The sequence below is a fragment of the Cryptomeria japonica genome, chromosome 4 (genome assembly GCF_030272615.1).
Source record: "Cryptomeria japonica chromosome 4, Sugi_1.0, whole genome shotgun sequence".
Classification (NCBI taxonomy): Eukaryota; Viridiplantae; Streptophyta; class Pinopsida; order Cupressales; family Cupressaceae; genus Cryptomeria; species Cryptomeria japonica.
The window spans coordinates 358,714,464-358,858,642 of record NC_081408.1 but is presented as its reverse complement, the minus strand read 5'-3'; the positions used below and the strand labels follow the sequence as shown (position 1 = coordinate 358,858,642).

At 35.4% G+C, this 144,179-nt stretch overlaps 1 protein-coding gene across 1 annotated transcript; it reads right to left on the bottom strand.

Annotated features, from left to right (window-relative positions):
* Positions 1-58,779: 58,779 nt before the first annotated feature.
* Positions 58,780-133,724, bottom strand: LOC131040971 (4-hydroxybenzoate polyprenyltransferase, mitochondrial-like). Its single transcript, XM_057973941.2, has 8 exons — positions 133,285-133,724; positions 131,307-131,442; positions 122,764-122,885; positions 66,231-66,300; positions 65,767-65,916; positions 65,504-65,639; positions 65,327-65,423; positions 58,780-58,849 (listed from the first exon to the last, which is right to left on the bottom strand). The coding sequence occupies exons 1-8, from the start codon at positions 133,722-133,724 to the stop codon at positions 58,780-58,782; spliced, it is 1,221 nt and encodes a 406-aa protein (XP_057829924.2).
* Positions 133,725-144,179: the final 10,455 nt, after the last annotated feature.

The following is a 144,179-nucleotide window of genomic DNA, read 5'->3' as shown; positions in this document are numbered from 1 at the left end:
TGTTGACGTGTTGTGTCAACCAATAGGTAAGGCAATTGGTAAGCCAACAAAGAGACATAGTGAAGGACTCTCATCAGATGGAGATGTGCATAGTGAAGTGCATGGCACAAAGGTTAATCGGTTATTATATAATCGGTAGGGCAAGAAGACTGATAGTATAAGGTAAATACCGATATAGTGAGTTTGGTCAGTGTCTGAGCCTGAACCGATACAGTGAATTGAGGTGGTTGCCGAAGAAGTTGACATGTGGTCTCTAGCTGGAAACCATGCAGTGGCAGATGAATAGTGCATCGGTGAGGTAGTTGTCAACTAAGTCTATTTTTAATGTAGGCTGTGAAAATCGCAGATGAGTTGCAGTGGATTGCAGCTCAAATCTGATCAAAGGACAAAGATATGATTCTTTGACTTCATGTTCAAAGAAGGATAGTTGATCGACTAGTTGATTTGGAGAAAGGAACTACTAGATAATTTAATGTGATTGCCATAAAGTAGGGCCAGTGAATAGTTGGTAGGTTGCTAAGTTTAGTAAATGGGTATAGAATGAAAGAGATTTGGTGGTGTCATCTGATTTGTTGTAGGTTGTGCATCTCGAAGATGAGATCCGATTTGATCTTCTATGGATATGTGTTGGTGGAGAAAACCCTAGGTGCATGAAGTTGAATCCCCATTTTTGGTGGGAAAGCATAAATATAAATATGCAGACTAAAGATCTTTGTTTGTGATGAAGGAGGTTGGATGCTAGATGTCAGATGCAAGTGAAGAGTACAGACTAAATAGTTTGAGTTTTTAAGTGTTGAACCTTGAAGTGATTTAGGGTGTTGAAGAAGGAACCGGTAAGAGGGGTTTGACTGGTAAGTGTGATGAGAAAGTATTGATCCATATGTTAGAGGGTAGACTATTGAAGTGAAGGTAGATAGAGAAGTGAGAGGAAGAGGAAGAAGAAGATCTGGTAGATAAGGTTCAACTGGCAAGGTTCAGGGTTTACTGGAAAAGCAGATACAAAGCATAACTATCAATTATACTGGTAGAGAATGTACCCGTAAGGGACATGGAGTGAAAGGAGATCCGGTAAGGTGGAAATAGGGTGCAAAGGAAAATCAAGATAGAGAGAAAAAGGTCCTGGTAGAGTAGAGGTAGAGTGAGAGAAAGAGGTTCAACCGATAAAGCAGAAATAGTGATTTAGACTGTGGAGGATCTAACTGGTAAGGTGGAGGGAGAGTGATGAGAGAACCGACAGTAAAGAAAATCAAAGAAGTAGAGAACAGTTGAGTCGACAGGGTGAAGTGTATATAGAGGTTACAAAACTCATTTGTAACAAGGTGCTTACTTTGTACTGGTCTATAATTCATTGTATTTCATTGAGTTGGTGCTTGGTGAAAAGGTTGGTGCCCATAAATCATTAGGGGTTAGTGCTCCTTTAGGCTGGTGCCCATAAATAATTAAGTGTTGGTTCTCCCTGGGTTGGTGCTCTAAACATTGTAAAATTGTTGTTTCATTGTGAAGATAGATTGGAGCAGTAGACTCCAGTAGCATTTCTCACCGAGGTTTTCCCACTTTGGGTTTTCCTCGTATATCCTGTGTTGTGTGATGTATCTGTGTGTGTGCTTGTTTTATGATCATTTCCTTTATCTCACTGGTATACTTCCTTAGTCTTGAAAGTGCTAACTGATACACATAGTCAAGTTTAAAAGGCTTAAGGTTGTTGATAACCATTGATTCACCTCCCTCTCAGTGGTATCTTGTGTTCTAGAATTGGTATCAGATCCAATTTCCCTATTGGTTAAAGCTTTCTCCAGCTTGGGTAGATTCTGGTGTGTGAACATAATGGTTAAATTTGAGTCAATCCCTACTTTAGTGTTTGATGATTTAAACTATTATGTTTGGATTTGTAGAATGAAAGTCTACCTGTCCTCTTTAGGCTATGATGTTCGGATGTCTCTCAAGAATGGATACTCTATCCCTACATGTCCTCCAACTGATTCAAATGAAATGATAATGTTTGAATGCAATACTGAAGCAATGAAGGCTATCCTTAGTGGATTATCTAATACAATATCTTTAGAAGTCAAGAGATGTGAATCTGCAAAAAGCATATGGGATAGATTGAAGAATCTCTATGGAAATGGACCTAGCACTGCAGAATCGGATTGTGAGTAAGAAGAGAAATGGAACACATGAATATACAGATAATAAATATAGAGTAGTCAGTTGTTGCAGCAATGATGAAGAGGAAACTCATCTCCTCATGGATCAAGAGACACAAAGTGAGATGCACACATCAACGAATGATAACAAAGATCAATCCTACTTGCAAGATGTGTTTGGGATTGATGAAGAAGATAAAAGTGAAGTTGAAGTTGTTGTTGATCTTGAAGGTGAAATTGTAGGTGCACTTGAGGAACTTAGTAGATTAAGAAAAGAATACAAAAGATGTGAAAAGGGTGCTACTAAACAAGACTGCTTGAACAAATGTCTTGAAGAATTTGAGGAATGTATTTCAGAACTAAAAACTCAACTAGAATATGCCAAGAAGATCAATGAAAAAACAAAATTAGAGCTAGAGGCCAAGGATAAAGAATGTCAAAAGATAAAAGAATAAATGAAGAATATTAGGAAAGACTTTGAGAAGTATCAGGATGAGCTCAAGGTGAGGATCCGGTATGATGGTAGCACTGAAGCCTTGGATAAAATTGTGAATAAACAAAAACACTCCAAGGATACTAGAGGATTGGGATTTGATATCGGCAAGTGCTCCACAAGTAGGGCATTCTCCAATAAAGAGATTCAGTTTGTCTCCTCGAGTGGAAATAACAAAGGGCAAAACTTCACTGCTAGAAATACTCCAAGAAGGAAGATAGACCTAACTACAACTAGTGAAAATATGAAGATGAAGACTGCTGCTGAAAAAGGAATAATGCTTATCCAAAAGGGAAAGGAAAACAAATAGAAGATGGATTCATTGGAACAAGGACATAAGAAAACAACCTAGTAGACCTCCTACTAGTAGAAGACAAAGAAATGATGATGCCCACAAGACAAGACAAGTGTGGAAAACAAAGGGATCAGATGAAAGGATTGTGGAAACTAGACAACTCAAGAACAATCCCTAGAGAAGTAGAAATGGAGAAGCCAAATCAGCAATATCACCTCATGTACAAATTTATAAGTTATAAGCCCTCTTTCTTTGGTTACTATTTTTCATGCAAATATTATGGTCATAGGGCAAATGAATGTGGGAGAGGGTCTTAAACTGGTCGAGCTACATTCTCTAGAAATAGGAATGTAGTTTGTCATAGATGTCATATACATGGACATGAAAGTTCATGTTGCTGACTCATCCATAGACCCGCTTCTGTCTATAATAGGAAGAGTCCATTTCATACTTATAGAAATGTAAATGATGTATGTTATCAGTGTAATGGACTTGACCATAGAGGTCATCAATGTAGAAAAAAGAAGTCTCAGACATATGGCAGCCCTTCCACTTTCTCTTCCAATGAAATTGCAAGATATAGAAACTATGGTTAGCATGGAAGAGATGAAAGAATGTATAGGAGACAAAGACCTACATGAAACAAAAGGAGAAATACTCCTGCAAGATCAAGAAGTTTATTGAAACTGGTAATTAGCTAAAATAGCATGACCAGGAGAAGAGGAGTAAATTAGGTTAATGGAAGACCCCATGATTATCCAGTTGGCATGAACACAGTATGCTAATACAACAATGTGCTTGGTCATACTGCAAAATCTTTTAGAGAAAGGGCCAATCAATAGAAGAAAATAAACACTTCTCTAAAGACTCCAATTGAGAAAAGGAGTGAGAACAAGCAAGTATGGAGAAAGAAGAAAGAGAGCACAATCATGGGCAGGTACTGTGCATTCAATGCATAGGCGATATCTCGTAAGGCTTAAAGGAGATGCAAGAATTTAGGGGGAGCTACATATTGATCATATCATTCACACCCATTTTTCAAAAGGACAATAGTAAGGATAGGTTGCTACTGATATAAGGGAGAAGATGATATGGCAGTGTGTGTAGTTAATGCATTGGCTACACATATACATATGTGAGATGAATTACTATTGCAAATATTAATGGATGGTTTAAACTGTAAATTGGCATCAGAGACATTTGATTCAAGAAGATGGAGGTTTGTGGATAAAGTGTCCCGGTGGAGATATGGGTCTAGTATAGGGTTAGCCGGAATTGCAGATTATGTGAGTCAATGTATTCTAGAATTATTGCAGTGACTCTTGTGTCTTAGACAGAGTAAATTATGTCCTAGGTGATATTGGAGAAGTATTGTGTGAAAATGTGTTGGTCCGGTAGTCAACCTTATGTGCATATATCATTATGATTTAACTAGTTTGGTGGCTGACATTAAAGACTATGGCATTGTGGTCATGAAAAACTATGTCACAAGGTTGTGATGGATATCATGGAAGTGGAAGCTTAGCTCTATTGGGGCAAGGTGTAGATTGGAGCTTCGATTTAGGATATGATAGGCAAAGAAGATCTGAGATCTATGGTTCAAGGGGAGTTCACAACCATACATTTTTTATGCTTGGACCATATGTTGAACACAGGGGGAGATCAAGCGTTTGTATTGCAGTACCAATAGGTTTGAGATTTGAAGAAGTTGTCTATTAAATTTGTAGTTTGGTAGAATTTTTGGGTAATCAAAAGAAGGAAAGAATTTGGTGCTTGCACCCTTTGTCATTGGTTATAAAGTAGGAGAATAAGCAGTCTGGCCGGTAGTGAAACTCACTGGCACCCTCATTCACAAAAGGGGAGAGTTACCTACAAAGGTGGAGAATAAACAGTCTGACCAGTAGTGAAATTCATTGGCACCCTCATTCACAAAAGGGGAGAGTTACCTGCAAAGGGGGAGAACTCAGAAAACTATCTTGAGCCCTTTGTCATTGTTCTCAAAGGGGGAGAGAAGCTTTAGTTGTGAATAAAATGTGGGTGTTGACATCAATACCAAAGGGGGAGATTGTTGCCATTATGTTGTCATTGATGTCAACTGGTATAGCATATCATCGGTAAGTATGGAATGTTGATTGGTGAGTAAGTATTAGAGACAGGTATGAAATGTTGACCGGTGAGTAAGTATTGGAGATCGGTATGGAATGTCAATCGGTAAGTAATGTGTTGGCATTGTGTTGTTGTCAATAGTGTTCAACCCAACAATAAGAATAATAACTCTAGTTGAAGTCTCAACCTAAAGTTTGGACATTCATTTGGTAAATTCACTATTTCCATAGCTAGTGTCCATTTGATTGTCAACCTAGGGATGTAATACTTGAAATGGGTCTACACTATATATGCACTAAGTTCTCATGACAGCTATTCTGCATTACTGCAGCAACTAACATTATGCGGAAAAGATAAGCAAGAATTGAAACTATAGAAAGGCTACAAGAAAACTTCTGCATAAATTCATATAGGAAATACTGGATAAATTCAATGCTGATAAACAAAAATTACTTTGTTGGTTTGGCTACAGGAACAGTCAGTGGATCTGTTTCCAGTGGCTGCAGGAATAGTCAATGCAAGAACGTCTACTATAGCTAAGGAAAGAAAACTAATCTTAACAAATGCATAGGAACACTCACCAAGTGCCCCCCCTTGGATGAGTGATACCAGGCTTCCCAAAAATAACTCTAAAAGCTCAGAATAACAAATTTTTATTCATCGTTCTTTGGAAGTCATTACATGATGCAATATGAAAAGAAACTCAAAAATACTTATGAAAAATACTCTGCTCTATTTTCTCTTCTCTTTCTATCTAACCTCTAAGAAGATAAAGAGCTTATTATTAAAAATAAATCATCTACAACAGACAACACAAATCACGCCCAAAAGAAGAGGCAGATAATTGACCGAGAAAGGAGATAGTTGGAGTTATGCTGCAGGAAATGTGGATCTAAACCGAACCATAGTCATAACATATTGTGGTGGTATTTACAAATTCAATTTCCATCTAAGTTAGACATTGGTAGTATCACTTGATTTCTCCTCTTATGCCATTCCTTACGCTTCTCAGCTTTTCTGTTGTTCGATCTTTAGTCATCTTCATGAGTATCCTTTCCTTCAACTGGCGTAATAGGCGAACATCCACTGTAGCATCATTTATTCCTTGCACTACAAAACAAATAACATACAAGAACATGCATACACATTTTATTTAATCAGGACATCTATTAATTTCATATATGATATTGCCATAAATAATCTGTATGGCAATAGGAATAAATGACATGGCTGCAGGAATAAATTGGCAAAGATAAAATATGATTTAATAGGTTCAGGATAACATATGGAACTCATATAGTAAACTTCCAACACGTCACTACTACCATGTAAATCAAAAGATGACAAAAACTCAAGAGTCTTGAGGATAGAAATATGACAATGTCTCAACTCATCAAATAGGTAAGCATGTAATTAGTAAACCAGCAAGGTTGAACTAATGAAGAAAGTGCAGGCAACCGGTATGCAAGGTTGATGTCAACCAGTAGGACTCCTACTAGATGTAGATGTTGTCACCAAATGAAGAGAAGATTGACAGAAATTGTGCTACCTCAAGATAGCGAGGAAGACAAATGGGAAGTCTACCGGGTCATATGTCTGGTTGAAGATGTATCTGCTCAACTTCAAGAAAGTCATATTAGTGCAATATCGAAAGTAGAGAGAGAAATGTAATGTCAACCAGTTCACACCAGTTGTTGTCCAAAAGGTGACAAAGATCCATTCCCATCTGTTGTAGGCAGGTTGAGTGTAATCGTTTTATTATTTCACAACATGCATGGAAAACATCATAACCCTCTGGGATAAGACAATCAAAGAATTTAAAGGTAGGTGATTGAAAGCTTATAGCGGGTGTCCAAAGTGGAACATGAGGAAGCCTCTTGTATATAAAATCAAAGATATGCACTAGATCAATAAGAGAAGGCATGATGAGATACCAGGACAGAAGAGGAAGAGTAAGTTGTGATGAGTTTGTCACTTTGACAAACTAGTTGAGATGAGGTCCGAGCTAATGAAGAAGAAAGGAAAGGCTTAGCATTTGCAGACATGGTTTTATTCTAGGATGTTGATGTCAACTGGGATGCTGATGGAGATTGGTATTGCCATAGATGGAGATGGTTGAATATTGTTGGCATGTTGTTCTTATGGGTGTTACCAGTATGCATGCAGGAGTATTGTCAATCAGTAAACATATATATCGGTATGCTAGAAGGTCTGCATTAGAGATTGTTGGTGTGTTGCGTCAACCAATAGGTACGACAACTAGTAAGCGAACAAAGAGACATAGTGAAGGACTCTCATCAGATGGAGATGTACATAGTGAAGTGCATGTCATGAAGGTTAACCGGTTAGTGTATAACCGATAGGGCAAGAAGAGTGATAGTATAAGATAGATACTGGTAGTGTGTGTTTGGTTGGTGCCTGAGTCTGAACCGACACAGTGAACTAAGGTGGATGCCAAATAAGTTGACACATGGTCTCCAGGTAGAAAACATGCAGTGGTAGATGAATGGTGCATTAGTGAGTTAGTTTCTGACTAAGTCCATGTTTAATACAAACTATGAAAATCACAGATGAGCTGCAGTGGATTATGGCTCAAAGCTGATCAAAGAACATAGATCTGATTCTTTGACATCATGTTCAAAGCAGGATATTTGATCGACTAGTCGATATGGAGAAATGAACCGCTAGCTCATTTAATGTGATTGACATAAAGTAGGGTCGGTGATCAGTTTGTAGGTTACTAAGTTTAGTAAATGAGTACAAAAAGGGAGAGATTTGGCAGTGTCATCTGATTTGTTGCGGCTTGTCCATCTTGAAGATGAGATCCGATTTGATCTACTACAAATTTGGGTTGGTGGAGAAAACCCTAGGTGCGTGAAGTTGAATCCCCATTTTTGGTGGGAAATCATGAATATAAATATGCAAACTAAATATATAGGTTTGTGATGAAGGAGGTCGGATGCTAGATGCTAGATGCAAGTGAAGAGTGCAAACTAAACAATCTGAGTGTTTAAGTGTTGAACCTTGAAGTGACTGATGGTTTTGGAGAAGGAACTGGTAAGTATGATGATCAAGTATCGATCCATCTGTTGGAGGGTAGACTATTGAAGTGAAGGTAGATCGAGAAGTGAGAGGAAGAAAAAGAAGAAGATATAGAAGATAAGGTTCAACTGGCAAGGTTCAAGGTTTACCAGTAAAGTAGCTATAGAGAATAACCGTCTATTATATTGGTAGAGACTGTACTGGTAAGGGACAAGTAGTGAAAGGAGATCTGGTAAGGTGGAAATAGAGTGCAAAGGAAAATCAAGATAGAGAGAAAAAGATCCCAATAGAGTAGAGGCAGAGTGAGAGAAAGAGGTTCAACCAATAAAGTAGAAACAGTGAATCAAACTCTGGAGGATCTAACTAGTAAGGCAAAGGGAGAGTGATGAGAGAACTGGTAGTGATGAAAATCAAAGAAACAAAAAAGAGTTGAACTGGTAGGGTGAAGTATATACAGAGGTTACAAAATTCATTTGTAACAAGGTGCTTACTTTTTACTGAATCTATAATTCATTGTATTTCACTAAGTTGGTGCTTGGTGCAAGGGTTGGTTCTCCTTTGGGTTGGTTCCCATAAATAATTAGGGGTTGGTGCTCCTTTGGGCTGGTTCCCATAAACCATTAGGGGTTGGTGCTCATTGGATTCGTTCCCTAAACATTGTAAAACTCTTGTTTCATTGTGAGGTTGGATTAGAGCAGTAGACTCCAACAACATTTCTCATCGACATTTTTCCCACTTTGTTTTTTCCTCATATAACCAGTGTTGTGTGGTGTATCTTTCTTTGTGCTTGTTTTATGATCATTTCCTTTATCTAACCAATATACTTCCTTAGTCTTGAAATTGCTAACAGGTACATGGAGTTAGGTTTAAAAGCCTTAAGGTTGTTGATAACCATTGATTCACCCCCCTCTCAGTGGTATCTTGTGTTCTAGACTTGGTATCAGAGCCAGGTTCCCTATTGGTTAAAGCTTTCTCCATCTTGGGTAGATTCTGGTGTGTGAACGCCAAGGTGAGGGCCCAAGTAAGGACAAAATTGTAAGAGAGTGCAATTTAGGATGCTATAATTTCTTTGGAGGATTGTTGTGGGTAGTGGCTTAAAAGATTCATGATGATGAATTCTTAAGGTTGTCCAATAATTTCATCCTCTTTCAAAGTGTGCTAACTACATTTTAAGAGTGAATATTTGAGTCAATTTGAGGTAGGAACTCAATTCTTTTCTTATGTTTTTAATTCGGTCAATTCTATTTTATTGAAAATAATTTATTGAGTGGTTTAGAACACTCTTTCAATTCATACCTTTCATTTAAGTGTTTGTATGATTATTAAAAATATGGGAAAATATGGGTTTATATGGGGATATGCTACCCATTTTTTATTGGATTGTTGAAATAGAAATTTGAAGGCATTCTTGTGATGTTGGGTGTGTTGGTGTTGGGAATTAGCTACACCTAGACCAACGATGGACTAGTCCAAGAGGGGCCAGTAGCTCTGTGATAGAGCACTCTAGCAGCATATGGAAGGTCCTAGTTTCAATTCCTAGCTGGTCCATGTCTCAACATGGTATCAGAGCCAGGTTCAGGCTAGGAGCCCCAAGCACACGAGAGGTGTGGCTTAAGGGGGGTTGTTGGTGTTGGAAATAAGCCACACCCGAACTGATGATGGACTGGTCCAAGAGGGGCCAGTAGCTCAGTGGTAGAGCACTCCAGTAGCATATGGAAGGTCCTAGGTTCGAGTACTAGTTGGTCCATGTCTCAATAGGGTGGATAAGAACCAATGGGTTTCTCACATTTTTTATTTATGCATTTTGAAATTTTGAGCTTTTTAGAGGTTCATCAATGGCGGGTGGCCTCTTAAACTAGTTTTTGGTGAAAAAAAGGAATTAGATGAAAAGTGAAATTTGTTGTTTTTGTGATGATAATCTAAAGTGGAATGATGGCCAATTTCCAATTCTGATTTTGCTCAATCGAATTCAGTTCTTGTTCCATTGATTGTACCCAACCTTCATCTTGGCATCATTAATATTTCTTGGTTCAATCTTTGACAGTAAGCAAAAGTTAACCTATTCATTTGTCTTTGCAATTCTTCTTCTAGTGTGCACTCCTTCATTTTTATCTCCAATTATTTGGTCTTTTGAATGATTCCTGTAAATATATTTGGTAGGAGTTTTAGGGTTCTTCTCAGGTGTTTCTTCCTTTTCTTTAGTTGCTTAATTTTATTTTGTGCATGGACGTTCATTTGATCTATATCCTTTTGATTTGAATGTTTTCTGATGTAATTCTTCCTCCACTTTGACATTTGCACTTTTGACTATTTTTCTCAATCTTTTATTGTGGCATGTGTATGCCTTGCTTTTGGTTGAGTATCCAAGAAAGATTCCTTCATTAGATCTAGAACCAAACTTTCCTAAATCTTCTTCATCTCTTTTGATGTAACATTTACTCACAAATACTCTAAAGTACTTGACAATTGCATTGGTCTTTTATTATGTGATTCATAAGGAGTCTTGTCACTATTCACTCTTAGTTGCCCTCTATTAAGAATGTAGATTATAGTATGGAGTCCTCCTTTCCAATAAAAATTAGGTATATTTGATTCATTTAATATTTTTCTTGTCATCTCTTGAATAATCCTATTCTTTATTTCTATCGCTTCATTTTGTTGAGGAGTTCTAGGAGCAAATAGATTCCTTTTATGCCATGTTCTTCATGAAAAAATTAAAATTTATTTGATGTGAATTACCTCCTTTATTAGATCTTAGACATGTGATTCTACTATTCATTTTGTTTTCAACTATTGACTTAAAAATGTTAAACATACTAAGAGCCTCTAATTTTTCTTTCAAGAATGTAACCCAAGTCATCTCAGAAAAATCAAGAATGAGTAACATGAAGTACCTTTCACCTTGAAGTCTCTCTATTTTGGTTGATTTGCATAAGTTGGTATGAATCCACTCCAATGGTCTTTTAGAATAAAATTACTTGATCTTGAATCTTGTCCTTGTTTTTTTCCCAATCTAACATTATTTGCATAAGGTGTTTGCAGGCTTAACAATCTTTGGCATGTCTCTAACTACATGAGTAGTGTTGATCTTCACAAGATTATAAAAAATAATGTGTCCCATTCTTTTGTTCCATAGACAACATTCACCTTTTTGTTCTAGAAGATAGTTTCTTTCATTAGCATACTTTAGGTTGTATACATTTCCTTTAGTATTGGTTGCTTGTGCCACCATTCTTTCAAACCTTGCCTTCTTGATTCAGACCCTTTATTATGAAATGTGAGATTGTAACCTTTTTTACACATTTGTCTTGCACTGAGAAGATTGTGCTTGATAACCTTAACATAGAGAACATATTCTATCGTGTTCTTTCCATCAATACTTACTATGACCTTTTTACATATCAATGTGGAGGTGTCATCCCCAAATATGACATATCCTCCATTCAACTTTACAAGACTAATGAACTTACTTCTATCACCTATCATGTGGTTGTAACAACCACTTTCAATTACCCAAGAGTTTGTCTCTTGTTTTGCATGAAAGGCAATCCACAAGTCATAGACCTTTAAGTGTCATAAATTTTTTAGAGTGGGAGACATCTTAGTAGGATTAGTGTCTGTAAGAACAATCTTCTTCACATATTTTTTAGGATTAGCAAAATTATTTTCAACATTCAGGCTCATGAAAATATTCTCTTCTCTATCATCCAGGAGCACCAACTTCTTCATCATCTGAAGTATAATAATTATCTTTGGAATAGAGATTCCTTTAGAAACTATTTTTTTTGGAATTCTTGTTGCTATTCTCTGATTATTTAAAAGGGAACTTGGAAGCATAATAACCAATTTTTCCATAATTAAATCATTTGAAAGGTAACTTACTTTTGTATTTACTATTACCCTTCTTCACCTTTCTTACCAAATTGTTTCTTTTTCATCAGAACCATTTCTATGATCATACACTTCATTCTTTTCCTTCCTACTAGCTTTGAAAGTTGCTTTCTACTTTGGAGCTTCCTTATCGAATTATCTCAATTAAAAACAAGTAAGTGCACCAAAATTTTGATTCATTGAAAATTTATTTAGATCTCTAACTTCCTCAATAGAAGACACTTTACGACTATAAGATTTGGGAAGAGACTTTAGTAACTTTTGCACCACAATTAGTTCTTTCAGTTCCTCACCAAGACCTCTGATTGCATTGATAGCTTTATCTACCCAGAGTAGATGGTTAGCAATATTATCATCTTCTAAAATTCTTAGGTTATCAAACTTTCCTCTATAGATATGAAGGTTTTCCTACTTGACTTTAGTATCCCCTTCACAAATACCACTAAGCTTCTCCTAGATATCCTTAAAAATGCAATAGTACATCACCTTTATAATCTCAGCATAAGTTAATCCACTCAAAATAGATTTCTTTAATTTGGCATTAATTTTATATGATTTGATCTCAGTTGGATCAGTTGTAGGATCAAAAGGAGGAGTATAATAATTCTCAACATATTGCCAAGCACCAAAACTTAATGAGGTTAGATAGGTATGAATGGGATCCTTCTTGTGTCATCCAAGATCTTCCTCAATCGGTTAAGATTCTTCCAAGGAACTTGGCTCTAATACCAATTGTTAGATACACCAAAATACTGAGAGGAGGGTGAATTAGTATTGATTAAAACTTAAACCCTTCAACACCACCAAAAAAATCAAACTTTTCTTACAGTAGTTAAGCTTTAACAAAAACAAAAAGAACAAAGCATGCAACATATTTGTAGATGAAGACGCTAATTTTACGTGCAAAACCCAACACGGGGAAAGTCATGATGAGAAAGATGGTTGGAGCTACTACTCCAATCTAGACTCATAAATAAAAAACACATTTACATTAGGATTTAAGGGCTACAACCCAAAGGAAGTTGCAACTCCTTGAAATCTAATTTTATGGATACAACTAAAGGAAGTTCAATACTCCCTAAAAATCACTATAGTCACAAAAACAAGCTACAACCTCTAAGTAATGGTCCAATAAAATTATAAGCTTATCTGAATGAGATTAACTTTGGCTCACTACCTTAGGTATACATTAAGGTCTTCTTTGTACACTCCAGGTCATGACACACTTACAACTGATTTGATCTTACATTTATATCTCTGCAAGTACCAACAACCTTCTCCAATTTGACCACAATAAAGTGTGAAGACATGAAATGTGCAACATCCAAGAGGTCAGCCCAATAACTTATGTGTTGGAGGGGAAGCAACTGGAGACAAAACTAAGAGATAAATAGAACTCAAATATCCATACATTACTAAAATTTCACATTACAAAGATCAATTGAGCTAATGGAAGGAAACAAATACCAAACGTAATAGCTCAATCAAATCAGAAAACATAGTCTTGAGGTAGATCATATAAATCTATGCGTGTGGAATACTTCAACACCAAAAACTAACTATTTAAAGCAATGTATAGAAAATATGATCCAACTCCTCAAACCTTAAGGATAAAACATCATGTATGGAGAAATACAGAGCATCTCCCAGAGTTGTCATGACAATAAAAAAATTCTTTCCTTGGTATGCCTTGGAAATAATTGTATTGTCTTTTGAGACAAGAAATGAGAAGCATACAAACCACACATATTCCTTTATCTTTCCAGTGAATCAAAGAGCCATATCTTCAAAATTAGAGAAATGTGATACAATCTCTAGAGCTAGAGACACTAAAATTGGCACTACATACTTGAGCTATATTATTGCAACAATATATGAATCAAATCACATTGCACACCCAACCATGAACTTCAAATCAACACATTTGATCAACATATTTTGACATCCAGACATGAGCATTCAAACATACAAACATAGGCTGAACACATTGTCATCACAACTGCAACAATCTCCCTTATTTCTTCAAGTCAACTCTTTATTAGGAAATGAACAACACATTGTCAATACACATGCAACAATATCCCCCTTAGTCATATCATAGGTTATTTGAATCAAAATCTCTCTTAGGTATACAAGTGTATTAAATTTATCATGGGTTGACATAAATGACAAAACATTGCACCATATCTACAACAAGACACTCTTAACTTTATCTAGTATTCTCCCTATGCTAGATGAAATAAATATGCTAGTGAAAAAAGAACAACAAAGAACTATGTATGTCATATAGTAAACTATGTAAAATGACATACCCATTCCTTGATACTATATATCTATCAGAAAAGTCATTTATAAGTCCAATATTTTGTGGCTAGCAACTAATTTTAAATGTGGACAATCTTACTAATTTTGTATATTCTAATGTGAGTGGGGAGTTATGTGTTTTTATACATTGTTTTGAGATACCAATGCATCATTTTACCATGGTTGAGTGCTCTAATAGAGAAAGAGAACTAACTATTATACGGGAATATTTTAATCGAATTATTTTTGAAGAGGGGAAAATAGGTTTTGAAGGGCCTTTGAAACCATTTACAACATTAGATCAAAAGATAGACATTAGAGAACACCAGAAAAATAAAAGACAAAAAACATAGAAAAGATAGCTGGCCGAAAAACAAAAATCCAAAAGCAGAAAGACACAACACAAAGAAACAAAACACCAAAAAACAAAAAAAATAAGAGAAGAAAAGCCAAGCCTAGGTGAAGTTCTTTAGCAACTTGGTAGCTTCCAGCTCTAGTTGCTCCATGGTCTTAACAATCCACTTGATATCATCGATGTCCCTTCTTTGGTTTTGCTTCTTTTTGGTACTTGCATGTTTTCTTTTTCTAGGACCCACCTCCTTATCTTCAAGGGTACCATCCTTCTCCTCAGTAGTGTCCCCAAGGGTCTTTTCCCCTTGGACAAGTTTGAGCTTGTTGATAAGGACCTTGATACTATTAGAGGCGGCCTTTAAAATCTTGTAACTCTGCTCCCCAATCTTCTTGAGAGTCTTCTCAATCCCTTCCACCCTCTTTTCAATTGCCCCAGCTCTATCTTCCAAGGTTTGAAATATATTGCATTGGACATTTATGATTTCCTCTGCATTGCTGATAGCTTTAGTAAACTCACCTAAGCAGTCATGAAGAGAGATGAATTTACTAGTGCCAATAGCTTCCAAAGCTTCAAGTTTGCTAGCCTCCTGGACCTATTTGGCTTTTATGCTTTTAAATTCCTTGTGAACCCAAAGGAAGACCTTATTGAAGTAGTCCATGCCATTTTTGATATAGAGATCAATGTCCAAAGGGGATCCATCTTGGGCCTTGTCTCCCTCTGGATCCAAGTTCACCTCCAGACTCACCTCCTTCCACTTTGTTGTCTTAATTTCCTTCATGGAGGTTTTCTCCTCAACCATGCCCTTACTATGATCCTTGTAGCCGATAGGAAGGGGCGAATGGTTCTTAGCTCCCAAATTCTCACCTCTTAGCATCTTCCCCTTTCTCTTTTAGGTTGAGATAATTTGAACCTCCTCACTATCTGTCTCCATATCATCTTCAGTCTCCTCTTCTTCTTCTTCATACCAACTGTCATCGTCTTCCCCCTTCTGGTTCTGACTAATCGACCCTTGAACCTGATCCCCTTGCCTAGTTTTCCTTTTGTGCTTGCTCGACCCAGTGATATGGGGGTCCACCTCAACATCCACCTTTATGTCGTATCCCTCAACATCATCATCATCCAAGTCACCCAGATCCTCTTCCAACTCAGAAACCTCAACAATAACCAATTGAATGATATGGTTGGAAAGGACCACCATAAGACCCTCATGGAGAGCTAGATTGGTCTTGGGATTAGATATAGCATCCATAATCCTGACATTTAGGGCACAAAACTAGTAGGGGAGGGAAATTTTCTCCTTATATCAGAAATGATTAAGAATAACAAAGTGGCAGTTATAAACTCTGGTATATCTACCATCTAAAGTTATTAATTCCATGAAAGAAAACAAAATCCATCGCCAAATCAACTTGATTACCTTAGGGGAGTAGTAAGTGTGGCTTCCCTTCACCAGTTTTGCCTTCTCGACCTCATCCTTGGGGAATTTCTTCACAGCAACATCTGATAGCTTCTAGTCCTTGTAGAATTTGATTTCATCCATCGATAGACCTGTAGCCTCAACGATCATTGTTTCATTAACCTTAACCTTCCTATTGCCAATGATCAGGATGCCCTTATTCCACCCCTTTTTGAAAATCTTAGTGATTTCCGGCCTTCTTTCTTGCATTCTTTCCATGTAATCCATCATTTTTGTTGCTTGCAGCATAGACCAAAACTGGGGACTGTCCCACCATTTATCAATTTTTTTAGCTTCTGTACGCTTGTGATTTCCCCCCATCTTTTATCAATATAAGCTGAATGTAAATTCCAGCAAATATTGTTCTTCTCTGCAGACTTTCTTTTTAGCAAGGAAGAAGCCTCTAGAAGCAAATAGATATTTCTTAAGCTTCTTCTCCAAATGGAAAGAAGCACCCACAAAGCATGTGAGATGTTATGGCAATTAATAATGTACCTCCCTCTCGGTTGCTTATGATACTGTTTCATGATGCCATGACCACCCCTACCATTTCGAGAAATGATATCAAACCATGCCTTTTTTTCCATGATATCTTTCAAAATTTAAAATGTCACATGCCACTTGAGGGAGCTCCCCCTCTCCATACCAAATCTTGATTTGCCCGCTCCATACTGCCTCATTGGCTACCCAATCAACACTCTTGTTGGATTCTCTATAATCATGAGAAATGTGATACCGGTTCAATCCCTCAAGCAACTCCCTGACAATGTCAATGATATTTTTAATCATCCACGAAGGTTGTTGGTTACCAAGGAGGCAATTGATAATATTTTTAGAATCCCCCTCTAGCCATAAATATTTGGCTTCCAGTTGATGTGCTAATTTAATAGCTTGAAGGGCTCCCATAGCTTCAACCAAGTGATTTGTTTGGTTCCCCAAGGGGAAGGCCACCACCGCCATGCAAAAGCTAGCACTATTCCAGATAACTCCAGCACAACTAGTTGGCCCTGGGTTCCCTTTAGCAGCCCCATCGAAGTTATCCTTAATCCAATCATTGGAATGAAAAGACCAACCACACATCCTTATTTTGAGTTGATTGGTGTTATTGTCCATGTGAGCTTGGATGTTCCATCTCTTTAAAACATCATACTCTTCCTTACTTTTACAATAATGAGATCCAATAGCCATCACATTCTCAACAAAATTGTGTTTTATCTTACCCACACCACTTCGGAGGAGTTGATGGCATTTCTAAAAATTCTTTTATTCCTTTCTTTCCACCCATAGGATATGTGGAAAGGAAAAATCCCACAAATTTCTTATGGTTGGATTTTTTGTTCTGCAAGACTAGCTCCTAAAAAAATCTTGAATCTTCTCAAGGAACACCCAATTTAAACCCCAAAGATGGAAAAACATCGACCAGATAGGTTGGTACAAAAGGACAATGAATAAAAATATGGTTCACGGATTCCTCATCATTGAGGCATGAATAAAATATGTTGGGGATGCAGAATCCCCTCTTTCTCAGGTTATCTGTGGTTAGAATTTTATTTTGCAAAAGAATCCATTAAAAAATATTAATTTTAGGAGTCAAACTTGAACACCGAGTTTTCTCCCAGCAAGGGATAGAGTCTTGAGACTGATCCAACATAAGGACAACAGACGCCATAGAATAAATCTCTAAAGTGGTACCTCCCCACACCAGGTGGTCCTCCCTTCTTGGATTAATGACAACCTAGTTGAGAATTATGTTAACATGCTTTAACTTAGGATCAATAGAGCTGAGGTCCATTCACTTACGATCTCTCATGTAGTCAGCAACTTTGACACCAAACTTATCCTTGCAGGCTTGGATGATCAACAAGGAAACACAATGATCACTGAGAGAAGCTCCTCCAATCCAGACATCATCCCAAAAATCCACCTTTCTACCATTACCAATAGACCATACTTTTCTTAGACTCACAATACCTTTTACATGAGTAACATTGTTCCATATAGTAGAGCCACTCAGGATCTGATCAGAGGCAAGGAAATCTTCCATGGTAGGGTTCACACATAAGTATTTAGCCTTCCAAATTTCATCCCATTCACCAGTTCCCTAATAGATTCTCCAAATTTGTTTGGCCATGAGGGTTTTGTTCAAGGTTCTAATATTTCGTAGGTCAAGCCCCCCCACCTTTTTAGTTTGCAAACTTTATCCCAGGAAATGAGGGCAACTCTCTTCTTCTCCTCAACCCCAGACCAAAGGAAAGCTTTCTAAAATTTCTCAATTCAATCTGCAAATTTACCAAGTATTTTGAAGAGACTTAAGGCATAAACCGAAAGACTTTGAAGAGAAGATTTTAAAAGCTGGATTTTACCTGCTTGGTGAAGAAGGGTCCCTTTCCACCTAGCCAGCTTCTTGTTGAATCTATCAACAAGACTATTCCAAAAAAGATATGTAGGTTTCGTACCCAAAGGAAGACCCAAGTAAATAGAAGGGGGCTAGCCAATTTGACATCCAAGGATTTGGGCCATCTTGTTTTATCTGTCCTCTCGGGTGTTGAAGAAGAATAAAGAGCTTTTCTCCCAGTTAATTGCTTGACCCGAAGTAGAACTATAAGTATTGAGAAGGTTCTTCATAATAGATGCTTCTTCGATTGATGAAGTACTCATTAAAATGGTATCATCAATATATTGTTGGTGGAAATAGGCCCTGAATACAGAAGAGGGAGAGACTCCCAACAAAAGATCCTGAGAGACAAATTTTCTTATATATCTACCAAGACATTCAGCTAAAATAATGAAGAGAATAGGGGAGATGGGATCCCCTTGCTTGATGCCCCTATAAGTTTTAAAGAAAGGGGATGACACACCATTCACAATGACAAAGAATGAAGGGGCCGAAATAAGTTGACCAACTAGTTGAATAAACTTTTCGCAAAAACTAAAATCTCTAAGCATCTTGCCCAAAAAACCCCAGTCCACTTGATCATAGGCTTTAGACAAATCCAATTTCATCAAGAAGCCCTTGTTTCTTCAATTCCACCAGCGAGTGAATATTTTCATTAATAGTGATGGTAGAGTCAAGGATTTGTCTGCCAGATATGAAACCACTCTGTTAGGGCGAGATGCTAGAAGGGAGAACCTTGAACAATCTGCTAGTAACCACCTTCGAGATAATCTTATAGAAGGAATTGCACAAACTTATCAGTTGGAATTGATCCATCGCATCAGCCCATGGACATTTGGGAATCAAAACAAGAAAAGTGGCATTGAGTTCCTTTAAGATAAACCTAGCACTAGAAAATTCTTGCATTCCCTTAACTAGATCCATTTTGAGAATGTTCCAGAAGGTTTGAAAGAAGAACAATGAGAACCCATCAGGTCCTGGGGCTTTATTTCCATCAAAGGAGAACACCTCTTTCTTAACTTCCTCTTCAGAGGGAATGGCAACTAGGACCTTGTTCTAAATATTATTAATGATGGAAGGAATGGTCTCCAAGAGGTCCCTCTAAGAATGATCATCCAACTTGCTATCTACAGAGAGAAGAGATTTGAAAAAAAATCCTAGCTTCATTTCTAATCTCATCATCTTCCTAGTTTCAACTCCACCAATTCTCAATTTAGAGATCCTGTTAGAAGCCTTATGTTTCATAGCAGTCATATGGAAGAACCTGGTATTTTTGTCCCCAAATTTAAGCCAAAGAGATCTAGACCGTTGTTTCCAAAATTCTTCTTCCCTTTTGATGACCTCACGATACTTTACAAGCACTGCATTTTTCTCTCTAATAGAAACCTTATTACATCCATTGGTTTTGATTTTATTGTGGATTTCCTTTATCTCAAGCTGGGTTTTAAACTTCGCAACAAAAAGATCCCCAAAAACTTCCTTGTTCCATTTCTTAATATTATCTTTCACATGCCTTAATTTTTTCGCCATTCTATACATTGCAGTACCCTTGACATCAATCGACCACCACTCCTCAATGGCCTTCTCAAGGTTAGGATGGTCTATCAACATCCTTTCAAATCTAAATGGGAAATTTATTTTTCCTCTTATATTCTCAGCTACAAAAACCACAGGAAAGTGGTCTGAACCAATCCGTGAGATAGCTGACAGGGAGCTTAGATAATGGCTAAACCAATCATTTGAGATAAGGGCCCTATCTAATCTGACTTGAATGAGATCATCCCCTCACCCGCCCTTTGGTTGGTCCAGGTAAAATTAACACCTTGAAGATCAATATCATGCAGACCCTAGTTATTAATAAAATTCGGCAGGTCCATTCTACTTTCTAATTGAGACGGGATGCCCCCAAACTTTTCATTGTCACAAAGGGGGGTATTGAAGTCTCCCATTACCAACCACCATTCATGCTTAAGAGGAGACCTTATAGCCTCTAGCTTCTTCCAAAATTTGTATCGACCTAGTCTATTATTAGGAGCATAAATGTTAGTCAAGAGCCATGAGGTACCATCCCCTAAATGATGAAACTTGACAAAAGCCACATTACTATCCTGCTTAATAGGCACCCCAGTAACACACTTAAAATTCCATAAAATGGCAATGCCCCCAGAAGCACCATCAGAGCTACCTCCTAAAACTCCACCATCCTTAAAAAGCTTAACTTCTCAACTTTCTCTTTAGTCATTTTGGTTTCTTGGATAAGAATAATATCTGGTTTATGCTCTCTAATGAAATTTCTTAGAACATCCTGTTTATGTGGACTATTTAATCCATGAATATTCCATGAAACAATTTTCACTTTCTTTTTAGGGAACATACCTCAAGGATGGTCATCTGAGTTCCATCCGCTATATTCTTGCTTGCCTCTTGATCTCTAATTTGGCTTGTTGATCTTCTTCCAGGGGGATAGGAGATAAATCCTATATCCGCCTTAGTCCTATTTCTTGTCTTGACAGGGGTAGCCATGGGGGTTGACTTCAGCCCCTTTTTTCCAACTTTCTTTCGTTCCACAGCTTCATTATTCTGGATATCATCCTCTTGGTTGTTCTGGGTGGATGCCTTCTACTTGAAAGCATCATCCTCAACCCACTTAGCACTTATGTTAAGAAATGAAGTTGTGGGGGATAGTTGGAAGGTATATTTCACCATATCCATCGACTGTTGTGATTCTGATGACGAGATCCCTCCAAGAATCAAACACCTCTAGGTGTCCTCATAGTCAGATCTAGGGCACTCTCTATTAGTGTTTTCCATAGTATAGTTCGAAGCTGCCTCCTCCTTGTTCTGCAAAATCACCTGTATTTCTCCATCTTCCAAGTTATCACTTTGTTGTTCATCCTGAATGGTATTTTTTTTGTTCTCTCTCCTCTATGCCTATTTGATCCTCTTTTTCATCTTCAGACACATGGTTTTCTCGGTTTTCCAGATTGATGTTCCCCTATTTCTCAAAAGTGTTAGGGATGATAACACTTTGGGCTTCTTCTACCATTTTATTTTCTTCTAATCACTAGTTTCTTAATAGGATTTTTGGCTCTCCATTGCATTGTCTTGTCTTTCTTCTCTTTCTCTTTGACAACCTATAGGGGGCATTTTTTAGCAGTATGCCCCAATGTTTTGCAGTGAAAACATGCAAAAGGGACACTTTCATATTCCAAAGGTTGGACCCACTTCCCCAGTCTGGAGTTAATCTCAATAGATAAAGGCATATCTACTCCTTGCATGACTCCCACACAAATCCTTGCAAAGGTGAGTCTTCTTTTAGCTACTGTGATAGGGTCCATAGATAAGAGTTCCCCAAAGGAACTAGCGATTCCTTTGAAAACATCTTCAACCCAAAACTCCAATGGGAGATCTGGGAGTCTGACCCAAACTGGAGCTTGTAAAAAAAAAGATTCATTTAGGTCCATCTTAGGCAACCATTTTTGCATAGCCAGTGCATATTTTCCAATCAACCAAGGGCCATCACAAAGCACCCTTGACATATCTTCCTCACACGAAAAGGACATAGACAGCGCACCTTTGGATATGGTCATGATCTCCACCTGACCTTTGAGAGCCCATTTACATTTAGCAAACACCCTGAAAACATCAATATTGGGTCTAGGGCCCAAAAATTTTCCAACCAGAGTCAGAGCCATAAGGTTGATGTTGTGCTCAATCACTAGATCTGGAACTTCAATAACAAATCTACCCTTTTCCGATTCTAATAGATTACCCATTGTAGGGAGAGAATACTTTCCACTCAGTTTGACACCAAACAGAGAAGTCCACAACCGACCGATGTCCCTATGAACGGGTCCCTGCCTTGGGTTGCCTCCAGCACGTGATTCTCCCCTCCCCCCACCAAGATTGAGAGGCTTGTCGCCACCTTGTGGGTCCCCATCCACCAGATCCTTTCTATTTGGCTCAGAGGAGTCAGGGAAGTCCTAAGATTCATCCTTTCCACCCGCTCCCTGGTTAGATTGTCCATTATAAGGTTTCCCACCTTGTCCTGAGTTCAAATTCAAATTTTCTCCCTTCTCCCACTTCTGCATTGCCGCTTTTGTATTACCCTGTACTACTTAAATAGTACTACACTATTTTTTCTGTTAGAGATTATGGATTGATTCCCTCAAGAAGAAATACTATAAGTCATTTCTATTATGTATCCTAATTATTGGGCCAACAATACAGTATCTAATTATCATAATAGGCTGGGGACCTTGATGAACCATTTAAATTCCATAAGTTCGCAATTCAATGGATAGGAAATCGAAGAAATTGTAAATATATCTATGTTTGTAGATAAATAAACCCATTTTGCAACAACAATGAAGGAACAATATAACCTCTTCCAATCAGGTTCTATAACAAAGCTTTGGGAAACATTATTTTGAAAAAACAATTACATGATTCAATATCAAAATTCTTCAAACTTTTTTTATTTATGTCAAATCATAATATTGGGATCAATGGAGGATGAGAGAGTTTTTAGTGTATTGGGGTTCTTGAAATCAAAGATAAGAAATGAACTAGACAAAAGTTTAGAAAATTTCTTGAGAATGTATACAACAAGGCATGGTATCTAAAGTTTTCCTTATGAAAGAGCACTTGTAAAATGGAGGTCCACACGTGATAGAAGAAGGTTGTGTAACACTTCAAATAGTGGGTGTAGTGGCACAAATGATAGTAATACAATGATAACACATGTAGTGGTAGTGTTGAGATACATTTACCAAACCTATGCAAACTCAAAATAAAGAAAATTATTAAAAAAATGAATAGTGATCTCATTCTCATGATCAAAGTGAGGAGGTGAAATGATGAATGAAATTGGAAGATAATTAGCAATTACTAGGTATTTACACTTAATAATATATTTCAAAAATCATATTCTAAAATATGTTTTTTTTTTTTTTTTAAGCAAGTTCTGCCTAGGGGGCAATACCCATTGTATTTCCAAGTAAAAAACTTACATAGGGTGATGGAGATGTCACTCCTTCTACAATAACCAAAAGGGATCAATTATACAGATACTTGATCCCATTTCTTATGACCACTAGCCTATCACCTACTACTTCTAGAAAGAGATCTCCATTATCCTAAAGGAAGGCTTCAAACCTATCCATATTGTTTTCCTTCACAATGCCTGGTTTGAAGATGGACCAAGCCTTCTGCATCTTTGTCTTAATCCCTACTGATTGTAGATAGAAATAACCCAACATGCACCCATCTTCAGGATTGGAGAGAATCCCATCCAAAGCTCGCATAACCTCTAAGTAAATCTCCTCCTCCACCATCCTTTGTAGGATGCCATTCGTCGACAATGGATGGCCCAGGACCTGAATGATTAGATGGAACAAGTCTTCCACCAATCTACCGTCATGCACATGTCCCCCGAACCAATAGTCCGGACCCAGAATATCTACCACAGTTGTTTTCTCCTGATCATTTACCTTCTTGAAGAGGTGCTCAATCTGTTCCTCTGGCTTTTCCTCCAAAGCAGACACTCTATTGCACTTGCAGACGATTCCTAAATGCTCTACCATTCTCCGTTATATTGCGAATGAAGCCAAGCTTCGGTTTATAAATGGTATTCCCTACTATTCTATCAGCATCGACACCCAAAACTAGAAAGCTTGGGACAATCTAACTGTCACACAGCATGTGCCCAAGCAACTTTCCTTGATACGGAAGCAAAACCACACAGACCTCATGTCCTCCTCACAGTCGATTAGTCTCCAATCTCGGATCCCATCACCCTCTGCCTATGCCGTCAAAATCTGCTAAACTATCCAATACCAATCTTTGGGATTAAGGCCTTATCAAGAGATACGATTTCCTTTAGTCCAATCGACATCATGTCTTCCCTACCAACTTCTCTGGCTGAATCCACCTCAATCCCCATATTCACCAAATAGTCTGATGCTTTGTTTCCTTCCCGGTACATATGCTTAATGTGATAGTCACCTAGACTGGTTAAAAGCTTATTAATCCTCAGAATCCAGCCTTCCAACTGCCAATTCTGGAATGCGGATTTGGTTACACCATTGAGGATGACCTGAGAATCTCCTTCAACAATAAGATTGACCACCTCATTGTTGACACCACTGAAGTCCTGCCTCTAACGTGGAAATTTCTGCCACATTGTTGGTTACTACTCCAATTGGACCTGATAAGGCTCGTACCACCTCACCAGCATCATTTCTGTTGATAGCTCCCAGCTCACTCTGACCTGGATTTCCTCTACTTGCACCCTCAAAATTTAATTTCATCCACCTTGACGGTGGAGCCTGCCACATAACATTCTTTATTTTTGTTTTCTTGTCATTTAATTTGTGATTGCACTTCTTCTTTAAATCCCAAGATTTTTCCATATCAAATTCCCACTTCGATAGGAATTTGTAATTAACCCCTTGCATTCTGCTGTTAACAACTTCCTCAATCACACATTTTATCTTGGCCTTAAGAAAACGAGTCTCCATAGCTTCTTCTTTGAAAATCCTTCTGTTACGTTCCTTCCAAACATGCCAAATTAACATAGAGACACAAATAATCCAAAGTAATCCCCATTTAGAATGTCTACCTTTAATCGGCCAGGATAAGAGAAAATCCTTTAGAGTTTGGTTTTTAGCAGTGAAACATGGCAGCATATCTAACAACCAATCCCAACAGTTACTTGCATAAGGGCACCAATAGAGAAGATGATCGGTTAATTCCTCCTCCTGCTTACACATGATACACCAATTTGGCCCTGAGATCCTGATGGTTTTCATTCTGCTTCTGGTCAGAATCTTGCCATGAATAGCAATCCAAAGGAAAGCCCCTGCTTTCGAAAGAATCCACTTGCCCCAACACAAGATCGAAGGCCAATTACAATTTCTCTCTCTATTCCTTTGGAGCTCATTTCCAAGATTGACTCTGTATTCTCCCAATTTGGAAGCACTCCATATCAAGTTGTCTTCCTCATCTATGGGCAAAACCTTTTTGCTCAGGAGAACCTCTAAGAGCCAACTATGATTTACCTGATGCCATTCACCCACAATCTTCCAAGACAAAGATGCCGACGGATTAGGAATTGTTTGAAAGTAGTCTGCCACCCATTGACCAACAAATGCTTCAATCTGATTGACCCAATCTTTGTCTTCAAACAAGTCTGCTATTGGCTCATCCCCATTCCACGAATCGTGCCAAAACCACTCTCTTTTACCATTGTCAATCTTGCAGGTTAGGTGCTCTATGAGAATCTTGCGAATTTTCCAAATGAATCTCCAAATCGGTGAACCTCGAACCGAATTGGCCACCATCAAGATTCTGTCAAGGGAATTAGAATCTGAATATTTTGCCACCAAAATTCTACACCAAAGCTTCATGGGGAATTTGTACATCTTCCACACCAGCTTAGCACCTAGTGCCAAATTTTGCAAGTTCATCTTTCTTAGACCTGCCCCACCTTCTTCCTTGATCAAACAAGCAGTATCCCATTTAATCAAGGGAATCCTTCTTTCCTCCTTCGATCCTTCCCACAATAATTTCTTAAGCAACTCATCAATCGCCATGGACGCCCTACCAGATAGCCTATAGCACAACATGTAATATGTGGGAATGGCCAATAGCACTGCCTTAATCATTTGAATTCTTCCTGCCTGAGAAAGCCATCTGTATTTGTAGGAAGCCACCTTGTGATTACATTTATTGATTACCTCTTCCCACAGTTTATTGTCGACTCTTCTGGCAAAAAGTGAGACACCAAGATAAGTTATAGGGAACTCACCTGACTCGAACTCCAGGATTTTTAAAATTCTAGAATGAAACCTACTGCTAGTGTTTAAGAAAAACACCATTGACTTGTTTTTGTTCATGCATTGACTAGAGTTTGTCTCATAACAATCTAGCACCTGCCTGATAATTTTTGCCTCCCTGACTGAAGCCTCCCCAAAGAGGATGGTGTCATCTGCAAATTGAGAATGCAAGATAGGCTCCAAATTCTCAGTAATAGAGATCCCTCTCCAAAAGCCCAAACTAACCTTCTTTTTGATATTCCTCCCCAATACTTCTACCATTAAAACAAACAAAAAGGGAGATAGGGAGTCACCTTGTCTTAACCCATTAGTATCTTGGAAAAAACCGCACACCGAACCATTTACAAGAATAGAGAAATTGACTGAAGACACACAATGCTCAATGCATTTCACCCAACCTTTATCAAATCCGAACTGATAGAGAAGATCGAGAAAAAAGGACCACCAAACTCTGTCATATGCTTTGCTAACATCTAATTTAACAATCATACCTTGTTTCTTCTCAGAATGCATAGAACGGATGGTCTCCCCCACCAGATGATGCTATCCACAATTTCTCTCTCTGGGGACAAAGTCATGTTGTTCATTGGAGATGATCTTTTTGAGAAACGGTTTCAATTTGTTAACCATAGCCTTAGACACTATTTTGTATAAGGAATTGCACAAAAAGATCAAGCGGAAGTCCATCATGGTTGAGCATTCTTGTTTCTTAGGGATCAAGACAATGACTGTATTATTCATTTCTTTGACAAATTTCTCTTTCCTTCTGAAATCTTCTACCACCTTGAAGATATCTTCACCCATGAAGGCCCAACATTTTTGGATAAATTCCATGGTGACACCATCGGGACCGGGCGCTTCGAAGGGGGGATTGTCAAATGTGGCATTTTTAATCTCCTGCAGTGAAAAGGGACGCATCAACTATTCATTGTCTTCCATTGATACCACTCTGTTGATGACATCCAAGAAGGAGGAGGAAAACTAAGGGGTATTGTCATGTCCTTGCCCCAACAGAGCTTTGAAGTTATTCACTGCTATGTATTCAATTGTCTCTGCCTCCTCCTTCCACACCCCAAACCTATCCTGAATGCGGCTAATATGACTATTAGCTCTTTTGGTCTTGACAGAGGCATGGAAAATTTTTGTGTTCAAATCCCCTTCTTTGATCCAGCACTCTCTCGATTTGTCCCTCCAATAGATTTCTTCTTTGAGCAAAAGTTCTGATAATTCTCTTTTTAGTTGTTTCTCTCTAACAAATTCCTCATTGGACATCCCTGTTGAAAAAACAAATCTATTCACATCATCTAGCTCTGCTTCCACTCTATTCTTTTCTATGAAAATATTCTTGAATGAGTCCTTATTCCATTCTTTGATTTTGTTATTAACCATCTTCAATCTCTTAACAAAGAAAAAACTTGGGGTGCCATAGAAAATACTTCTCTCTTTCCACCAAGTTTCCACGCTTGGAAAAAAATCCTTATGTCTCCACCACATACCCTGAAACCTAAAACTCCCTCTGGAAATCTTGTTGGCTTCCTTAAAACTTAATTGACCTGGGAAGTGATCTAACAATGAAAATGGGAGGATACAATAATCTAGGTGGAAGGCCAAATCCAGCCAAAAGGGACCTACCAGAAATCTATCCAATCTCTTTGATATATTCACAAAGTTCACTCTCCTGTTGGTCCAAGTATAGCTTCCATTCTTTGGGATGACATCAAACAAATGATTCAACATCACAAAATCCCTGAAATCCTCCATGACTTTGTTAGACATTTTCAGACCACCTCTCTCCTCCTCCAGATCAAGCAGAGCATTAAAATCCCTTGCTACAATGACTTTGTCATTGTTGAGGGAACCAATTTTTTGAGTAATGTCCTTCCATACCTTTGCTTTCTCCTTAGTCTTAATTGGGCCATATACATTGATTAGTGGAAAAGTCACATTTTCTCTCAAACTATGAACCACTCCAAATAACCAATATTCTAAGCTTTCCAATTCTGTCATCTTAATATTGTGCGGGTTCCACATAACTCCCAACCCCTCGGTGGTGCCTCTAGCTTCATGAAAAAAGCCTTCCCGATTATTGTAGGAGTGGAGAAAGCTGAGAGCTTTGTCCAAGCATAATTTAGTTTCTTGAAGTAAGACAATATCGCTATCTACTCTACATAACGCTTGTTTTATCAAGTGTTTCTTATCAGGGGCCGAAAGACCCCTGACATTCCAAGTGATGATCTTCATCTCTCCCCAAAGGAGGTCCCTACTCCTTTGGCTTTTTTCATAAACTCAATGACATTAACGATGCCTTTCTCGTTTGCTCTATCTTCTCTTTTTTGTTGGTTTGATCTTCTCCCCTGAATCCCCTTGGCCTTACCTAACAGTGTATTTGCAGATTGGCTAATACATCTTTGGTCAAGATTGTCCAACACATCAGCCTGCAAAAAGTCATCATCTGAATCCCTCGCATATTCAATTTTTGTGTCTGAACAACCTTTCAAATGAGGGATGGGCACCATCAACTGAATAGTATTCTTTTCACCCTTCTCCTCGCATCTACCTACTACATAGCATTCACCCTGAATCCCAAAGCTCTTTGTTGGCCTTGGTGAGTCAGGCTTCTGAAGGTTCTCTACTCTAGAGAAACGGTTTTCCTAACCGAATTACGAACACCAACTTTTTGAATCCACTTTCTGCCCGGATTAACGAGACCATTGGAGGCCTTTACATCATGATCCTTAAAACCACCATGCTCACCGCCTGTAGAAGGATTTTCAACTTCTACCTGTTGTCTCCATTGGCTCCCCCCAGTCTTGAGGTATAAGGTGGAGGGAACGTTTTTGACCGCTACAATCTTGATCCTAGCGAACAAGTAAGAATCATTTTCAATGATTTCTTCATCCACTTCCAACAACATACCCAACGATTTGCCAATACTTTCCAAACAAGAATCACCCCAATACTCCATCTGTAAATTGTACAACCGAATCCATATAGGGTCTTTGTATACTACTAATGGAACCAGATCAAATTAGGTTGCCATGGTTGAAGATAGAGATGGGTTGAATCATAGACCCAATTCTGTTGATTCAAAATCTTATTTCTAACTATTTCATCTCTGAAAGCCACGATGAATAAGCCTTTCAGTATGAACTTCAATACAACTTCCTGACTTCAATTATCTTTAACCCAGGCAATAGTCTGTGACCTAGTGATCCTGGCACCAATGAACCTCCTGATAATTGCCTTCTCCTTCCACAAGGCGATATCCTCTTCGATATTGTCAGGAAGATCAATTTCCATGACTGAATCATTACAATTGTCTTCAGCCCAAATGGGAGTTGATTCCTTTACGCCCCTAAATCTTCCTCCATATCCTCCCTTGGATCTGTTAAAGGCTCGCTGAAACCCCTAGTTATTGAATCTACCGCCATAGCCATACTGATGAATGTATCTCGCCTCGCCAATTTGTCTTATTATTCTAAAATATGTATTATCATTGACAAGGTTTTATATTTCTACCATTGAATATTGATATGCAATTGTATTTGTATTTTTCAATTTATAATTTAATAAATTAAAAATTAAAATTTACTATTTTCCAGTATTTCATTGTACAATTTAAATTTTAAACATAATTTTCAAATTTGATTTACTAAACACATTTTTTAATTTTCATGTATTAATATTAATTAACATATTATTAATAATTTAAAATTATTTTAATACAAGATCAATTTATAAAATTTACCCCATAAATAATTTCTCAACAATTTTGACCTAATACATAGTGCATTCATATCCCCTTTAATATTCTCCCCAGTCTAAACCCTTTACTTATTATTACTTAATATATGTTCTCAAAGCCAACAATAGATAAACCAAAGGACTTTAGCCAATTCTTAATGTATTCGTAGCATCCTTGCAAAATTTAGGGTTTTATTTCATGCATTAGTCTCTAAAAATTCTAAAAATATCATGCTCTATATTGTCTATTCTATTTTTAGGTTTTGCTTTTCCTCTATCCCAATACCATGTAACTCCATGTAGCACTTCCTGATTAGTATCGTGCACCTTTCTTTTATCATGGACTATTGATGACTGGACCTTCCGTGGACTGTGATGGTGCACAAATTAGACACGTGTCTTGAGACCACTAAGAAGCAAAAGGCTAGGCATAGCTTAAAGCTCAATACTACGATAATGTGACACGTGGTCATATAGTTGCCTTATATGTGGCTCCATTGTTTGACCTATAAAGTGACTTCTCACATGGCAAGTTCTAGTTGGTCAAGAATTCATGAGGCATAGGAAAGGATTTTCAAATCTTGTTAAGAGATGCTCATGCCAAACCAAACCAAATCGATGGGCACAATTCAAACTTCCAATAGTTAGTTCTTGATACTCAATTCAATCAAAGTATTAATAATGGATTTTACTACACATTCAATGCAATTTATTGGCAATTTGATTAAGTATCTAGTGAATTATGCTTTTCATGATTTGGGTGAAATTTGATGTGTTCTCAAGAAGGTTAGGGTTTTTATCTAATAAACAAGTAAGTTAAAATTTTGAGCTCTATTCATCATTTTTATTTTACTTTTTTGCTTCTTTTTATTTTAAGATTTTTTTCTAGTCACTTTGAGTCAAGAAAGGAAAACAATGTTTAGAATTATTAAACTTTAGTTCATAGCTAAGACCCTAGTTTTTGAATGCTTGGTGAAATGAGTCAAATAGTATCTCAATCTACCTCTTCAAGAAGACCCCTAGATTAAGATTCCTAGTATAGAAAATTATTGTCCCACAACCCATTGCCTAGGTTTTTGACCTAGCAAAGATCACCGTATCAAATGTCTTTGTGAATGTAGAACTCATAAAATTTACTGTACAATATTATGAAACAAAGAAAAAAATGGTGATAGCAATGAATGGTGGTGAATTGACTAATGTTAATAAGGATTTCATATCTAGAGTATTTAGACTAAACCTGACCACAAACAAAAAAAATGATCTTTAATATTTCAAGGAGAAGTGTGATAAGATTAGAAATAAAAACTCTCAACAAATCTACTCCCAAAAAGTAGTTTTAAAGGGTCAAACAAGAAATGTCTTACAATTCATGCCAATGAACTTGAGCCCTTAAGCATTGAACCATTTGAGGATTATTTTGTCAAGACCTATTATATAATATATCAAGTTTTATGATTTTATTCAAAGATAAAAGTGTAGATTCCTATCATGTATATGGCTATCGATAATTAACATCCCATGTAGAACACAAAATTTGATTAGGCAACATTCATCATAGGAAATATTCATAATCAATTAATGGCTATAAAAAAGGCACTAGGGTCAATTTCAAATTGTATTTTGTATTGTGTCACATGTTTCTAAATGAAGAAATAAATATTTGGCACCAAGCCTTACAAGTAAAATCATTTGAAATATAGGGTTCTCTATAGTACCCCTCCCTTGATCAGACTTTTGTGATACTCTTTTTGACCATGGATGACTTTTCAGTGGTTTTGTGGATACACGATGTGGTGATGCTTTTATTCAGATATTAGGCTATTATGGACTATGCTTTGATGTGTGATTCAGTGAATGTTGATTATGCATTAGTTCCTTATGGATGATTAGATGTTAACTTTATTTATGTCTTGCTGACCATGGACTAACACGTTTATCTTATGTATGAGTTGCATTATGTATCCGTCTTCATGTATGTGAGGAGTCTGTATGGGGTGCGAGGAGATGATTTTCTGTCACTCACTTCGGTGAGACAAAACGTTATGATTCTCCTTCACTGGTGTGTTTATCGTGTTTGAATGTGTGTGTGTGTGTGTGTGTGTGTGTGTGTGTGTGTGTGGTTCAGTGATGCGGGAATTGCAGATACAAGGTACTAACTCCATCCGGCTCCATAGGTATGAGCGTACCTAATTTACCCAATGGAAGTAAAGGAGATAGTCTTAAGGCCCTAAATATCATCCCTAGCCTTTCTCGATAGTGAGAATTGCCAGTCTTCTGTCAACCTTTCCTATGTTGGTATGTGAGTCAAGTCTTTATTTTGTAAGATCAGTTTGTGTTATGCATTTTGTGACTTTATTAAATTTCTTCTAGTGTTATTTTATGTGAAATTAATTATCAATACCTTATGGTTATTAATAATTAATGTGTATTGTCTTGTATAAATTAAATTAAAGATAAATTAATATGGGCACCTTATATGTTAAAATAAATAAATAAATCATACTAGGTTGATTAATTGCAATACGTTCCCTTAGCAAAGAGAGGGTGAGCGTCGAGCTATGTAAATCCGGTAGATGAAATTTGTTAAGGCCAGCAATTTGGGCATCCCAAGCCTCCATATTTCTCTTGAGATGATTGACATCATCCATGATAGCCTATAATTCAAGCACAAGGCCCAGGTTCTCAATCCTCTGCATGATGTCCAACACGTTCATGCGCAACTTTTCCATTTGCTCCAGAGTAGGGGCACCCTGGGGGTTCACATTAGCCATGTCATCCATAGTCTTATCCATCACCTTGGCCATATATTCAACAAGGGAACGGTCAATATCATTGCCTAGGCCCATCAGAGGAAGAGAGTTCATCAACTGTTCTGCCATCTTTAAATCCGAGTCCAAGTTAGCAGAGTCTAGGGCTTTGTTATCATAATTTTCCTCACCCATGACACCCTCAGTGCCCATGTTCATAGGGGCCCTATCCTTAACATCAACAGAGTCTTGGGTTTGCATCTCAAAATTGCCCATGCCAGCGGCACCAATAGTGGTTAGAACCATGGGGTCCCTAGTCATATCCACATCCACAACATCCCCATCAGGGCCCCCAATAGTGGTATTAGGATCCTCTCCCTCCTTGTTGTCAATGGGGTCCTCCTCTGAGTCAATATTTTCGATCATAGGGGTCTTCTTTTTGCGCAAGCTTTTGGAAGACAATCTGGAGGATCTCCTTTTAACCTCAGAATTAGGGGAAGGATTTTCATTCTCAGCATCCTCAGAGGATGAATTGTCATCAAAGACAATACGTTTGTGTTTAACAAGGGTTTTGCCTTTTCCCTTGGACAGGGAGCGGGAAGCACTAGGAGAGGTGGACAGAGTCAAACTGGGGGAGATCGCAGATAAAGAAACAATAAGGGCATAAGCAAGCAGAGACATGGAGAAGTTGGTCATAGCAAAGCCTTCATGAGGATACTAAAAAAATCTAGGGAAGGCCATAGACAGGGCGGCAAGCTACTGAGAGAGCAAGAGGTTCCAGGGGGCCAAAGGGCCTCATGAAATTTGTAGAGCCTTTAAATGAGGCCCTAGTGAAGGAGGTAGGGCAGCTTATCCCCATGCTTGGGATCCATGGTGTCTTTAATAGATCTCTGAATGGAATGCAGTTAATAAAAGGACATATAGAGAAGATCATTATTGTGGAAGTGATTCAGAAGGGGCAAATGATAGTAGTAAAATACCTTGTGCCCACCCTCGAGAGTGAAGTACTTCATGATCATAAGGCAAATCATGTTCCATGGGTGTTTAAGCTCCTCCTGAGAAACCCCACCCTAGAGTTTGACAGGTTCCTCGTGGTTGCGAAAGAAGTGTTTCAAACCTTCGTTGTTGGCAACATGGTTGGTGCGCTTCCAGCGTCGACTGTCGAGGGCCAACTTCGTAGCCTGGGAAATAGTCTCCTCAAATAAATCAAAAGAAACGTTGTCCACTAAGACACACCTCCCAGACCAAGAGGAGGCAAAATCAGTTGAGAGTTGCTCATCGTGGCCCTGCAGACATCAAAAAAAATTGGCAAGCCCTCCTTCAACGCAAAAATTCCAAACTAGAGGGTCATTTTTGAAATCATCCAGATTGTTCGGTTTGTATCTAACTCTATCACCCCCCATATCCTCTGCCAACATAGATTCTTTAGCTATAAAATTCTTTTCATAGAGGAAGTTGTAGAGACCCTTCGAGAAGAAAGCTGAGAAAAGACAATGGGAAGTGTGCGAGCCCGACGTCATTAAATGAGACATGAGGTTGGGCGCATGGGAAAATTGAAATCACTTTTAGCAATGATTTCCTAGTTACAAGGCATGAAGAGCCACCAAATACTAACGACAACCAACACATTACCAATCTAATCGTACCTCAGCATGACGCTACAAGCCCAAAGGACTTGCCAACAAAGCAACACGTCCATCACCGCTAGCCTGGTCGAACGAGTCACCAACACATCCTCATAGAACAAAAGGATATTCTCATGGTTTGAATTATGAAATCAACACCTCCAGACAACCCCAAGGGAAGATAGGAGAGTAAGGAAAACACTTGGCAACAACTCAACTATTGGTAGGAATTTTAGATTTCTCTTCTTGAAGAAGGAAGTTAACATGGTCTAAGAGGGAATTATGGCTCCTCCAACATGTCAAACTTGAAAGATTTAGGCCAATGGCCGCTAGGGCATCCGCCACTCTGTTGCCTTCCCTGTAGACATGCATGATTTTAAACAAATCAAGTCGGAAGAAGAGCCTCATGGTGTCCCTCAATTGTCCAATTAATCCTATTTCGCCCTTTGACAACATCAATGATGAGCTTGGAGTCACCCTCAATGTCCATAATCTCGATTCCCATGATGAGGGGGAGACAAATTCCCTAGGCTAAGGCCATACCTTCACCTTGATTAGAGGAATGCCCATTCAGGTTACCCGCATAAGAAGCAACAAGCCCCCCCAAATGGGTTTTGATAACCCCTCCACCAACAGCCAAACCCCCCTCGCAGCCCCATCAAAATTGAGTTTGAAATGTGTAGTTGGAGGGGACCAGATCGTGTTTTTCCTTAGGAGTCTCTTAGAGCAGTCAACAAGAGAGAACAAGGGGGGATGTTCCAACATCTAGCAATTTCCCAGTCCCAAGTAGAGGGGGGCTTAGAGGCCAGTCAGGTTTTTAGAAACAGAGATATTCTCAAGAATCAACTTAAGGAATCAAGAAAACACAGTTTCCATAGAGGCCTCCTTGTCTCTAAATATCCTGTCATTCCTTTCCTTCTAGATACTCTAGCTCACATGAGGGTGGATCTGCTTCCACAGTTGCTAGATAAGGGGGCTAGAAGAGGGGCCTTGAAACTCTTGGGACTAGATTAATGAATTGTCATTCATAATCCAACAAATATTACGCTTGTTGTAGACCATCCCCTAGAGCTCACGAGTAAAGGAACAGTGGAGGAAGAGATGAGAAGGACTTTCCTCATCATTTTTGTAGAGGATGCATCTATTAGGAAATTGGAATCCCCACTTGATCAAATTGTCTTGGGTCAAAATTTTGTCGAGGAGAGTAGTTCACCAAAAGAAATTAACCTTGGGAATGAGTTGGGGATTCCAAACCTCTTTCCAGATAGAGGTGTAATCAGGTTCTCTTAGTAAGCTATTGTAGGCAATTCTGACAGAGAAGTCCCCAGAAGGGTCCCACTTCCAAATGAATCTATCTTCCCTTGGAAAAAGGGGGAGGAATATGGCAGCCAAAAGATCACGGAACTCTCTAGCAGCAAGGAGGAGGAAGGGATGATCAATGTAGTAGTCTTCCAAATCCCTCCAAGTGTTGTTGTTTAAATAATCACTTACCCTTTCCACAAAGAAGCTTTTGGCAGCATCCTTCTCTCCCAACCAACAATCCTCCCAGAAGAGAACATTCCTTCCATTTCCAATAAGCCACCTCATACCATGGGATAAAGGGTCCCTGTAGTTCAAGATGTTGATCCAAATATTGGAACCCCTAGGGAGGCCCTCCTCTTTCAAAATAGAGGAAAAGTCCCCACTACCCAGGTATTCAGCCCTAATGATCCTGCTCCAATCCGCATCCTTATTCAAAAGCTTCTCGGCAATTTTGGTCATAAGGGCCTTATTGAACTTGGAGATCTTACGGGTTCCCAACCCACCCATGGCCTTTAGAAGACAAATATTGTCCTGGCCCACCAAGGTGAGCCTCTTCTTTTCTTCCATTCTCATCCAAAGGAAAGTCTTTTGGATATTCTCCAGCTTAGCAGCCATAGCCACAAGAATATTAAAAAGGGAGAGGAAATACAGAGGGATCCCCTCGAGGGAGGAGGAGAGAAACTGCAATTTCCCAGCACTACTGACGAATCTGCCTTTCTAACTAGCCAACTTCTTCTACATTATTTCAAGGATAGAGATCTAGAAGGAATTAGAGACATCTTTGACAATCAAAGGGATACCAAGGTAGGTGCTAGGGAGGGAGGTCCTTTGACAACCAAGGATTCTACAGACTTTATCTTGGAGTTGGACATGAGTGTGAAAGAAGTAAATGTTGCTCTTCTCATAGTTAATGTGTTGGCCAAAGGCCATAGCATAAGAGTTGAGAAAGGATTTCCAAGCCTTAGCTTCCCACACAAAGGAGATACCAAAGAGAATAGTGTCGTCGACAAATTGTTGTAGAACATTAGGTGTCGTAGAGGCAGGTTTGATGCCCAGGAGAGATCCCCTACAAACCATGGAGTTCAAATTAGAAGCCAACACTTCAGAAAGGATGATGAAAAAGTAAGGGGAGAGAGGATCCCCTTGTCACAAACCTCTTGAAGCCCTGAACTTCTCCAAGGGGCTCTTGTTGAGAAGCACATAGTAGGTGATCATAGATATGTATTCCCTAATAAGTTTGATGAGTTTATCCTCAAAACCCATTGTCTTGAGAACTTTTAAATGGAAGTTATAGTTGACTCTATCATAAGCCTTGGAGATGTCAAGCTTGAGCACAATCCTCGACTGATGACACTTGTAAAAAATCTTGGAAAAAAGTCGGGGGGGAACCATTAGGACCTGGGGTTTTGAAGGAACCCATAGCAAAAATAGTAGACTTGACTTCCTCCTCAGAAATAGGGGCCAAAATGAGGTTGTTATCTTCCACCGAGAGGGGTGGCAAGAGGCAGCTGAGAAGATCCTCCCCAGTAGGGGCCCCAATGTCACCATCTTCCCTAAACAAAGTGGCAAAATAATTAGTAGTCAATCTCCTCAAACTATCCTCATCATTGACCTCTTGATTGTTATCATCCAAGAGGGAGGAGATGTGGTTTCTACGCCTGTGGATAATAGAATATTTTTGAAAGATAGTTGTATTCCTATCACCCTCTTTGAGTCATTGAACCCGAGATTTCTGTTTCTAGTAGAGTTCTTATTTGTGGGAGTTTTCCTTTCATTTTCTATGGAGAGCAGCCTCCTCCATATGGGTAGCTTCAAGGGAGTCACCTTGATCAATGCACTCTTGGATACCAGTCATTTTACTATTGCGATCCTTTTTTTGCCTGAAGATGTCCCCGAAGGTATATTTATTCCAACCCTAGACATTCCTTTTGACCAAATTAAGATTCTGGGCAATCCAGAACATAGGTGTGTCAGGGATGTAGGTGCTCCACCATCTTTTAATGCATTCCTTGAACTCCGGATGTTAGTTCCACAAAATTTAATACCTAAAAGGATGATTTTTCCTTATAGCATTTGTGGTATTCCAAAGGAGCAGGGGGTTGTGATCAGAGACCGTTCTAGGGAGGGCAGTGAGCTTCAAGGAGGGACCGATTCCCCAATTTCTTGAGATGAGAAATATGTCAAGTCTGACCTGAATAAGATCCTTTCCCTTCCTAAGATTGGACCAAGTTAATTTTTGCTCTATTAGTTCCACATTCATTAACCCATTCCTTCCAATGAAATCGGCAAAATCAGTCATACTATCAGAGTACTTTGGGAGGCCCCCAAACTTCTTAGAGGGGATCGGAGGGGAGTTGAAATCACCCACGATCAACCAGTGGGCATTGGAATTATTTTGTATTAGAGTAGTTATGTCGTTCTAGAGATTCAGTCTACCCGATCTGACATTGGGGGCATTTACATTAATGTGAAGGTAGGAGTCCATCAGGGAAGAGAGTTCAAAGACCAAAAGGTTGGTCGAGGAGGAGAGAAGATTGCCAAAGAAATGGGAAGGATCCCACATGGTTACCAAGCCACCGAAGGCTCTAGTAGCATCACTGATAACAAACTTAGCACTAGGCCAATTTTTTCCAGCAACAAGGGAAAAGGAAGACATAGACATCTTAACTTCTTGGAGGAGAAGGACCATAATTTTATTTTCAAAAATACAATTCTTAAGAGCATATTGTTTTTGGGGGTTGTTGAGGCCCCTCACATTTCATGAGAGTACCTTCATTTCTTACCTTTTATGGATGTCTCCAAGGTCAGTTGCCTGCCATTGGCAATATCCCTTCCTGCTTCCTTTTGTCTCGATAGTCTCTACAATGGTTGGCTTACTTTAAGGTTCATCCCCACATTAGGCTTTGCATTCCTGGTTTTGCGTCTTTGAGTAATCCAGCCCTCATCAACAAGAGTTATGCAACCGCTGGATGACGCACCAGGAGAACCAGGGGAGGGGATACCCTGGTGCGGAGTGGGATGAGATAAAACCATCAGGGAGTGAGCCATCTCCGGGGTGAGAATGGGGTCCCTCACAATCTCGCCATCTTCTAGTTGATCAACTGATGAAACCGAGCTGACCATCGGGGAGATGCTCTGTTCCTTCAGGGCTGATTTAGAGGCCTCATCCACATACTTTGCAGGAGATTGGATAAGGTTGATAATACTCTCGGTAAAGGGGTATTCTTCCATAATCGGGTCCTCAACTGCAGGGGGAGGCAGGTCCAGGCTAGAAGTAGGAGCCACAAAATGCCCCACAATCAGGCCTTAATGAATGTGAGGAAAATTTGGCACAAGGCTTCCATCTAGGGTTGGGCCCTTGAGCTTAAGAGGCAAGGGAGCTAGAGCTTTGCATTAAGAAATAATATGCCCAGTTTTGCCTATTTTTGGTAGAAAAGGGTGGCATTTTCATAAACAAGGGCTTGAGTCCAGCTACCAAGCCTGGATTTGAGGGTTATAAAGTTGGGGAGATTCATGCTCACAGTAGCTTGAATGCAGAAATGAGCATAAACCAGACATGATTTGGTTTTGTTAATTTCATCAACACTAACAAAATGACCAAAGGAATTCCCAATCCATTTAAAGATGGACTCATCCCAATATTCAAGGGGGGGCCCTAAGAGCCGAACCCAAACTGGAGCACTTTTCTGCAAATCATCCACTAGGTCAAAACTAGCCTTCCATCGACAAAGGGAAAGATTGTTTCGACCATAGGACCTGCAACCAGAAAGGACAAGAGCAACATCCTCCTTAGCAGTTAATTTGAAGAGGAAGAGGGCTCCAGGCATGTCGCTAATAGAAACACTCCCTTTCAGTTTCCATTTGTCCTTGACCCATTTTCTAACCATCTCCACCATGGGGCACAGGGAGAAGAATTTTCCCACGAGAGTATTGGCCAGGTTTTGCAAAATGTGGTCAAGAACAACGTCAGGGAGCTCTAAAGACATTCCCTCCTTAGTTTGCAAGTAGACATGGATGATGTTGGGGTCCATAGTCTCAGTGTTTATGACCAACACATTTTTCCAGCCTTTGAGATTTTTGTTATCAGTTGGAGGTTCAGTGATATTTTGCTTATCATGAACAACCAACACGTCACATATAGGATCAGAAACCACAGGCATGATCAGAGAGCTCTTCAAAGTAGAACCGTCAAGCTGAATCATAGCCAAACCAGAAGGAGAATCCACTGTGGGACCAGGAGAGGATGTGACAGACAGTGTCAGCATCACAGAGTCCAAAGCAGGGTCCGTAGCCGGTGGGGGAAGATCCCCACCAGTAGAGTCTACCATGAATGACAGGGGTTTGAAATTTGAAACTTGCAGAGCGGGAATGACCAAAGCATTAGCTTTTATCATCAAAGATAAAATAAATATATTGTTTAATATATATCATCTAGTGGATTTAATATTGTGTCTTGTGTATTTGTAGAAAGTCATTTTTACTTTTAAAAAAATCAAAAAAATCTAGATGGCTTGTTTGTGTGAGAGGAAATTTAATTTTTAAATTAAAAATACAAGTGTTATTAAATTGGAGGAAATAAATTCAATTTTAATTTTTAGGAAAATATTTTTGCCCTAAAAATATATTTAGGTAAAAGAACTCCTTTATATTGAGGAATTTTTCCAGAATATGGAGTTCTGGCATTTTGGAAAATTTCCACTCTGCTGTGGATTGGAGGTTTTTGCCTGGAGGTGTTGCTGGAGTTTTGAAGGGGTTTATTTAAGGTTGGATTTTAAAACTCTTGTTTTATTTATTTTTTATCTTTTGTGAACGTATGACTGTGAAAACATCTCTTATTGATTTCTTCTTTCACTTTCCTTGTCTGGTTGAAAGAAATGGTTGTTTTGAGAAATTCCTTTTGTTAGCTAGGTATTCACGGATATCAAATTAATTTAATGAACATATGATTAGTTTATTCTTTTCCTTTTTGTGGAATTGGGATAGGAGTTTCTAGATTCTCCAATTTTGGGAGTTAAGAAATTGTTTTGTTTGTTGTTCATATATAGTTGTGTTGTTTTGTTGTCTGATTCAATTTAATTTTTTGTTTTAGTAATGGAGAAGAAAATTAATTTTCTTTTATCTATTAAATTTGTGGGGTGGTGTTGTTATTTTTTTTATGTTTCTCTATTTTTTTGTTTGGGCATTACATTCTCCCACCCCCATCTAATGTTGGACATACATTTGGATATGCATTGTGAAAATTACACCTATGTAGTTTTCAAGGAGTGGTTTATCAAAAGAATCTTAAATTTTCTAGGTGAAGAGAAAGTGGGAATTCATAAGGAAATATTGTATTTCCTAAGGCAAAAATATAGGACTCCTACTAAAGGCATCAAACATAATTGGGGATATTGGTATCTCCATGAAAATACTACAGCCATTAAAGTACATGAATGTAAGATCAGTCCACATAAACTATGAAAGCATGTTCTTGAGAGGTTAGCATCTTTAGAGATCATCTAGAAAAATGAGTCAACTAAATTTCATTTGAGGAACTAGAAGAAGGGTTAATTATTTCCCTCTTCCTAAAAGTTTTTAATATTTCACTACCACTGGCAATGAAAGATAAGAACAAATTTACCCTAGGTTGCAAATTAATATAATGGGGTTAGAGGTTTCTACGATTTTTTATGGTAAGGTTTCATAAATCATATAATATTGAGCAACAAGAGATCAAAATGAAGATGTCATAAGAAATTGCTTCATAGAAGAGGAAGTATCTCTTAGAAGGTCAATGTGGTCAATAATCTTGTAGCACGGGGGGGGAAGGAGAAGCCAAATTACCTAGAAGCATTTAGGGAGATTATTGATCCAATTGCTAGAATAAAAAAGATGATATAAAATTTTAACATCATAGGGTATAGGTCCAAATTAAAAGGACCACTTGTTATTTATGAAGTAAAGGAAGAGAAAATACTTGTAGAGAAAGATCCTCAAGAGATGGAATGAATATATAGCCACCAATCAAAGAGAAAAACAATCCAAATTGGTGAGTTGATACAAGATCAACCTACACATACTTTTATGATTCCTACAAAACATTCTCAAAAGAAGAGAAAAGTAGATCAGTGAGGTTTGATTGAGTGCTCAATTAGTGATTTAGAATCTATGAAGATAGAATATGTTGCAATGAATATTCTTAAAGATGAAGAATTCAATTAACCAATGACCTCTCCTCATACAGTAGTGATTTCTATGATTCCCCCCTAAAAAAAAATTAAATTAAGATCTAGTAGTGATGATGGCAATGATATCAAAACTTTAGCTTGAGTGTATTTTATGTCCATTAATGATTTTTTTAAGACCCAATATTTTAGAGACTTTGTTCCTAGATTGAAAAAAATATGAGTTTCAAGAGAAGCTAAGCAAGAACAAAATGTAAGATAATCCCTCTTAGTATGAAGAGATTTTTCAGAAGGTATTGAAGAAAGTCAATTTCAACATTTCTCATATCACTCTTGAGAAGGGAGAAAATTAGTACCAATTAGTATATTATTGCTACTCTTAGACTGGGCTATTCATCATTCATTTTCCTTGATACCATTATAAGGTAGGATGATGAAGTTTTCACTACTCTATAACAAGTAGAGCAAGGTTTCTCTTGATCAAGTTTAAGCATAAAATTTAAAAATCTTACTATTTGGGAAATGGAACCGAGTACCAATAAGCCTCAGGTAAAGAGTGACATTCAAGATTTGAAAGGAAATATTATTATAAATATATTTAATCTGATGTCATTTCTTTTCAAATTGCATATCTTGTAATAAACATAACACTATTTAGTTAAGTAACCGCCAAAAAGTTGCAATAAAAGAGATGAGTTGTAAGAGAAATATATTAAAGTTGTAGTTGAACTGAATCATGCGAAGTTATTGTTACCTTCATCTTTAAGTGTTATAATACCTAGATTGTATCTACTCCTTTTTCAAAAATCCATCATCTTAGGAGAAGGAGGCTATGGTAGCAAAGATTAAGGAAATGGAAGAAAAATTGTAAAAATTTGAAGAGAAAGTAGGAAAAAGAATCAATAACATGGTTGACTATTTGATTAGTTACAAGTGTTAGGATTGAGGTTCCATATACCTTGTAAATCCTATGGGATGGTTTCAACATCCTTGGAAAGTTTCCTAAGGCACTTAGGATGTATTGGAAAAATAAATTATAATATTTAATTCTCACCATTATGTAATACATTCATAAGGGATTATGTGTTCCATTAACATCGGTAAAAGTGGGTTGTGAACATAATTATTTAATATTTTTTCCTTCTTAAGGACATCTAGAATAAGATATTTATTGACTTAGTAAATTGAAAAAGAGTGACCTTTGGTCTTCTCCAAGTGGAATAATGGAAGAAACAACAAGTTTCTCTAGGTATCTCATCATTTATTGCATTTAATGTAATGTTTATCATGCAAGAATAGGTGCCTAAGTTGGAGAAAAAGTGTTGGAAGACAAATCAGCACCTTTTTGAGTTAGCTAAAGTCATTCCAAGGGTTTTGGTCATGAAGAATGAAGAAGCTTCTTTTATCTATATCGATGGTTCTAGAGCTCTTTCCATTCTATAAATTTGGCCTTTTGGGTATAGAATTAGTTAGTAATGGTTGAATGTAGTTTTCTTTATAGGAACAAAAAGCAAGTGTGAGGCATAAGGAGGTTTTTCATATGTGCATAGTGTTTCTATGATGGATAAAAAGGGTAGACTGAAAGTGATTGTATTGTAATAACATTTATTATTGATAGTGCAAGCTTGGTCTCTCTTCTTGGTGGAGTTTTTTTCTCACAAGGGTTTCTCCACATAGATCCTATATTATGTGTTGATCTTATGTTTCTAATTTATGACTTATTGCTACTATTTTATAATGATGTTAATCATTATTTATTGATTGTATAAGTTCACATAAGATAGGTTGATTAAGCATGATGAATCAATTGTTTTTGGCATCATTAAGAAGAAGGACCTAATCTTGGTTTTCCAAATTAAGGCAACTTAATTTTCAGATTTGCATATGAGTTTTAGATTTTTATGTTGCAGATATCAAAGCCTTGTATCTCATTTTTTGATTATTTTATTGGATAGATATTGATCTTCATAATCTTTAGTATTAAAACTATTTATTTCACAACATTTGGTATCAAAGCTGAAGGTTACTAGTTTTGGGCAATCCTCTAATTTTTATTTCTTAGCATGGAAAGATTGTGTGAATCCATTAGAAATAATTAAAGGTTCTTAGAAGGATTTTGGGGATGAATGAATGTTCTATGATTTAACTTTATTTTGTTGATTTGTTAGATTGGAAACCATGGATATTATCAATGTGATCTATGTTGGGAATTTGAAGCTCATGTTTATGGATCTTCATGGAGTTGGTTATGGTTTGGTAACCTAGAGGTCTTATTTAATAATATGTGTATATCCTATTATTTGGTGGTTTTGTTCCTTTAACTTGTGGTCATGTGCACTGAGAAGGTGTTCATGTTGGATGTATTATCCTTTTCACATAGATATACACTAGCAATTTGGACTACGAAATGTAGTGCTTATGTTGGGTTCATAGTTTTAGCCCATGATTACATACAAATACTAGAAGATAAGCTAGTTATATCTTTGTGAGTTATGGATCTCATATGTTTCATATGTTTTAATCTCTTGCACAACCTTCATTTCTTGTTGGGTTATAGTGATCTCTTGTTTTCAGCTATTGGGTTTTATAGATCTTTGATATTTCCATTGTTCAAATGAAATTTATAATGTGATATTTGAATGTTTAAACAAATTTCGAATTTACAAAGATCATTTTGTAACTAAAATCTATGGTATGTAATCTCCCGTGAGACTAGATTCAAGGTGTTGTGGATGAAGACGATTACAGATTTGCACAGGCTGCTTCGAAGTTCTTATTGATGTATAGTCTCTCCTTTGTGAGTTTGTTTGGAAAATCAAATTAAGCATTAATTATGTTGTTTGAGTCTTGGAAGTCCACATGTTATGCTTGATTATCTCTATTATCCATGATACTGATGTGGGGTTGAATCTTTCAGTTATTTGAGATTAGAGAAATGATTATGTATTTCTTATTTGAGATGTTGCATATCTGTTGATCTTGTAAATTGTTTGATGAGGATTCAATTAGGTAGGCCTTGTTTTTTGTCATCATTATAATATTACTATTTTGATTGTAGTGATAAAATGATATTTTGGGAGTACCTATTATAGTTGTTCATTTGAATATTAGTAGTAGATTATGGTGCATGCTTGAAGCTCTATTCACTTTTAGAAGAGTTTTGATAATGACATTTTCATGATGCCATGTATAACTCCATATCACTTTTACTGGGAACTTTATGCAATTACATAATGTGTTCTATATTTTGTTTCAAGATTTTGGTTTTAATATATTGTGGTTGCAATATATTGTGATCCATGGACAATCTCTGATTAGAAGATGGATGATATTTTACTATGGGTGATGGTGTCATGTGGAGCTCTTTGATTCTACCTTCAAATTGCAGTGAGAGTTTGATATTTTGGTTCTATTGAAAAACTATATGAAATTCTATCTTATTGGTTTGGAGGTCATGGTTTGACTCTTCCTTTTGGGGGCTCTTGTTTGAGTTCATTGATCATGTTGGGGTCATGGAAGATCTTCTATTAGGAGATGGTTGTCATGATGCTTGGAGAGCTTGGTTACATGATTTAGTGAGAGCTTTTGTACTGACATGGATTCATCATTTGATGATGGATGATTATATTGATGTGATTTGGAGATGGTGACATCTTGGTGCCATGGAGGACTCTTGAGTATTTGGTGAGGTGTTGTTGGTTCTCTTTGGTTTTGTGTATTGATCATTTTATTGAAGCTTCATGATTTTGTAGGATTGTATTTAAGTTAGCATGGATTGATTGGTGGATGTTCATGGAGACTAGAGGTAATTGGGTGATACTATGAGGTCTCATATTATCTGGCATCGTGTGTTGAGATGGTTACTCTTCAATGAGGATTTTAGTAGAAATACTGAGGATCCTACACCTAATTATGGATGTGAATACATTATAACCCTGAAGAGAAGATTAACATTTATTGTAAGATTTTATTTCTTGATGTTATGAGAAAATGAAAATCTTATTTCCATTCTTGGTCTACTTGGTAGGTGAATGATATGAGAGGTATTTCCCACTTGGTTATCAAATGTATTCTTTATTGTGTATCTTATTTTCTCATTTGAGCTAGTCTTGAATATAACAATTCTAAGGACTTGTTGAGAACAAGGTGCATGATTTTATGGATTTTTGTTGTTCCCCTTGTGGTTGGTCTTAAGCTATGAATATATTTTTAAGGGCTTATTTAGAGAGGTATATGAAATGATTTGTGGCTTTGGGCATATTCTATATAAATATTTTTTGTATTATACAAGCATTGATTCACCAACATTTTTTTCAATACAAGACCAAATTTAATATAAAATTAATATTCTTTCGGATTAAATAGAATTATAATTCGCCAATAATTTCTACATTTTTCTAATAACTCAAAAAAATGCCAATAATCTTTTTTTAATTGAAAAATAAAAAATATTTTGCAAATAGATTAATAGTTTTCTCTAGAATAAAGATTCATTAGGCTTTAATAATTTCTATATTTTTGGGGGTTGGGGGGTGTTTCTTAAATTTATCCCTACTTGGTAGATTCCACCCCTACTAGTACCTTGATCTTTGGAAAAATATTGTTTTTCTTGAGTGTAAAGATGCTAGTCCATCCCATAATTTTAAGGCTAAGAGTGAGTATATAGATGCTTGCCTATCTCTAATATTGGAAACTAGAGGTGTGGTTGATATTTGGAAATGAGGAAACAAAGCTAAAAACAAACAAACTATGAAAATAAAAAGTGATAGTGAGGAGGGTAAGTCTAAAATGATAAGACCTTGCTAGGAGAGTAATAGTGGGAATTTATAGGATTTTCGTTAATTTGTGGGTAAGGCCTTTGTTTAATCCCTTCATTAGAACTAGATTTAAGAGTGCTAGTTATCTTAATGATTTAAAGAATTATTTGCTCAAGGTTAATCATGAGAGAAAAATAATTGTGATCATAGAACTACTAGGCTATTCAAGGCTCACTTTGGTGATTTAAAAGATATTTTTATCTCCAATGATACATTGGAAGCCCCTCCCTAACTCGTCTTTCAATTTTTGCATCGATAGACTTTAGGGACTTAGTTTAGACTCTTTTATGGTACTTATGATGGATGCTTATGGATTTATTTATATTTCAAATACTTATAACTTTGATGCCAAACATTTCATATTGACAGTGACATATTATGGTTTTATGTGGATGATGATATATTTAGGATTATTATAATGATTGGACATATGCTTGGTTATTTATGAGCACTCATTATATGCAAGTCGAATTTTATATTTGTCATGGGGGCTTCACTTAGTGAACCTAGGTTATAGCATGTGCATTCATAGCATACTAAAGAATCCCCCTATTTCCAAAAAATAATACCCTAAACTCCTTTTTTGTCAACCCCTCCCAATACACAGTTTGAATTAAAAGCCCCCCTATTTTCACCAAATGTTGTATTTTTTCATAGGCGGAATTAAAACCCCCTATTTTCATTGATAGGCAATATATTGCACCCTCATTTTTGGGATATTAAACCCCCCAATATGAATGCATGTGATATAATATTGCCTAGCTAGTGAAGCCCTCATGATATTTGTTTATGATGGGATGGTGTTATGTGCTAACCTTATTTCATACTTAAATTGGATGTGATGATGATATTGATGGTGTTATGGATGCCATGATTATCTTAATATTGTGGATGTGAAAGGACGATGGAATACTACTCATTTACGAGCATGATATGATTTCATGACTCTCTTTCACTTTTTTGATTACTTCATATTATATGCAATGCATATGGTGTTGTATAGACTTTGGTGTTGTCCAGGTAATGCAAAAGTTGAACATCGACTCCACCTGGTTTCATAGGTTTGAGCATGTTTCCAATCCCAATCACAAGTTGATCGAAGGTGACATGAGGTCTTATCACACTCTAGGCTTAGTTGGTACCTTGTTAGTCCAATATCGTGGTTAGAGTTGTTTTATTTAGGAGTCTTGTGGTATTTTATGTAATCCTATGTTGGGATGCCTTGTGGAGTTGACGTTATTGATTAATTAATTAATCAATTGATTGGTTGATTGATTTATATAGTTTATTGGTGTTAAATTAAATTAATGGCTGGCTTTGGATATTTAATATTGTTGGCATTGCACGCTCTAATGGTAGTTGAAGGTGATTGAAGGTGTTGTCATTGATGGCAACTTTGCAATCTTATGGCACTGGCACCGACAGACCCTACACCGGTAGACACTTCACCGACAACAACAACAATGTTCATCGACATCCCAGCTGACAAGAACAAGTTTTGTATTTTGTATTTAATTGTAATATCTTTTATAAAGCTGACATGACATATTGTAATAGACTCATATATAAGTATGAGATCTTGTAAATCATTTTCATATATGATAAAGGATATATAGGATGGACATAATGAGTGAATATTAAGGCAGATTTTGTATAAGGGTTTATGGTTATTGTATGAGCTTAAACCGGTACTGAATTTGGCATAGCAGATGTTGTTTTGTAGAAATACATTATATTGGATTCTTATAATCCATTTTGTAAGTCAGTGAGACTTCCTTTTGTATCTGAGTAGTGAGCTCTAGGAAGTTGGCCTTCTTGCATGTGCAGGCACCTCATTGTAAGTAATATCCATTCATTGGCCAATGAGTGAATATTGTGGGTCACAAATCCCACCAAGGTTTTTCCCACACCAGGTTTCCTCGCTTAAAATCTTGTGTTATGGTGTGATTTCTATGTTGTCTTTATTGTTCATATTTATTACATTAATACTTGTTTACCAATACATTGTTTTGGAATGCAAAATACTTAATAAGGTAAAAATTATGTTAACTGGTTAGATACTGATTCACCCCCCCCTCTCAGTATCTTTGGGACTATCATCAATCATAACAATTGGTATCAGATCTTGGTCCTCTATTTTCAAAAGCCTAACAGCTTGAAGAAGATTCTGATACTAGTGCAGATGGAAAACTTGAGAAAGCAATTAGAAACAACTCTTGCAGACTTTGATGCAAAAAAGTTGAAGAATATCAAACTTGAATATGATCTGAGGATTGCACAGGAATTCATTCAAGGACTTCAGAAAAATCTCACTATTGCTAGAAACAAAAGAAAAGAACTTCATGAGAAGATGCAGAGTGATGACGATGAAAAGGAAACTCTTAATGATCTTGTGAACAAATTGAGGCAAGAAAATAGTGCTATGAGGAATGAAATGCAAGATATGACTATGAAGTTTTGTAAAGACATTGAAGACAGGAAAAAGAATGAAGATGACTTGACTAGGAGACTCAATGATGCTGGAAATGAAAATTTAAGACTCAGTCATGAAAATGATATGTTGAAGATAGATCTGATTCACATGGAACATGATAAGACTGAACTTATGAGGCAAAAGGGAATTTTGGAAAATGAGTTGGCTACTACAAATCAACATAAAGAGAAATTCAAGAAAAGTTTAGAAGAACTTAATGATATGCTGAAAAGTCAGTTTCCTAATGGAGATACTAATGGACTTGGATTTGAAGTTGGTGAAAGCTCTAGTACTACAAATAATCATGATCACAGTAAACCGGTAAGACAACCTAATGCTTACAAATTTAATGGGAAATGCTTTAACTGTAACAAGTATGGTCATAGAGAAAACTAATGTAGATCTAGAAACAATCAGAACATTAATGCACCCACCGGTCAATGCTCCAAATGCAACAAAATTGGTCATAATTTAGAAAAATGCAGAATGAATGTAAGATGTTATGTTTGTGGAAGATTTAGGTACTTGTCTAATCAATGCAGAACACAAACCAACATAGGATATGGAAAGGCTATTCAGAAGAACAATGTGACTTGTTATGCTTGTAACAAGATTGGACATATTGCAAAATTTTGTAGAAGTAAGGCATCACTGGCAAATAATAAAGGACCTAGTTTGAAAGGAAAAGAGAAGGTAGATGAGGTAAAGCAATAATTTTCAAAATAGTGGATTAGAAATCGAGATCAAAATGTTGATGAGACTATTCCTTCACCGATAGAATAGAGTATTACTCCATCGGCAGGGGATTCTTCATCCAACTAAAAAGAAACCTTTTGGGGTATGGAAACAAGTTGAAAATCATGCAAGTTTACCCTTGGTTGATGGTAAGAAGATGAATTTATTCTTTACCGGCAAGAATTTATTGTGGTTGTTGGAAGAAAAGACATTATAAAACAATGTTTTTACCTCTTTTTCATTCACTGAGCATTCAAACTTTCAGATTGCGCGAAAAATCCGAGCGCCGTAGATTAAGGTATTTATCAATGGCTTCCTCCTCTGCTCCAGAATTTATTGCAAACCCTACTGTTATAGAAGTGATTAAATGCCCTAGGCCCATTTTCAAGATTATCCCCGAGGTAGCGAAACAAGATGATACCCTAGGTGCTTTTTCAAAAATCCCTAAAGGAGTTGCATACACAGAAGACCCTAGAATCTATATTCATTGCCACATTGAGGAATTAGGTTCAGAGGAAATTATAAAAATGTATAAAAATGTTATATGTGATGAAAGTGGAATTATGAAACCCGAACATAAGGTTATTGAAAATTTAGGTTTTGTGGAAATCGTTGACATCCCAGAATTTCCTAAGGAAGTATTAGGGATTGTGCTTAGAAGAGTTCACGGTGAATTCTTTTGGCTAGACTCCATTCGCAAAATCACTAAGGAAGCAGTTAGGGTAGTGACTGGCTTACCCTCCACTAGTAGCAGGCCAGATAAAACTAAGAAGGTTCCCAATAACATAGTGATGACTTTGACAAGTGCAACCTATGACAGTAGATCCCTAAGAGTGAATGATGTAAAAGATGTAAATGTTAGATTCATAAGCATGATCTTAGGATATAAGGCCACACATACTAACCAACTCAACTCTGTTTCAAGTCTATATATTAAAAGTGCATATGATATGGTTAACAGTGATGCAAAGATAGATATATGTGAATGGTTAAAAGATGAGTTGATTGATAATCTGAAGAAGATAAAAGGAGACAAGAAAGGTACTTTCCGTTTTGGCAATCTTCTTGTATGTGTAATGCTATATCTTACAAAAGAGGTTCCCGGTATTGGCAAGAAAGACTTTGGTTATGATATACCGGTAGGCAAAAAACTGTTAGATATCTTCACCGGCATGGGGACAGATAAGGACAACAATATCACTGAGTATTTCCAAGCCTTTAAAGCAAAAAAGAAAAGAAGAGAAAGACTACCACAAAGCATTGTAGATAAATATGAGAAGGAAATTTGTTTTGTAAATAAGAAGGATGAGATATGGATGGAGGCAGTTCTTCCTAGAACTATATGGGTGACAAAAATGGGATATGAGGCTGATGTTAACATAATTGAAACTTATGCTAAAGCCCTACTTAAAGCCCCTAGAGAACCGGAAGAAAATGTTTTTGGTAATGCTGAGACAATAGAGAGTGGTGTACAAACACTAAAATGGAGGAAGAAAAGGGGAAAATATATAAGGAGTGCAACAAAGTAGGTCAAAGAAATAAAAGAAAACATAATGAATATCACTGGTATCAAGGAGAGTGACTTAGAAGGGTTACAACCAGAGGCTCATCTCTCACTGGTTGGTACTTCATTAGATAGTGAAATTCCTATTGAGTTCAAGAGAGTAGATAGGAAGAGAAAACCCTCACCGGTACCCTCTCCTACACCAAAGAAGGAAAGGAAGAAACAACAGGTAGTGAGGCCATCGGCTAAGAAGTTGACACCTAAAAAGAAAAAGGAAAACTAGGTTATACCACCACTGGACAACTTACTGAATGAGATAACAGATGATGGTAATTTATCCAATGTGAGCAAATTGTATGATACATTCACAAATGAGGAAAAATAAAGTGTAGAGAATAGCATCATCTTACATCTTGACATATATAAGAAAGTATTAATAGAAGTTGTAGATGATTTGCCTAGTGATTTATATAGGCGGTTAGATGCTAAGAGGCTAGCAATTATGGAACTTGACAAGAAAATTAAAATTGAGAAACTGCTAGCTATACATCCGGTAAAATCTGTTGAAGAAATTGATGAACTAATCAGTGAAGAAAACAAAACAGTCTTTGCAAGTGGACACTGACATGTAAGCCTAATGGCCGGCAAAGTTAATGAAATAGCAAAAGAAATAGCTGATAAATGGGACATTTTCTTTGTTGAGAAAGAAAAACAAGAAGAACTGAAAAGACCTAAAACCTTCAAGGTATATCAAAAGGACCGAGACAAGGGGAAAGGAAAGATAGGTGGATTACCCAATATAAAAGTGACTGATAACCTACCACCACCTTTAGTTACTCCACCGGTATAGACTGATAGTACATTGACTACTGAGAATGTGGAAACACCAAATGAGGACACAAACCCTGAGTCTAAAATTTTGTATACTATGAATGTTGACACTCAAGAGGTTAATATAGTAGTTGATAAGGAGAACATAGAGGAAAAGAAAAATGATGTTGCTACTAAGCAACCGGCTGAAAACATTGAGATTGGGGTTGAGACTCAAACAGAGAGAGCAGAGAAAACTGAACATTCAGTTGATCCCTTGGCCAGTGGCATGGTTACTGATGCTATTGATGCAAGCATTGAGAAACCAACAGAGATAGTAACTAAGATACCGACAACAGAGAATAAAGAAAAACCAATTGAGATACCAGTAGTGGAAAATGCAGAGAAACAGACAGAGAAACTGGTCGTGGATAACACTGAAAACCCATCAGAAATACTAGTAGATAACACTATGAAACAAGCAAAGACACAAGCAGAGAAACAAGTTGATTCATAGGTACACACTGAGACAGTGCCACCAACAACCACTAAAAAGCCAAAAACTTTTCTAGTGGAAATGCAAACACAAACTGACCCACCAAAGGCCGAGACAAGCAAAGTGGTTACTCCCACTCGAAGCACTGAGATTGTGAAGGTAGTTGGGCAGTCATCTGGTACTTCATTAACTGAATTTAGACCAACCAATGTGACTGAAGTACTTTTGGATTCAATAAAGAAAATTATAGATTGTAATGCATTGGCCTATAAGGCAATAGATGATATAATTCCTATTCTTAAGTTAATTGCACTTAAATGCAATGTAGATAATAAGGATTCTTTGGGTCAGTTAGACACATTGTCTAAATATATTACTGACAATATACTGACTTTAGATCAAATAAATGAAGAAACGTTCAAGGAGAAAATGGACAGGGAAAAAGAGAAATTCTTTGAAGAAACAATAAAGAAGTGCATGGAACATATTGATACTCTTTTACTGGCACTAAGCACAACAATTATGGAGTTCAAGGAACTGTACAGAGATACCTGCAAGACAAATCTTTTGACAGTGGATATTGATATAGAAATCAGCAAAGTTCAAAAGGAAATTGATGACATAGCTGATAATATCATTGGTTCATCTGAACCAATATTAGTTATTGAGCAATAAATTGCTGGATTTGAGGAAAAACTGGAGAAGTTAGAGAAAGAGAAGGAAAGAATAAAGAGAAAAGCCAAAGAGCTAAAATGTAGACTCAGTCCAAAGTTAGATAACCTCATCTCTCTAAGGAAAGAGATCTCTGAGGCACTAATTCAAGGGCAGAAGACACCGGAAGAGAAAATGCATCATCTCACCAGTACTATTCAGAGAATAAAGGCAGCTTTGAAGGACACTAACAGGTTTACTTAGAGCTTGAATTTGGTTTTTGCAGACTTATTCCAGATTGTAACCAACCAATTACAAGGTTCAAGCTGACAACTGCACTCATTTGACATTTTTGACAACCTTTGTCATTGATGTCAAAGGGTGAGTAGTAGGACAGAGAAAAATGACTTTCAGAAGAGATCATCTGCTCAAAGGGAGCACACATTTTTGGTAAATTTTTGGACTTCATTTTTGGGTACAGATTTTTGGATTTTTCTCATGAGAGTTGCCATCAATGCCAAAGGGGGAGATTGTTGGCATTGCACACTCTAATGGTAGTTGAAGGTGATTGAAGGTGTTGTCATTGATGGTAACCTTGCAATTTTATGGCACTGGCAGACTCTACACTGACAGACACTTCACTGACAATGACAACAATGTTCACCGACATCCCAGCCGACAAGAACAAGTTTTGTATTTTGTATTTAATTGTAATATCTTTTATAAAGCCGACATGGCCTATTGTAATAGACTCATATATAAGTATGAGATCTTGTAAATCATTTTCATATATGATAGAGGATATATAGGATGGACATAATGAGCAAATATTAAGGCAGATTTTGTATAAGGGTTTATGGTTATTGTATGAGCTTAAACCGGTATTGAATTTGGCATAGCGGATGTTGTTTTGTAGCAGTACATTATATTGGATTCTTATAATCCATTTTGTAAGTCAGTGAGACTTCCTTTTGTATCTGAGCAGTGAGCTCTAGGCAGTTGGCCTTCCTACATGTGCGGGGACCTCATTGTAAGTAATATCCATTCATTGGCTAGTGAGTGAATATTGTGGATCACAAATCCCACCGAGGTTTTTCCCACACCGGGTTTCCTCGCCTAAAATATTGTGTTATGGTGTACTTTCTATGTTGTCTTTATTGTTCATATTTACTGCATTAATACTTGTTTACCGGTACATTGTTTTGGAATGCAAAATACTTAATAAGGTTAGAAATTTTGTTAACCGGTTAGATACTGATTCACCCCCCCCTCTCAGTATCTTTGGGACTATCATAAATCCTAGCAAATATAAGTATAATTAATTATTGAGGGTATATAAATATTAATGTTTATTTTGTGGATTTATCTTTAATTAAGTATTTGTATTATTTGTGCATTTCATTTAATTTGTTATTTATTTCATTGTTTTATTTTATTGTTTACCCTTTTACTTGATTGTTTTATTTATTATTTACCTACCCTCTTTTACTATTGTCTTTTGAGAGTTTTATTTGGAGATTAATATTATTTTATAATATTTTATTTCGATTTTTGGGAATTGTTGGTATGTTTAATATTATTTTTATTTTTTGATTTTAGTGTGATGAGGTATGGTTTTTGGTTAATTTTCTTAACTATGGAGGTTTGATATTTTCAGGAGGTTCTTTTTGGTTGGAAAAATTATTGAATTTCGAAGTTTTGGCTTGGAATGGATTCTTCTATGATTGCATAAGGATTGAAGATTGGATTTTGTGGCTTGGAATTTGGTTGAGATTGAGTTTAAAAAATTGGGCCAGTTGTGGATCTTGGCTTGGTTGTATCTTCCCTTCTATGAAATTTCTTTATCCATTACTTCAAATTCCAAGTTGGTGGTTTGAATCCTTTTTATGCATTTGATTTATGAAATATTGTTTGCATCGTAACTATTGGAGGGGAGAAATGATGCTAGTGTTAGAGTGAATTTTACTGTTTCTATAGTTTTATGATTCCCTTGTTTTGGGCTACTGGTGTTTTGAAGTTTCTGGATTGTGTTTGCCATGTAATGCCCTTGTAATTTGGGCTTGAAGGATCTATATTTGTTTCCTTGATGGATTTTATTTGAAATGCAATCTTATGTTGATTTTTCAATATTTGTGTTGTCAAGAGTGAGTTCTTGTACAATGTTGGAAAGCTATGTGCTTATGTTCTATTGTCTATTCTTGCAATTTTATGTGGTATTCTTGTTTAGGGTTTAATTGCACCTTGTGAGATCTTGTTAAGTGTCGTAATTGCATTCAAGTCAATTATGGACTTATTCATTTATTTTTATTTTGTGTCTAAGTCATTTTTTGTCCTTGTCACAAACGCGCTACTTTGGTTAACAGATGCACTAAACTATTATGTGAATGTGCTAGACTATTGCTCATATGCACTACCCAGTTCGATGTATGTGATACTTAACCCTATGAATGCACAATTATTGGATGAGCTAAACTATGCAATATATGTGCTAGTATATTCTATATATGCGCTACAAGAGTATGCATATGCACTAGACAAGCAAGGGAAGGCACTAAAGTTCTATGTGAATGCGCTAGTATAGTTTGTAAAAATGTCATTATGTTGTGTTTTGTGTTTTATCAGTCATATTGTAGTCAGTGATGATTTTTTCTAGAATAGAGCCTTACTTTCAGATTTTATAAGTTTCTTATGTTGTTCTAGTATATATATTCAGGTTCTTTTGTTGGATGTTTGTGGAATTTTGGCTTGAGAAGGTTGCTATACTTTGTTATTGATTTGTTGGAATCTTATTTTGGATACATAATATTATTGTGGTTATCATTTTTATGATTTGGAATAATGTATAATGTTGAATTGGCATTTTCCATATGGATCTATTATGTTTATGGATCGGTTTTGGATATTGGAATTTTGGAAGGATAAAATAATTATGGTTCTTGAGATTCATGTATGTGTATTTATGTTATACCCAAGGTTTAGGAACATGATAGGGGGAGTATCTTCCAAGTAGGTATCAAGGTCATAAGAGATAGATCGCTAGAAGATCCCTTGTGATGGGTGTTGAGGTCTAGATTGCCAAGAAATCTTAGGAAGTTATTTTGTAAATAAGTGATAATCTTAAATAAATTAATCTAGATGGGTTGGATAGTAGTTTCACATTAATAAGTTAATGAAATAACTTTGTGGTGCCCCACTCATAGCCTAGAGTGCTAATATACAATCAAGATGAGATTGGGAAGGCCTTGGATAGGCATGACTGAACTTCCTTGATCCTCTAAAAGGTTGAGACAGTTCCACATGGGTATCACTAGGTGTCAGGGTTAAGAGACTACCAATAAATCCCTTTTGTGTTGTGATAACATGTGATTAAACTCTCCCTTATATGTGTTCTAATACCTTAGCCTTTGTTTTGATGATAGCCTTTGGTGTCTTTGAGCTTTTTGGTTGAGCCTTGTACTATGGATTTGGCTATGTCTTATGGCTAATCTTTAGTTGTGTCTTTATATTCCTTGGTTGTTAAGTGTCAGCCTACTTTTAGAGTTTGTGTGGGACCTCATGTCATTCTTTGGAGCATGGGGGGTGGACCTTATTGGTTCCACATGGTCAGGTGGTTTGATGCCTTCTTCCATTGGGATTTCTCTTCATTGGTTGTTCATGTGTGTAGATGTGGATTCTTTATCTCTTCGTCTTGTACTTGGACTTTTGGAGCAGACTATCATGTATTCCTATTATTGGAAGATATCTCTATTTCATATGTACATTATATATTTATATTTGTAATTTTGAGACCATGATTCGTCATTGTAGTAGATGTTGTATATAGGAGCAGATACTCTTGTAAGACCTGATATGTGCATTGGGCACTTATTCTCGTAATTAAAGATTATAGTTCCTTGTTGGATTAGATGATGTTAGTTGTAATAGTCCTATGTGTATTAAGGTAGTTGAGATGAGAATCATGTAATATATTTGTATAGAATCTTCTATTAAGAAATGGTTAATGGTAATTCTTTAGAATTGATATGGATACCTAATGGTTAGAATTATTGAGTAGGAACATTTGGATTTAGTGCATTAAAATGAGCTCTTCATATTGGTAGTATTATTATGTCTTAAAACGAAATATGGATAATGTGTATTGTTAATTGTTTATAATTCATGTGTGCATAATGGTTTAGTTAGATGGTTACTTTCCTATGATCTTAGTTGGAATGGAGGCTAGGTTAATGTAGGAAATGAAGTGATAGAAGTTATATGATGTTGTTTATGTTATGGATGTTATGTTAAGTAATAGGGTTGAGAAATTGTAGGGAATGTTAATCTATGTGATGTAATTTATTTCCGCCTGATCATACTTAATTTAATGTAAATATTTATCGCGAGTTACATGTGTTGTATTAGCTTCAAAAAAAAATCTCTATTTTCCTTGTTAGTTGGTTAGATTTCTCTAGGTTATTTTGACGAGCATTACACACCTAACATCAATGATGATTGTAGTGAATTTCGATAGGCAATTATTACCAAAAACAAAATTTATACCAAATGTGACCTCTACACATAGATTGTCACCTACATGGAGACCATTAAAAATAACATGATGAAAGTGGATAAGAAGTTGATCATTGTGACAAAGACCAACACAAAGATAATAAATACTATGACTAAACTTATTTGGTTGTTGTAGGATTTGGAGATAAAAAGGTAGGATATGGATCTTACTAATATGGATTAGTACATTTAGACGTTCATAATAATCACTAAGGGATGGGGAAATCTTTCCCTAGTTGCCTTTTAGTTTTGGTCTCTATCTCTTTTCGTTGTTCCTCTTGTTTGTTATTTATGGTTGATTGTTTATGTACAATCAATATATTGTTTATGGCTTATTCGGCCTATTTAACTCTATTTTAAGATTTTTTAAGGGTTCAAACTCTATTTTCCCACTTTTAAAATAAAAAATAAACACAAATATACTCACCCAAATCAATTTTTACACATAGTATTATAACATGATAATCACATTATAATATTAATTATATTAATCTATACCATTAAAATGATACCTACAAAGCATGATCGAAGAGCATATATTCATCATCAAATAATAGTTGTGAATCATCAAAATGAATGTAACTAGTACTTTATAGTTATAATTAAAATAATGAAGCTGCAAAGATCAACATAACTATATCTCTTGCATAGTCATATAGTCATATTATAGAGAATTTGATACCAAAACAGTACTAAATACCAGTCAAATAATTTTGCAATATACACCAAAAAATATAGTCCAAACTACATGTAAAGCATAAATGCAACCACAAAAACTTGCAAAATTCAAGTGTTTGTGTGGGTATATTACATGTTTTGAGTATAAATAAATAACCCAATATATTCATGTAGTTAATCTTCCAAGTAAAATTCCAATAAACACAATGGCTCCAAACCAATTGTTTGAAAGAAACCTGTCCCAAAAAACATAAGAAGTTATACCCAAATTTAACTTATTTCTTTATTATTTAAATTTTTTCATAAGATCAATTTTATGTTGTGACAATTACTATTAGTCATAATATAATTACGAAAAGCTCAATGTAAAGACCATAAAAATAACATCAATAGTCTTTAAAAAATGCTACACATACTAATACAAAGATCCCATCCCTATTGGCACATAGATCATGAAACTTGAAATAGATAAACCTTTTGTACTTAGATAGGCTATCATGAGGAAGCACTTGTCAATTATAAATCATATTATGAAATAGAAGACTACCTAGATTATGGGATATAATTCTATGCCTTTGTTTATATTGTTAGAAGAGAAAAACAATACTTAAATAATATCAATATATTCTTAGAACTTGATTTGTTCATATTAGTGATATTTTGAAACATAGTTCATATGAAATAGTCAATGCTTAGTGCTTCAAATAAACTAACCATGATAATAATTAGTCCTAATAAATGAATGCAAGATAATTATAAGTACTTCTATCTAAAGCTCTTAAATAGTTATAGATTTAAATAAAAGCTAATGTAACCTTTATGAATAGATAGAGATCTCAAATATAATTCCATGTTTCAAATAGTTATTAGATAATTAAGAATGATATTTTTATTACTTAAGTCATGTGAAGGATTATCAATAATGTTCTTTGTATAAAAAATCATCAATATTTTAGGTGAGAACAATACATCTCCCAAAGATGCACATCCGAGAGTGTTTCTTGACTGATTTAAATTGGCGAAACATTTATTACCTCATCATATTCCTAGATTATGTCCTCTTTTATCTTATCCCATGAATCAAATTATCTACATGAGTAATACTTCAACAAATGTTTTTTTTCATTAAGAATAAGTAAAGAAATATTGAAAAGTGGCAACATATTAGAAACTATACATAATGTGTTAAGGATTCAATTTCATCAAGGTATATGTGATTAAGGAGGTAATATAGATATTTATTAAACTTCTTTCATGAATATTTCTTCATCACTAGTGGCAAGGATCTTAGGAAGGCCTTAGGTAAATAATACATCTTAGGAAGGCCTTAGGTACAACCCGAGTTGGCCTAGTGGTGGAGAAATTGTGCTCTTGAAAGAGAGGTCACAAGTTCAAATCCCACAAGGGGGTGGGGTATGTACGTCTCATTTGTAGTGCAGTTAGGTACCTCCCACAAGAAGTACAAGGTAGTCTCATATTGCTATAACCCATCTATAGACCCATACATAGATGGTTGGCATCATGAACTATAAAATACCCTTTCCTTTCCTTTCCTTTCTAGGATAAGTTCATGGCCACATTGAATGAATATATTTTAAAAAATCACCTTAAATTAAATATCTCCTCTTCCATGAAATAGTTAAAAATGATAATGAATAGATTCTATTGGGATGGTTTGTGTAATTGAGTCAAGAATAGTGATATTGATCAATAAAGTCATAGTCATACACACAAGCCTTGGAGACATAATAGGATTCTATAATCGTTCTATAAATATATTAGAAGTTTATGTTTTAAAATTTCAACCTCTCTTCTAGGATCTACTCAACCTATCCAATACTTACAATGCCATATTTTTAATAGAAAAAAAGGCTAGTAAAAAGTAAAGATCATTCATATGGATTAAATTATTTTAAGTATTTGATGTGTTTTCATCATGATTATATAATACATTTTTTTGGTTATTACAGGGTTATCACTGTAATACTATAATATTCCATCATTATAAATTTGTATTATATAACACATAAAATGCTAATATTGTCTCCTAGCCTTATGAAGGTTTGTTATATAAAATATTTTTAAAGCATGACCATTATGCTTACCATTTTTGTAAAATGATCCAAGGATTTGTCAAGAAAGAAATCCTAATTTATTTCTCTTTTGTATGATAGAAAGGGACAAAACCCTTACCCCCATATTCATATTATTAAAAAATACTAAAAATATATACAATAACTTATTTTTAAATTTAATATTTAACAATAAATAAAGTATTTTAGAGTTCATGATGAGTTATTTTTCAACATAGTTATTGATTTATAGCTATTTATTTTTGATAAAATATAATTACATTAGTGTTGATAGAAAGGTGCTTCTGAATTCAATTGTGTTCATGACTTTTGTATCAACATTTTGGATCACGCTCTGTGATCCATCATTAGGAAAATGAGAGCGAAAAGAATCATAATGACACATAATATTACTAAATAATAGTGTAATAACACTTAGTGGAAACAAACTAAAAATCATTGAATGGAGAATAATTCGGGATGGACATGGTTGCACATGGGATAGGAGCCAATAACTATGCACCCTTATGTTGTGCGTTTCATGCTCTTAAATATGTAAGAATTTTATTTTTTTTAATTAGTCTACCTCTATATGAGTTAAGAGATTAAATCTATTGTTTCAGATTTTGGTCATTAATGATGTAGCGACATTAGATTCATATTTTTTAAGTTGTCCAAAAAACACCTAAAATGGTTAGATCATAATTTATGCATTAAGACATATATTATTAATAACCTTGTTTGAGTTGTCCATGTTATTAATTGTTTATTTAACGAGACTTAATAAATAGATACTTTGTCTATTTTACAGTAAAAAATAATGAATACTAGTACTTAATATTGTAATTAATAGATAGAAATAATAAAAAATGGTTCCACACCATATAATGGTATTCACAAAAGCAGTGACCATATTAAATTAGAAATAGAAGTTAATTTTTTCATATTATGTATACAACCTTTGGGAATATATTTGATTCCTACGATTGATCATTAGTATTAGTATTTTGCCTCTCTCATAATTAGAGTGGATGGAGTCGCCCCTACCAATTAAATATTTTGTATTAATTGAGGGTGATTGTGTAGAAGGAATCTAGAGGAGTCGCTTAGGTATTTGTCAAAAAGAAAGTAGTCAAATTTTATTTGGTTACCCTAGCAAATTCATTTGTCATATTACATGGTGATAATTATTTCTATAGCCTCTACATGACTTTGAAGGTGGATAAAATTTTCATGTATGCTTTCTAGTGAAATATACATTTATCTCATACATTTTCTTTCGAGAAGAGTGTTGATGTGAGGAAAATTATTGGCGTTTGAATATTGTCACCCAACTCCTTATTTATGAGTAGTATTTTGAGGGTTTGTTACAATAATAAAATATAAGGGAGCTTTTTCTTTGTATAGTTAATGGTTAAGATGGAATAGGTAAAGGATGTGGGAGGAATCAAGGTTTTTTAAACCCTTACAAGTAGTTACTAGCATGAAAAATAGGTTTTTTTTTCAAATTAGGGAACATGCGGATACTTAAAATAAGAAATTTATTACTAATTTGGTAGTAAGCATTTTGGTTTGTATGAGTTTTTTTATATTGATATATCTAGTAGTTTGTTATTTGTCATTCTCCTTAATATCTAGAGTTGTACTTAATGAGAGAATATTAATAGTGTCATTTGTATTAGTTTGTGCTCTTACATCTGAAGTTGTTCGGTTGTTGCACTTGAGACTGAAGAGATAGTCAAGTTCATCTTGAGAATTCTTGTAAAGTCTTGTAAGGTCTTGTAAGGGTCATAACCTCTTGTTTATCATCCCTAAGGTGATCCAAGACATCCTTTGTGGTTGGTTGGTGTTTTGGAACCTAAGTCTTTCGCATATGCATTGTTGAGTTGCAACATGATGTTGTACGTTTATAGTTTGAGCTACTGAGTTGCTAAAAGTTGATAATGCTTAACTTCGATGTTTCAAAAAAAATTATTTCATGTTTACCTGGCTAATGTCCTTGAAGGTTCCTTGGTGGGCATTACAAATATACACATCAAGATATCATTTATTATATGTGTAATGCCTCAAAGGTATAAAATATTTATAACAAGCGTATAATGTATACTGTGGTTAGTGTTTTTATTTAATATATACACAATAATTATCATAGTATTTATTTTAGAGATGTAATAGAAAACATATTATTTAAATTTACCAAGTGTATCCATCTAGATGATTATTTTCCCATCCTAATGAGTAATATACATAGACCTTAATAACCTATACACCAGGCCTGGAATTTGACGGTCACCCCTGCCTGTCATATGATTTTTTATGACGGTTTAGTAATTCTAATGCCTTTCGTTTTACATTTTTAAAAAAATATTAAGTGTCATTTTTTTTAATTTGTGAATAGTTTAATATAAATTCTTTAAGCTTCACACAATTAAAGTTTCAATAAAATTCAATTGCCCTGAAAAGAACTAATTCCATCAAAAAAACTGTAAAAAATTTAAAAAACAATGATAAATTAGTAATGCACTAAAAAAATCTTAAATTTATTTGTAAGTTTCTAAATTCACACCCAAAAATCTTGTTTATTATAAAAATAGAAACTATTTTAGATTTTTTTATTATAATATTTTCAAAAATTAGAAATGATTATATCTTATCATTTCAATTGTTAGAAGTTTCTATATTGATATTTAAGACAATCTTATAAAAAATATTTAAAAATAAATTGACAAAGTTTCTAAATTTATATAAGAAAAAACATACTAAAAATTCATATAAAAATAATATAACATTATAAACAATTATATCTTAATCTTACCATTTAAAAATATTTTAAATAAATTCATATATTTATAATAAATGTTGTAAAATAATATATATCAATATATATTACCTATTATATTTTTTTATGGCTTATTAATAATTGTAAGTGTCATATATACAGTTTGTTGAAAAAATAGACTGTCGATACATACGGTCCACTAATTTTATTAGTTGTAATATACGGTCTAAAAGTGCAAAAATGGCCATATAGCCTGTCAAATTCCAGGCCTGCTATACACTATACAAAGACACCATGACTTATGTAGTAGTGTCATAACTTTCTCTTTGTCAATTTTTTTTGAAAAACTCTTTAATATTAATGTCATAAATGTAGAGCTAGTTTCAAATAAATTTATAATGTTGCAATAAAAGAAAAAAATAAATTATAAAGAAAAATTAATCAAATAAATATTTTAATTTAAAATAAATGCAATTAATTAAATTAATAAATGGTGCAAAATTCAAATATTATTATATAAGAAAATAAATGACACATGGAAAATTCTTTCTTAAAAAAAATAAAACTAAAATTAACATGTTTTTGGGAGTTACATATTTTAAAAATTAGTATATTATTTGATAATGGGGATTTATGACAATGATTTAGTGGAGGCTATTTTTGGAAAAAAAAAAAATCTCTTAATTAATAATATTTTATTTCTCGCTCACTCTTATAAAAAGGGGACTCTAGAATGCATATGATGTTTTTTTTGTTTTTTTTTAAGTTTTCAATTATGTTGCAAGGTCTCAAGATGAAATTAGAAAGCATTGTTGAAAGAAGGAAGTTTGGATTGTTGGAAAGAAAATCTAATAGAGGAGAGAAATTTGATTTCTTTATCAAGTAAGTTTCCCTTTTCCCTATTATAAGAAGAAATGAAGATGACAAGTTTGAAGATTTGTTTGTCTATTATTTGATCTTTTTTTTTCTATGTGATTTATTTCTTTCTTATGTTTTTAAAATAAACTCGAAAAATTCTTCTTTTAATATTATTTTGAGGATAAATGATTATATGACCTTTCCTCTTTGTGATTCTTTTAATTGAAAATTAAAACAATATAATCTTAAAAAAAATTAAATTAATTTTGTTTTATTTGAACACACACGAGATAACTATTTTAATATAAGATTCAATTACTAAAATATAAATTAAAATCATTTTTAATTATAATATACAAGTATTAAAACAATTTTATTTAAATATTTTTTATATTTTTAATATTTATAATTAATATAAAAAATATAAAATAAATCCCTTATTTATGGGGCTAGATAGACTAATCTACCTATAGGGATAAGGAAGGGTCTTTGTTGAGTAGAAAATAGGACACAAACGCTAGTTTTAAAATATAAGGGTGTAATACAAAACTATTGACATTAGAGAAATGTAAAGTCAAAAGAATGGCTATGCATGAGGAATTATCTTTATATATTTTAAATTTTGAAATCAAAGAAAAAAAAGATGATGTGGTCATATAATCAAACAACTTGAAGAGTTATATCATGAAAAAGAAAGAAAAAATACAAAACTTATTTGGGAAGAATCCAATTTTAAAGTTCAATTGGCATAGGACATATTACAATTTGAGAAATGGATGACATAAAGATATATCGAATTATGATATAAAATAAAATTAATTGCTCAAATTGTAACATAAGATTACTATAGATTAAAGGAAATGCATCCATAGAGAGTATTTAAAAATGTATTATGGAAAAAATAAAAATGACCAACCTAAAGTACAAATCATTTGATGTGGATGTATCACTCTTAATGGTCATTACTAATATGTTAAAACAATAAATAATTTAATAATACTTACTTTTTCTTACAATCGGCAGGGGACGACATATCAAGTGTTATAATTTGCCATGCGAGGTGTCCAACTGCTGTTGTCATAAACAAATAAAATGGCCATCCTGTACACAATATAACCAACTAATTAATATTTTTAATATATTTCAAAATTTAACATGTGCAACTCCTCCCAAATACTTACCAACACTAGCGTTGAACCCACTAAGTATAAGGCCACTTATGCTTGCGAAACTAAAGCCAGTAATCCAAGTTTTTGTTTGGTCTCCAAATAGTATTGCAGTTGATTTGACACCAAATTTCATATCATCTTCTTTGTCCTTTAAAAATGTAACAAATGGTACCATGCATGCACAAACACAATGGTAAGATTTTATATAGCAAAAACAACTTGAAAAAATTATTTTCCAACATTATTAATGTGTTTCAAAGGACTGTGTAGTTTACCTGATGAGCATAGATAGTGTCGTACACAAGGGTCCAACATACTGCAGATATATAGAGGGGGAAAATAACATCTAGGTCTATACTACTCTTTATCGATGCCCATCCTAGAAAAGCACCCCAACTCCATACAAATCCCAGATATGCTTGAGGCTACAGATAAAATTATGAAAGTTCATCTTAGTTGGATTGTGACACTAGTTTCTAAATGCACAAAAGAAATGAAATAATGATCCCAAATAAGTTCATAAATTACGCATAGAAAAAATGTTTTGAGCCTTATTTATTCAAATTTATAAATGTATCACAATCCTATACAAATAAATTAAGAAATAAAGAGAACAAAATCAAGATACATGAAATGAGAGACTAAATGTAAATAGAATTATATATTGGAGCTATTTTTCCTTTTAGCAATATAATCTCATTTGGATTGTAGAAGCATATATAGATTAGATATTGCTTACCCAATATGTGAATCTTTTGAAGAGAGGATATATGGAAACCAACAATGGCCATGGTGCTCCTAAGATGCAACTGGCATCACAAAGAAAAGAAAAATGAGTATAACATAAAAAAGAAAGTGTCTTTAAAATATCGTATCTTGGCTTGTCTTAAGTGAATTATTTAAGTATATAATATCTCTAAAAAATCAAGCTTACAATATGCAAAATTCTTTAAAATTAAGTCATTTTATCATAATTCACATAATTTCAAAATAAGATTGAATTATAAAATTATGTGTGTGTGCATGTTATATATATATATATATATATATATATATATATATATATAAAAGAGAGGGAATAATATATATTTATATATATACATGTATACATACATACCTAATCCTAATCCTCTAAACCATAATCCTCTAATGTCTAGTTTTTTCTACTAATTTCTATTAAAATTAAAAAATAGGACATAGAAACTAGATATCATATTAAAACATATTCTCCTATGAAAAGGGAGCCATACACAAGAATGATCTAATAAATGAAAACATAATTATTATTTTTTTCATTTGAAGAAATGGAGTGAGGAGATGTAGTAAATAGTGTATATTTTGTAAGAATAGTTGTAAAGTTTTCTAATCCTTGAATTTTGCCAATGATAAGTTGAGTCATATAATTAAATTGTGGTGATAATTGGTGCAAATATGATTGTAGACATGAAAAAATGACAAAAAAATTGATTATCATTCTTCTAACATTAATTAAATAATTTTATTATTTAACTAATCTAATATCGTTTCTCCTTTTATCATTAAAATTTAAATTTTCCCTCCTTAATGAATTCATCATTTCTTCTATATTAGTCAAACAGTTTTGATTATTCAATTAATTTACTAATTATTCTCTCTTATACATATATATAAATAATTTTAATTATTTAAATAATTATTTTTTTCATAGATATCTTCCTTTTTTTAATCGATAAATAACTGGAAAGGCTAGCACCTATATATTAATATTGAGGGATTACTTACATATCAAAGGGGTGTCTAGATGTCGGTTATCCCCCAAGCCAAGGATTGAAAAATTGGCCATAGATTTACATTTTTATTATTGTACACCCATACAAAAAAACACCCCAGGACTAAGTTTTGCAGTCCATCCGTTGTTCCAAAGCCTAACAAAACTAGAATAGAGGGATTCAAACCTTCTACATAGTACCTTCTATCTTTACATTTATGCCAATCAAAGACAACGCCCCATCATCTACATGAGAGAGAAAACTATAAGTGCTTACAAAACCCCATAGAGATGTATCAAATAAAATTACAAAATCAACAACAAAGGAAAATTGTTTCATTTGTCCTTAGATGAGCTTTGATCAGCCACATGCATCCTCCTTGCTACAATTGCCTTCACCGCCACTAGACAATTTGGTATGCACCTGCAATGTGCCTCCCTTGCAACAATTTCCTCTATGTGTTGCCCATCATCCATAATCCACAACTCCCTCATTCCAACTCCCTAGTTGTTTCCATCCTCCTCCCTCCCATTGTCGTCCATGCCAATGTTCATGTGGCCTCGAAGCCCCTCATCCCTCACATATCTACCCAAATCATAGTTCACTAGCTTGGCCAAACTATTGGTCACATAGAGGATGAACATCAGGCTATGGTTCCGCTCTAAGCAGCTCAAATTGAATTTTTCCAACTATAGAGTTTGCATGACTGGAAATTTCCTGACCTCCCTACCTCTAATTAAAGTCATGTAGAAATGATGCGCCATAGGGATTCACCTTTGCTCATTGATGTTATCTAGTATTACATCGATCTCTCCCAAGAGCGACTGGTGAAAGAACCTTTTGGCATACTTTCTTTGTCCTTGGCTTTCAGACTCCCATTTGAAGTATAGGGTCAAGAACATAGTTGTTATGTCCCCATTTACCTTATATTCGTGGTGTGCCAGCAAGAATTTTACCCCCGAAACATTCTTCATAGCATGGAGGAGAAAAGGATGCCCAAATTCCATTACCATGAGCAGCCTTATGTCCAAAATATTGCCCAGAAAGGCCATTTGTTGCTTGGTGGCTTCCACGAGGACTAGGATGTCCATTGTGAAAACAGTGCGAACTCACAAAAATTGTCTTGCGAAAATGTGGCCCTATTATCAAACTTTCCTCAAAAATATAACCATGAGCCAAAAAAGATGCAATTTCCATGAGTACATGTTGTAATGGCCATGGCGTCCTAAATTGTCCTCCAAATATGCCTAGGGGTTGCCATATACTCTCATAATCAATCGCTCGTGACTTGGATGCCTGCAATTATGCCATCTTGAATCCGTGAATATGCATATCGTAAGCCTTTCCCTTTCATAATTTTTGCATCGCATTACTTCTGACAATACTCTCAATATGACATGTGTGAGATCGCACTCGAAAGCCTTCTTCCATCACATCAAGTTTTATCGATCCATTTGGGGGAATCACATGCCAGGTAGTCTTATTTACATGATTTGCCAACTTCCCAAGTACCATAATATCTACCTTCAAATGTCTTCCTTAGTCTTGGTTTGAGCTTATTCTATAGTCTTGATTTAATTAGCAGCATCCTATCTTTCTTGTAGCCAACTTTTCTATCACATCCACCACTTTATTGCCTTCCTGGTAGATTTGGTTGATTTTGAAATATGTGAGCCTATTTAGGATCTTGAAAATGGGGCTTAGCCACCTCTAAAGTTGCCAATTTGGTGTATCATTGTTCCTAATTGCATTCACAACTAAAAGCGAGTCCCCTTTCAAATGAATCTGCTATGCCCCCAACATCTTACCCAATTCAAGACCCTACAGGGCTAGCTTTATTTTGGCCACATTGTTCATTGTGTCTCCAATGTATTATGCTGCTATACCAATAATGTCTTCTTTTTCATTACAAACCACATAAGCTATCACCGCCAAACTAGGATTTCCCAGTGAAGCCTCATCGAAATTTACTTTAATCCACCCCTTTTCAAGGGCCTGCCAAATTGTGGCCTTTAGTAATCCCATCGTGAGGTCCTTAGGTATAGGGTCATAGTATTTTGGAATAGCTAGACTAACAAAATATTTCATCAGATCTTTTTCCTTGTTGATGAAGAGATTTCTCTTTCTGGATTTTCTCTTGGCAGTTTCATTTACAAGCTCAGTGACTGAAGCCTCCATTTTTAATACTAAAACCTCCCTTAGCATCGACTTCTCTTTTAAGATCCTACGGTTCCTCTCCTTCCACAGTTCCCAAATGATTGTTGAGAGTAACACTTCCCATATACTATTGAAAATTTCTTTGTTTAATTGGTGAGGCCAAGAGAGAAACCACTCTTTTAGACTCGGAGGTTGTGCATACTAAAAATCCAATTTATTCAAAAAATATTCCCAACAAAATTCAACACAAGGGCAAGACCGCAACATATGATCCATCATTTCCGGATTGCTTTTGCAAAGTATGAATCTATTCAACCCTTTGAAACTGATTTTTGATAGTCTATATTGAGTTAGTATTTTGTTTTGTAGGGCCAGCTAGGAAAAGACCCCGACTTTGGGTAATACATATTTCCCCCAAAGGAGATTAGTTGGCCATTGATTAATGCTCTCCATAGCTTCCTTGAGTTTATATCTAATTTTCACTTTGTATTCCCCATCACCTAATGTGCACCATCTGATTTGATCTTCCAAGTTTGAGAATGGTATTACTCTATCTCTGAGAATGTTAGAGATTATTTCTTTTTGGTCCTAAGGTGCACTAATATCTTCCAATGATTTCCAACACCATCTCTTAATGCCCTCAGACCTAACTACTCTTCCAAAGTTGCAAACCTCTTTCCCCCAAATCCTACTTGTTTCTCTCTTAATCTCCTACGATTGTGGATTATTAATCAATTTTGGATGCCCATACCAAGAGTCTTCTCAGAAGGAGGCTCAACGGCCATTGTGGATTTACTAGGTTGTATGTCTTGCGATGATGTCCTTGTAATCCTAGATAAAGTTCTAAATTGTTGACCCTCTCGGGGGTTTTCTAATCTTGATTATGCTTGTGGGATCTTCTGTGTCCATATATTTATTCCTTAATATTCTGGCCCATTTTTGTTTGCTTGTGATCATCATCCAAGCAAGTTTAGCACCCAAATCTGAGTTCATGATATTTACTTTCCTGATCCCAACTCCTCCCACATCTTGTGGTGTGCACACCCTGTCCAATACCAATAATGAATGCTTCTAAGAATCATGGGCCCCACTCCAAAAGAATTTTTGTATGATTTGGTTTATGCTATCCTCAATTGAAGCTGACAACTTTAGGCATTACATTGAGTAGATAAGGATTGCAGAGAGAAAAGATTTGACCATTAACAACCTCCCTAATAAAGTGAGCCATTTTCCTTTCCAAAGCTCCTTTTTTTGCTTACAGTTTTCCAGCAACTTGTCCTAATAACACGTTTTATGAATTCCCCAAAATAATGGTAATCCCAAGAATCTGCTTGGAAGTTTGCCATCCTTAAACCCAAAATCTAAGCTACATCTCTCTGTAGTCCCAGTTACACATTAAGGAAGAAGACTTCTGATTTCCTCTAGTTTATAGTTTGCCCCAAGGCCCTGCTATAATTTCCCAACATAGATATGATACCCTTAGCTTCTCCCCTCATTGCCTCTCCAAATAAAATGCTATCATCAATAAATTGTTGGTGAGTAACCTGTTCCACTCTTGGGGTAGCCTCTATTCCCATCCATTTCCTTTCCAATCTAGCCTGTGTGATACTTCTACCTAGTGCTTCAGCCATAATGATGAATAGAAATTGGGAGAGGGGTTCACCTTGCCTAATCCCTTTACCTATATTGAAAACCATGAGCCACTCCATTGACTAATATTAAAAAATTTGGTGTCTCAATACAACCTCTGATCCAATCTACCCATGACCTATCAAATCCAAACCTGATCAACACATCCAACAAGAAACTTCCATTCACCAAATCATAAGCCATTAGGAAGTCAAGATTAATAATCATGCTTGGCTTCCTTGTTGGAATTTGGCATAACTGATGTAGAATGAGATGATGCAGGTGATGCATTTGAAGATGGACAATTACACTGATAGAGGATAGAAGTCTATTTGTGATGAAGAGATTGAGATTTTGTGATTAGATGACTTGATCAGTTATTCATGTTGTCATTGATAGAAACTGATATCAAATGATGATTATTGATGTTCTTGATGTTTTGTTTTTTCATCTAAATGATTTGGTTTATTGGAAGACATGGTTTATCGACAGAGAACTAAAGTTTGTGAAATAGGACTTTAACCGGTAAAGCATAGATGTTTTGGTTGAATCCGATGATCGACGATGATTGGTGATTTGCGATTTGAAATGTGAGCTTGTATCATGGAAAGGTGTATCTGATCGGAACTGAAACTTGTGATGATTATCGAAAGGTGTGTTTCAAATTTCTGATGAAGTTTTGCTAAGGTTTTAGTAGAGTTTAAGACCAGTGAAGAAATCATCAAACTGTTAATGATTTTTGTTATGACAGTAATCGACGACGAGTATACATGAAGGTGGTAATATGACACAACCCACATGAATGATTTGATTGTTGCTTTGGTTTGATTCAAGGAAGAATTTATTGGGAAACAATGAAACACTTAGTAGAGTGTTTTGAAGTTTTGACTTTGGTACAAATCTGATTTTCGTGATGGGCTATGATCAACCAACGGTCGATATTGCATTGTAATTTTATGTAATGATCTGTATATTGATCTAAGATTATCTCTTATGATGTGTATTGTATTTTCAAGATGTAATTAGGGTTTAGTGGCTGACCTAGTTGAGATGGCTATTTAGGATGGCACAGTTGATGTTTATTATGTTGGTGGTCTTAGAGAATGTGTTTATCCATCCAAGAGAAGTGTGATATCTTCCTAAGAGTTCCAGAGTGTTGAGCATAACTGGATCTGATTTAGAAAGTAGAGAAGTGCAAGTAACATATCACTTTTCACAATTGTTCCCTAATAGTTGCAACAGGTTAAATCCCTTAACCGAGTAGGTCCTAACAAACCTTAAACATTTAAGTCCCCTAATAGGGAATCTCTCAAAAGAGTGATAAATCCTCTCACAAGGTTGATCCTAATAGACCATCAAGCTCCTAATCAGGTTGCTAGGCAAATCCCTTAACTGGGTGACTCCTAATAGGGTCTGCTCCTAACAAGGTGTATTGTAAGCTCCTAATAGGACATACTTCAAAAAGAGTACAAATATTTGTGGGTACCAACTCCAACCATGGTTTTTACCTATTTGGGTTTCCACGTCAAAAATTATGGTGTTTGTAGCATCATAAATTGTACGCACTTGCTAGGGTGGTACAATTTCACACCTAGTTTAGCACCCGCCTTGGCGCATTTTGCATTTTGTATTGCATTTCCCCTTTAGCACTTAATTAATTAAATTAATTAGGTCTAAGGTTCTATTTTATCATCTCCCATATCATAAAGTTGGGCCCTTTTCATTAAAGTGTGCCCCTTTCATTTTATTCTTCCAATACATCATTTAATCTAAAAAACCTAATTAGGTCCTATTTTGAACTTTAAGGCCTGATTTCGGGGGTGAAAACATCTTGAAATTAGCTGTAACTTCGGGATTCTCTCTAAAATCATCATATCCGACGACCCTAAAAATTTGGTGAAAAGTTGTCAGGACCATGGCGCCCGGAGAGGACCATGGCGCCCACCGTGCACACGGTCCCAGACATTTTTCCCGAAATTTTAGGAGTGCAATCCAATCATAAAATAAAGCTTAACCCCAAGAAATTGGTGAGAGATTCAATCTCTAGGTCGGCCAAAAGTTGAATTTAAGACCTAGGGTTTCATATATAAGAGCTCTCTTTCTTCATTGGAAAGGAGGGGAATTTTTGGTTTTCAGGGACCTTCTATGCAGCGAAAGAGCAAATCTTTGGAGACTTCAACAACATTCAACATCCATCCATCAAGCATTCATCAATTTCATTCATCCATTTAGGGCTTTGAAGACATTGAAGAGCAATAGGGGACTACCGACTGAAGATTGGCTTGTACCCCTCCCTTGGGGTTGGGTATGATTTCATATTGTTTTCATGTCTTTGCATAAGCTTCATTATATCATTTGTATTCATGCTTTAGATCACTTTGCATCTTGATTTGGAGCATTTACATTATCATTTACAAGCAATTAGGGTTTACTTTCTAGGTTGCTCTAGTTTGCTTACTTGCATTTTAGGATCTTGCACACACACAAGGTTTGCACACACATTACTTTTACAATACAACTTGGCTATTCATGGAGGTGGAAATCACCAAAGCGGGGGTTTGACTAAGGCAAAACCCTATATAGCCGCCTACAACCCTTTTCAGATATAAGTGCAGATTTCCAAATTCGAAGGACGCCGCAAGTTGCAGATCCGACGGAAGCGGATCGAGACAAAAATTCACACCAAATTCCAACCCAAAAAGCTAGGACAAGGGCATGGGGCACCCTGGTCCTACCAGGGCAGGGGCGCTAGGCGCCCTGGTCCCTAGGACAGGGGTGCTGGGCGCCCTGGTCCTTGTCCATTTTAGTGAATTTTAGCAGTTTCAGAGGTAGCAGCTTCGATATTTCAGGCTTCCGGCTTTAGCGATAGATCTTGCAGAATCAAATCCATTCAAGGTACACATTTACATTTCTCCTCTTATCCTTACAATTGTTCATCATTAAATCTCAATTCTACAATCTTGTGCTTAAAGTTACTAGTTCATACTTACACTTTAGGGTTAATAGTTGAACTTGCATCATTCTATCTATCATTTGCAACAAAGGAATAGAAATCCTAATAGGTAGCCCATGGCTCTCTCTTCCACAAAAAGAAGTAGCCAATTGTGTGATACCTCTAGGCTCTTTCGTATTCCACAAGTGTGTGATTGAAAGTGAGATTAGGGCATGCTTGCTTAGTGTCACTTTTCCCCCACACATTTTTGGTGAACCCGACGCGAATTCCAATCTTCTCTAATTCTGATTTATGTTTTCAAATTTGAGTGTTTATGCTATTTCAAATTCAATTTTGTATTTACAAGTTTTAATTTCTTGCAAGATTCAAAAAATTTAGAGGAAAATTTTTGCTAAAACCCTAATTTTTCAATTCAAAGTTGAACTTGTGGATAGCTTAATTGGGATCAATAATTTCAAATCTGATTTAGGAACTCATTTGAATCATAAATTTCATTTTCTAAATCTACATTCTAAGTTCTTGCATTGGTTAAAATTAAACATTTCCTTCTATTTTGCATGTGTTATCATTTGAAAAAGGAAAATTGTTGTCATGATGCATTCATTTCATAGATGTGATAATGGGTTAGCTTCCCTTGTTTCAATTTTTCCTTCTCCTAAAGAACCTCCCCCCATCTATAACAACATTTTAGTGCCTAAAAGAGTTTCTACCGATCCCTTTGAGACTCTCCCATGCTCTAAGGATGAAAAATTTAAGAGTGATCTTGACAATTCTCCTAAAATGTGCTATTCCTATTTAGCTATCCTAGAGGAAGAGAATGATATCATAAACACCTTTCTTAATGTTACTTCACCTTCCCTACATTTATTGATGGACATTGACTTATTTTCTCCTAAAGTTGGTCCTTCCAATGGGGGCATGTTAGTGCAACAAGAGGTTATGAACACTTCTTTCAAAGATCTCCTTCCTAAGCATGAATCTTTGGAGAAATATGTTCATGTTCCTCCTAAAAAACACTCCCCTCATGAGGATCCTTTTGTGCAAGAAGATGACATTATCCCTACATTTTCTAGTGATGGCATTTCCTTTTCCAACAAAATTCCCACTAGTGATGATGAATTAATGATAAATGCTTACCCTTCTCCTAAAGTTTGTCTTACCCATAAGCATCCCTTAGAGAAAGAAGATGAAATAATAAGCAATTTGCTTAATTCTCTCTCCCCTAAAGATCATATTGAACATATTTTGAGGAAAGAGGATGAGTTTAACAGATCTATTGATGCTCTCCCTCCTAAGGATGAGGAATTAATAAACAATGTTATCTCCTCTCCCGAAATTGACAATACTTCAAACATTCCTTTCAACCACTTCACTATTTGGGATGAACCATTAGAAGAAGGTGTAGATTATTCTCTACCCCATGAGAGAACCCTAGCCAAAGGGGATGAAATCAAGATTGAAAACTCCCTTGATAGTTTCTCACCTTCCTTGAATCTCAATTATTCTCCCTCTAAAAATAAAGCATCTCCCTCTCCTCAACTTGGTGCTACTCATAAGGATACCCTAGTTTAAAGCAAGATGGTTAACATCTCTTTCAAAGATCTCCCTCTCAAAAGTGAGACTTTAGAGAGTGATGTTGATCCTTCTCCTAGAGAGTTTATTCCCCATGTAGATCCTTTGATGATAGAGGATGATATGACATTTCCTAGTATTACTTTTCCTACTAAAACATCAATGCCTACCCTTTGTCTCTCTCCTAAAATTGATTTAATCCGTGATAAGATTTTAGTGCAAGAGAAGAATATCAATAATTATTCCAACACTTTTGCTTATTCCTCTAAACCATCCTCAATCAATTTGATACATGTGAATGAAACACCTAACAAACCTCTCTTCACTATCCAAGGTGCTTGTCCTTCTCAAAATTCTCAACCTTTAAATAAGCCTATCTTAGTGGTTCAAGGTGGTTATGCTAATGATTCTTTTTGCACTCCTAAGAAACCTATTATTACTGTGCAAGGAGGTTATTCTACTAAGAGCCCTTATGAGTATGCTAAGCAACTGACTAGAGAGAGTTATAATGCAGTTGCTCATACCTATAACACAAGAAACAATAGGCAACCTAATCCTCCTCCAGTTATCCCAACTTCACTTCCTCCTTCCCAACCTATTCTTCCTCAAGCTCCTCGTATTGCACAAATGCTTAGTAAGGACTATGATCTCATAGAACAACTTAAAACTACTCCGGCTAAGATTTCTATTTGGGATTTAGTTCAAACTTCACCTGCCTATCATGGGATGTTACAAGATGCTTTAAAAAATTTAGATGTCCCACCTACAGTGACACCTAATAATAATAATAATAATAACATGGCTTCCCTGATTGATTCTACAAGCAAACCCAAAGCTCAAATTGTGTTCACACAAGATGAGTTACCTTCTCATGAAATTCAAAATCAATATGATCCCTTGATGATTGTTGTTATCATAAATGACACTGCTATAAGATGAACTTTGGTAGATAATGGTTCAGGCCTTAATGTGTGTAGCATTAATCTATTGCATAAGATGAATTTGGATACATCCCTTATTGAGCTTGACTCTCGTCCCATTCGAGGCTTTGATAATGTGGCTAAGTCTTCATTAGGTATTATCACCTTACCCATCACAGTGGGACCTGTTACTTTGCCTACTCCTATCCATGTTATGTCGGGAAATCTAACATACAACTTGTTATTAGGGAGACCTTGGATTCACAGTATGCAAGTTGTCCCCTCTACATTGCATAGACAAGTTAAATTTATTTATAACAATAAGACATATACCTTGATAGGTGATACTAATTTTCAAGCTTGTTTGCAAACATCTACTTCCAAAGGGAGTTCTTCTAAGCCTTCCTCTTCTAGTGATGACTCGTTAAACAAGATACCTATGGATGAATCATCACCCTCTGATAATCAAAATTCTTTGGATGAGTCTAAAGTTCCTGAAGAAGATTCTTCTCAACTTGAATCTACACATGAAAAGGCTTTTGATCCTGAGAAGGTTCTCGCAGAAAATGATTGGGGATCTCTTGATTTTAATCCCACCTTTGTAGGTGAGTATAGGGTTCCTCCTAGAGAGCTTAAAGTTAAAAAGAAGGAAGAAACTAGAGATCAATCAGTCTTACCTGAACCTATGAGCAATAATTTTGTGGCCGCTCCTCAAACTTCTTCTCCTCACGCCTCTAATTTTGAAGAATTTGATTCTTTGTCTTATGAAAAACCACCTTCTCTTTCTGAAATGGCTAATATTTATGGTCATGGTTTTCACATTTTGGCTAAGAGTGGCTATAGTGGAAATGGTTGTGGCACAAATGAACAAGGAATTAAAATTCCTTTAGAACATAACATGCATGGATATTCATTTGGACTTGGATATAATCTTTCTAAGCCCACCAAAGAATCTAAAAGACCATCTCTCAATGTGAATGCTATATTTAGTAGTGATGATGATCTCACTTCAACTAAATCATCTTCTACTTCTATCAACTCTCATTCCCCTCATAAGGAAATCTTGGCAATGAACAAATCTCTTTATGACTCCCCTCAAATTTCTAAATCCACTTATGAATCTTTATCTCCTATTCATCATAAAGTCCTTTCCTCCAGGGATAAGGCTCTAATAAATTACACTCATCCCTCTTCTAAGATTTCTTGTGACTTTTCTTCTTCAATTTTTATCACTATATACATGTTTTTGATCTCACTTATAGTTGAGCATTTAGCATGTCATATTCAAATACTTCATTTAGTCTATCATGTCTTTAAATAACATTAATGGCTATTATGTTGCTCATCATTATGTGACATTGGTAGCTCATTTACTGGGGGCTCATTGTCATTCATGATGGTACAATTTCAAGTGCAATCATATTTTGAAGCAACATAATAGCGTAATTTTCTATGTTATCTTTTGTTCCTATGGGGACAAGAGTGATTTCATACATCTCTTCTTTTTATGATTAAAATTTCCCTTTGGGGTAATAGTGTGGAAATATTGATCATCTTTTCTTTAGAATCCTCTTTTCCTAGATATGGGAGAAGATGTGTATTCTCTTTCTTATCCTACCCACTTCTTGTGAGGAGCATTTTACATACACTAATGTCTTGCTTGCATGAACTCATGTGAGTATGTAGTACATTTTGCTTATGTCTAAATCTCTCCCTAGAAGATTGTGTAAGTCCTTCTCATTGTCCTTATCCTCGAGAGGCAATGATCTTTCCTTATTTTTATCTAAGGATCCACTTTTTCCTATTTCGTGGATGGTGTGAACTTTATTACTTGATGTTATTCCTTGTATCCATTTGTTGTTGTTTGTTCAAGGATTCTCTCTTACAAGAGATGTAAGTCCTTGACTACAACCTCTTTTGCACTTGGTAAAATACATCCATAATGAATTCACTCTCCCAATTGGGTTAAAAAGAGCGTCATCCTTCATTAAGAATCACTTTCACCTCGCAAAAGAAGGAAGTATTGCATTCTTATTCTCTTCTTTGTCTTATTCTAGAAGATGTTATATTTGTCTAAGACAATTCCTCTCAGGGATAGGTGTCTTTTGTACAAAGATCTCTTCTCCTCTAAGGATCTCCTTTACACATACTACAAGATATCCCTTTTCAACTATCTTTTCTTTTCTTCTCTTTGCATTTTGTTTCCATTTACATCCTTCATCTTGTGTTAGAGAACTCTCAAATCCTCACACTCTTTGTTGTGTTGGAATTGAGGTTTAGTCCTCTTTCTTACCAAATGATTCTCCATTAGTTTTTGATCTCATATCAAATCTTCTTGTGAGCATTTGTCATCAATATTCTTTAACAATTCGAAATGGTAAACATGATACCTTGTTTCAACTCACTAAAATTAGCAAGCTGAAACAGGGGGGGGCATATAGCTACCCTCGAATTTTCATCACCTTCCTTAGTAAGCATTAGGTGATTTTGTGATCTAACATGTGGTTTTTTAGGTTGTGGTTCCTAAATGAGTACTGCAGATACCGCTGGGGGCTTCGTTCGACAGACTTATGGATATATCCTTTTTTCAAATAATGTTTACTTTTCTGTACTTTAGCTTGCATATGCACGTAGTGTTCATATGACCGCTAAAGTGGGGGCTAAATGTAGTGTCGTAAATTGTACGCACTTGCTAGGGTGGTACAATTTCACACCTAGTTTAGCACCCGCCTTGGTGCATTTTGCATTTTGTATTGCATTTCCCCTTTAGCACTTAATTAATTAAATTAATTAGGTCTAAGGTTCTATTTTATCATCTCCCATATCATAAAGTTGGGCCCTTTTCATTAAAGTGTGCCCCTTTCATTTTATTCTTCCAATACATCATTTAATCTAAAAAACCTAATTAGGTCCTATTTTGAACTTTAAGGCCTGATTTTGGGGGTGAAAACATCTTGAAATCAGCTGTAACTTCGGGATTCTCTCTAAAATCATCATATCCGATGGCCCTGAAAATTTGGTGAAAATTTGTCAGGACCATGGCGCCCAGAGAGGACCGTGGCGCCCGGCGTGCACACGGTCCCGGACATTTTCCCCAAAATTTTAGGAGTGCAATCCAATCATAAAATAAAGCTTAACCCCAAGAAATTGGCAGAAGATTCAATCTCTAGGTCGGCCAAAAGTTGAAATTAGGACCTAGGGTTTCATATATAAGAGCTCTCTTTCTTCATTGGAAAGGAGGGGAATTTTTGGTTTTCAGGGACCTTCTATGTAGCGAAAGAGCAGATCTTTGGAGACTTCAACAACATTCAACATCCATCCATCAAGCATTCATCAATTTCATTCATCCATTTAGGGCTTTGAAGACATTGAAGAGCAATAGGGGATTACCGACTGAAGATTGGCTTGTACCCCTCCCTTGGGGTTGGGTATGATTTCATATTGTTTTCATGTCTTTGCATAAGCTTCATTATATCATTTGTATTCATGCTTTAGATCACTTTGCATCTTGATTTGGAGCATTTACATTATCATTTACAAGCAATTAGGGTTTACTTTCTAGGTTGCTCTAGTTTGCTTACTTGCATTTGAGGATCTTGCACACACACAAGGTCTGCACACACATTACTTTTACAATACAACTTGGCTATTCATGAAGGTGGAAATCACCAAAGCAGGGATTTGACTAAGGCAAAACCCTATATAGCCACCTACAACCCTTTTCAGATATAAGTGCAGATTTCTGAATTCGAAGGACGCCGCAAGTTGTAGATCCGATGAAAGCGGATCGAGACAGAACTTCACAACAAATTCCAACCCAGAAAGCTAGGACAGGGGCGTGGGGCGCCCTGGTCCTACCACGACAGGGGCACTGGGTGCCTTGGTCCCTGGGACAGGGGCGTTGGGCGCCCTGGTCCTTGTCCATTTCAGTGAATTTTAGCAGTTTCAGAGGTAGCAGCTTCGATATTTCAGGCTTCCGGCTTCAGCGGAAGATCTTGCAGAATCAAATCCATTCAAGGTACACTTTTACATTTCTCCTCTTATCCTTACAATTGTTCATCATTAAATCTCAATTCTACAATCTTGTGCTTAAAGTTACTAGTTCATACTTACACTTTAGGGTTAATAGTTGAACTTGCATCATTCTATCTATCATTTGCAACAAAGGAATAGAAATCCTAATAGGTAGCCCGTGGCTCTCTCTTCCACAAAAAGAAGTAGCCAATTGTGTGATACCTCTAGGCTCTTTCGTATTCCACAAGTGTGTGATTGAAAGTGAGATTAGGGCATGTTTGCTTAGCGTCACTTTTTTCCCACACAGTGTTCATGTATGGAATGCTTTTCATGTGATGTTCTTGTTTATTTTTCATTTCATGCACTATTTCTGAGTACACTGGTTATGATGTTTTATCAAAGGTTTATCAAAGGTTACTGGTACTGATAAGAGTTGGTATAGAAAGTGTTTTGATCTAATAGATGAGGATAATGAGTTGGTAAATGATCAAATTTATATTACTACTTAAATGGTGAAAGAATTGATAGATGTGGTAAATGATTTGATTAATGTGTTAAGCAAATTTGATAAAGAGGTTGTTAGATTTGATAAAAGAACTTGAGATATTTGATTTCAAATCTAATATAAGTTTGTTTGTTGGTTTAAAGTTACAATTGGTATTAATACTGATTCACTCCCCCTCTCAGTATTAATCGGATCCTCATAGGATTAACAATTGGTATCAGAGCTTTGGTCCTTTGTGTGCAGAAAGCCTACTTGCTTGAGGGAAAGATTCTAAGGAAGTCAAGATGATGAAGAAAGAGGGTCCTAAGTTCAACAAGGATAACTACAAAATCTGGAAAGACAAAATGAAGATCTACATCAAAGGTCTTGGTGCACAATATTGGAAGCAAGTTGAAACAACATATGTTGCTCCTACCACTACTCCCTTTACACCGGATGAACTCGGAGAGCAGCAAGTTAACATGCAAGCCCTAGAAGCTATTGTAAGTACTTTATCTATTTCAGAATATATTGATGTTCCAGGATTGAAAACTACAGGTGAGGTTTGTGAAAAGTTATATTTAATCTATGGAGGAGATGAGCATGTTCAAAGAGCCAAAGAGGAAAGCTTGAGAGGAAAGTTCGATGACATGAGGATGCTTGAAGGAGAAAATATTGCACAGTATGGTAAGAGAATCAAAGAAGTTGTTGGTCGAATAAAGAGTGATGGAGGTAAAATGGAAGATGATGCAATAGTAAGTAAAATTCTTATAACTCTTCAACCTCAATATGCTATAAAAGTATCTGCAATCCAAGAGATTAGATCTATTTCAGAGGATAAGGTAACTATTGATTCATTGATTGGTAAGCTTACAACTTTTGAGCTAAATAGTTTTGACAATAATGTGACATTATCTATTGAATCTGCCTTTAAAGATCGTGTTACTGGTTCATTTGCTAGAAAAGGGAAAAGATATATGTCAAAATCATGAGTGCAAGTCAATTCATGGAAGTAATTGGGGAAATGAAGACAACGAAGATCAAGTGATGGAACTTGAGGCACTGTTAGCAAAAAGATTTCCAAAGGGCACAGGTAAGTATAAAGGAAACCTATCTTTGAAGTGTTTCTCTTGTAGTAAAATTGGTCATATTGTTGCTAACTTCCCTAACACTGATAAGAAAGAGAAGTTTAGAAGATTCAAAGGAAAGGGAAAGAAACATTGTTATGTTATAGTAGATGAAGGTGTGACCGATGAAGAATCTGAAGATGAAGATGACAATGAGGAAATTGTGTTTGTAGCCGTGAAGAAGGAATTGTCAGATGAAAAGGCACTAGTATCTAATATGGAGAATAGTGATGAATGCATTATAGACAGTGGCTGCTCACACCACATGATCGGAGATAAAAGTAAGTTCATAACCCTTAATGATTTTGATGGAGGTGTTGTTAGATTTGGAAATAATTCTCCCTGCATGGTGAAAGGTAAAGGTTCAATTTCTCTGAATGGGAAGAGTAATCCTAATGATGTGTTTTGGGTTGATGGTCTAAAACATAATCTTTTAAGTGTTGGTCAGCTCAATGATAAAGGTTATTTGCTTGAGTTTAAAAGTGGAGTCTGCATAATTCTTGGAGGTTGAGCTGATTGCTACCGGGAAGCAAACTAGAGGTAACTTATTCCATTTGAATTGTAATATTAATAATTGTCTCATTGCAAGAATGGAAGACAATTAGTTATGGCATAAAAGATGTTGTCATGTTAATTTTGATAATTTGGTTAAGATAAGCAAGTCAAGTGTTGTAAGAGGATTACCCCAACTTGTCAAACCGGATAGTGTGATATGCAAAGATTGTCAAATTGGTAAGATGACCTCTATTTCTTTCAAGAGAAAGAATTGTCTTTCTGAGAATATTTTAGATTTGGTACATACTGATCTCTATGGCCCTATGAGAACAAAGAGTTATTACGGTGAAAGTTATTTCATGAATTTCACCAATGACTATTTTAAAATGATGTGGGTGACATTTTTGAAGGAGAAATCAGAATCATTTTGTAAATTTAAATCATTTAAAGTTATGGTTGAGAATGAAACTGATAAGAACTTGAAGTGTTTAAGATTAGACCGGGGAGGTGAATTCACATCTGATGAATTTGTTAAGTATTATGATGAACAGGGTATCAAGAGACAAATGTCTGCTCCGAGGACACCACAACAGAATGGCATAGCAGAAAGGATGAACATAATAATAGTTGAAGCTACAAGAACCATGTTATTATAGGGTGTTGTATCGAAATTTTTTTGGAGAGAAGCAGTTAGTTCTACTGTATACACTTTAAACCAGATACTAGCCAGTGAAGAGAGGTAACAATAAGACACCCTATGAGCTATGGTATGGAAAAAATCCTTGTGTAAGTTATTTTAAAATTTTTGGAAGTCAATGTTTTATTGAGAGAGATAGCTACACTAAGAAATATGAAGCAAAATTTGATGAAGGAATTTTTCTTGGTTACTCTTCTAAGAGTAAGGCATATAAATTTTACAGTAAGAGAACTAAGAAAATTGTTGAAAGTGCCAATGTAAAAGTTGTTTATCTATCTGATAAGTCTGAAGGTACAAGCAGATCAGAACCTAAAAAGGATGATAATAAGGAAACTAATGATCATTGAATCAGAGACAAAGAATAATGAAGAACCGACAAATGCAGAATTAGATGCTCAACCGGTAAGAGATGACAATGAAGAAGAAAATGAAGAGCTTGATGTAGAAGATGCAAAACCAGCACATGTAATACCTAGATATGTCAGATTGAACCATTCATAAGAGAAGATAATTGGTGATAAGAATGTAAGTGTGCAAACCAAGAGAAAGATATGAGAGAACTCATATTTGATTTCTACAATAGAACCCAAGACAGTTAAGGAAGCACTAAAGGATGATGATTGGGTTAATGCAATGAATGAAGAATTAGATAAAATTGAGAAGAATCAGACATGGTCACTTGTTCCTAGACTGGAGGATATAAATGTAATTGGAACAAAATGGGTCTTTAGGGAATAAATTGGATGAAGAAGGAAAAATTGTAAGAAACAAGGTGAGGTTAGTCTCCAAAGGGTATGCTCAAGAAGAAGGTGAGGATTATGCTGAAAAATTTGCACTGGTTGCTAAATTAGGAGTAAGGATGTTGTTGGCATTTGCTGCATATAAGGGATTCAAATTTTATCAAATGGATGTCAAATCAACTTTTTTAAATGGAATTATAGAAGAAGAAGTATACATTGAACAACCAGATGGATTTTCCTTGACTGATGATAAGGACATGGTGTGTAAATTGCATAAAGCACTTTATGGTCTAAATCAGGCACCAAGAGCAGGGTATGAGAGATTACATGCACATTTGATCAAAATTGGATTCCAATGTACCAGTGAGGAAAAAAATATTTATTTGAAGACTGATGGAGATAAGATGCTGATAGAAGAAGTGTTTGTAGATGACATAATTTTTGGTGGAAATGATGATATGTATATGGATTTTGTTGATATAATTAAAAAGGAATTTGAAATGTCTTTAATTGGTGAAATAAAGTTCTTTATTGGCTTACAGGTCCAACAATTGGATGGTGGTATCTTTATTTGTCAGACCAAGTATATCAAAGAGGTGTTGAAGACTTTGGGCATGGAAAATTGCAAAACGGTAGGAACACCAATCGTGACAGGCTGCAAGTTATCAAAGGAAGATGATTCCCCTACTGTTAGTGAAAAAGAGTACAAATCTATGATTGGAAAGCTACACTATGTTGTTCATAGTAGACCAGACATTGCTCATGTTCTTGGATTAGTGGCTAGATTTCAAAAAGAGCCTAAGAAGAGTCACATGATGGTTGTGAAGAGAATTTTTTGGTATCTCAAAGGCATAGTAGACTATGGTTTATGGTATCCCTATAAAGGAGATTTTACTTTGGATGTCTTTATTGATGCTGATTGGGCAATTAATGTGGATAATCAGAAAAGGCACAACCAGTGGAGCTTTTCTAATTGGTGGAAGATTAGTGGCATGGATGAACAAGAAACAAACACATGTTTCTAAATCTACAGCTGAAGTACAGTATGTAGTTGCATCCATGAATTGCACGTAGACAATATGGATGAGACATGTGCTAGAAGGATTCAAGATAGATATGTCTGAATCGGTGACTATCTATTGTGTTAATACAAGTGCAATAAATATTTCTAAGAATCCTGTACTTCATGCTAGAACCAAGCACATTGAATTGAAGTATCATTTTCTAAGGGAGAGAGCTCAAGAAAAATAGATCAAGATGGAATATGTGAAGAGTAAAGATCAGTTAGTTGATATCTTTACTAATCCCTTACCGAAGGCTACCTTTGAGTTTCTTAGAGGTAAACTAGGAGTTATACCCCTACATCGAAAGAACTAGAATGATGGAGATGCATCAATCCTATGGATTTCATGTTTATCTTTCACTGCGGATTGATGAAGGTGCAAGATACTCCTTTGGGGGAGCAAGTTTGATGTATAGTTCTGATTGAATGATCAGATATAATTTTTTTGATTTCATTAGCAGAGATGATGGAAGAGGCAGCAACAAAATTGAAGACAAGTGATGCATTTACACCTTTGGCATTGCTATCAAAGGTAAAGAAGAAAAGAAATCAGATATGGGAGAAGAAAAGAAATTAGATATGGGAGAAGTTGAAGATTAGATTGAGAGAAGCATTGGTTAAGGGGGAGAAGACAAAAGGAGGATAACCGTCAGATGATGTGATATTGACAAGCAAGTTGCAGATGATGATGTTACTTTGATTATATTTCTGATTAGTATTGCCATCAATGCCAAAGGGGGAGAATGTTGGAATTTGGCATAACTGATGCATAATGAGATGATGCAGGTGATGCATTTGAAGATGGATGACTGCACTGGCAGATAGAAGTCTATTTGTGATGAAGAGATTGAGATTTTGTGATTAGATGACTTGATTAGTTATTTGTGTTGTCATTGATGGCAATTGATGTCAAATGATGATTACTGATGTTCCTGATGTTTCATTTTTTTATCTAAGTGGTTTGGTTTACATGAAGACATGGTTTATCGACAGAGAATTGAAGTCTATGAAATAGGACTTTAACTAGTAAAGAAGAGATGTTTTGGTTGAATCCGACGATCGATGATGATTGATGATTTGTGGTTTGGAATGTGAGCTTGTATCATGGAAAGGTGTATCTGACCGAAACCAAAACTTGTGATGATTACTGAAAGGCGTGTTTCAAATTTCTGATGAAGTTTTGCTAAGGTTTTAGTAGGGTTTAATACCGGTGAAGAAATCATCAAACCGATAATGATTTTCGTTATGGCGGTAATCGATGTCGAGTCTACATGAAGGTGGTAACACGACACAACCCATGTAAATGATTTGATTTCTATTTTGGCATGATTAAAGGAAGAATTTCTTGGGAAATAACAAAATTCTTAGTGGAGTGTTTTGAGGTTTTGACATTGGTACAGATCATATTTTCGTGATGGGTTACGATCAGCCAATGATTGATATTGCATTGTAATTTGATGTAATGATCTGTATATTGATCTAAGATGATCTCTTATGATTTATATTGTATTTTCAAGATGTAATTAGGGTTTAGTGTCTGACCTAGTTGAGATGGCTATTTAGGATGGCACAGTTGATGTTTATTGTGTCGGTGGTCTTAGAGAATGTGTTGAGTCATCCATGAGAAGTGTGAGATCTACCTGAGAGCTGCAAAGTGTTGAGCATAACTAGATCTAACTTAGCAAGCAGAGAAGTGCAAGTAACATATTACTTTTTCACTGTTGTTCCCTAACAGTTGCAACAGGTTAAATCCCTTAATCGAGTAGGTCCTAACATGCCTTAAACATTTAAGTCCCCTAATAGGGCAGCTCTCAAAATATTGTTAAATCCTCTCACGAGGTGGATCCTAATAGATCATCAAGCTCCTAATCGAGCTTCTAGGCAAATCCCTTAACCGAGTGACTTCTAACATGGTCTGCTCATAACAGGGCATATTATAAGCTCCTAATAAGGCATACTTCAAAAGAGTACAAATATTTGTGGGCACCAACTCTCACCGTGGGTTTTTCCCTATTTGGGTTTCCACGTCAAAAATTATGGTGTTCATGTGTGGAATGCTTTTCATGTGATGTTCTTGTTTATGTTTTATTTCATGCACTATTTATGAGTACACTGATTATGATGTTTTATCAGAGGTTTATCAAAGGTTACCGGTATTGATAAGAGTTGGTATAGAAAGTGTCTTGATCTGATAGATGAGGATAATGAGTTGGTAAATGATCAAATTTATATGACTGCTTAAGTGGTGAAAGAATTGATAGATGTGGTAAATGATTTGATTAATGTGTTAAGAACATCTGATAAAGAGGTTGTTAGATCTGATAAAAGAAGTTGAGATATTTGATTTCAGATTTGATATAAGTTTGTTTTTTGGTTTAAATTTACAATTGGTATTAATACCGATTCACCCACCTCTCAGTATTAACTAGATCCTCATAGGATTAACATTCCTTAGTTTCCTATATGTGTGTACTGCTTCATGGGACACAATGATACCTTCTGCTATAGATCTCCTTGGAGCAAACCCACTTTGTTCTTTAGAATTACCCTTCGTTATGACCTTGTTTAGCCTATTTTCTGTGATTTTGGTAATGATCTTTTAGAAAGTGTTGCATAGAGCGATTGGGTGATAGTCATTCATGTAGGTCGCATATTTTTTCTTGAGTATAAGGCCAATAAATCTATGATTGACAACCCCAAGAACAATAGATTTCCTATACTCAAGGTCTGCAGAAAGATGACCAAGAGGATAAAAGGGGAAAACCTAGTGATTGTCTTGGGGATAATGAGTATTAAGGGATATTGTGATATAGTCAGCAAAATGGTGAATGATATCGTCAGCTTGAAGAATGATATGAATGTTATCAAAAAAGCCATGATAGGCGACAAACCCCTTTCTGAAAATGTTAAAGAATGGGAAGTGGCAATCAACAATGCAGAAGCCATTGAAAACATGGTTAGTAAAATTCTTGAAACTGAAAAGAAGGTTAAGGAAATGGAAAGAAATAGAAAGACAAATGGGCTAGAAATTACCATGAATAATCTGGGCAAACGAGTCGACAAGATGGAACAAACTGTGAAGAAGATAGCATAACAAAATTTCCAGATTCTCAAAGCCTCTGTGGACAACATGAACATTCTGATTAACAGATTTGATAACATCAAAGATAAAGAGGGTGACAAGGATCAGTTGGATAGAAAAGGTCATGAGAAGAGGACTAGAGCCAACACCAGGAACCAGGGCGACATCAAGGGACAAGAGCTGGATGATTTGAAGACCTATGCGAATAACATGAAGCAAATGGTGGTTCACGCTAATGATATTATGAAAAATATCTAGCTGTCTCGGTCTCTGTCTTTGTCTTTGTGCTGTCCTTTTGCTTTCTTTTTGTTGTCTTTATGCAAATTTTTGTGCTATGTGTTTTGTGATCCCTTTTTGGTTCGGTTGGGATTAGTTTTTTTGATGGAGTGATCAAGCACGGTTCTCTTAAGTTATAATGCTTTCTCTTCTTCTTGGTATGTAAAAGGTTCGGGTTCTTTTCAAAACCTATTTTTACTTAATCAAAACAATAGATTTCCTCCTTGATTCTTTTACTGCCTTCAATAAATCCTCCTTGAGGATTTCCCAATATAGTTGGTAGAAACATGTTGGAAACCCATCTAGCCTAAGGGCTTTTTCTGGAGCCATTTGAAAGGTGTCCTTTTTGAGTTCTTCCAAGCCAACAAGTTTATTTATCTCCTTATTTACCTCATCCGATATTTGATTAGGGATCCAATTGAGGAAGTCATTCCTATCTGCTATCCGATTTTGAATTTGATTATTCTGGTTCAAAAGGGTCTAAAAATGCCTGGCAACTTCTTGGTTGATCTCCTCTTTAGATTGTACCAAAGACCCATCCTCTCGAACCAATTCCCTAATTTTGTTTTTGTTCCTATTGGCAATTTTCAAGTTATGAATTTTTTGTGTGTTTTTGTGCCCCTCCTTAAGCCATACCTCCCTGGATTTATGTTTCCAAAATTGCTCTTCTTTGGCTAGAATTTCATTTGTTTGGCCTTGAGCGCGTGTTCTCTTTTGAACTCTTCTTCTCCCATCCTATTCGTGATGATTGATTCATTAAAAACCCTCAGCTCACCTTCCACTCAAGCACTTTCAACAAAAAATTTCTTGAAGTGGGCTTTGTTCCATTCCTTTAGTTTGCATTTGACATGTGACAGCTCTTTGTGAAAAGAATACATCTTAGAGTGATTCCCAAACCAACCTTCATTCCACCATCATGTCAAAAGATCATATAGTGATGGATCTCTGATCCACATCTTCTTGAATCTGAAAGGGGACCCCTCTATATAATTATCCATGGAAAATAAAAGTTGTACTAGAAAATGATCAGACCCACTATAGGGCAAAATTGAAGCTTCTACTAACATTGAATCTTTAGTCTAATTCTCATGTAGGAAGAATCTGTCCAATTTTTTTTATAATGGAAGTGAAACCTTTCAACTTCCCATTTTTTTGCCAGAACTTCTCTGAGCTTGTTATTATCGACAAACTCCTAAAAGTCTTGTTGTATATTGTTCAGGGAATTAGTGCCTCTTTGTTTCTCTGTGTTATTGAGCATGGCATTGAAAGCCCTTATCCCTCCAACCTTGTGAAGAAGTCAACCAACCATTCTTGTAATACCATTGGTCTCCTACCCCCTGATTTGTTCTTGATCTGATCTATGGTAGTTCTTTGCTCCCGATGCTCCCGATGGGCCTATTGCTCGCGTTTGATCGAGGAGCCCGACCAAACTTGTGATTAGGCCGAAAGGGTGCTTGTGACTACAGTTGATGATGGGGGAGTTTATCAACCCATATGTTGTTTTCATATACCCATTGCGGTCTGTATTGGTTGTCCTACTCTTGGAAGGGTGCACGAAAAACCCTTCTGCCTTGGGCCGATCCTGATCCAAATTTGCTATAAAACTGCCACCCATTGTTTATTTTCACTCTAAAGGTCTCCATTGAAATTTCCGGGTCCATTACTTTGCACTATTTCGATTCCTGTTATCGTCCACCTCGCCCACCTTGTCTGATCTATTGATCTCCTTGTTAAATGTGCTCCCGTTGTTGCTGGCCTCACCTGACTTGAGCTTCACTCCTACCCTCAACCCCTGCGCTCACTATCCTTTACAAATTCTACTATCTTTTAAACTTTGTAGAGAGTTTTGCAAAAGGCTATTGAGATAGTTCTTTGAGAGAGTTGTGTCCGTCCTCTTCTAATCAAGTGTGTTCTCATCAACAATTTTTTCATGGTACTATTTTGATGGAGGAATCTTCAGTGGTTGAAGCTAGAAACTTAAATCTATTCTTCTTAAGTATGAATTTGTCTTGGGTTAGAAGATTAGTCTCCCTAAAAGTACTATTTTCATTTTTAATACCTCAAAACCTAGAGAAAGAAGAATTTCTCAAATTCTAGATTGTAGAATTGGTAGTCTCTCTTCTACCTATCTTATATTCTCTCTTTGTGAGAAGAATGCTCTAGACTCATTTTGGTTAAGTATTATTGATAGATTCTAGGAAAAACTTGTTAGTTGGAAAGGGTCTTGACTTATTCAATTTGGCAAGGTTCAACTGAATAAAGCCACTCTTCAAAATATTTGAGTTTTAGGCAATGACTCTTTTTAAATTTCCTAGTAAGTTCATCGAAAATATTGAAAGGATTCAAAAATATTTTTTTGGACCAGTATCGAGGAGCGTAAGAAGCTGTATTTGCTTTCATGGGACCAAGTTTTCAAACCTTTAAAGTTAGGGGATTTGGGTATTAGAAAATTAACTGAGTTCAACTATGATTTGTTAGCCAAATAGCTATAGAGAAATTTAATGGAAAACAAAGAGTGGACTGACATTATGTCTAGTAAGTATACGGTTGGCCTCCCAAATGTTGAAGCTATTTTTAAAGTCCAAGATCTTCCACTAGGCTCTTGCCCTATGGAATAATATTGTGAAGGCTAAATTATCATTGCTAAAGGTTTAAGATGGTTTGTTGGAGATGCTAGACATATTGATTTTTGGGAAGGTTGGTGTCTTGGAAATGGTCTATTGATTAATGAACCTTGGGTGCTCCCCTTTAAATATTTGTGTAAGAGAACTTTTGGAATTTATCTAGGACTACTTTCAGAATGATGATTGGAGGGATTTGGTTGTGGTTGATCCTAGCCTTATTGATTTGTAGTGTACTTGTCTTGGCATAAAAATGGAACCAAGTAGCTAAGACCTAATTCCACTCTCATGTACACATAGTGAATATGAAAGAGCCTAGGGAGATATCTCACTTTGACTACTTCTTGTAGAGAAGGGAGTCAAGGATTATCTCTTAGGGTTTCTATTCCTTTGATGTAATGAAGAGTAGATATGCAAAATATGATTCCACAATCAACTATCCTAGGTGATGAGAAATGAAGAACACATAAATTGAAAATGCAAATTCTATCAAAACAATAACAGAGACACTCAAATAAGAACTGAGAAATGGATTTAGAGGTGCACCTACTACTGAAAATTAGGAAAATTTGAGCAGGACCAGGGTACCACGCCTTGGTCCCTGTCTGGATAGGAAGTTGGAACTCTGGATCTGAGATCCTGAGGGCCTGAAATGCAAAACTACCACGAGAAGCTACAAAACCCTGTGGACCAAGGTTCCATGCCCTAGTCCTATCCCAGGGCACCACACCTTGGTCCCTATAGATTAAGATCAAATCTTGCTCGACTGGGTTTGTTGTCATCTATCAATTTCAAGAATTGTGTGTGTGCCAAAGTTCTATACCTGCACCTACAACTTGGAAAATGATGTCTAGGTGGCTATATAGGGTTTTTCCTTAGTAAAACCCCTTGTTTTGGTTGTTTCTGCCTCCACAAATAACCGATAATGCACTAAATTTTTTTGTGCAAGAATCTTGTGTGCATGCAAGATCCTAAATGAAAGTGATAAAGAATCTAGAGTTCTACCCTACACTTTGGAGAGCAAACCCTAAACACTTGTAAATGTAAATGTAAATGCTTCAAATCACAAATAGACAAAGAGATCTAAAGCATGAATGTAAATCTGCAAATTAAGCTCATACAAAGACATGAAAATAGCATGAAACCACACCAAACTCTAAGGGAGAGTTACAGGAGAATCAACAATCAGTGATCTATTATTCTTGAATGTCTTCAAAGCTCCTAATTGATGTTGAAAATTCTTGATGTAGACTTGATGGATACTTGATTTGCTATTGTAGACTTCATATAACCTACACTTTCACTTCCAAATTTGCTAAATCAGATCCCTCAAATGAGCAAAAGAAAGGCTTTATATAAGAAACGCTAACTTTGATTTCGACTTTAGGCTAACCTAGAATCAATATTTTTTCACAAATATCAGGATTTAAATATTAAAATACTGTCAAAACATGCTCCCAAAATTCGGGGAGAAAAAGTTGGGACCAGGTAGCTAGCTCCCTAGTCTGATCACATGGTCTGACCAACTTTTCATCAAATTTTTGAGTAAGCAAGATATTGTGGTTTTAGAGCTAATTCAAAGAGTATGTGGAAGTTCATGATGTCTAGATATGCTAAATTAGTCCTTAAAGGTCAAAATAGGACATAATTAGGGTATTTGATGAAATGATTTATCAAAGGAATTAAAAAAAAAGGGGCACACTTAATGTAAAGGGCCCAATTTAATGATGTATAGAGTGATGAAAGAAGACTTTAGATTTAATTAAATTAATTAATTAAATTCTCAAAGAGAATCTTAAATGCAAGATGCAAACACACTAAGGCAGGTGCTAACCTAAGCGTGGTATTGTACTCTATCATCTTTGCACATCCTATCTTCCTTGACTAATGATAAGTTAATTTGGCCTCTCACCTCTTCAGAGAAATTTTGTCTCTTCAACCTTCAATTTATTTCTTTATCATGTCTCTCCTCCCTCATTTTGGGCCTTTCTCTGGGAGTTAAAATTGATTCCTAAGATTAATATTTTCCTTTATCTTTTAGCTCAAAATAAGGTGCTCACTTTGGATAACCTATGTAAAATAGGCTTCACTTTACCCAATAGATGTTCTCTTTGTGAATTTGATTCATAAAATAACTCTCATTTATGATTGGGTTATAGTCTTTTTAAGGATATCTGGGGCCATATCGTCTATCTTTGGAATGTTAATAAAGTGTTTTCTAAATATTTCTCTAACCTTTGGTCCCAATGGACTTCTTCTAAGAATTTGAGTATTATTTTTCTTTTTTTTAAGGATATCTGGGCCATATCCTATATCTTTGGAATGTTAATAAAGTGTTTTCTAAATATTTCTCTAACCTTTGGTGCCAATGGACTTCTTCTAAGAATTTGAGTATTATTTTTCTTTGGTCCTTGTTCATTCCCTAGTGGCTTGGCGGGTTTTGAAAGAAAGGAATAATCGAGTTTTTAGGGATCCCTTTTTGAATTTTGATAGAGTTTCTCTTAATATTTGTTGCTCCATTAAGGAAAAATGCATGTTGGGATTTTATTCCTTTCAAGATTTAGATTTTAGAGTGCCTATTTTTTATTATGATAGTCAAGTGGTGAAGAAATGGAACTTAACTTTTAATATCACTATGCCTATAAAGAAAGTGAAGATGTCAAGAGAGAATATTTTATGGTGTTCTCCTTCTATAGGTTGGATCAAGATCAACTTTGATGGGGTAACCAAGGATAATCTTGTGCCTATTGGTAGTGGGGGAGTGTTAAGAGATTCTAATAGTAGGTTCCTTTTAGTGGTGGCACTCCCTTTAGATATCCAGATTAATCACTTAGTTAAAGTTATGACATCTTATCATAGCTTGAAATTGACTTTCTCTAAAGTATGTCACAAAATTTGTTTGTTATGGGTATCTCTTAACATAATAAATTTCCTTAAAAAGGTAAATAATCTTAGTTAGTCAATTCAATCTTATATTAAATGGACTCCTTGGCTATCCTTATCTCTTTGGAAACTTTTTATGGCATTCACCAACATGGAGGTTTCTAGTGGCTCAAATAATTTTTGACATAATTATGAGTCCTTGCCTTGTAACAATAAATCTCTCATTACTTTTGATGACAAGTGAGGTTGCATTAGAAATATCACCTAAGCATATGATGTCTTAGGGGATTTTCAAATGGATTGTGGGTGTTGTTTTGGGTTTCCTTCTTGGTTTTCACCGGTGGTATGGTATTTTTCTCCTCATTTTCCTATTTTTGTCTCTACTATTTTCCATGGTGGTGATAGGAGTATAATTGAACCCCTCTATTTTGAGAGCATTAAAAGGAAATACCTAGGATTTGGAAGATTATGATTATAGGTGTGCTACTCCTTGGAGAAATTGCACGGGTATGATCTTCAAATGACGGAGATTTTTCTAAAAGGGTGGGAAGATCTCACTTTGGAGGTCGATGATAAGATGTTGAATATCACTAAAGAGCTCATTAATTATATTACATGCTTATCTTACCAATTTAAAAGCCTTTGAGGAAGCTTTGAAAATATTCTTCAAAGGTAAGGAAAGAAGCAATCTTGTTAAATTTTCTTCTAGGAGTTATGACAAAACTTCAATAAAACTGGTTTGGGCTATAATTCTTGAGGTTTTGATGTGTTAGTTTACTTTGGATGGTCATTTCACTACTATCTATGTCATTCAGTTTATTTTTGTTAATCATTTTTCCTAAAAATTGTTTGTCCTTCCCTTTTTATTTGCCTGCCTCCATAGAATTTGGATTAAAAAAGCATGATAAGAACGTTGAGCTTCTTTTTTTCACGAGGGTTTAATTTTGTTGATCATGGAAAAATTTAAATCCCTTCATTTTCTCTAAGAAACCAATTAGTGCCTTCAAAATATGGGTTGAAATTTCTTCTAACTTTGATACTGAGGTTGAGGGGTCTAAGGATGATGAGGAATGGAGAGTTGAGGAGGAAGATAATACTCATTTCATTTCCCCCTCTGAGACTAATAATGAGAAGAAAGTTAAATTTTCTAAGAAAAGAAACATAACCCATATTTTTTGGTCTGACATGTCACAAATAGGGGATGAAGATTCTATAAATAGCTTATTAGTTTCGATATAGAAGGGTAAAAAGAAAAAACTTGGGACTAATAAGAACACTGAACTCTCTAAAGGAAAGGAGAAGATTGATATGAGTTTTAATGATCATACTATCAAGATTCAACACATTTTACCTAAAAGTGAAAGAGGGAATTTACATATTTATCCTAAAGACCTCTCAAAAAGAAGGGAGGATATTTATAATGTGATGGGCCTTATTAAGGATTGTGTGGTGAATTATTTTTTATTTACTAAAATTTTCCACATAGAGATCAATTATATTAACATAAAGTTGAGATATTTGCAAAATAGGTTTGTTTCTAATAGTAAGGGCATTAATGAAAAGGGGTCTTGTCTGAATGTTGAATTTTAATCCACCTTAGATGTTGTAAAGAATGATGTGAAATTTTTCAGGGTAGAATTTAAGGGATGAAGATTGAATTTGAGATTCAAGATATGGAGGTTAAATTACAACAAGTGAACCAAAATCTAGAAAGAATTATCAATGTTAGAAAATGCACTATCCAAAATAGTGTTCAAGGTATCCATATAATTCATGAAAAGCTAAAGGAACTTAGAGATGACCAAATTAAAGAAGCTAATGTAGGGGAGATGAGTAGTTTCTTTCAATGCAAAATCTAGTTTAGCTTCATCAGAGTTTCTACCAGTAAGAGTTGTAGGCTGTGGCACATTAAAATGACTGAAATAGTTCTTGTGTCTTTATTTTTTATGGTTTTTGTTCAATGTTTGTTGTTGGTTTGATGCAAGTTCATTGTGTTTATCTTAGGTTACAATTTTTGTGTTTCAGTATACTACTAGTTAGTTGTGTTTATCTTTTTTGTAGCTTCTTATCTTTTGTTAGGCCCAATATGGAAAGCTAATGTACTGAGAGGGGAGGGGTGAATCAGTACTTCAAAACCTTTCTTGAACAATAACTTTACTGTTATGCTTAAACCAAATAGTGTAGTAACATAATATAAAGCTAAAACAAATAGATAACAATCATACATGATTCACTCCATAACACATATATTTTGGTTACGCATAAACTCTTGGTTAGAGAGAAAAACTGCAGTGGGGATGGAACCCACAACTTCACTACTACAATAATAAAGGTTGCTCGGTTAGAGCTACATGTTTAGCTATTTCTGATAGCTTACCCTATTAGGAGTATCAAGATTTGTTAGATCTACCTTGCTAAAGGATTTTACAACACTTAATCTAAATGCTGCACCTGGTTAGAGGCTTTACAATTTATAGACTTGATTAGAGTCTTTTACCCTATTAAAGGTTTCTCTTAAAACTTCAAAATATTACAATAAACTCATTACAAATATTTGCAACTTTACATCTGGAATGTTATAGTAGATTCTATGTGCTCAGAATAAGATTACCTTGTTTATAGCATACCTCGATAACCCATATAGTAACTCGGTAAACCCTTTTGTTTACTCTATTTTTTGGCTATTCTCTGAAATCCTTCTCGGTGAGCTTTGTGTCTCCATAACAATCATAACACTTAGTGCTTTCACATGTCTTGCTTCATATATTTCTATATCTTCCTTTCTATCATACTACATGTGTATATCTGATCTCAATCCATGTTGTATAAATAGATCTCTTATGTCGATGATCCATTCATTGCTTCGATCTTACAAACATGATTTCTCGAATGAATAACCATGCAAAATATTTCATTGGTTAGATGACCTCGAAATCATACACAATCTTTAAGTGCAATTTCCAATGTGATAATGATTCTATGTTCCTCAATCTTGTAACATGTTTCCACATGTGTGTCCAAGTTCAATGAATCTGGTAACACGTTTCACTCGGTGTATATCAACTTGGTGTGTCATCTTTGTTGCTCGGTAGACATGGAATGATACTTGGTAGACAGCTCAGTGCATACTGGGCTCTTGACTACTTTCTTTTATAACCGACTGTACTATGCATACTGACTGAATATTTTGGTAGTAGTGACCGAATAGAGTATATAGAATGACTTTGGATATAAAACTAATGGCAACTTGATAAGTAGTAACAATCTCCCCTTTTGACATTAGTTGAGATGTTTGACAAAACTACTTTCAAAGTCATAACTCAATAATCTATATACTTTGAAAAATTTGACTAAACTGACAGTATGCACATTAGTCAATGAAATAGTAAATCCAGATACACTCCCCTTATCAATATACTATACAAAACTCTGATTTTGTATGCTCAGTGATCTTTTCTTGTTCTTTGCTTACTGTTCTATTCATTGCTCGGTTCACTGCTCTTGGATACTTTGCTTACTCTGCTCAGTATACTCCCCCTGTATACTACAACTATATCACTCCCCCTTTTTGACAAACATCAAAATTTAGTTACCATTCGGTGGTGGCAACTAGTCAAAAATGGATTTGTACTTTGTCCATGCTTCGGTGAGAGCGACAGAGAGGGCATCCTTTACACTGTCCATTAAAGAATTCTACACTTGAATATCAGCCAATAATGATATTAAGCCATCTAGAGTGCTTCCCTCTTGTGTAGTAGATAAGTATGTGGCTCGGTTGATCTGTTCTTGGATGGATGGAAGATGAGGAAGGAATAATGTCTGAAGTGTCATTATGTCCATCTTGATCTTGTGTTCTTCATTTCTTAGTTCCAATTGTTGAGCCATGAGCTGTTGTAACTTTGTATAGAAATTCTGAACTGAATTGGGCTTTGTGGTCAATTTATTTGAGAGATCGGCGATCTCTTTCTCAATTGCTTCGGTTTTATTTTTGATGTCTTTAATGAATAAAGAAAATGTACAGATTTTCTGAAATAAATAATGAATGTACTTGAGTTGAGGGGTCAACTCAACAATAAATTTGACAAGTTTAACTTTTCCAATAGCTATAGCTTTATGTACCTCTTCTTGTTGGGAAAAATGGTGTCTCAACCTTGCATTTATGTGACGTTACTATTTATAGTAAGTTTTCATTTGAGCACGAAATGGTGCGAAACTCTCCCTGAAGCTTCTGGTTGGCTAGATAAGCATTCCGGTAAAGTTGCGTCGCAAGGTCACAGCTAGTTTTGAAGATATTAAAGTTTTCATCTTGGAGGGGTGCAATAAAATGTTTAAACTTAATTTTGGGGACTTTAGAGGCTCCAAAACACCCTAAAAAGTGGCCGTAACCGGCGAAGCGGGTTACGAGGTGATAGAGCACTTTGCGAGCTTTTCGGCACTTCAAACGGTTCGTCAATCGGACACCCGGTTCTCAAGTTATGGCCTCCGGAAGTTTGTACTCCTGAAATAGGAAAAATAATTTGTATCGGATACATGAATGAGCTGTTGTCACAACCCTCCTTTATCACTTTTTTTGATTTAACTACAAAACTTTATTTATACTCTATTGGATGAATTATTGAATATTGTAAGGGAATAAATTAATAAACCACACACACATGGAAAATGCATATATATTTTAATTTAGTTATTTAATTTCCCCCACATTAAGGCACATGTTGTAGGAGGAATAAGAAGCTTCTAGAGGCTTCTCCACCTCCTTGCATGTAACTCCTCCCACTAAGCCCAATTAATTTGCATGGAGGCCAAATTGGGAGAGGAATCTCTTTTTCAATTAAAAAAAAAAGGTAGTGGGAAATGGTAATTTCCTTTATAAAATGGGAACAAGTTTCAAAAGAAAAGCTAGCTATTCCATAAGAAAATTCTGCAATTTCTCCTTTGTAGTCCATTTTTCATTTGCAGCCAAGGTTTTGTTGGGAGGATTTCTCTTCAATTTGGAGGATCAAGGAAGACTTTACACCATTTTTGCAAGCATCCAGGTTCCTTCAAGCTTAGTTTGTGCATCTTGTTCTTGTTGTAGATTAGATTAGATTATTTTATGAAAATGAAATTCATTCGTGAAATTAGTTTCAGACTTTGATAAGAATTAGATTAAAATGTTTTAAATTGTTTATTCATTGTTTGGATTCTTGATTTTGGAAAATAAATTGTTGATTCATTATTCAGATTTTGATAAAATTTAGTTCAGATTTGGAGTAGATTAAAATGTTTGATAGAAAGAAAAATAAATTTGTTGATTCATTGTTTCAAACTTTGATAAAATTTAGTTTTAAATTTTGGAGTAGAATAGAACAAATTGTTGATTATTAGTTTCAGATTCTTGATAAGGAAGTAGATTAAATTTGCTTGACAAAGAATTAGATTCACTGTTTTTTTTAAAAAAAATAATGTAATATTAAATCTAGATCCAGATTTAAATTGTTCCTCTTATTCTTTTTGATTCTTGCTAAGAAGAACCATCTTTCATCTCTCTGGTTATTGTTATCCAAATCTCATTTAAGGAGTATTCTTATTATTATTTTCTTTTTGAAAACTCTCTGTGGATTGAATAAAGAGCTCACTGAAATTACCAGTTGAATAAATCCTCCTGGACTCTGAGAATAACCCTGGAAACAAACCAATTTCCTGAGAAGTCTGAGCACAACTCCCTTCCTGTAATGGCTGGATAAATCTTTCTCTCTCTCTTTCTGTGATTCTGATTTAAAAAAAAAAATATATATATATATACATACATTAAAAGTCTGGTTACTGTAAGGAGACAAACCAAGAATTACTCAGTTATTTTACCTGTTCTTACCTTCTTAAATAAAAATTATCCTGTAAAGAATTTGAAACCATATATATATTTATATATATATATATATATATATATACATATATAGATTATATAACCCCATTGTCAATTTGCAATTTAAATGATACATTATCAATCACTGCGTACGCACAGACCCCAAAATAACTGCATGTACGCACAGACCCCGAAAATAACCATACGAGCGCAGAAAGGCGTTACCGTAAGTCGGCAGGGTTAGTGGTACCCCCACTACCCTGCGGTCACTGCAAGTGGCCGCAGGGGAGTGGAGGGGACCACGTGGCCCCGTCAACCCCTACGGGCCTGCACATGCAGGACCGTAGGGAGTGGCGGGACCCGTGGTCCCCACCCCCGGTTCTATATACAAATAATTAAAACGAGATTGCCATTTTCGATGGAAGTTTAACATTCGATTTAACATTTAAGTATTTTTTTTTGTGTATCGTTTTAAATTAAGATTAAATTAATTTCTTTTTTTTTGTGTACATTTGTTTAGCTAAATTTAATTTCCTTAAAATTAACAAGAGTTGAATTCAATGTATTATTTCAAATCCTTAGAGAAATGAATGGATTATTTGACCCATAATTTTTGAGATAAGTAAAGTCTCATTATTATTATTCAATTTGGTCACTCATGAGAAATTTGTAACCTTATAACTAATTAAGTCTTGCGATAGAGAAAAAATATTTCTGCATTTTGAATATAAATGACGTTACTTCTGCATTGCATTATGATTATTTCGTATTCCTTAATTTTCATGCGATTACTCGTAAGTTCACAATTATCATTACCATGCCAATACATGTATTAATCCAATTAATTGTAGAATAATGATATTCTTTGTTCAAATAGTATTTAAGGTTTAAAATTATGTACATCCATTTCATAATTATATTCAAGTATGATGTTAGTTTAGAAAACTAAACAAATGGAGTTGGAAAACTAAAACTAGCAGCGTTCGGTATATACGGTGCCTCTGGGTCACGCTTACGGGTAATGCCGTCGTGTTGAACTACTGCACTTAATGCCTAATAAAGCTGCATTAACGACGTCTGTGGCATCGTCCCTATAAATCGTCGGGGAGTAATAAGGGACATTTGGAAGTTAAAAATCCAAGGGGCGGGTAATCCCTCTTGGATCGATAATTTAATAAGATAACTTTTAATTGAATTGCACATCCGTTGAGATAAACCATAGTAAACCCCTCTTAGGGATGGTCAAGTTAAGAGCTCTCGCGAAATTTACTTTATTTATTATTTAATTATTCACCTCGAAGGGATATTGGTGATTTGCAATTGGGTGACGCTCATGATAAGAATTAGGTTCTAGTTATTTTGTTAGGCCACAAGCAATGGGCCATCTTGAGCCTTCGCTTAAATGCTACCTTCGTGGGTAGCAACCGTAGAGAAACTGTCTGGGACATTGACCCTAGAAAGGGTTGCGTACCCACAAAAATCAGTTTACATCAAACCATAGATTAGAAAATAGAACTACATACTTTACGCCTTGATCCCGCGCCGAAGCGGGTATGTAGGCAGTCTTGGGACGGAGTTGTCCCTCGTACTCAGGCGTTCGTGGGTGGGGTCTAGGCTTGGTTGAGTAAGAATCCTAATTGAAAGATAAGATAATCAAACTCAATTCAATGCATACTCGGAAGGAATCCCGTATGGATTCGCTTGACTTCCCGAGGCTTTAAGCCAAATTCCGAGGCGGAATTCAAGCTTGTGTTATTTTCTTATTACTCCTAAGGACGGCGACCTCGGTGCATTCTTGTTAGAAGAATGTAGTACTTAGTGAGTGGCTCAGGACCGAATGGTCCCGATGAGTCTAAGTCTCTGGCCAGAGCATCTCCTATCCCGTTTGGATAGATGCCTACCCCGTATGGGTAGATGCCTATCCCGTATTGGATAGATGGAATTTATGTCCCGTATGGACAATTGCCTAACCCGTATGGTTAGAAGCTCATCCCGAATGGATGATTGCCCAATCCTATTGGATGGATGCCCAGAGTATGCAATTGAATAAAACATAATAAAGAAAAAGAAAAAAAATATATATACTCAAATTTTGTTGGATCAATTATGGTGGGTTACTACATGTGGTATCAGAGCAAAGGTTAAAATCTAGGCCTTGTGCTCACTTCAATTTATTCAGCTAAGGGAATGTTTTACAATAATAGGAAATTAAATTTTATTCTACAAAAAAAAAGAAACTAACTACACAATTTAACTTTCAGGTAAAACCTAGAATGGCAAGAGGAAGAGGAAGAGGAAGAGGAAGAGGAAGAGGAAGGGGTAATGGGAGACGTACCAGGAGTCAAAGGGAGGAAAACCATGAGGAAAACCATGAGGAAAACCATGTGGAAAACCATGAGGAAAACCATGAGGAGAACCATGAAGGAAACCATGAGGAAGATCATGAAGAGGATCGACACAACCTAGGGAATAACGGAGATGGGGTTCAAGCTATAATCGACCTTCTAACCGAACAAAGAGATAAAATCAACTTCCTGGAACAATCACTACAGGATCTTAGGGAAAGGCAGAATGACTATGAGAATAGAAGCGGGTACCGAGAATGGAAACCCTGGTAGCAATCAAGGAAATGTGATGGGTAAAGGAAAGGAAAATAACATATTAGAACTCTCCAAGGATTTGAAGAAAATCACCCCTCCTAAGTTCGATGGGAGGCAGATTGGTGAAGGGGCTGAGAATTGGCTAAATGAAATGGAGAAATATTTTGAGCTAAGAGATTTCAGCGAAACAACTAAGGCTTTATGGGGCTCCTATCAACTCACAGGGGAGGCGGCTAGTTGGTGGACCAACACCAAGGAACAAAATGGGTATAACAGGGATACAATCACATGGGATCAATTTGTTCACCATTTTCGAGATAGGTGGCTCCCCCAATTGTTCTTTGATGAGAAAGTGACAGAATTCCATAATCTACGTCAAGGGTCCCTATCCGTTCAACAATATTGGGATAAGTTCGCCAAGTTGCTTAAGTATGTGCCTATGTACCAAAGGGATGAAGAAGGCCAAGCAAGGAAGTTCATTTTGGGGCTGAATACCAACATAGGGGCAGAGGTTGATATGCATGGACCCAGAAATATGAATGAAGTACTTGAAAAGTCCCTAAGGCAAGAGAGGAAGATTCAGACACTAGCAGGACGAAACTATAATGGGAATCACTCATTCAAAAGGAAGCAAGAATTCAATGGAAACACTAATTTCAACAAGGGTCAAAGGAATAACTCTTCCGAAAGGAGACCACCGCCTAATCAATATCAGAGGAATGGAAATGATAATAACAGGGGCAATGATAACAGGGGCAATAATAACAGGGGCAATGATAACAGAGGCAACTATAACAGGAATGACCAGCAGAATAGGATAACTTATCCACCCAGGGGAAATGAAACAAGGAATGATCCCCCTAGAAATCAAGGTAGGAGAGGTCCTCCAGGCGGATGCTTTATGTGCGGGGAAAACCATTTTTCTAGAGATTGCCCCAGGATGCAAGGACAAATTAGAGCCAATCAACCCCAACAAGGGCCCCAACAGAGGATTCATGCAGCAGTTAGGAACCAAAGAAGGAGATACCAGAATGTTCCCGTGGAAACTACAGGTACACTATTTGAACAACCAATATCAATTCTAATTGACACTGGATCATCTGAATGTTTTGTCTCACCTGAATTAGTGAACAAATATGCATTAAAAGTTAATCAAATGGAGTCATCATGGACGGTTCAATATGGGGATAAGGCAACTAGAGAAGTAACTAAGTGTTTACCAAGGGCAAGGGTACAATTCCCTGAGTTTGGAACAAGGGTAGATCTCTATGTGGCACCCTTAGGATTATATGATGTAATTATGGGAATGAGTTGGTTAGCAGACCATCAAGCTAATGTAGATTGTTCTAGCAAAATTTTTGAATGTTTGGATGATGGGGGGAAAAGGGTCAAAATCCAAGGAAAGTTTAAACCCATTAATATAGAAACTATCTCAGCAATGCAATTAAAGAAGGAAAGAAGAAGAGGAGGACAAATATTTATGGTCGAAATTGATGAAGGAAAGGAGGAAAATACACCAACATTTGAAAATACCCCTTTCTTAAAGGAGTTTAGGGATGTTTTTCCAGAAGAACTACTCGGTTTACCCCCTAAGAGAAAGTTTGACTTTTCTATCGAAGTACTCCCAGGAGCTGAACCAGTATCAAAGGCACCCTACCGGATGAACACAACCGAATTACAAGAGCTCAAAATGCAATTAGAGGAACTCTTAGCTAAGGGATTAATAAGGCCAAGTGTATCACCGTGGGGAGCGCCAGTTTTATTTGTTAAGAAGAAGGATGGAACCTTAAGGCTATGCATCGACTATAGGATGTTGAACAAAGTTACCATAAAGAATAGGTATCCCTTACCTCGCATAGAGGACCTTTTTGACCAAATGAAAGGAGCGGCAGTTTTCTCCAAGATAGATCTTCGGTCAGGGTATCATCAACTCAGAATTAAGGAAGAAGACATTCCGAAGACAGCTTTCAGGACGAGATATGGACATTATGAATTCACAGTAGTTCCTTTTGGAGTAACTAATGCCCCAGCTGCATTCATGAACCTAATGAATAATGTATTCCATGACTACTTGGATAAGTTTGTTTTGGTATTCTTGGATGACATTTTGATTTATTCTAGAAATGAAGAGGAGCATTTAGCGCACCTACAAATTGTTTTGCAAAGATTGAGAGAACATAATTTATATGGAAAATTGTCCAAATGCGCCTTATTTGAGGAAAAGATTCACTATCTTGGGCATATAATATCAAAGGAAGGAATAGCAGTCGACCCAGATAAAATAAAGGCCAATCCCTAAGAATGTTTCAGAAGTAAGAAGCTTTATGGGGCTAGCAGGTTACTATAGGAGGTTTGTGGAAGGATTCTCTAAGATAGCAAATCCCATCACCTCGTTGCAAAGGAAGGGCAAAAGATTCGTATGGACCGAGCAAAGTGATAAGGCATTTCAAATCTTGAAGGGAAAACTAACTTCAGCACCCATTCTAAAGGTACCAGACCCAAATGGACACTTCACAGTTGTAACAGATGCTTCTATCGAAGGGTTAGGAGGAGTACTTGTCCAAGATGAAGGGGTAGTGGCTTATGAATCGAGGAAGTTAAAGACTCATGAAGTCAACTATGCGCCCCACGATTTAGAGTTGGCAGCAATTGTGCATGCCCTGCAAAAGTGGAGACACTTCTTGCTAGGGAAGCCCTTTGAGCTTAAGTCGGACAACCAAGGACTAAAATACATCTTTACCCAACCTCACTTAAATGCCAGACAAAGAAGGTGGTTAGAGTTTCTAAGTGAATATGACTTTGAGATTGAATATATTAAGGGAAAAGAAAACAGGGTGGCAGATGCCCTAAGTAGGAGGAGACACTTGATGACTATAGCAACCTTCAAAACCTCTTTCAAAAGGCAAGTAATGGATGAACAAGGACATGACCCATGGTATGAGCAAGTCAAATTAACTATAAGACACAACCCGACCAACCCTAAGGTCGAAGGGTATACATTTGATGAAGATGGGCTACTCAGATATAATAACAGAATCTATGTTCCTAATTCAGGGAATTTAAGGGAAGTAGTCTTATCGGAGGCTCACAATGCCCCTTATTCAGGCCACCCAGGAGTTAACAAACTTTATGCAGATCTAAAGAAATTATACTTTTGGCAAGGGTTGAAAAGCGATATTGTCAAGTACATAGCTAAATGTTTGGAGTGTCAAAGAGTAAAGGCAGAACATAGGCACCCAGCTAGATTATTACAATTGCACGATGTACCTCAACATAAGTGGCAAGTTATTAGTATGGATTTTGTACAAGGGTTACCCATGTCACCTTCTAGGCATGATGCAATAATGGTGGTAATTGACAAACTCACTAAGGTGGCACACTTTATACCAGGAAATCTGACAGATGATGCACCCACCTTGGCTAGACGTTTCATTAAGGAGATAGTTAGGTTGCATGGAGTACCAGAGAAAATCATATCAGACAGAGATGCAAGATTCACTTCCAGGTTTTGGACCACTCTTCAATCAGCTCTAGGGACTCAACTAAATTTTAGCACCGCATACCACCCGGAAACCGACGGTCAGACAGAAAGGACAAATCAGATTATGGAAGACCTGCTTCGTATGTACTGCATGGACCAACAGAGAAAATGGGAAGAGTACCTACCTTTGGTAGAGTTTGCCTACAATAATACATATCAAACACCTTTGGGAATGGCACCTTTTGAAGCTTTGTATGGTAGACCATATCGAACACCTTTGAGTTGGGATAGTCTTGAAGATAGAGTGATTATCGGGCCAGATATGTTGAGAGAAATGGAAAGGAAAACTAAGGAAATTAGGCAAAGGTTGAAGGAAGCCTCGGATAGGCAGAAGAGTTATGCAGATAAAAACAGATCACCAAGGGAGTTTGAAATAGGGGAGAAAGTCTTCCTAAGGGTTAGGCCACACAAGAGTTCCATAAGATTTGGGAAAAAGACTAAGCTTGCACCTCGTTATGTCGGACCCTTTGAAATATTGGGAAGAATTAATCCAGTTGCTTATCGGTTGGCCTTGCCTCCCCAATTGAGCCGAATCCATGATGTCTTCCATGTATCTCTTCTTAAGAAGTATGTACCTGATGAGAAACACATTTTGAATTGGGATGCCTTGCAGGTCCAAGAAATGGGGGGAATAATGATAGACCCATTCAGAATCTTGGAGAGGCGCCAGTGCCAGTTGCGCAACAGAGAGGTTGATCAGTGCAAGGTGCAATGGGACCAGTACGACGAAAAGAATGCCACGTGGGAGGATACTAAGGAGATGCAGCAGCTATTTCCCTTTTTATTTTGAACATGAACTATAAACTCTTTTGAATGCATTTAATAAGTGCATCGGGACGATGCACAGATTAAGGGGGGGAGGATGTCACAACCCTCCTTTATCACTTTTTTTGATTTAACTACAAAACTTTATTTATACTCTATTGGATGAATTATTGAATATTGTAAGGGAATAAATTAATAAACCACACACACATGGAAAATGCATATATATTTTAATTTAGTTATTTAATTTCCCCCACATTAAGGCACATGTTGTAGGAGGAATAAGAAGCTTCTAGAGGCTTCTCCACCTCCTTGCATGTAACTCCTCCCACTAAGCCCAATTAATTTGCATGGAGGCCAAATTGGGAGAGGAATCTCTTTTTCAATTAAAAAAAAAAGGTAGTGGGAAATGGTAATTTCCTTTATAAAATGGGAACAAGTTTCAAAAGAAAAGCTAGCTATTCCATAAGAAAATTCTGCAATTTCTCCTTTGTAGTCCATTTTTCATTTGCAGCCAAGGTTTTGTTGGGAGGATTTCTCTTCAATTTGGAGGATCAAGGAAGACTCTACACCATTTTTGCAAGCATCCAGGTTCCTTCAAGCTTAGTTTGTGCATCTTGTTCTTGTTGTAGATTAGATTAGATTATTTTATGAAAATGAAATTCATTCGTGAAATTAGTTTCAGACTTTGATAAGAATTAGATTAAAATGTTTTAAATTGTTTATTCATTGTTTGGATTCTTGATTTTGGAAAATAAATTGTTGATTCATTATTCAGATTTTGATAAAATTTAGTTCAGATTTGGAGTAGATTAAAATGTTTGATAGAAAGAAAAATAAATTTGTTGATTCATTGTTTCAAACTTTGATAAAATTTAGTTTTAAATTTTGGAGTAGAATAGAACAAATTGTTGATTATTAGTTTCAGATTCTTGATAAGGAAGTAGATTAAATTTGCTTGACAAAGAATTAGATTCACTATTTTTTTTAAAAAAAATAATGTAATATTAAATCTAGATCCAGATTTAAATTGTTCCTCTTATTCTTTTTGATTCTTGCTAAGAAGAACCATCTTTCATCTCTCTGGTTATTGTTATCCAAATCTCATTTAAGGAGTATTCTTATTATTATTTTCTTTTTGAAAACTCTCTGTGGATTGAATAAAGAGCTCACTGAAATTACCAGTTGAATAAATCCTCCTGGACTCTGAGAATAACCCTGGAAACAAACCAATTTCCTGAGAAGTCTGAGAACAACTCCCTTCCTGTAATGGCTGGATAAATCTTTCTCTCTCTCTTTCTGTGATTCTGATTTTAAAAAAAAAAATATATATATATACATACATTAAAAGTCTGGTTTCTGTAAGGAGACAAACCAAGAATTACTCAGTTATTTTACCTGTTCTTACCTTCTTAAATAAAAATTATCCTGTAAAGAATTTGAAACCATATATATATTTATATATATATATATATATACAAATATATATATATATATATATATATATATATACATATATATATATATACATATATAGATTATATAACCCCATTTTCAATTTGCAATTTAAATGATACATTATCAATCACTGCGTACGCACAGACCCCAAAATAACCGCACGTACGCACAGACCCCGAAAATAACCATACGAGCGCAGAAAGGCGTTACCGTAAGCCGGCAGGGTTAGTGGTACCCCCACTACCCTGCGGTCACTGCAAGTGGCCGCAGGGGAGTGGAGGGGACCACGTGGCCCCGTCAACCCCTACGGGCCTGCACATGCAGGACCGTAGGGAGTGGCGGGACCCGTGGTCCCCACCCCCGGTTCTATATACAAATAATTAAAACGAGATTGCCATTTTCGATGGAAGTTTAACATTCGATTTAACATTTAAGTATTTTTTTTTGTGTATCGTTTTAAATTAAGATTAAATTAATTTCTTTTTTTTTGTGTACATTTGTTTAGCTAAATTTAATTTCCTTAAAATTAACAAGAGTTGAATTCAATGTATTATTTCAAATCCTTAGAGAAATGAATGGATTATTTGACCCATAATTTTTGAGATAAGTAAAGTCTCATTATTATTATTCAATTTGGTCACTCATGAGAAATTTGTAACCTTATAACTAATTAAGTCTTGCGATAGAGAAAAAACATTTCTACATTTTGAATATAAATGACGTTACTTCTGCATTGCATTATGATTATTTCGTATTCCTTAATTTTCATACGATTACTCGTAAGTTCACAATTATCATTACCATGCCAATACATGTATTAATCCAATTAATTGTAGAATAATGATATTCTTTGTTCAAATAGTATTTAAGGTTTAAAATTATGTACATCCATTTCATAATTATATTCAAGTATGATGTTAGTTTAGAAAACTAAACAAATGGAGTTGGAAAACTAAAACTAGTAGCGTTCGGTATATACGGTGCCTCTGGGTCACGCTTACGGGTAATGCCGTCATGTTGAACTACTGCACTTAACGCCTAATAAAGCTGCATTAACGACGTCTGTGGCATCGTCCCTATAAATCGTCGGGGAGTAATAAGGGACATTTGGAAGTTAAAAATCCAAGGGGCGGGTAATCCCTCTTGGATCGATAATTTAATAAGATAACTTTTAATTGAATTCCACATCCGTTGAGATAAACCATAGTAAACCCCTCTTAGGGATGGTCAAGTTAAGAGCTCTCGCGAAATTTACTTTATTTATTATTTAATTATTCACCTCGAAGGGATATTGGTGATTTGCAATTGGGTGACGCTCATGATAAGAATTAGGTTCTAGTTATTTTGTTAGGCCACAAGCAATGGGCCATCTTGAGCCTTCGCTTAAATGCTACCTTCGTGGGTAGCAACCGCAGAGAAACTGTCTGGGACACTGACCCTAGAAAGGGTTGCGTACCCACAAAAATCAGTTTACATCAAACCATAGATTAGAAAATAGAACTACATACTTTACGCCTTGATCCCGCGCCGAAGCGGGTATGTAGGCAGTCTTGGGACGGAGTTGTCCCTCGTACTCAGGCGTTCGTGGGTGGGGTCTAGGCTTGGTTGAGTAAGAATCCTAATTGAAAGATAAGATAATCAAACTCAATTCAATGCATACTCGGAAGGAATCCCGTATGGATTCGGTTGACTTCCCGAGGCTTTAAGCCAAATTCCGAGGCGGAATTCAAGCTTGTGTTATTTTCTTATTACTCCTAAGGATGGCGACCTCGGTGCATTCTTGTTAGAAGAATGTAGTACTTAGTGAGTGGCTCAGGACCGAATGGTCCCGATGAGTCTAAGTCTCTGGCCAGAGCATCTCCTATCCCGTTTGGATAGATGCCTACCCCGTATGGGTAGATGCCTATCCCATATTGGATAGATGGAATTTATGTCCCGTATGGACAATTGCCTAACCCGTATGGTTAGAAGCTCATCCCGAATGGATGATTGCCCAATCCTATTGGATGGATGCCCAGAGTATGCAATTGAATAAAACATAATAAAGAAAAAAAAATATATATATATACTCAAATTTTGTTGGATCAATTATGGTGGGTTACTACAGCTGTAAAAGGGAGCGACATGTGTTGATGTATGCTTTAACATGTCATAGAAGGGAGATAAGGTCGGCTACACCTTATTGGGTGGTTTTAGCCCATGGTTTTGTAATACGGTTTGATGGTTTCTTGTATTGTATCTCCTATTTATGAGGTGTGTGAGATAGAGGTTGTGTGTAAGAGTCCTATGGCTATTGAGTTGCCTCTGAATCTCTGATTAGTGATACTCCTGTGAAGAGCTTGCTCTGCAAGTATGTTTTAATCTGTTTTTGGTTGCTGAATAAAATATTGAGCTGCTTTTGGAGGGTGGGGTTTTTCTCCCGAAAGGGTTTTCCCCACGTAAATCACTGTGTTGTGGTATGATTGCTATTATATCTATTTCTATTTTCTGTAACTGTTGTAATGATCTGAAAAAGTTTTGCATTACCCTCCTCTCAAGGTTAGTGTAGGAAGTTGTTTCCACTACTTAACTTCCTTACACTTCTATCATTTTTGCAGTGAGCTCTTTGTCTTTTAGCTTGCTCAAATATTCAAATGCATCTTCTCCAGATGTCTCTATCTTGGTTAGGAGTTCATCCAGTTGAATGTGGATGGCTGTATCTTTGGTTATTGTAGCTTCAAGTAGCATATTTATTAAGAGTGCTTTCACCTTCTAAAGTACTTTATTTTTCTTTTCAATAGCCATTTGCTTTTCTTGTTCGGCCTTTGCTTTGCATAGTTCACCAAAATCAATGAGTGCTTGCCCCTTTAATTTGGATATATCAACATTGGGCAACACTATTGGTTTTGACAAATCTAATTTGAAACTATGCTTTTTCATCTTCTTTTCTTTACCTTTCACCGATTGAACTAAGACAATGGCTTGTGAGGCTTGATGACCCTCGGTAGGTTGCTCAGTAGAGGCAACACTTTGGTTGGTTTCTTTAGCCTCTGTAATGTCCTTTGGTGTCTCAGTTGCAACATTTTCAGTGCTAGAAGGATCCTAAGACATCTGTTCTTGAGTAGTACCTTCTCCTGCGGTAGACTTGTGACCTTCAGTGCCTTGATCCATATCCTGAGGGGCTTTGGTTGACATAGGTTGATTGATCGGTGGATAAGGCTAAACTTGTTCCAAGACTGATTCACTGGATTCAAGTTTTGCATATGCATTACCTTCTGTCATTTCCTGTTCAAGTGCCTCTGTATCCATGATATCTTCATCTATTTGAATGGTGTTAGCAGGGTTTTGCTTAGTGACATCAGGATCTTGCTTGGTGACATCAACTATTTCAACTTCAGCTTGCTCACTGGCATCCTTGTTTTTAAAGTTTTCTTGCCACTTTTCTTTTGTCTCCTTTTCCACTTCAATATACAACCCATTCATCAATTTCAAGGCTTTTTCTTTGATGAGGAACTTTGTGTGGTAGGTTGTCAGATGTTCTTTTATTTCAGCTACTGACATGTCAGGAAAGAGATGTACCAGACTTCTTTCTCTGATCTGTTTCTTCGAGTACAGGGCATATTGCCACCTGTTATCAATATGTGCATATAATTCTTTTGGAAGAGAACCTGAGACTTCTAATGGGACTAATCAAAATTTCAGAAGTGTGCAGATGACAGCTTCTTCAATTTTTCTCTTTTCATCATCATTTCTGGATTCATACTTAACATATCTGAATCCTCCAAATCCACCATATTCTTTCAGATTAGTACAAAAATTTTCAACACTATGTACATTTACCTTCTTGCTCTTGACAATCTGAAATTTGCTTGCATCCTCATATTCAGTGTCACTAGACTCTTTTGCCAAAATGAGTCTCTGAGTAGATTTCTTGTAAGTTTTTGTTACCTTGGGAACAGTAACACTCTTTGTTTTCTTACTCGGTGAAGCTGCAGATGCTCTAGTGTTAGGTCGCTTTGCTGGAGGAGTTGGTGAGGCCTTTGATGAATCTTGTTTCTTTCTTTTCAACACTTTTCCCTTAGGCAATTCGGTGCTCAATGTTATAGCTACCTCTTGGGCTTCAGATTCCTCTTCGGTAATGGTTATAGTGCCTTTGACAGGTGTGGAGGAAGAATCTTCTCTAAATTTCTCCGATAATGCCTTTATCATCTTTGTTGCCTTTCTTGTAGCTTTGGGTACAACAATGCTCATTTTTACTTATTCCTTCACTTCTTCATAGGTTCCATACCTCAGCTCAGTAGCATGTCTTGGCAATGTAAGAAATGCATCAATTTGCTATTGTGTGATGTCAAAATCAATTTCATAACCCATAGGTGACAAAGATTGAGTTCTTGGTTCCAGAACATTCACATAACAGTAATCAGTGTCTACTTCAAAACATATGTCATCTTTGTATTTCTCTACTAGCTTGGGTGGAATCCAGTACCTATTATACATTTTCTTTTGAAACTTACTGAAGTAATCATCCATAATATCATTAAAATTATCACCTAGCTTCTTGATGAAGTCATTGATCTGATGGGTGATTGGTCGGTGTGGTTCCCAAACAATTTTACTGATTGATGGAAAGAATTTTTCAAAATAGAAAAACATGCATACAAGTAGTGATCCAAACTTTAGTGTATTAGCAGAGTTGTTCTTCTTCGGCTTCTTGATGGTGTTCAGATTCTCAAATAGGTTTTTCAACAACACCTCACATAGATCAATTTTCATTCCCCTTTTCACAATTTTGTATGTTAGGTCTACCGCTGCACAGGGTACACTATTTTCCCTTGCTGATTGGAAGAAATAGTAACCTATTATTCTAATGGCAAATTTTAGTTCTACATCAGTGACATTGTTCAATTTCAGTCCTCTGCAATCTGATTCCACTCCAGTTAAAATGATCAATTCCTTCTGTGATATCATTTTCTGAGCTCGGGCATGATCATAAATAGGGTAACCGGTAATCAGATGAATGATTTTCTTGGTAATCTTAAACGGTTGCTCTTCTAGCCACATGAAGTCATGATGAACTCTACTTAGAACAAACTTGACCCACTGGGGTTTGAAGACACAGGGATAGGTTAGGGCTTCAGTCAATCCCTTGATCTTAATGTGCTCATACTTGCTATCCATTTTACCATCGGTGCACAATTCATCATAGGTGTCTTTGATTTCAATGTGACCGAGTTCTTCAACATGACATTTGGTGAAGAATCTCACATCCTCGACTAATAACACTCTATCTGGGATGAGTGAAAATGTGGTTTTGTCATCCAGTTCAGATGCAACTTTGGGAGTTAAAGAGTATTCTAGTGAGGGCTTTTCAACATTCTTAACAACAATGGGATCTTGGATCTTAGGGGCCATTTGTAGATTTCAAATAAAAACTAACAAAAGATACTTAGGGTTTGAGGATTTTCAAATGACTGACGCTTCACACTTAGCAGATAATAACAACTTGATAAGATCGGTAAACCAGCTTAACAGTGCATTGAGATTAATGTAAATTACCTTGAATTTTTCTTTGTAGGAGGTTTGATCGCCTTAGATTTGCTTTGCTCTGCTTTCTCGAAAACTTGGTAAGTAAAAATGACCATGTAAATGCTTTAAGTACACAATATACCTTATCGGGCTCTATGCAAGTTAGGTCAGAAACATTAAATGCACTCGGTTCCACTGAACTAATTTACTCTCCTTTTTCTATTTTAACCGGGTAACCAAACTTCCTTCATTTACCGATTTGACAGGTTTCCTGTATTCACCGACTTGATAGGTTTCCTGTAAAGTGCTCCAAAAGACTTTGATAGAATTTCAAACTTACTACTGCATCTTAACTATGCAGATTTGAATTAAGTACATAATAAAATAGGAACTGTTAAGATTTAACCTTGAGAGAATGCAGTCCCTTCATACCTTTACCGATTAATTTGGAATAGGAGCACCTAACTCAGTAGGTAAGGTGCTTTCTTCATTTGACACAATTTCCTTCTTTTTCCAAATCATCTTTAATTTTCTTTTATTTCTTCAGTGTCTTTTCTAGGTTGATCTCTGCAATCTCCAGCCAAGTGTCCTACTTTGTGACAATGAAAACATGCCATACTAGGATTTCTCCATGATCTTCGGTTGTTCATCCCAAACCTTATAAAACAATTGGCACTTATATGTCCATATCTTCCACAATATTCACACCATATCCTTGTATTGTAATCCCATGGTACTGCAGAATACTATCGGTAAGGATCTGTGTGAGCTCGGTAACCTCTAGAATTTGCTTAGTGTGTAGACCACATATAGTTCTTTTACTTAAGCCAACACTTCTCGGTACTATGTCCATATCTATTGTAGTTTTTACAAAACCCTTTGAATTTTGCCTTCTGATAATTGTTAACAGACTTTGTCCTACATTGATTAGATGTGTGACCATATTTATTGCAATTGTAACAATAACCATTGGACTTAGTGACATTCGGTTGCTTACCTTTTTTGATTTGGCACATGTTGGCAGTATGACCTTGATTTCCACAGTAGTTGCAAACAAGCTTCTTACTTTTGATGTTCTTCTTGATTCCAGCTTGCTTTGATGATTCTCCTCTCTCGGTAGTATGAATTCCCTTCTCGGTAGAGTCTTTTCCTTTATAATCGAGTCCTACATCTTTGTTGGGTCGTCTTGTATTCAGTTGCTCATCCAACATCTTTGATGCTTCATAACTCTTCTTTAGTGTTTCTTTGGATTTCATCTTTGTTTCAAGTTCATTGGTCAACCTTGATACTTCAAGTTTCAATGCTTGATTCTTACCATCTTTCAGATTTGCTTCATGATGTGCATAACCTAGTTGATTTGATAGATTTTGTTGAGTTCCAGTCATCCTTGTGATTTCATCATTCTTATCAGATACTAAGGCTTCAAGCTGGTGTTTCTCTCTTTCTATATCTCTTACTTTATCCTCAGCTATCCTCAATGCATCAAGATTTTTAGTCATCTTTGTGCTGAAATGTTCATGTTCTCTTTTCATTGCTTTTAGTTGATCAGCCAGTGCTTTGTTCTTTTCTTTCAATACTCCAATCATTTCTTCAGTCTCTTCAGATATACTATTCTCAAATGATGTCTCAATTTGTTCCACTAACTCTTGAGAGTCCTGCAAATCATCAAATAATCTTCTTCTCACTTTTAGAGATTTTTGCATTTGCCTTTGCATGTCTACAATCACTCGATTAGCAGGATCCAGCTCTTCTTGCAAATACACAATCCTCTAAGATTGTTTATAGCCTTCCATTGATAAGATCTTTCTCTTTAGGCTATTAAACCCTTTCCCAAGATTGGAGCTCTAATACCAATTATTAGGCCCAATATGGAAAGCTAATGTACTGAGAGGGGAGGGGTGAATTAGTACTTCAAAACCTTTCTTAAACAATAACTTTACTGTTATGCATAAACCAAATAGTGCAGTAACATAATATAAAGCTAAAACAAATAGATAACAATCATACATGATTCACTTCATAACACATATATTTTGGTTATGCATAAACTCTTGGTTAGAGAGAAAAACTATGGTGGGGATGGCACCCACAACTTCACTACTGCAATAATAAAGGTTGCTCGGTTAGAGCTACATGTTTAGCTATTTCTGATAGCTTACCCTATTAGGAGTATCAAGATCTGTTAGATCTACCTTGCTAACGGATTTTACAACACTTAATCTAAATGTTGCACCTATTTAGAGGCTTTACAATTTATAGACTTGATTAGAGTCTTTTACCCTATTAAAGGTTTCTCTTACAACTTCAAAATATTACAATAAAATCATTACAAATATTTGTAACTTTACATCTGGAATGTTATAGCGAATTCTATGTGCTTAGAATAAGATTACCTTGTTTATAGCATACCTCGGTAACCCATATAGTAACTCGGTAAACCCTTCTATTTACTCTGTTCTTTGACTGTTCTCTGAAATCCTTCTCGGTGACCTCTATGTCTCTATAACAGTCATAACACTTAGTGCTTTCACATGTCTTGCTTCATATATTTCTATATCTTCCTTTCTATCATACTACGTGTATATCTGATCTCAATCCATGTTGTATAAATAGATCTCTTATGTCGGCAATCCATTCATTGCTTTGATCTTACAAACATGATTTCTCGAATGAATAACCATGCAAAATATTTCATTGGTTAGATGACCTCGAAATCATACATAATCTTTAAGTGCAATTTCCAATGTGATAACAGTTCTATGTTCCTCGATCTTGTAACACGTTTCCACATGTGTGTTCAGGTTCAATGAATTTGGTAACACGTTTCACTCGGTGTGTCATCTTGGTTGCTCGATAGACATGGAATGATACTCGGTAGATAGCTCGGTGCATACTGGGCTCTTGACTACTTTCTTTTATAACCGACTGTACTATGCATACCGACTGAATATTTCAGTAGTAGTGACCGACCAGAGTATATAGAATGACTTTGGATATAAAACTAATGGCAACTTGATAAGTAGTAACAATCTTTATTTCTACTATTGTGTAAGTATGTTTATCTTATAATCATGTATTCTTCTAAAAAGGGTTTTGAGTCCCTTCAAAACCTATTTTACCTGTAATCAAAACACATGTATACAAATATGAGCAAAAACTTAGAAGGGGGAATTAGGATCTTCCAAATTTTTAACATTAGATATATCTTGACACTCCTTAGAGATTAAGTTAACTTTATCCTTTAAATACCTAAGCATTATCTAATCATCCAAAATCTTAATTCCTTACGTATGGATAGAGGACATAGCCCTTATTCTATTGGCACATCCTTCTCTAACAAAACTATTTTTTTAATCTTCTACAATATTTTTTGGAGGACAAAGAGAAGACGTTAATATTTTATTCATAATAGTCTAAGATTGAGAAAAATTCAATTACTAGAGAATTTATATGATAAATAAAATCCAAGAAGGCTTGAAGGATAATCTTGCTAAGTTAGTCAAATTTAGTAAAAATTTCTCAAAGACCTTTTAAATTGACTTTGAAACTTTTAAAAATATAAACTCTAATGTCCTCAAATCTAGTCATGGTCTTGCAATGATAATTTACCAATGTGCTTATTTAGCCAATTCATAGCTTTGGAAAGTTTTTGGACCACTCTGTGCTCAAGTATAAACTTATTATAAATAGTAACCTTATGAATTTAAGGTTGAGACACCATTTTTCTAGCATTACCCAAATATTAAAATCCTATATTATTTAAAAATAATAATTCTCTAAATCCATTTCTTTAAGATTGAGCATCACCATTAATCACATCACATCAAAAACCAAGGGAATTTCCTTCTACAAAGAGAAGTGGCAGATGGAACTTTGATTTCTCATTATGTCTTTCATTCTATTCAAACCCAAATTTATTTTTCCATGGTGACATGTTAGACATGATGAAAGATTATAACAAATTCAATTAGAACCTTTTTATATTGGTCTTAGAAAAGATAGTTTTTTTCTCAATCATGGTGCAAATGGATTTATGCATGTATCATAGGTATCACATTCTCAAGTTTACTTAACACTAGAGCAATATGATTCTTCAGCTCTACTCAAGGAATTAGAAAAAGGCATCTTATCTCCCCCTTTCTCTTCATTATGATAGACATGATGAAAGATTATAACAAATTCAATTAGAACCTTTTTATATTGGTCTTAGAAAAGATAGTTTTTTTCTCAATCATGGTGCAAATGGATTTATGCATGTATCATAGGTATCACATTCTCAAGTTTACTTAACACTAGAGCAATATGATTCTTCAGCTCTACTCAAGGAATTAGAAAAAGGCATCTTATCTCCCCCTTTCTCTTCATTATGATAGTAGATGCCCTTAACAAATAAATTTTAAATTATAATCAAGAATAGTACTTGCAAGGCATCAATATCCCAAGGTTCCCCTCCCTAATCACACTCTCCCTTTGTAGGGATACTCTTTTATTTTTCCAATCTTCACTAAGAGTAGGAAACAAAATTATAAATATTATTGAACACTATTATGTAATTTTATAAATATTGTCAGCCCCAACAAATCAAATAACCTCTTTTTTAATACTATCATTATTAGGAAAAAAAGATCATAGAACTCTTGGGATTCAAGTCAAATAGTCTTCCATTGTAATAATTTAAATTTTTAATTTTCTTAGGAACCATAAAAAAACTACATTTTAAAAAAGTACTGACGTCCATCCCAAAAAAGGGTCACCTCTTAGAAAGGGAGATGACTTACTATGGCAAGTTGACTAACCATGATTGGATCAATATTAATGGTGGTTCTAGTTTCCTTGATGTCTATTGTGAAAATCCTAAAGGGCTAGTTGTAGAATTAGAGAAATGTCTAAGAAACTTATTTTGGAAATGGAGCTTTGGAAAGGAGAATAGGATTACTCTAATTTCTTAAGATAAAATTTCTCAACCAAAATCTTAAAGTGGCACAAGGTTAATCCACATTAAAGCTCAAAACTTAGCCCTTAGGAAAAAGTTTACCTAGAACGTGTTTATTAACCCAAAATCTAAATGGTACAAATAATTGTGAGATAATTGAAGATGAGAAAATGGTTGGAGTGTTCACATGCATATATTAATCATAAAAACACAAATAAATCATGAATTTACTTGAATGACACTTTATGCCTTCTTCTCCTCCCTCGGATTGAGCCTTGGGTGAAGTGAAGAATGCGACCCTTCTCCACTTGATTGGATTGAATCTTTTCAATAGGATTGGTTTGGATTGCTCTCCACTACACAACAAGAGATTGGATTGAGTTATTGATTAGGATGAAATGGATTGGCTAAGTGAGGCAAGATTTGGACATTATGATGGTGCTATGGATGATCTTGAGACTACAATGGACAACATGACAATGCATAAGAATTGGAATATTTGTGAGGAGAGGAGACTCCAATTTATAGATTGGAGGAGGCAAAAATAGAGGGCCAAGATTGATTTCAAAATGAAGGGCTAAGATTGATTTGAAATGGAGGAGAGGATTGACAAGACAAGGTGTGGGATTCAAGAGACATGCCATAAAGGCATGTCTTGTCTCCACACCTCTCAAGATACATGGGGAAGAGATCCCAAGTACATTAGGAAGAGAAAATGAATTAAAAATTCCAAAATAAGAGGATGTGTGGGAAGACTAAATGGATAAAGGAATTAAAAATTCCTTGGGAAGAGGAGGCATGTGGAGATTCAAAGAATTTGAATTTATTTGAAAGGATCAAGGTGATTAGGGATGTGAAAATGATTAAGGAGATTTATTAGGTGGATTAATTAGTGATTATAGTGCAAGTGGGAAAGTTAGGAGGATGTGACATGAGGAGAGAGAATGAGCGGAGGAATTTAAAATTGAGAAATAATGATAATCATGCTTCTAGAAGAATTAATTAAGTTAAGTGAGGATTAGAAGAAATGATTTGTAGGAATCACATGACTTAAGTTAATTAATTATAATTAATTATCTAAGAGGAATTAATGATTGAGATGACTTTAGAAGAATAGGGAATAATTAATTTATTGGCAAATTAATTATTAGACTATAATGATAAAATTAATTAAATCTAATTTAATTAATTTTAAGAGGAATAAGGATAAACATAATTTAATTAATTAATTATGTAGAAAGGATTGAATTAATTAAATATTTAAATTAATTAATTTTAGACATCTATACAATAACTAATTGGATAATATGGATAGAGAAAGGATATTTACTTTGGAAGATCTCCCTACCAAATCTAAATTGTAGAACTTCACAGTTAATTGAAAAGATGACATTCATCCTCACCTCTCATGGATAAACCACAATGGTGAAAAGGTCATGTTGTAGGAAGATTCTTGGAATAGTCTCACCACTCTAAATAAATTTGAAGGTTAATAAGATGCCAAAGTGTTCCTTATACAAGTCTAGTGAGATAAAATAAAAGGCTATTTTGAGCTCACCAATAATCCTCTTCTTAAAAATATAAAATAGGGAAATCTTCATAACTGTACAATATTTATTAACAAAATAACCTTATTTCAAGAATTTGAGAAAAGTAATTTTGTACACCAAAAATCAAAATAATTATCTTGGATGCCTTTGAAAATAGACTAATATTCTATCAAAATCAATTGTTAGTCTCTTTCTTTCAACATCTTTAGGAATATTTGGCCCTCAAAGTTATGTTAGAACAAATTCTACCTACCAAAATTGGGTAGTGCCTCTTGGATCACCTTAATTATAGAATTCTATCAAGTAAGAAGTTAGAAAAATGGACTTATCCTCAAATTTCAATTGCATCTAATTTAGATTTGACATTAAAGATACAATTCACTTTTGAACTACTTGTTTTCCAATAGATATTAGCACCGGTTTTATGTTAAACTAAACTATAATGGTTCTTTTAAAAATCTCTAAAGTATCGCTTCCTCTATTCGAATAATTTTTTTCATGATTCCATATTTTGCTACATTTGACAAATTTCTCTCTCCCTCGCTTAGAATGTTAGCTTGAAAGAATAAATAGAATCTCCATAAAACAATTCATAAACATAAAGGATTTCCTATTTTAAATTAACAACACATCCTAACAAACGAACATAAAAAAAAACATACATACAAAGTTCAAATAGTGGAATCAAATCAACCCCTCCTTCCCACTTACTTCTTAAGAAAGTGTGAAGACCAAACAAATAATTAGCATAAAATGGAATCCCCCACCATAATATATGGTGAAGATAAACTTTAATTACGCTTCAAAGGGTAATCTAATGATATCTACCATTGGATACCTAATAAGAAAGTCGAAAAGAAAAAATGATAATAGAAATTGCAACTAAAATTCTAAGTATCAAAAACGATAAGGTAGAATCCAAAGCTATAATACTAGCCATTTTTTTTTACTAGAAAAGAGAATTTTGTAAGAACCCATATTGAAGAAAACTAAATTATTATAATTGTACAATTTTAAATCAATCTTTCCCAAATTAGAAACTCAATTATATCCTCCAAAAATTTTAACCAATATTAAAATATTTTAAAATTTATAAACAAATACATTACTATAGAAAAGATAATAATAAAATATATTACATTAATTTATTCATGAATCAAATCCAAAACTTTTAATGTTTACCATATTTTAGTATAGTGCATCACCAATTGATCATTCATGATGATACATCTATATTGTAAACTTTGTATGAGTTCCAATATGGTGCTCAACTTCCCTTTCTAATCATTCCATGCTGATCTTTTCATCCTCACACCATTTCACTTATTTTTTTCCTCCACATTCCTTACTAATCTCTCTATTCTCTCTCACTCTTGTCCCTTTGATTAATTCTAAAAACAATCACATATTCCAAAAATAATCATATTCCAACCTATTTAGAAATGAGACCCTTTAATCCTCAACATATTTGATTACATACATCTCTCATGTTAAACTTTAGTACTTTAAGATATGCTCTACACTTTACACTACTTTACTTTGAAGTATTGTCCCATTTCCTATCCAATGCAATGGACTTCTTATAGGAAAAAAATCACTCTTTTGGCTCTTGGCATCTCAATTTTTTCATGACTACTCTTTTCAAGGAGCTAAAAAAAAAGGACCATGGGCTTGTGTGTATCTTCAACACCTATAAGTAGCTCTTAATAAACATAACTTGGCATTTGCCTTGATATTTTTTAACCAAATTTGGCATACATTTCACATACTCGATTTCCTCTTGGTTGCATTCTACACTAGATTTCACCATCTCCTACAACAAAGTCACACTCAACTGGACAAGTTGTAGTCTTATGCCACCTTGTCTTATAGATCTTCTACTTCAAGTTAATGGTTTATTTTATCCTCTTTACGATTGTTTTAGTTTACAAGTCTGTTATCTAATTGCCACTTTTGAACTTTATGACCTTGTTGTATATTCAAATGTTCTTGCCCTATGGAGCCTATTTTTTATATTTTTTACTATTATGATAGAATTTAGGTATCAAGCACTTTTTCTTTATTCCTTCAAAATTTACTTTTCTTCTTTTCATTGAAAATAAACAAAGAAAAGAGATTCAATGAGTATAAAACATGTTTCTTATGTATTTATTTAGTGGTTCAAAATAAGCATTTACAAAAAATCAAATGAAAATTCTTTTCATTTGTTTTTACTTGAATATTTTGAATGGTTTATAATTTGAGATTCACAAACCACATACATGTATAATTTGTTGCATGAAAATAAACTGATTTCAAAAGTCTTAAAATAATTTTTATAAAGAAGAATTTATAAATTCGGAAAACAAATTCTATGACACTCTAGTTGATAGTTGTCTCCACATAAATGGAGACTTCTTTTGATTTGAAGAGTAACTATTCATCCAATTTCCTTTAGTAAAAATAGAGCTTGTTAGTTCCATTTATCTTAGAAAATTAAAAATAATTTTTTTTGGTATAAATTACTTATAGCTCTTCATAAGTATTACAATTGGAATTTTATTCTCTAAAAAATAACTTGAAGAATAACATATTAAATTTTATATCAAAAACAAAAAATCTTCAAGAAACTCACCTGTAATTATTTAATTCTCGCAATATCCCAAATCCCAAAAGAAATTGGAAGCCTAGAAAGCATAGTGCTTGGAAGGGTGTTACCATACCACATGCGAGTGGTCGAGATTTGGTCCGTTGTACCTACAATAATAAAATTTAGTTCAAGATTAATTATAAGACAATTCATTTTCCATAAATGATAATATTGAAATAAGACCTTATAAAATATTTCCTTCCAAAAATGAGAATTATGTTACATACTTTAGCTTCAATTTTATTTTAAAACAATACCCTCAATTATAAACTCTTAATTTTTTGATCAAATATGAAAAATGTTTTTGTTAACTACAAATAAATAATAAGTTAAACAAATTTCCTCCCTATACACAATGATGATAGTTGTCTTTATGGAACCCTATGAGACTTTCAAATTTTTATCTAAGGATGAAACACTAAATAGTATATGTCCACAAAAGTATCAAAGTATTCATGCAAAGTTTTCACACAATGTATGAAGACATACAGAATTAGAAGAGTGCACTTTGTATCAACAAAGAGGGAGGCTAACATGAAAATATATTGCACTAGAAGAGTGATCCAAAATAGATTAGGCATGTTAGTAAAGTTGGCTAGCATGATCATTTAAATAATATTTATGCAAAAAAGAGGACATAGAGAATTAGAATTGTGCTAGGTATTATACACCATTGAAATCATAATATATGATTTGATAGCTAGTTTTTTATTTAGAGAATTAAGGGGCAATTAGTTGTGGATTATGAGAGTGCTAAAGAAAATATCTAATGATTTTGGTAATCATGAGTATTTTTCAAAGAAATTAATTAGTCTAAAATGACACACTCTATATTGGTGGAGGAGGAGATGGTGTTTGAAATTTGATTTGTAATTTTATTATTCTCTGTAGAGGCATTAAATTTTGTGTATTATTAGGGCATCTAAACTACTTGTCCATCAATTTAACACATGAATTTAGAAATCACTTATAGTTCTATCTTTGGAGGAGATGGTGTTTGAAATTTGATTTGTAATTTTATTATTCTTTGTAGAGGCATTAAATTTTGTGTATTATTAGGGTGTCTAAACTACTTGCCCATTGATTTAACACATGAATTTAGAAACCACTTATAGTTCTATCTTTGGGTTTAGTTATATGTTGGATTCCAAGAATAGAGATTATGATATCCCTAGTATTTTCAAATGACTATGTTATCAAAATTTCTCTATAGATAGTTGATGATTATGATAGAGAAGACATTCACTATTATCATAATATAACCACTATATTGGTGATTATTTAATAATCTATTGAGACTAGATCTTTTGTTGCTAGGTTCTTTTCTAAGAGGATTTCTTCAGGGTTGATAATTTATCAATTATTTTTTATCTATTTCATAATATATGCATGTTATTGCATTTTTTGTGTATCTTTCTCGAATTAAAAATAATAATAGTCACGTAGAAATATGTCCTCTTAAGATTAAGTGCAAAGTTTCTTTGTAGTTTAGTCAATCTCTATTTCATTGGGAAATGGAGAGTAGCTGGAAGAGGTTTTACAGGAAATGAAGGAAGAGATGGGGGAAAAAGGAGAAGTAGGTAATCATATGCATTCTCTATGGTAATGAGGTGTGAAATCTATAGGAACCTTAATTCCTTGTTCTATATGTCCAAAACCATGTCCATTATATCCTTGTTTAGAAATCATGTTAAAACCATCATTGTAATATGTGTGCAACTCTAATGGGAAATGACTTTCATCATAAACATCATTAAAATAGGTTGTATAAACATATTTTGAAGCATTAAAAATAATGATAGATGAATAATGATTGATCCTTGTAGGATGATTCACATCTTCATTAGCATTATTAATGCCCATTTAATATGTAAGAGAGTCCTTTTTCATTGGGTTGTTTGGATGGGAGGAAGAGTTTTCATCTCCATCTCTAATTAATGTAATGTTAGGTGACCTTTTATTAAGGAAATTGATAACATATTTTTGTATTAAAGATATCTTGGTGATTAGAATAATCTGTAGGAGAGGAATATGAATCTTTATTCATGAATGTGTTAAAATTTGGGTTGTCAATGTCTAGAGAATATTCCTCTTTCATCGAAATATGCTTATGTTGGAGGTAAACATTAAGAGAACACTCACCATCATTTCTCAATGCTTCATCTCTAAAATATAAATCATTAAGAGAATTGCTAACAATATCCTCTTCTTGCATCAAATTATCCTCAAAAGTGGGTAAAGTTTTGGTAGAAGAATCAACATCCTTCCTCAATGCTTCATTTCCAAGAAAGAGATGATTGGGGGAATTATTAATGATATCTTCTTCTTGCGAGAAAATATTGTCATGACTACGAGAAGCTTTTGGAGAGTGACAATATTGTTTATCAAAGCCTCATTTCTATAAGGTAGAGTATTGGTAGAACTCGAAGGTAAAGTAGCATTAAAGGAAATACTAACCATATCAACCTCTTACATCAAAATGTCCTCATGGGTAGAAAGGTTTTTGAGAGATGGATAAAGTGAGATAAGGGTAGCTAAACCACTATCACATGAATGAAACACCTTCATTGTAATAATAAGTTCTAATTTGAGCAAACAATGAGATATTCAATAAAGCAAGTTTGCCTTTATAAAATATGCCATATATGCAATAGAAAGTTTAACTAATGCGTGGAAAGAAAGTACATAAGTAATGAATTTCAAAAATGGTTGCGAGCATAAACCAATTAAATCTACACAAATTAGATTTGTAAATTCAAATCAAAAGTTATGAAGCACATTGGGTTCACCAAAATGATATGCATGGAAATGAGATCCTATGCATATGGATGCAATCTAAGATCTCAAATATTCATTAAATAATCTTGGAACACAAATAGGTTCAACTCCAACCCTAATAGGAGAGCTAAACACTTGGATTTATGTTCCTTTGCTATAATGGGTTTGAGATTGTGAAGCGTGTGTTTAAGATCTAGGTTTAAAGATAGGAGCATGATGATTTTCTGCAATAACAAATACAATAATAGAAAACTTGGAAGACAATAAGCTATATCTATTAAGAGTACACAAAGAAGGAACCTATAACTCCAAATAGAGCCTAAAAAAGTTAGACCATTGTGTTGAGTGCCCTAGTTTGAGGGTGTCTTTGCAAACAAGCGAAAATTTGTCATCAGGAGGTCCCATAGCTTTGCCTCTTTGAAATTTACTTGAAAACACTTGGACATGTGTGTTGGGTTTCTTAGTCTAGAGGTTTCACCTAGTTGAAATCTAGGACTATCTATCACTTTATGCTATGTACTCCTATAACACTTTGCATTGCCAAATCTAAATCTCCACACACAAAAATGGGGAAGAATGGTTAGGATGTAGAGGGGCTTTCTTAAGTCAAACCCCATGTTGGTGTTACCATCTCCACAACACCTATGATTGATTAAAAAGAGATTTTTTTTCTGATTTGATAAATGGGTCATTTTATTAATAATAAGATTTGGTTACATAGTCTTTAGCAAAATAGCAGCGAAAAGATAAAACCTCCTATACACCATCCTTATACAACAATCCAAAAACTTTCTATGAAAATGACTTCCAGACTAGACAAAAATAAAAAATAAAATGACCAAACCATATCACTTCTTTACAAAACAAAGTATGAAGACTAACAGACCATGATGGCCTTGCCTTTATCATTTGAGGGTGTCTCTTGACCATTTGGAGAGACCGTAGCATTTGCATCCTCCCTATGGTTTGATGGTCCACCAATGCGTAGCATCCGCACCTTTCTCTTCTTCGTCGATTCCCTCAGTCTGCCTTTTTTGTTCTTTGAAGAGGAAGAAGCCTTCCTTGCAACCGACTACCTCACATATAGCCCCCATTTTAACAACTCCTCTCGAATGCTCTATGCTTCAATAGCCTTCAAGAACTCTTTCACTCCATTCATGCCAATTTGTGTCATGGCTCTCTTCACTTCCTTATTGCAGTTGGCGCTCCATATGAAATAAGATTGCAGTGGAGGGGTAAACTCACTAACCTGCAACCATTCAACCCCCGAGCATACAAATCCTTTGCCATGCCTTGACATCCCCCAATAAACTCTCCAAGTCCCCACACCATTCCTCATAGACACAGTTACTAAATATCCATTACACCATCTCTATTGTGTCTAACTCCAGACACCAGGACAGAAAAATGGAAGCAATGTTGGCTTTGGTCCTATAACGAAAGTTGGCCTTCAAATATTCATTACCGAGTACGATCTTCACTCAAGTGAGGAAATCCCTCTCCACAATTTTGAACACATTTGAAAGGCGTTCATCAGAAATTGGGCCCCAAAATGCTACCATCGGCCTTGCTGCTCGGAGCGAAAAACTAGCCTCCATTACCCTTGCATATAGTTTCTTCAGAGCTGAAATTCGAGCTTCAAACACTATGGAATATCCTAGAAACAAAGCCTCAGTTGAAAAAAAACTAAAGCTCTCCCAACACATAAAAACATGAATGCATAATCACTCATACTTTCTTTAACATGCCAAAAATGAGTTCAAATATCTTCTTGATTTAGTTTCTATTAGGGGAAAGGATCCAGTAGCTGAGCATGTTTCAATTCTTGTGATAGAAGTTGATTTAATACCTTGCTGATTTAATGTCCAACTTTTGTACAACATTGTACCAATAGTTGTATGATAAGTACCAATAATTGAATGAAATATACCATTTGTTGTGAAAAGTAACCAATCATGTGATGCCACATTAGCTGCACAAGTATTGGGGCCTTTTTGCACACCTATTGGTCTCACTTTTTATTTGGGCTGTTTTGGACACCTTGGCAAAAAGCATGCTAATGTGGCATCATATTTGATGGTGTGGCCCTGAAACCTTAGTTATAAGCAGAGGACTTGCCAAGTAAGCTGCTGTAAAAAATTCGGAGTGATTTGAAATTTCCACGTAGGATTTTGAGAAGCACGAAGTTAGGGTGCACAGCTACTGGGTCCTCTCCCCTAATGCCCCTGCCTTTTCAGGGGATGGGCAAAGGGAAATACACCAGCTCAGAACATAGCATTCTCTGGAATGGTACAAATTTCTGAGTTGTCGGCTGCCACCCCATCCAACAAACACATGCGAGGAGGAAACGTACCATCGGATCACCCTGCCAAGATACGAATATTTTGCAACTCGATCTCTAGCCAACAATAGTGTACCTTCAGTGACAACCATTAATAACAACTCAAATCTCATTGCATTAGTATCTAATCGCCACGCTGGACAATTACACTAGCCACCTCGTCCATTTCCAACACAACAGCTAGAAAGATTTCAAATTTGTTAACATAAGTGACAATGTCATTGGAGGATATTAATCTCTATTTCCCCTTCATGAAGCTCAAAGGCATGATTTGCACACTTATCTAGCTCTCAATTGCCTTCTCGCTGCACATGAATCATCTTTTATAGCACCATTTTTTTTTCTTTTTGTGCTTATAATTGAGATAATTAAAAAAATATTTGGTACCCTTGTTATCTTCTTTTATTCAATGTAACCTAGGTCTAACTTTAGCTCATTGTCCTCTGTAATCATCAATTTTGCACAATTGAGCTTCAACAACAACAATAGAAGTTTATAGATTAATATTGGTAGGGTTAGCATTGAGAAGTTTTCTGCAATGAACAAGTCTCCCTTGAAGGGATTTTTCTTTACATTTCTGTCACCAAGGCATTTGTTTGCCAAATAAATAAAGTGTACACCAAAGTAGGGGACCAATTAAAGTGTAATACTGTAAAGGTATACAATTTACTACACTACAAATATTAGCTCAAACCTATGTATTTTAGACATAATTTATTTTTGACTTTTGGAAGATCTTGCATTTAAAGTCAAGCTTGTATTTGGATTTATTCTACTTTTCTAAAGTAGATGATAGCTTAGGAGTGTGTTTTTGGTATTTAAAAGTAACAAAACAATGGTGCTGACCTTGTATACAAGCAACCGAAAGGCATCATTAACAACCATTAACAACACCAAATAGTCCAAGCTTACAATATCAAAAGTACTTATAAACCTTAGATATATAAGAGTATAGAAGTATCAAATTTTAAAATACTTAAACAAAACACCAAAAAAGACAACTACAAGGTGGTTATAAAAACAAACTACCCAATCCTTGGTGAAAAATTTAAATAGATCTTTGAAATTTTCCTCATCTTTAGCATCCTTCTCAATAACCTTCATCTTTAGCAAACATAGAGTGTTGGCCAAGCTATGCATCACCTTCATCTTGAACCTAAACACATGCACCATATTTTTCTCTAGATCAATGTCCTTCACTTTCAAGGAAGCTAGGTCTGTAGTGGTCGCATCAATTTTAGCACAAGAATGAGTCTCCTTAACCTAGTAAGTCTTCCTAGCTAGGTGCTCGTCCTTCGACAAGTGGGCTATTTTAGTTAGATCTAGCAACTTCAAAATGGTGCTCTCTAAGTAGTCACCTGTAGTCTTTCTAAAATAGATATCATCCTTAGAGTCCTTAGTCTCCTCCACCTCCTCAAGATCATCACTAACATCATCAATTTACATGGCATCTTTACCTTTAACCATATACCTTCCCGCTAGCCTATTGGATCTATGAGGATCAGTGTTACCCACCCATTTTTGCTCCCCATCACTGTTAATTTCCACAATACAAGGTTGGTCCTAGTTTTTCTTGGCTTTCTTGAATAGGGGGGTGGTTTTCCTTTTTTTTTGTCATGCTTGAAGGAGTGGAAAATTGTTTTAGGTCACAAAGACCAATGACAAAAAGGTTATGACCAGAGAGGGGAGTGTTGAGAGTAGATTTAGTACCCTTAGGGGTGGCTAGATAGGAATTAGTCAGAGTGGCTTAGAAGTGTGTTACCTAGGATGCATTATGCTAACAAAATAGATATAAAGACTCATAATATTGTAACAATCCTACCTGTTTTCTAAATTTGATGTGTTGCATTGTGTGTCAAGCACTTTAGAAAGCGGAATTATCAAGTTGTCCTAAGGGTAGATGAAATAATAAATATTTCAAGACCATAAAGAGGAACTTAGAACAAATACAAAAGAATTACATAGTTTACATTAAACAATGGAAGAATATTTTATAGAGGATACTCAACGAGGTTGACAACACAATAATGTGTCCCACTTTTCAATCTAAATGGACACTCGAATTGATAGTTTAATAAAAAAATTGATGTATATCACATAGTAGAACCTTCAATCAAATATACCTTCAAATAAATTAAGGTACTTTGGTCAAAGATACATCTTCGTTTAGAAGTCTCTAAAGAATTCACTTCATACAACATAATTTTACACCTATTCCACAAGTGGATCACACATAAATATGCTTCCACCCTAAGAAGGCATTAGAAGAAGTAAACTAAATAGACCAAAAGAATATTGATGACTATCTATATTATTAAGTGAGATATTTTCTAATCAAATATTCCCAATATTTTATTGGGAAAACATGATAACATCATGAAAATAGATTTCTTTTATTGAAAGATATGCAAGTCAAGATTTGGCCATTATATAATGAATTTGATTAATGAAGACTCTTTTTTTATTAGATTACATCTCAATATTAATAAACTACAATTGAAGTCTAAAAATATTGAAGTGTATTGGAAGGTACATTTTGGAATATTGGTGAGGATAAAAGGTCTAATTGAATAGTCTGAATGAGTCCTACAACTAAGTGTACCACTTGCAAGGAAAATGTGAAGTAGTAAATTTTTTGACTCTACGAAGATATTTTAAGACTTAACTAAAGGTGAAGCATTTTTAACATGATTTCTCTAAGAACATACTCACACATGTATTCTTGACATGAAATAAGCATTCATATAGAATTAGAATCAAAATATCAATATTAAAGAGTCAATCTAAATGAAAAAAGAGAGTGCACTTGAAGAGTTGTATCTAAGTACAATTTCCACACAATAAGAGAATCTAACAGAAAAAATTAATATTTGATAAATTTCTTCACCATGTAATTATAACCACTCTCTAGTAGTCATAAGAGATTTAATGATGATTGAGAATCATGGCTAGTCTATAAGTAGCACCATTAATTGTAAGACCAACACATATTCTTGGCTAGATTTACATGCCCCATGGAGAACAAAGGACATAATATTAATAGTTTATCAATACACTACTAGATACAATATCAATCCATCTCCATTACATATATAAATAAATTGAAACTAGGCATGTCTATGTAATACAAAGATGGTAAGGGTTCTCACATTGATCATCATAGTTTTATTTTAAAAGTGGCCCAAGCACCATTCTTTATGGAACTATAGATATATTCATTTATTTAAGAACATCTTTATTTTGCCTTATAATTATTCATGCTTGTGTCACAAAATGATTTATAAAAAGTATTCTATCATTTAATTATGACTAGCACGTATTTTATAGTAGACCATAAATTTTGAAGAAAATCATAATCAAGCATATTTTCATCATTATTATCAAATCTATATAAAAGACTAAGACAAACCTTTGCATCAATATCCCGATCAAAGAAGTCATTAATTGTGCAGCCTGCCCCTCTCCAAAACACAGATCCCACTCCAATCAATGCCATTATTCTAAAATCGGGTAGATTTCCAGATGGTGCAGCCAATGTAATGGACCTAATAAATTTCATAAAGTTTAGATGATGATCACAAGGTTTTGCATAATCTTGTAAATGAGAAATAAAAAAACTATAAGTTTAATAGATCTTAGTTTATAAAGTTTAAAACGTTAGCAATCGGAATTAAATTCAAAGCATGTCAACAAGAGCACAAACAATAATAAATAAAATATGACTCGCTATTGTCAAAGTATAACTCTAGCTCACGACACTAAAGATTTGGAAAATAAATTATAAAGGTTCACAAAGTTCACCCACATAGAGCTAAAACAAATTTGCAAGGCCAATAACATGTTGTCTCCTATTATATAGGGAACCAAACAACAAATTTAACTACAACATTTATTGATCAAAATTGTAAAGCGGACAATAGTAGAAACAAACAACAATATAGGACAATAAAATATTTTTCAATAATCCATTGTAAAATATAAAAGATAAAATAATAACACTAATCATATGATATAATTTTAATATATAAATATCTTTAAAGATTAATTTCATATGATCATCTAACAAATAGATAAATATATTAATATAGAGAAGATATATCCTACAAAATATACCGATATGCTTAATAAACTAAAAAAATATGAAACTTATCTCACAAACTATGCATTAATATTACATCACGTAAAAAATATATACAACCTAACAATATGGTACAACTTGTAATATTTGTGATCACATATATACATAATATATAATAACTAAAGGAAGGCATTTGCCTTGTGTAAGGCAAGGTCAACTCCAATGAAGTATTTCATATATATGCAATCAAATTATATTTCTAATGATGTAACATGCCTTCTAGAGTTATATCATATTTAGCTAAAGTGTTACAAATATTTATATTTCACAAACTCTTAAGAGTAGATGGGTTGGTAGGATATACTTTAGGTGCAACTTTATATGAGATCAAACCTAAAAACGTTTTTATGAAGTATATAGAAAATTGAATGAAACACCATTCCATCATATCTAAGCGTGCCCTCTAGAGTTATGTCATAAGTAAATAGGGTGTTACAAATACTTATATTTCACAAACCCTTAAGATTGGATGGGTTGTTAAGAAATACTTTAGACACAACTTTATATGAGGTCAAAAATCAACTTTTTTATAAAACATATAGAAAAAAATGAATGAAACACAATTCTATTAGAAACGCCACACCTGGGCATACCAAGTTAAAGCAAGGTCAACTCTCATGAAGTATCTCATATATGTGCAATCAAACTATATTTCTAATGATGTAACATGCCCTTTAGAGTTCTGCCATAATTAGCTAAGGTGTTACAAATACTTATATTTCACGAACCCTTAAAAATAGATGGGTTGATAAGATATACTTTAGACGCAATTTTTCTATGAGATCAAAACTTAATTTTTTTTTACAAAATATATAGAAAATAGAATGAAACACCATTCCATCAGGAATGTCACACCTAAGCATACCAAATTACATAATGTATACCAAACACACATATTGAAACAACCTAGACTCAAGTTTCTTTGAGATCAAAACTCAAAACTTTTTTATAAAAAATAGATTGAAAGACCATTTCATCATAAATATCAGAGCTGAGCATACCAAGTTACATAATGTACAGCAAAACCACACATTGAAACAGCCTAAATATCCATAAGTGGCTAAGATTTTAATGAAGTTAAGCTTTTACATGGGTTTGGAGAGTAAACAAATAGGGCAAACAATTATAGTATTAAAAGTTGAAGGAATTCGATTTAAAGACACGGATCATGTTGCAGATAATTAAATAACATTATGTTCAAATCTTCTACAATACAATAAAAAAAAAATTATATTAAACATGAGCTTACCACATGAAAGGCCAAGCAAGCAGCCAGGATCCAATGGGCTTGTCGAGGCGAGCCAAATGAGCATATGGCCCCAACCATGTTGGAAGGAATGAATCAATCCATGACTCCTCCTCCCCTTCATTTACCACAGTCTCTGTCAAAGCAGAGAATAGAGCAGTGGAGGACTGGTTCTGAAGCCATGATCTATATCTAGATTCAAAAGAATGAATACAACTCAAAGGCTGAAAACATGAATCTCCAAGCTTGGGCTCAAGTGGGTAACCATTGATCAATCCATACTTATTTCTCAGGCCATGCAAACGCTGATTCAGTACGTTTGATGGTGCCCTGTAAAACAGACGTTTAGGAGGAAAACGAGATTCCAGAGATGTAGTTGAAATGGGTGTTTTCTGACAGAGTATGTGAATAAGAGAAGAGGAAGAACAAAGCAAATGAGCCATATCCAACTTCTTTCTCTTCTCTTTTACTACTGAATTGTCTTTCTTTAGATTAGATTATATAGATTTTTTTTTGTTATCAACGTTTTGGATGATCCAACGTCCAGACAAATAGCAACAAAAGAGAATAGATGATCACAGTTTAAGTTAGATTCTAGACACACAAGGTCTCCGATTTGAAAATTGAATGATACCTAAAGATTCTGGTGGAGGAATCATTGCAGTATCAAACGTAATCTAATGCCATTTGGCCATTTTCATTAGAGTAATAGTAGCTATTCCTGTCAATCTATAAATAATGTTACTTCAGTATTGGAATCATGTGGTAGCAGTTAATTTTCTTGGTATAGAAGGCAGTCCAATATTCTAGCAGACTTTCAGCATAGATTTTTAAATATTATTTATCAATTGAATACATTAAATAATATTACTTCAGTATTGGAATCATGTGGTAGCAGTTAATTTTCTTGGTATAGAAGGCAGTCCAATATTCTAGCAGACTTTCAGCATAGATTTTTAAATATTATTTATCAATTGAATACATTAAATAATATTACTTCAGTATTCGAATCATGTGGTAGCAGTTAATTTTCTTGATATAGAAGCCAGTCCAATATTCTAGCAGACTTTCAGCATAGATTTTTAAATATTATTTATCAATTGAATACATTAAATAATATTACTTCAGTATTCGAATCATGTGGTAGCACTTAATTTTCTTGGTATAGAAGGCAGTCCAATATTCTAGCAGACTTTCAGCATAGATTTTTAAATATTATTTATCAATTGAATACATTAAATAATAATAATAATAAGACTATCAATTTTTGCATATAAATAAAAGCCGGCAAGCATCGTAATGCATCATATGCCGGCACCAGCCAGCTCGTGGACTTCAATCATTAGGACAGAGGTTGAATGAACGTCAATCTTGCATATTGGACTCTAAAGAGATTCAAAACAGAGTTTTTGTTCTATATTTGACTGTAAATAATAATTTGAGAGTAAATTAGGGGACTTTGAATTTATTAGGAGATAGGGGCTGGTAGTTGATTTTATTAGTCATGAGGCGTTCAATTATCGTTAATGTTTCAATTATCATTCATTAGATTACGTCAATTAAAAATCCACTAAAAAATTATTTAGTGAGTTAATATTCATCCATTGTTATAGTACTTAGATCATTTGTACAACTTTATTGGTACTAATAGCGCACGATTATTGGGGTATTTGTGCATAAGTGTTCCTTCATTTGGGCCAATTATGTGGTGGTAAAGCAAACAGTTTATAAGGAAATAGGTAATTTGTGTGGGACGTAAACTCAAAATGACCACTTTTTGACCCTTGTGTACATAATGAATCCCACGACGTCCATTGTGGCTACCCAAAAGCCAAAACAATAGCTATTAACACTAAAGCCACATACAAACACATCAATTTTTTTTGTAAAAATCCATTCTATTGTTTATGAGTTAGGGTGCATAAAGTTAGCTATAACAGCTAGTGGTACCCTTCCCCTAATAATTAATTTTTTTTAGTGTTATGGATTTTTAGTCTTTCACTTTCAATTTAAAGGATCATATATATAATGTTATAGATACATAACTATCTAATTAGTTAACCAATTTAACACTATAGTTTATTGGAGAGTTCAATATGGGTAAGTGCACAAAGATGGTGGTCAAAAAGGGGGTATAAGTGGACTCTTTTTTTTTCTGAAATCAACTGAACCTGAACTTGGAGGCAAAATCTGAAAGTCATCCACTCAAGATATGAAGATAATCAAAGAACAAATATTGTACTGCTATGAATCTAGTTTCCAAACTACTAAACGTTTTCAAAATTGGATAATATTAAGGGGGTCAAATCCTTTGCGCATGAATAAAAGACCCTGATTTTTTAGAAAAAACATAACATAGTGTCTAACGTGCGCATCAAAAAAGTCATAGTTAGATTTAGTATTTTGACAAATCCTTTGGTAGAAAGATAGTTAAGAGTGAGAACTAGAAGATGCATATTTTTTTGTAATTTTTTTTTTAGTATGTTTTTTTTAATGAATTTTCCAATCGAGCATATCTTTAAAATTAGGTACATGTTCGTACGTGAAGCATAAGTTGCACTAAAAAAATTGAAAGTACAATTTTATTTTTTTTAAATTGTAAAGAATAAAGTGCACTACAATAATATATAATTTTTTTAAAATTTGGATAAGTATATTAAAAGTTATTAAAAAAATGTTCCACGTATGTCCGTGAGGCCTATGGAGACACTGGTAAAAGAAATTCAATAATAATATGTTATTGTTGTTCAAATTTCAAAAAAATTATATGGTTAGAAAGCTCAGAAGATGGGTGAAAATATGGTGGAAATTTTAGAAATACCCACTTGATGAAGTGTAAACCTGATGATGACAAAGTCGAGAAACCAAGTTGATAAAATAAAACATGTCAAAAATGAGGGAAATTGAGGGAAATCAAACTTCCAAACCGTAGCTTTGTCATCTAGGCCTATTTCCAAGCCTAAATAGTCAAAAGCGTGTACAGTTTACCTATGGTATAAAAAATGCGTACGGGGTACTTATGGTGTAAATAGCACGTGCGCTCTATCTTAACTATAAAAAGCACGTACGCGCTACATTTGTTTAAATTTTGGAAGTGTGTATAATATGATATTATATATATAATATGTGTGTGTGTATATATATATATAATATATTAAGTATATATATACACTCATGTGTGTATGTATGTGTATTGTCTCCCTCTCACCCCCTCTCTCTCCCTCTCCCTCTCCCTCTCTCCCCTTCTCCCTTCCTCCATACCCCATCCCTATCTATCTCTTCTTCTCTCTCTCTCTCTCTCTCTCTCTCTCTCTCTCTCTCTCTTCATCTCCCTCCTTCCCTCCCCTCTCTCTCCCTCTCCCTCCAATATATATTCTTTTTGTTTGCATACAGATGAGGTGATAAGAAGATTGACAAGGTGGTCGGTTTTTATTTTATTTTAAAGAAGATAGGATATAAAGTAGAACATTTGAAGAAGATGAACGTATTGGTTTCTTTGGATCATGTGGGTGTATTGGTTGGATAATCTTTATCGGTCGTATGGTGTACTAAGGGGTCGTATGGTGTCTTATGACCCCTTAGGACTTGATATGACCCCTTAGGTGTCGTTATAGGTCATATGGTGTTCTATGATCCCTTAGGACACCATATGACCCCTTAGGACTCCATATGGTGTTGTTATGGGTCGTATGGTGTCCTAAAGGGTCATATGGTGTTCTATGACCCCTTAGGACACCATACATGACCCCTTAGGACACTATATGACCCCTTAAGACACCATATGACCCATAATGACACCATATGGTGTCCTAAGGGGTCATAGGATGCCATATGACCCCTCATGACACCATATGACCCATAACAACACCATATGGTGTCCTAAAGGGTCATATGGTGTTCTATAACCCCTTCGGACACCATTTGGTGTCATTATAGGTCCTATGGTGTGCTAAAGGATCATATAGTGTCCTATGATCCCTTAGATGTTGTTAGGGGTCATATTGTGTTATAAGGGTCATATGGTGTCCTATGACCCCTTAGGACACCATATGGTGTCGTTATGTGTCTTATGGTGTCTTATGACCCCTAGGGCACCTTATGACCCCTTAGGACACCATATGGTGTCGTTAGGGGTCATATGGTGTCCTAAGGGGTCATATGATCTCCTACGACCTCTTAGGACATCATTTGACCCCTTAGGACTCCATATGGTGTCGTTATGGGTCGTATGGTGTCCTAAGAGGTCATATAGTGTTCAATGACTCCTTAGGACACCATTTGTTGTCATTATGGGTCGTATGGTGTCCTATGGAGTCATATGGTGTCCTATGAACCCTTAGGACTCCATATGACCTCTTATGTGTCGATATGGTTCATATGGTATCCTAAGGAGTCATATGGTGTCCTATGACCCCTTAGGACACATGTATGGATCCCTAGGATACCATATGACCCTAGAGAGGGAGAGAGGGGGAGGAGAGGGAGAGAATGGGAGAGAGATACACCTAAGAGAGGAGGAGAGTGAGATAGAGAGATAGAGACTGAGAGGGAGAGACAAGAGATAAATGTGTGTGTGTGTGTGTGTGTGTGTGAGAGAGAGAGAGAGAGAGAGAGAGAGAGAGAGAGAGAGAGAGAGAGAGAGAGAGAGAGTGAGATAGAGAAGGGGACTCAGAGAGAGAGAGAGAGAGATAGAGAGAGGGAGTGGGGGAGATATAGAGAGATCTAAGAGGTGGATAGAGGGATTGGGAGAGAAAGAGAGATATACGAGGTGGATAGAGGGATTGGGAGAGAAAGAGAGACCTAAGAGGTGGAGGGAGGGAAGGTGAGAGAGAGAGAGAAAGAGAGGATGAGAGATAGAGAGAGTCTGAGTGAGAGGGAGGAAGGGATGGAAGGATAGTACAAGAGACTAAAGAGAGAGAGGTATGAAGAGAGGGAGACAGTGAGAAAGAGAGGTAATGAGAAAGGGAGAGAGGGAGATAATGAGAGAGAGATACGCCTGAGAGAAGGGGAGACTGAGACTGAGAGATAGAGGATGAGAGGGAGAGACTTCAGAGATAAAGAATGAGGGAGAGAGAGAGAGAGAGAGAGAGAGAGACTTAAGTAAAAAATAGAAAGGGAGGGGGGAGGTAGGGAGAGAATGGGAAAGAAATACACTTGACAGAGGAGGAGAGTGAGATAGAGAGATAGAGGCAAATAGAGAGAGAGAGAGAGAGAGAGAGAGAGAGAGAGAGAGAGAGAGAGAGAGAGAGAGAGAGAGAGAGAGAGAGAGAGAGAGAGAGAGACTTGATAGAAAAGGAGAGAGAGATAGATAAAGGTTGATAGCTAGAAACTTGATAGAGAGAAGGAGAGAGACTTGAGAGAAAGAGAAATGGAGTGAGAGGAGGAGAGAGAAAGAGAGTTAGAGGGAAAGAAATACTTGATAAAGGAAAAGAAATGGGGGAGGGAGAGGGAGAAAATGAGAGAGAGAGAGAGAGAGAGAGAGAGAGAGAGGGGGGGGAGATAGTGGGATATATAGATATTTGAGAGAGGGAGAAAAAGAGAGGGATAGATGAAAGAGAGAAAGAGGGTGAGGGAGATGAGAAAGAGAGGGAGAGATACCTGAGAGAGGAAAGAAAGTAGAGAGGGAGAGATGCCTAAGAGAGGGAAGAAAGTAGAGAGGGAGAGATATTTGAGAGAGGGAAGAAAGTAGAGAGGGATATGCCTAAGAGACAAAAAGGTAGGGGATAAGGAAGAGAGAGGGAGAATGCAAGGAAGAGATGAGAGAGATAATACTGATATGAGCATGCTAATTATTGAAATTTGACTCTAAAATTTATAAGAACACTCAAAAACCTAGAATCTACATTATAACTCTTAGAGATCTGGAACCACTCAAACATCCTGACAATATATACATAAAATATAACTTAAAGTATAAGCGGCATTAGAGAAATTCCACTTATACTTAAATGTTATATTTTATGTATATATCCTACCAAAAAACCTAATGGAATGCTGAATGAATTGCATTTTATTGACAGACAAATGCGTATGTGGTTTACAAACTAAAACCACGTACGAGGTTTTTAGTTTCTAAACCGCATACGGAGGTTTAGTTTTTAAACCACGTACATGGTTAGTATACTTTAAACCCCGTACACGGTTTATCTTTCTTTAGGCTCGGCAAAACAAGCCTAAACACATACAGGGTTCTTTAAATTTGAAATACCCCATGCACGTTTTGTTGTTTTCATGTTTTTTTTGGGTGTCCACTTTTCTGACCACCATCTTTGTGCACTCCCATGCACATTTTGTTGTTTTCATGTTTTTTTTGGGTGTCCACTTTTCTGACCACCATCTTTGTTCACTTACCCATATATGTATCATTTAATGATATAGGCACATAAGTATTCAATAAATTAAACAATTTAACATTGTTCACTTTTATCTTAAATGAATTATTTTAATAGTGTATTATTATAGTAAAATTGTTAAATTGGATGACCTTTTGTTATTGAATGATACATCATTGTGTATCCATAGGAGTCATTGCTTTTGTAAATCCTATTAACTAGACAGTATCATTGTTTTCTTGTTACCTAAAAGAGATTTTTTTTTCTCTTCTAAATGCTTTTTTGAGAGTGTAAATATATGGTTGATGTCCAAACTTGCAGTCTCAGAGCTCTCAAATATTCTTTTCATAAAAGGCATTGTAGCTTTTGTCACCTAAAATAGTCATGTTGTACTAGATGTTACAACTTCCATCACCAGTCTTTTAAAATGATAATTAAAAATGAGTAAGAAAGAAACATAAATCATATTTGCATCTACATTCTACATACTTAATGGGCTAGAGATTTTCCATGTATGAAGGTTATATTTTACATATAAGAAACGTTCTTGGTTTGTGATACTCAATTTTTGTCATGTAAAAGTACAAGTAATAATTTGTTAACAACACAAGTAAAAAGCCACCTTATGCACAACATGTGTAACTGTTGTAGACACCTTGAAAATATCTTTGCAAGCACCACTAAACATGCAAAAGAGATATGTGGGTGACACACACGTGTGCACGCACACACATGTGCATGTGTGCATACACTCTCATGTCCCCTTTCTAGAAAATTAATTTGGTAATATTTATATCTATTCCTACTTTTTTGTGGAATAATATTTTAAAATATAAAAAATATTCATTTAATATATCAATTATTTTTCATAAATTCAGGAGATAATATTTTATTTTAAAATAATTAAATATTAAATATTGGTACTTATTTTCTCAAGAGTGGCATAAGTTATAGATAAGGTAATCTTGTCATAGCTAGAAAATATTTTATAAGATTTATAACAACTATAATAGGTATCTATGGCATCATCTATGTGGAGTGTAATTGGAAGTTGACAATTGTAATGGTTTATTTAGGCATGCAAGGTAGCATGGGAGTTCAAGTAGAATTTTATGTATTATTAGTTAGGATTTAGGTGACATTAACATTGTAAATCCTTTAATTATTTGTTCTCCTAATCTCATTTGTAATTTACCTATAAGTGATGAAACCATTTCACCAACAATGGTAAAAGAGCTCATGTAAAGATGGAGCTACAGTTACTGTTTGGACTTTGGGAAAAAGACAAAATAGGTAGGCATCTCATTTGGGATCTTCCATGTTTAGGTTGTTGGACTCATGTAAGGTGTTGTAAGTGCATTTATGATAGTTATGACAAATACAATAGATTTTCATGAGTAAGTATGAGTGTATTTATGATAGAAAACTATGTCCACTTTGTGGAGATTCCTAATGATAATTGTAAGAGCATCTGTAAGTGGCTATTTTGGGCTCAATGGTAGGTCACATGGATTTTTACCATGACATTTTGGAACCTTTCTTTGACCCATGGTAATGTTCTATAGTGTTAGTTTGGGCCTCCATAAGTCTCTATATTGAGAGCTTGAGATGGGGACATTAGGGGAGTTTATTTTTGTACATAAATTTTCTTGGATTGAAGGTTGAAGAGGAGAAAGAAGGAAGGATTGTATGTAACCTCCATTTCTTAAAGATAATACAAGCATAGGCCTCTCCTCTTAGTGGATTATCTTTCTCAAAAGGGTTTCACCACTTAAATCTTATGTTGTGAGATGTTATTCTCATGTTGTTGATTTATACTTCCTTATTATTGCCATCTTATAATGAAGTAATCTCTATTTTCTTGATGTTTTATATTCTTCTAATATAGGTTTATTAAGCATGTTAAAGTGATATTTTTTTGCATAACAAAGGATATGAAGTCTCCATCATTTTCCATATTAAGCCAACTTAATTTTCAGATTTGCATATGATCACAAATTTTCATTACCTAGGTATAGTTTAACCTTTGAATATCATCGATACTTCTAATGGATTAGAGTGGACAAATTTTCAACAATTTTCAGCAATGTTGTAATGATGTTTGGATTTGAGCCCTATACCATTTCTCAATAATCCAAGTTTTGCATATGGAAGGATCTTTTACAAAATAATTTATGTTTCATTGTTTGAACATTTATTCATTAATAAAAATGTTATCGATGAAAACAATCATTTTTTGGATTATAAGATAAAACCTCTTTTTTTTAGTAGGACAATGTTATTTGAAGGTTATGGAGGTGCTTCCAAAGTTGCTATTTGTAGTTAATGTGTGTTTGTAAGTTTAGAGTTGTATATTTATGTTTTCAATTTGGTGTAGCTATTGTTGATTATTGATATGTGTTGAAATGAGATCCTAGGCCTATGGATGCAAACTAAGATCTCAAATCTCCATAGCATAGCATTGGAACACAAATAGGTTCAGCTACAATCCGAAAAGGAGAGTTGTTCACAACAATAATTATATTCCTTTATTGTAACAAAATTGAGATTATTAAGTGTGTATGAGATCTAGGTTTAATGATAGAAAAATAATTGATTTCAACAATAAAAATAATTTATAGAAAGAAAAATAGACATAGTTAACCAAATCTAGGAAAGAGATGTATAGAGAAACATAGATTTGAAAACTAGAGCATAAAGTGTAGGACATGGGTGCTGGGAGCCCTAGTCTGAGGGTGTTTAAAATTGACAGAGGTGAGCTAGAATATATTTGAGTGATTCCAAAATTCTATCTCCCATAAATTCAACCTAGAACAATAAGACATGGGTGCCTAGTGAGTTAGTTTGATATTTTACCTATTTGAAATCTATCACAACCTAAAATAGTTTTCTTTGTGCTCCTATATCACTTTCAGTGTCAGATCTAAACCTACACATTTGAAAAAATGGGAAGAAGGGTTTTGTTGCATAGGGGTTGTCTAAGTCAAACCTCATGTTGGTGTTCCCACCTCCACTATAACTAAGATGATGAAAAATAATGCGTGTTAAGGAGGAAATTGTTGAACCCAAGGAAAGACTGAGAGAGGGGGTGAATCAATCCAAACAAACAATTAATGCAACACAAACAATTAACCTACAACAGATATTAGTACATGAAAACCAAGGTTTTCTATGTGGAAAATCCAAGTAGGGAAAAACCATTGTGAGCGCATACCCACAATAATATATTCACTACAGATAGAAATGATTACAAAAGGGAGCTTGCTGCTCCGAACTTGCACACCAAGGCTAACTACTCATAGGGAAAGATATAAAGAGGACTTGCAAAACTTTAAGCTAATTGCACTCAGGGAAAGATATAGAAAATGATCTGAAAATAAGGATCTCTTGATCATGAAGTTGTCCTTGAACTCTACATCAAGCGACCAACATCAATACACACAACTCTGATCTCAATTGCCAACACTCTATCTTAACTCTCTATCATAGTCTCAGCACAACTTGTAAATCATTCAAACACAACTCTTCTTCTGGTCTTCATTGAACCTCTTTAACTAACTTTGATACTTTCCACACCTTGATCACATCTCACACCTCTTCTCTACCAACTCAAATACATCAACATCCTTATATACAAGATAGATCATCAAAGCTTAAACCATGTAAACTTGAATCAAAATATACTTTCTAAACCAAAAATACACACGTTGATCCACTCCAAGAGAAAGAGAGGACCAAAACACATCTTCCAAAGATCAATTCATCGATCCACAATCACTAGAACATAACAACATATCCACACACTATGCAACCATATAAGCAATTAATGGTCAAAACATACTCTCCAATGTAAATAAATCTAATCTGAATCTCTACACGCTATGGTGAGACCCATAACATATCAACCATGCTTCCATAAATCATATTTGTACCTAAGGATAGATCTAACATAGAATCTCACAATGATCAAGGATCAATTCCACAACACACGCAGAACACAAGGATGCTTTTGGACCACAAAATCATCATATCCATGATACTGAAACTATATCCAATGAAGATAACAACAACACTCAACATCAGCAACAGATTCCAAACCAAAATACTTCCAGAACAACCAATAGAACAACTGCACCAACAACACAACAAAATAACTTTGCACCACAAACATCTTGGGCCAATCTAGAACAACAAGTTTGACATCAATGACAACCACATCAACATATCAACACATACTTCCAACAAAAAGAGGCTAAACAATAATGAAAATCTTGAATCAACAAATGTTCCCTCAAATATGAAACCCTTAGCATTGAATCTCACACAAGCCTTGTTATTGATAGAATTAAGTCCTATAACATGTTAGTATTTATTTCATCATGGAGAAACACAATGTAGTTGATCATGATTTTTGTAACAAAGTCATATGCTTGAATGTTTTTCTCCTTGTAAGTAGATTTATAATTGAATTGCTTGAATAGCTTACTAATATGCTTGAAAGTGTATATTAGAGTTTGATATGAGAGAAGATTTTATTTTTATATGAAACTTACACCTTTTCAAATT

What these genes read in the sequence shown, in the direction of transcription:
- LOC131040971 (XM_057973941.2), bottom strand. Translation starts at nt 133,724, where the DNA reads ATGGCTCATTTGCTTTGTTCTTCCTCTTCTCTTATTCACATACTCTGT. An exon ending in ACACTATCTATGCTCATCAG is followed by an intron (nt 65,640 to 65,766) that starts GTAAACTACACA and finishes ACATTTTTAAAG; the next exon opens with GACAAAGAAGATGATATGAA. An exon ending in TGGGTTCAACGCTAGTGTTG is followed by an intron (nt 65,424 to 65,503) that starts GTAAGTATTTGG and finishes TATTGTGTACAG; the next exon opens with GATGGCCATTTTATTTGTTT.